Source organism: Somniosus microcephalus, chromosome 7, assembly GCF_052327205.1.
Source record: "Somniosus microcephalus isolate GS21.2 chromosome 7, FLI_Smic_1.0, whole genome shotgun sequence".
Classification (NCBI taxonomy): domain Eukaryota; kingdom Metazoa; phylum Chordata; class Chondrichthyes; order Squaliformes; family Somniosidae; genus Somniosus; species Somniosus microcephalus.
This window is the reverse complement of record NC_140993.1, coordinates 276,514,599-276,650,855: the sequence shown is the minus strand read 5'-3', so window position 1 is coordinate 276,650,855 and position 136,257 is coordinate 276,514,599. Positions and strand designations below refer to the sequence as shown.

General features: G+C 45.0%; 1 protein-coding gene across 3 annotated transcripts; it reads left to right on the top strand.

The window, feature by feature from the left end:
- The first annotated feature begins 15,149 nt into the window (after positions 1–15,149).
- pdcd6ip (programmed cell death 6 interacting protein) lies at positions 15,150–111,496 on the top strand. Of its 3 annotated transcripts, XM_085993846.1 has the most exons (19): positions 15,150–15,674; positions 30,581–30,635; positions 50,262–50,331; positions 52,760–52,887; positions 62,227–62,380; positions 68,285–68,385; positions 75,324–75,455; positions 83,831–84,053; positions 86,790–86,913; positions 88,391–88,568; positions 89,690–89,801; positions 92,036–92,205; positions 93,519–93,767; positions 97,082–97,216; positions 98,393–98,487; positions 101,365–101,491; positions 102,934–102,990; positions 105,756–105,943; positions 110,859–111,496. In XM_085993846.1, exons 1-19 carry the CDS (start codon positions 15,466–15,468, stop codon positions 111,019–111,021), a joined length of 2,670 nt encoding a protein of 889 aa, XP_085849972.1. In that variant the 5' UTR covers positions 15,150–15,465; the 3' UTR covers positions 111,022–111,496. The 3 variants fall into 3 exon arrangements, with proteins under 3 accessions (XP_085849972.1, XP_085849971.1, XP_085849970.1); XM_085993845.1 differs by lacking the exon at positions 102,934–102,990 and having other exon boundaries at positions 15,156–15,674; positions 75,339–75,455; XM_085993844.1 differs by lacking the exon at positions 102,934–102,990 and having other exon boundaries at positions 15,157–15,674.
- The last annotated feature ends 24,761 nt before the right edge of the window (positions 111,497–136,257 follow it).

The following is a 136,257-nucleotide window of genomic DNA, read 5'->3' as shown; positions in this document are numbered from 1 at the left end:
CCCTCCTCTATCCCCTCCCCACCCTCCTCTCTCCCATCCCATCCCTCTCTCTCCCCTCCCACCTCCCTCTCCCCTCCCTCTCCCCACCCCTCCCCCCTCTCCTCCTCTCCCCTCCCCCTCCCTCCTCCCCCTCCTCCCCTCTCCTCCCCCACCCCCTCCTCCCCCCATCACTCTCTCTCTTCCCCCCAGTCGCTCTCTCTCTTCCCCCCCAGTCGCTCTCTCTCTTCCCCCCCAGTCGCTCTCTCTCTTCCCCCCAGTCGCTCTCTCTCTTCCCCCCAGTCGCTCTCTCTCTCTCTTCCAACAACAACATGCCCTCGAAAAAGCCTCGGCACCGCCGGGCACTCCAGCTAGTAAAAGATAAACGGATGCCACAAATGCAATACTAAATTTCTGTGACGATATGAGCACCGTGCATGACTGTGTCAAACATACAAATCTACACAATAAACCATTCCTTTCTCATCAAATGAAAACACTAATAATTAAATCAAAGAAAGTTAACAATTTAACCTTTTAAATAAATGAAGCCAGCCATTGAAATTCTATTGTACTTTTACATGGAAAGGTGCTACTGAGTGGTCATAACGAAAGAGATTGAGATATTATACTGGACAAAACGACGAAACTAGCAACATAGTAATTAGGTTTCGTTTTTTAAAAAGCAGAGAAAGGTCCTGGGATGCATTAGCAGAGGGACAGATTATAAAACAAGAGAGGTTGGACTATTCTGTAAGATTTTGATCAGCTTACATCTGGAGTCGTGTGTGCAGTTCTACTCACCGAATGTTGGCAAGGATCTGATTGCCCTCGGCAGGGTACAGAATTGGGCAACAAAAATGATTCCATTCATCAGGAGTTCAAGTTACAAGTCGATGTTAAGGAAGTTGGACTTGTGTTCATTGGAAATGAGGAAACTTCAAATTGCAGGGAATTGGCAAAATAAGTCCTTACGTCGGATATACAGCACAGAAACAGGCCAATCGACCCAACCAGTCCATGCCGGCATTTATGCTCCACCCGAGTCTCCTCCCGTCTTTCCACATCAGTATCAGCAAAACCCTTGCAAATGATGAAGTCTTTAAATAATGGTATACAGGTTAAAAATTAAGGGCTGGATTTTCTACTTCTGTCCTTGCTATTCTGTAATTTTCGCACCTTCACTTTAGTGGATCTGCCCACTTGTGCCCGGTGTCTCACTACGTGCAGATTCCACATCTGATCTATCCTTTAATAGACGTGGACTGTCAGTATCTGAGCTGGTGGCTGGGAGTGTGAAATCGAGTGACAGTGCATCTTCATCTTCTTCACTGTCCTCTCCCTCTTGTTGTTGAAGCACTGGCTGGGCAGGCTGGATTTCTTGGGTGTCTGGAATGAGAAAGGCACAAGGGTAGGGTTGTGGTGAGGAAAGGGGGGAAAGAGGTGCATGCTTACACTATGTGCAGCTTGTAAATCAGAAGAGATTGTGGGATGAGGGGGGAAGTGGGATGTGAGAACGGGGGTAACGTATGAGGATACTGGCACCTTGTATTCTTTCAGTCCCGCCGCTGGCCACGGGCTCAGCCATGCCCTTGCCAAGAATGGCCAGCACTGTCTCCTCCATGGGAGCCTGTCCCCTGCTGGTTAAGTTCTACTGCCGTCGGGTATGCCTCCGCCTTTTCCTTCAAGAGAAAGCAAAGTGTGTCAGTGAGAGTGGTGCAATGTGTTTGGGTGATGTGCCTGTCATGGTTGAATAGCTGACATTGTGTTCAAGCTGTGAGATGTGGGTGTGAGGCTTACAGCAGCGCTAAGTGTGTGAGGGTGAGGTGAAGCTCTGAGGTATGAGTCATGTTTGGTAGAGATGGTTGGAAGTGATTGATGAGGGTGTGATGCATTGAGCAGTGTGTGAGGCTAGTGGTGCAGATAGCGGCATATGGCATTCGAAGATGAATTTACTGACCTGACCTTGACCACTCATGTGAGGTCATTGCATTTCTTCCTGCACTGCGTCCAAGTCCTTGGGGCTACACTGCTGACATTTACCACAGTGGCTATCTGCTCCCACCGCACTCTGGTCTGTTGCCTGCAGGCCTCCTGGCCCCCTGTGGAAAGATGACCTCTCTCCGAGAATTGACTTCCTGGACCAAGGCCTCCAGTGCTGCATCAGAGAACTTCCCCTGTTGTGTCATCACTAATCACTTTCTTGTCCATTGTCAATCACCCGTTGCAGGCAGAATGCTCTTCTTCTTTAAGAGGTGAAGACTGCCTTTAGGTAGTGCAGGCTAGCTTTAATTGGAGCTAGCCTCGCATGAACTTGGCCGCCCCCTGCTGCCTGCAGTCCTCCGAATGCGCGCGGGTTGCTTGTGCATCCCGCCCTTAGCCCGTTTTCAGGGGCTAATGAATTTCTAGGCCGGGATGTGTGTTCTCTTGGTCCGAGTGCATTCTCAAGGTAGTCGGAGCCTGGGAACCTGTTGTATTATTCGCATCTCATCTTGTCATTTAATATAAATGGAAGACGGGTACCAGTCAATATAATAAAGCTTGTTGTTATAAAATCCACTCGTGTGCGAATTGTTGTCGCCGGACTAACAACCCTTTGTTGCGACAGTAACCACAGAGGAAAATCTCCAACAATCGAGTTCTTTGGTAAAGTAATGGAGGGGGCTGATGAGGTAGTGTGGCTGATGTTGTGTACAGCGACTCTCTAAAGGCGTTTGACAAAGTACCACATCATAGACTTGTCAGCAAAATTAAAGCCCATGGGATTAAAGGGATGGTCACAGCATGGATAAGGGACAGAAAGCAGAAATAATGAGGGATCAGACCATTAGCATCAATCAGGAATCTGCCTTTATCTATCGTCCAGGACCACGATGGTTTGAGCTGAAAGAATTTATATTCAGCCTTTCAAATTACCAGGATATCCCAAAGTGCTTTATGACCAATGGATCATCTTCAAGTCTAGTCTCTGTTGTTATGAAAGCAAATGTGGCAGCCAATTTGCACATAGCAAGATCCCACAAACATCAAATGAATGACCAGATGATCTGTTTTTGGTAGTGTTGATTGAGTTGGGTCGTACACCAGGAGAACTCCATAATCTTCTTTAAATAGTGCTGTGGGATTGTTTACGCTCTAACAATTGAGTACTGAAGTATCACTATAGATTATATGCTTAAGTCTATAATGGGTCTTGAACTCACAAGACTGCTGCCATCTCACCCAAGCTGACACAGAGGCTAAACCTCCAGGTTTTCAAATTTTGGGCTGTGACGGTGGAGGAAAAAGTAGCAGAGGAGAGCACAGCAGGGTAGCAGCAACAGCGCAGGACAGCGGATGGTCATGACTGTACCAAGCTAGATTGAAAAAGAAGACAGCAGCTGGCAGTAGAGTAGATCAGATCAGCTACTGAATAGAAAAAGATAACTGAGGCACATGCAGCCAGCCAATTTTTGTGTGTGGCAAGGAGGGAGGAGCTTGAATTTATTACCTATCAGGGCTTGGGTTTTGTGTGCATTGTGGGTCTCAGTTTTGCATAATCCAATGTGTACGAGTCAGTGGCTGCAACATGTGTATCATGTCGCTTGCTCCAAAATATCGGACAACCATGTTTAAACTTCAACATTGTGAGATTCCTGGAGCAGGTCACTTGTCTGTCCTCTTGACCAGAGAATGATGTGGAAGAACCTTCAAGGGGAAGGGCAGGCTATTCGAATATTTAGGTTTGCAGTAATTGCATCAGAATAGCACACATTGCTAGCATGAAAACACCCTACTCCATGGGTGTGCTGACATCCAAACAAAGTAATACTGGCGTGTTTATAAGTAGTCATTTATGGAATGCGTGGACAGTTAAAGTCATCAGCTAATATTCCCAATTTATTTTCACAATCCCTAGGAATTATCGATTCACAGTGTTCCCATATGATTGGAAGCCTCCATACTTTAATGGATTACAAAGGATATACAGCACAGAAACAGGCCATTCGGCCCAACCAGTCCATGCCGGCGTTTATGCTCCACTCGAGCCTCCTCCCGTCTTTCCTCATCTAACTCTATCAGCATAACCCTCTATTCCCTTCTCCCTCATATGCTTATCTAACTACCCCTTAAATGCATCGTCTTCTTAGGCGGTCCCTTCGAACAGCGGATGACTTGCTTCCACACTAAAAATATACTACTCACTTCAACCACTCCCTGTGGTAGCGAGTTCCACATTCTCATCACTCTCTGGGTGAAGAGGTTTCTTCTGAATTCCCTATTTGATTTTTTGGTGACTATCTTATATTGATGGCCTCTAGTTCTGCTCTTCCCCACAAGTGGAAACATTCTCTCTGTATCCACTCTATCAAAACCTTTCATGATTTTAAAGACCTCTATTAGGTCACCCCTCAGCCTTCTTTTTTCAAGAGAAAAGCGACCCAGCCTGTTCATCCTTTCCTGATATGTATACCCTCGCATTTCTGGTATCATCCTTGTAAATCTTCTCTGCACCCTCTCCAGTGCCTCTATATCCTTTTTATAATATGGCGACCAGAATTGTACGCAGTACTGTAAGTGTGGTCTAACCAAGGTTCGATACAGGTTTAGCATAATTTCCCTACTTTTCAATTCTATCCCTTTAGAAATAAACCCTAGTGCTTGGTTTGCTTTTTTTTTATGGCCTTGTTAACCTGTGTCGCAACTTTTAGTATTTTGTGTATTTGTACTCTGAGATCCCTTTGCTCCTCTACCCCATTTAGATTCTTATTTTCCAAGTAATATGTGATCTCCCTATTTTTCTTACCAAAATGTAATACCTCACATTTATCTGTGTTGAATTTCATTTGCCAATTATATGCCCATTCTGCAAGTTTATTAATGTCTTCTTGTAATTTGTTGCAGTCCTCCTCAGTATTGGCTACCCGCCCCTTCCCCGCCCCCCCCCCCGCCAATTTGGTGTCATTCGCAAATTTAGAAATTGTGTTTCTGATCCCAAGATCTAAATTGTTAATGTAAATTGTGAACAGCAGTGGTCCCAGCACTGATCCTTGTGGAACACCACTACCCACCTTCTGCCACACTGAATAGCTACCCTTTACCCCTACTCTCTGCTTTCTGTCTTGAAGCCAGCTAGCTATCCATTCTGCTACTTGTCCCCTGACTCCGCATTCCCTGACCTTATTCATTAGTCTATTATGTGGTATCTTATCAAAGACTTTTTGAAAATCTAGATAAATTACATCTACTACATTACCCTTGTCTGCTCTCTCTGTTACCTCTTCAAAAAATTCAATGAGGTTGCAAATTGGTCAAGCAAGACTTTCCCTTTTGAAATCCAGGTTGACTATTTATTATTATATTTTTTGTTTTTTGGATGTTCTTCTATTTTTTCCTTTAGTAGGGATTCCATTATTTTTCCTACCACTGATGTTAAGCTGACTGGCCTATAGATTCCTGAACATGTTTTATCTCGCTTCTTAAATATAGGTTTTACATTAGCTATCCACCAGTCCTCTGGCATCACACCTTTTTCGAATGAATTACTAAATATGTGTAATAATGCCTGTTATTTATTCCCTAGATTCTTTTAAAATGCGTGGATGATGGAGCAGCAAAGTGATGGAAGGTGTCGTCGACAGTGCCATCAAGCGGCACTTACTCACCAGTGACCTGCTCACTGATGCCCAGTTTGGGTTCCGTCAGGACCACTGGGTTCCAGACCTCATTACAGCCTTGGTCCAAACATGGACAAAAGAGGTGAGGTGAGAGTGACTGCCCTTGACATCAAGACAGCATTTGACCGAGTCTGGCATCAAGGAACCCTAGTAAAACTGAAGTCAATGAGAATCGGGGTGAAAAACTCTCCACTGGCTGGAGTCATACCTAGCACAAAGGAAGATGGTTGTGGTGGTTGGAGGTCAATCATCTCAGCCCCAGGACATCACCACAGGAGTTCCTCAGGGCAGTGTCCTAGGCCCCGCCATCTTCAGCTGCTTCATCAATGACCTTCCCTCCAACATAAGGTCAGAAATGGGGATGTTCGCTGATGACTGCACAGTGTTCAGTGCCATTCGCAACTCCTCAGATAATGAAGCAGTCCATGCCCGCAACATGACCTGGACGACATTCAGGCTTGGGCTGATAAATGGCAGGTAACATTCGCGCCACACAAGTGCCAGGTGATGACTATCTCCAATAAGCAAGAGCCAAACCATCGCCCCTTGACTTTCAACGGCATTACCATCGCCGAATCCCCCACCATCAACATCCTGGGGGGTCACCATTGACCAGAAACTTAACTGGACCAGCCACATAAATACTGTGGCAACAAGGGCAGGTCAGAGGCTAGGTATTCTGTGGCGAGTGTCTCATCTCCTGACTCCCCAAAGCCTTTCCACCATCTACAAGGCACAAGTAAGGAGTGTGATGGGATACTCTCCACTTGCCTGGATGAGTGCAGCTCCAACAACACTCAAGAAGCTCGGCACCATCCAGGACAAAGCAGCCCATCGACCACCTTAAACATTCACTCCCTGCACCACCAGCGCACCATGGCTACAGTGTGTATCATCTACAAGATACACTGCAGCAACTCACCAAGGCTTCTTCGGCAACAACTCCCAAACCCATGACCTCTACCACCTAGAAGGACAAGGGCAGCAGGCGCATGGGAACACCACCACCTCCAAGTTCCCCTCCAAGTCACATACCATCCTGACTTGGAAGTATATCGCTGTTCCTTCATCATCGCTGGGTCAAAATCCTAGAACTCCCTCCCTAACAGCACTGTGGGAGTAGCCTTACCACACAGACTGCAGCGGTTCAAGAAGGCGGCTCACCACCACCTTCTCAAGGGCAACTAGGGATGGGCAATAAATGCTGGCCTTGCCAGCGATGCCCACATCCCATGAATGAATTTTTAAAAAGTAATCCGTCCAGACCAGGGGTTTTATCCTCTTTGAGTTTCATTTGTTTATTTAGTATATCTTCTCATTTTACTTTAAATGCATTTAACTCATTACTGATCTCATCATCTGATGTCATCTCTTATTCTTAAGGCGAAAGGGATCAAGGGATATGGGGAGAAAGCAGGGACAGGGTACTGAATTTGGATGATCAGCCATGATCTCATTGAATGGCGGAGCAGGCTCGAGGAGCCGAATGGCCTACTCCTGCTCCTATCTTCTATGTTTCTATGTTTCTATCTCCACCTGTTCTATCTCCCTGATAAATACTGAAGCAAAGTAATTATTTAATGTCTCTGCCATCTCTCTATTGCTGCCTGTGGTATTATCCTCTCCATCCCTTAGTGGCCCCATTCCCATCCCAACCTTCCTTTTTTAATTTATGTGCCTGTAAAATATTTTACAATTTTGTTTTATCTTCCTTGATAATTTAATTTCATAGTTCCTCTTTGCCTTCCTAATTTTTTTTTGACTTCTCTCCTAGTCTCTTCGTATTCTCCCTTATCACGCTCTCCCCTGCTGTCCATGTACTTAATGTATGCCTCTTTCCTTACCCTCAATTTTTCCCTTATGGCTTTATTCATCCACAGTGTCTCGTTAGTGGTTAGCTTGTTCTTCTTCTTCTTAGGCAGTCCCTCGGAACCGAGGATGACTTGCTTCCACATTAAAAATGAATTCGCAGGTGACTGATGAGTCCCATGTGGGACCTACAGTCTCTGTCACAGGTGGGGCAGACGGTGGGGTGCTTGGGTTGACGTGCGCTGCCTGCGCTTGGCTTCCACTTGCTCCCGGCGAAGAGACTCGAGGTGTTCGGCGCCTTCCCGGATGCTTCTCCTCCACTTTGTGCGGTCTTGGGCCAGGGATTCCCAGGTGTCGGTGGGGATGTTACACTTTTTCAAGGAGGCTTTGAGGGTGTCCTTGAAGCATTTCCTCTGCCCACCTAGGGCTCTCTTGCCGTGCTGGAGCTCCGAGTAGAGCGCTTGTTTTTGGAGTCTCGTATCAGGCATGCGGACAATGTGATCCACCCATCAGAGCTGATCGAGCGTGGTCAAAGCTTCGATGCTGGGGATGTTGGCCTGAGCAAGAACACTGATGTTGGTGCGCCTATCCTACCAATGGATTTGCAGGATCTTGCGGTGGCAGCTTTGGTGGTACCTCTCCAGTGCTTTGAGGTGCCTGCTGTACATGGTCCATGTCTCTGAGGCATACAGCAGGGCGGGTATCACTGCTGCTCTGTAGACCATGAGCTTAGTGCTGGGTTTGAGGTCCTGGTCTTCAAACACTCTCTTCCTCAGGCAACCGAAGGCTGTACTGGCACACTGAAGGCAGTGTTGGACTTCGTCGTCGACGTCTGCCCTTGTTGACAGTAGGCTCCCGAGGTATGGAAAGTGGTCCACGTTGTCCAAGGCCTTGTCGTGGATTTTGATAATCGGGGGGGCAGTACTGTGTGGCGGGGCAGGTTGGTAGAGGATCTTTGAGTTACGGATGTTTAGTGTAAGGCCCATGCTCTTGTACGCTTCGGTGAAGGTGTTGACGATGGTTTGGAGTTCAACCTCCGAGTGTGCGCAGACGCAAGTGTCGTCTGCATACTGTAATTCGACGGCAGAGGATGGGACGACCTTGGATCTGCACTGGAGGCGCTGGAGGTTGAACAGTTTCCCGTTTGTTCTGTAAATTAGCTCCACTCCAGAGAGAGCCCTTGAGAATGTGGTGGTGCCGAGGCACTAAAGCATGGCGGAGAAGCACTACTGGCGCGAATTCATGAACTCATTTCTCTTATCTGGAAGGAGGATAGCATGCCAGGGACCTCAGATACGCTGTAATTGTGACCATCTTCAAGAAAGGTGACAAGTTCGATTGCGGTAATTACAGAGGAGTTTCCCTGCTGTCTGCCACAGGGAAAGTCATCGCAAGAATCCTCCTCAATCGCCTTCTCCCAGTGGCTGAAGAGCTCCTCCCAGAGTCGCAATGCGGATTCCGCCCACTAAGGGGCACAATGGACATGATCTTCACCGCGCGTCAATTACAAGAGAAATGCAGGGAACAGCACCAACCGCTGTACATGGCCTTCTTTGATCTCACAAAGGCCTTCGACACTGTCAACCATGAGGGATTATGGAGTGTCCTCCTCAAATTCGGCTGCCCTCAAAAGTTTGTCACCATCCTCCACCTGCTTCACGACGACATGCAAGCCGTGATCCTGACCAATGGTTCCACCACAGACCCAATTCACGTACAAACCGGGGTCAAGCAAGGCTGTGTCATCGCACCAACGCTCTTCTCGATCTTCCTTGCTGCAATGCTCCATCTCACCCTCAGTAAGCTCCCCACTGGAGTGGAGCTAATTTACAGAACATGTACCATCTACAAGATGCACTGCAGCAACTTGCGAAGGCTTCTTTGACAGCACCTCCCAAACCCGTGATCTCTGCCACCTAGAAGGACAAAGGCAGCAGGCGTTTGGGAACACCACTACCTCCAAGTATCCCTCCAAGTCACACAGCATCCTGACCTGAAAATATATTGCCGTTCCTTCATCGTCACTGGACCAAAATCTTGGAACTCCCTCGCTAACAGCACTGTGGGAGCACCTTCACCACACGGACTGCAGCGGTTCAAGACGCGGCTCACCACCACCTTCTCAAGGGCAATTAGGGATGGGCAATAAATGCTGGCCTTGCCAACAACGCCCAGATCCCATGAATAAATAAAACAAAATTTCCAGTGATCATGGAACTTTGAAGGTGGCCTAACAAGATTCTCAGGAAAAGTAGAAACGTGAAGAGAGGGGTATATTTTTCCTTTCTCCTGCCTGTGCATTGAGCATTGTCTGGGTGGAGAGCATCGTAAAAATTAGTTGTGGAAGAGCACGTAATGCAACAAAAAACACCTAATTTTCCACCCAGCACTGCGCCCTGGTAGGTGATGTTTAATGCACAAAGTGTTTCGAAACAGCAATTCGTTTCTATACTTTTTTCTTGGTAATTTTGCACTTGTTAATGTGAAGGAATAGGTACAGCAATATCAGATTAAAAACACAAGGGAAAAAAAAGCTAATTTTGCAGGGAAAGCCAGATCAAAATGTACAATGTCAGCATTGGACAACAGGCAGCTCATGTGTCCTCATCAGGAATGTGTGGGACGGAGTGTCAGTTTAATCGCATTTTAGTGTCGTTACACTTTCTTTGTTATCAATCTGGAATTTGCAGCACCAAGTAACAATGCAATGCCAGACAGCTTCCGTAAAATGGCTCAGGTCATAGGTGCTTCCATTTGGGACAGCTGCTGTAAGTGCAGAAATAACAACAGAAAATGCTGGAAAAACTCAGCAAGTCAGGCAACATCCGTGGAGAGAAATTTGAGTTGACGTTTCGGGTCGAACCCTTCTTCAAAACTGGAAAGAAAATAAAATAGATCGAAGGCAGGGCTGCGATCGGACAAAAGAAGTGAAAGAGACAAAAGAAGTAGAAGAGACAATAAAAGATATTCGAAGCCAGACGAGATGGTAATAGGCTGAGATTAGGTGTGAAGTGTACTGGCAGGGCAAGAGATAGCTGCCTGGTGGGAGAGTGAAACAAAAGGAAAGGGGGGGGGGAAGGAGTGGAAAAATTACAGGTAAAAAGTAATAGGGGCCGAGGTTATGATCTGAAATTGTTGAACTCGATATTGAGTCCGGAAGGCTGCAAACTGCCTAATCGGAAGATGAGGTGCTGTTCCTCGAGCTTACGTTGAGCTTCCATGGAACAATACAAGAGGCCAAGGACGGTGAGGTCCGAGTGGGAATGGAGCGGTGAATTAAAATGACAGGCGACCGGAAGCTCGGGGTCACCCTTACTGACTGAATGGAGGTGTTCAGCAAAGTGGTCACCCAATCTGTGTTTGGTCTCCCCAACGTAGAGGAGACCGCATCGTGAACAGCGAATACAGTATACTAGATTGCAAGAAGTACAAGTAAATCGCTGTTTCACCTGGAAGGGGTGTTTGGGGCCCTGGACGGTGGGAAGGGGGGAGGTATAGGGGCAGGTGTTACATCTCCTCCGCTTGCACGGGAAGGTGCCAGGCGAAGGGGAAGGGCTGTTTGGGGTGATAGAGGAGTGGACTAGGGTGTCTCGGAGGGAGCGGTCCCTACGGAATGCTGAAAGGGGAGGGGAGGGGAAGATACGTTTGGTGGTGGGATCACTTTGGAGGTAGCGGAAATGGCGGAGGATGATCCGTTGAATGTGGAGGCTGGTGGGGTGAAAGGTGAGGACAAGGAGAACCCTATTGTGGTTCCGGGAGGGAAGGGCAGGGATGAGGGCAGAAGTGCGGGAGATAGAACTGACACGGTCGAGGGCAGTGTCAGCCACGGTAGAGGGGAATCCTCGGTTGTGGAAAAAGGAAGACATGTCTGAAGCACTGGTGTGGAAGGTGGCATAATGTTCATTTGAAACTCATTCATTCGCAAACATTAGAAAAAGTAAACAGAAAACGGATACCTAATATTTATCAACTAGTGTCATCCCACACTGAATTTTATGCCATCTAATGTACCAGTCAACAGGCAGATACTTATGACCTAAGCAATAAAGAGTGCTGGTATCCTATTTTAAAAAAAATGTGATTTGCAAACCTTTGACCAATTGTGATTCTAGACCTGTTAAATGTTACTGGTTAGCAGTGGAAAGGACTCTTTTGGTTTTAAAACATGACCCTCTTTTAGTTCGTCACTCTCAGAAAAATATATATAGATATATATTGACAAAGGGTCAATGTGAAACTTGGAACTTTTTCTTTGCAAATGTTGACAGACCCTTTGTGAAGTTGAGTTATAGAATGTTCCAGCACAGAAATGGGCCATACAGTCCAAAGGCTGGGACAGGGTAGATAGAAGCAGTAGTCGAGGGGTCAAGAAAGAGGAGCCAAAGGTACAAGATTAAATTTAAGAGATTTAGAACACAGAGCAAGAGAAGTTTCTTCACAGAGTTGTGAAAACTTCCAGGTTTAGTGGTTGTGACAGAAACTATGGCAACGTTCAAGTTTAGTTTGGATAGCTGAATGAATGAAAAGGGGCTGAAGAGATGTGGGTACATGGTAGGTAAATATGATTAAAACTATTTGCTCACGTGGAGAATAAACACCGACATGGACTGGTTGGACCGAATGGCCTGTTTCCGTGTTGTTGTAACTTCGACGTAGATTAAAACATTGCCAGTGGTTTTTCTCCACCTCGTCTAACCACACTCTCCTGCTTACTCAACCACCCTTCAATATTAAATAAAAACAGAAAATGCTGGAAATACTCAGCAGGTCAGGCAGCATCTGTGAAGAGAGAAACAGAGTTCACGTTTCAGGTCGATGACCCATTGTCAGAACTGGAAAAAGTTGGAGATGGAACAGGTTTTTAAGCAAGTGTACTCTTTTTGAATATTGGTTGGCCGGGGTGATGATGCACTCCAGTCCCTGCGATGCCCACCAGTTGCGGAAAACCTCAAGCGTGCCGGTGGACACCACGTGCTCCATCTCCAGGGCCAACTGGGCGTGAACGTGGCCGCGGAAGAGAGGCAGGCAGTCGGGCCGAACAACCCCCTTTTAAGCAAGTGTACTCTTCTGATGGGTACATAAACAAATAGACTGTAACTAAAATAACTTTAAATAAAACTTAACAAATTAAATTAAAATTTCGTTGGCCGGGGTGATGATGCACTCCAGTCCCCACCAGTCGCGAAAGGCCTCAAGCGTGCCGGCGGACACCGCGTGCTCCATCTCCAGGGCTACCCAGGTTCAAGCAAGTGATGGGGCAGGGGCAGGGGGGAGGAGGAGGAAAGAACAACAGGGAAGGTCTGTGATAGGCTGGAAGACAGGAGAGATTAAAAGACAAAAGGGATGCTGGTGCAAGGCAAAAGGAGATGGTAATGGGACAAGTTAAGAAACAAAAGTTGACTCTAGATGAGGTGTTCTTTTTTGTGATTGAACAAATCGACTGTAACTTAAGAAAACATTAAATGAAACTTAACAAATTAAATTATAATGACATTACCCGGGGTGACGATGCACTCCAGTCCCCGCGGCGCCCACCGGTCGCGGAAAGCCTCAAGTATGCCGGCGGACACCGCATGCTCCATCTCCAGGGCCACCCGGGCGCGAACATAGCCGCGGAAGAGAGGCAGGCAATCGGGCCGAACGACCCCCTTCTAGATGAGGTGTAAATGGCAATGGCAGAATTATCAACAGCTGCCATGTGAGAGAGAGAGAAAGAAATGACAATATTAAGTCTCTTTCAAGCGACTGTGTCTTTAAAATATGCGTTGGCTTGTGGCAGAAAGTTTTTTTTGAGTCAAACTTATTTATTTAAATATGGTAGTACTTGTTACAACTCATCAATTACATAGTAAATCCATTATATTCATTGGCCACAATAAAATAAAGCTTTATGGTTAACAGTATAAATGTAGTGGTAAATTTTACAAATAAATCAATAATATTAACAGTACAGGTACCCTTAGATAGTCCCACACAAACTTTGTAGGTTTAAAATAATAAACCTCAAAGTAGATTCCACACGGACACTGTTTAACACCAGTGTACAAAATCCCACAGCACTATCATAATTCAATTAAATGCTACAAATAAACTACTTTCATCCAGAAAAACTAAAGCTACTTCAACAAAACAAGTGAAAAAACAATTTTACGCCAGTCCTATTGGCAATCTAGTGACTCCTCGTTTTTACTTGGTATTATGTGTAACCCCTTCACGGTTCTCTAGATATATGTGAGATGTGGTCTCTGTTGTAGACAGTATTCTATAGTCCAGTAAGGAGATCACTACTACAATGGCTTAATTCTAATTATCTTACTTTATAGTTTTAACGTCAGACAGTATAAGAAGATTACGGGTCAATGACCTAAATTAGACATTTGCATACATTAGAATGAATCTAGACATAATAAACATACATTCTCCATTTATATGGATTCAAAGGAGAATCTGTCCCTGTGTCCAAATTCGAGTGCACTCTTTCGTTGGCGCGCTTAAGTTGGAGCTCATGGTATGTATAATGTCTGCAAGACTTACGACTCCGAACCCCTTCGTTGAATTCTCTTCACGATCACTGAATCCCACTTTGAGTTCTGGATGCAGAGCTACTAATACGAAGGGCGGCGGCGGCCGAGTTTGGAAGCCCGGGACGGGATGCGGCAGCCATTTGCCTCCTGAGCCCTCTTTTCAGAGCTCCTGCCCTCTTTTCTTCCAGTCGCTCCTGTTTCCCGCTCGAAAAACCCAACTCCACCACTTCCTCCTGGGGTTTCTGCCTGGAGACTGCGCAGCCTCACTGTCTGCAACAGTTGATACTGGTGCAGAATTATGGAAAGTCTGCTCTTAGTCACATTGTGTCCTTAAAAGTTCTTGCCGTACCTTCACATGGGCAACTTTAACCCAGGGATTTATAACAATGATAATACAGTGTCTAAGTTAAAGATTGATAACCATACTTAGCGTACATAACATTTCCAGTGGGTATTACATATGTAACCATGTAATATCATAGTCCTTATACACGGTTTTCAGCGTTGCTTTTTTTTGAGTCAAACATATTTATTTAAATATGGTAGTACTTGTTACAACTCATCAATTACATAATAAACCCATTACATTCATTAGCTGCAATAAAACAAAGCCTTAAAAACAGCTTTAGGGTTAACAGTATAAATGCAGTGGTAAATTTTACAGATAAATCAATAATATTAACAGTACAGGTACCCATAGTGAAAAACAATTTTATGCCAGTCCTATTGGCAATCTAGTGACTCCTCGTTTTTGCTTGGCATTATCTAACCATGTAATATCTTAGTCCTTATACATGATCTTCATCAATTCCTGACTGCCTGCCTCCCTTCCGCGGCCACGTTTGCGCCCGGGTGGCCCTGGAGACGGAGCAGGCGATGTCCGCCGGCACGCTCAAGGCTTTCCGCGACCGGTGGGCGTCGCGGGGATTGGAGTGCATCATCAGCCCCGGCCAACCACATTTTAATTTAATTAGTTTTAAGTTTTATTAATTTACAGTCAATTTGTTTAAACACCAAAAAGAGTGCACGGTCTTCAGCTTTTCAGATGTGAGAAGTCACATAACACCAGGTTATAGTCCAACAGCTTTATTTGAAATCACACCTGGTGTGTGACTTCTCACATCTGTCCACCCCAGTCCAACAGCGGCATCTCCACATCATTTCAGCTTTTCAAAGGAGGCAGAAAGTTTTAATATTTGTGCGCAGGGAAATGTTTGAAGTATTTCCTGGTTTTTTTTGGTTTGCGGAAAGGATTAAAACACAAAGAGAAGCCACAGGAGCTCCGTGACTCGCACCTTAACCCAAACCCAGCCCAACCTAGGCTCCACCTGTGGGGCCGCACCGCCCGGCCCGCTGCTGCAGTGTGAGGGAGGGAGGCGCCGCGCTGACATCATCGCGGAACTAGCTGGAGAGCGGGGCCCGGTCTGTGTGTGTCCGGGGCTCGGTGACGCTCTCTCGGTGACTCGGTGTGCGGGGGGCCGAGGCCGGGGACCAGGGCCATGGCCACCACTTTCGTGTCGGTGCCGCTGAAGAAAGCGTCCGAGGTGGACGTGGCGAAGCCGCTTGTCAAGTTCATCCAGACCGCCTACCCGAGCGGGGAGGCGCAGGCCGAGTACGGCCGGGCGGCCGACGAACTCAACAAGTTGCGCAAAAGCGCGGTCGGCCGGCCGCTCGACAAGCACGACAGCTCGCTGGAGATTCTGCTGAGGTGAGGAGGGCCCGGGGGCCCGGGAAAAGGGCCCGGGGGGAAGAGAGGCCTGGGCCTGGGGAGAGGCTCCGCGGAGAAAAGCGGGGGGCCTGGGGAGAGGCTCCGGGGGAGGACGGGGGGCCTGGGGAGAGGCTCCGGGGGAGGCCCGGGGACGCTGGGCCTGGGGAGAGGCTCCAGGGGAGCTGGGCCTGGGGGAAGGGCCCGGGGGAGAGAGGCCTGGGTAAGACTCCGGGGAGCCCGGGGGACGGGGGGCCTGGGCCTCGGGGAAGGGCCCGGGGGAGAGAGGCCTGGGTAAGACTCCGGGGAGCCCGGGGGAGAGAGGCCGAGGATGGGCCCAGTCGCTGACGGGACGCCGACCTGTTGCTGGTTGGGGCCGGCAGTCCCGACACTCGGCCCTCCCTTGGCTTCTGTTAATCCGTCGTTGTTTTTAAAAAATAAATAAATATATATTTAATGAAGAAAACCTTTTGTCTGAATGGACTTGTTTGCCTGTCCAGCCAGCGGGACCGCGCACTCTTTCTACTGGCAGCCACTGGGAAATTGGCGCAGGATTTTATTTTGTGGTAATCAGAGTTTGGTCTGCGCACAACTTTTTGTTATCTCCTCAGTCTGGGCCTTGAAAATGCTTCAAAGCAAACTTCAGAATCACAGAGGAGAAGCCCGCGCTCAGCCTTCCGAGCTGCACACTTATTTCCCTCTTGTTATTGGCCAAATACCACAAAAAGGATAAATACTTCTCAACGGCCAGTGATACACGAAGTAGTCAGGAAATAACTTGCATTTATTTTCCAGCCTGTCATGTAGGCAAACACGACGGACAAAGGTCACTGCTTCTCTTCATTTGGTGCCACGGGATCTTTTACATCCATCCGAATAGGCAGATGCTCCAAAATCTCTTCCAACTGTGGATTGCTCCCTCACTGAACTGCCAGCGTAGATTATGTACTTCAGCCCTAGAATGGGGCTTGAACCCCACATCATCTGATTGTGGCCGCCACTGAGCCAAGCTGACACTTGTAATTCAATCAATGGATCAAACTAGTAGGATATTCGCTGCTCACGATGTGGTCTTCCTCTATATTGGGGAGACCAAATGCAGATTGGGTGACCGCTTTGCGGAACACCTCCGTTCAGTCCGTAAGGGTGACCCCGAGCTTCTGGTCGCCTGTCATTTTAATTCACTGCCCCATTCCCACTCGGACCTCACTGTACTCGGGCTCTTGCATTGTTCCACGGAAGGTCAGCGTAAACTTGAGGAACAGCACCTCATCTTTCGATTAGGCAGTTTACAGCCTTCCGGACTCAATACTGAGTTTAACAATTTCAGATCATAACCTCGGCCCCTATTACATTTTACTTATTTTTTATCCACACCTTTGCTTTGGCCCCCCCCTTTTTTTTTCTCTCCCACATGGCAGCTGTTTCTCATTCTGCCAGCGCATTTCACACCTAATCTAGAGCCGTCTTTTGTCTCCACTAGTCCTATCACCATCTCGTCTGGTTTTGAATACCTCTTAATGTCTCTTCACTTCTCTTTTGTTCTCAATTCAATTCAATTCAAATCGCTTTATTGGTATGACAAGTTACATCTTATGTTGCCAAAGCATCGGAAAACATTCATGTTTGTTCACAAAAATACAGATCTATCCATACAGTGTATAAACAGATATATCCCTGAGTGTATAAATATACTTTCATATAATTTATATATACTCTTATCTTATCTTTAGTGGTTGTCCCTCTGTTTATGGCAAGCTGTAACATAGTGTGCCGCCAGTGTTATGCAACTTCTCTCTTCCCCTAGTAGGTATGGAAGTTTTTGGTCGTCATTCAATTTTCTGAATTCCGGGCATATTTTTGTAAATTTTGGGTAGAAATTCTCCCTTATGCCCTGATATTTTCTACAAGCTGTGAGGAAGTGCATCTCTGTCTCCACCATTCCCTGACTGCAGTGAGAGCATATCCTGTCCTCTCTTGGTAGCCGGGTCTGCCTGTGTCTACCTTTTTCGATCGCCAGGCTATGTTCACTAAGTCTGTACATTGTCAGGATTTTTCTCAGTTTGCTGTCCTTTACCATGGTCAGGTAATCAGCTATGTTGTATTGTCTGTTTAGGGCCAAGTAGCAATTGAGTTTGCTTTGGGTTTTTTGTTGTTTCTGTCCAATATGTCAGATATTTTTCCTTTTGCTTAGCGACGATTGTGTTGGGTCGAATTCTTTGTGTTACCCTGTCACTGTCCTGGGGCTGGTTATTGTTAGTAGTTACTTCACTGAGTCCCAGGACTAGTTGACTGAGGGTATTCTTCTTTATGGTCAGCTCTTGGCATTTCAGGGCGTCGTAGTGATAGCATTGGGGGTTGCTCATTTGTAGGTGATTCCAAAATTTGGTGGCTCTTTTTTGGATAGTGATTATTAATGGATATTGGCCTAGTTCCGCCCTGCATGCATTGTTTACTGTTTTCCTTTGAGTCCGGAGGATACTTTTACAGAATTCTGCATGTAGGATCTCAATTGGGTGTTTGTCCCATTTTGCAAATTCTTGTCGTGTTAGCGGTCCCCATACCTCACTGCCATAGAGTGCAATTGGTTCAATTACTGATTTGAAAATTTTTAGCCAAATGCTAATTGGGATTTCTATTTGGATTGATTTTTTAATGGCATAGAAAGCCCTTCTTGCTTTCTCTTTCAGTTCATTCACAGCCTGCCCCCAAACCGGCCTTTTAATCTGTTTCATTTCCTGTGCTTTTCCAATCTCGACAAAGGGCTTGACCCGAAACTTTGACTCTATTTTCTCTCCACGGATGTTGCCTGGCCTGCTGAGTTTTTCCAGCATTTTCTGTTGGTATTTAGTAGGATAGTTGCCCTTGTTTACAATTACTTCTTGCTGAACCATGCTATTATGTCACCAAGTATACAAAGAGAGTTTTGAAGACATCAAATAACAATTTAAGTTCAGCATATCTTAGCTGTTCTCACCTTTTTTCTTGGGCACCCCTTTGGTCTTAACCTTGACTTCAGTAACTGCTGGCCTTAGTTACACGCTTCATTTTTTGATCAGTGGGTGCTTGCGCTGTGGGAGGCTCTGTGGCCCGGGGGGAGGAGAGGATGCGGGTTGACATTTGGGTTTGGAGACCTGTGGTCAGAGCACAGTGCTGGCGGGGACCTGTGGTCGGAGCACAGTGCTGGCGGGGACCTGTGGTCGGAGCACAGTGCTGGCGGGGACCTGTGGTCGGAGCACAGTGCTGGCGGGGACCTGTGGTCGGAGCACAGTGCTGGCGGGGACCTGTGGTCGGAGCACAGTGCTGGCGGGGACCTGTGGTCGGAGCACAGTGCTGGCGGGGACCTGTGGTCGGAGCACAGTGCTGGCGGGGACCTGTGGTCGGAGCACAGTGCTGGCGGGGACCTGTGGTCGGAGCACAGTGCTGGCGGGGACCTGTGGTCGGAGCACAGTGCTGGCGGGGACCTGTGGTCGGAGCACAGTGCTGGCGGGGACCTGTGGTCCGAGCACAGTGCTGGCGGGGACCTGTGGTCCGAGCACAGTGCTGGCGGGGACCTGTGGTCCGAGCACAGTGCTGGCGGGGACCTGTGGTCCGAGCACAGTGCTGGCGGGGACCTGTGGTCGGAGCACAGTGCTGGCGGGGACCTGTGGTCCGAGCACAGTGCTGGCGGGGACCTGTGGTCCGAGCACAGTGCTGGCGGGGACCTGTGGTCCGAGCACAGTGCTGGCGGGGACCTGTGGTCCGAGCACAGTGCTGGCGGGGACCTGTGGTCCGAGCACAGTGCTGGCGGGGACCTGTGGTCCGAGCACAGTGCTGGCGGGGACCTGTGGTCCGAGCACAGTGCTGGCGGGGACCTGTGGTCCGAGCACAGTGCTGGCGGGGACCTGTGGTCCGAGCACAGTGCTGGCGGGGACCTGTGGTCCGAGCACAGTGCTGGCGGGGACCTGTGGTCCGAGCACAGTGCTGGCGGGGACCTGTGGTCCGAGCACAGTGCTGGCGGGGACCTGTGGTCCGAGCACAGTGCTGGCGGGGACCTGTGGTCCGAGCACAGTGCTGGCGGGGACCTGTGGTCCGAGCACAGTGCTGGCGGGGACCTGTGGTCCGAGCACAGTGCTGGCGGGGACCTGTGGTCCGAGCACAGTGCTGGCGGGGACCTGTGGTCCGAGCACAGTGCTGGCGGGGACCTGTGGTCCGAGCACAGTGCTGGCGGGGACCTGTGGTCCGAGCACAGTGCTGGCGGGGACCTGTGGTCCGAGCACAGTGCTGGCGGGGACCTGTGGTCCGAGCACAGTGCTGGCGGGGACCTGTGGTCCGAGCACAGTGCTGGCGGGGACCTGTGGTCCGAGCACAGTGCTGGCGGGGACCTGTGGTCCGAGCACAGTGCTGGCGGGGACCTGTGGTCCGAGCACAGTGCTGGCGGGGACCTGTGGTCCGAGCACAGTGCTGGCGGGGACCTGTGGTCCGAGCACAGTGCTGGCGGGGACCTGTGGTCCGAGCACAGTGCTGGCGGGGACCTGTGGTCCGAGCACAGTGCTGGCGGGGACCTGTGGTCCGAGCACAGTGCTGGCGGGGACCTGTGGTCCGAGCACAGTGCTGGCGGGGACCTGTGGTCCGAGCACAGTGCTGGCGGGGACCTGTGGTCCGAGCACAGTGCTGGCGGGGACCTGTGGTCCGAGCACAGTGCTGGCGGGGACCTGTGGTCCGAGCACAGTGCTGGCGGGGACCTGTGGTCCGAGCACAGTGCTGGCGGGGACCTGTGGTCCGAGCACAGTGCTGGCGGGGACCTGTGGTCCGAGCACAGTGCTGGCGGGGACCTGTGGTCCGAGCACAGTGCTGGCGGGGACCTGTGGTCCGAGCACAGTGCTGGCGGGGACCTGTGGTCCGAGCACAGTGCTGGCGGGGACCTGTGGTCCGAGCACAGTGCTGGCGGGGACCTGTGGTCCGAGCACAGTGCTGGCGGGGACCTGTGGTCCGAGCACAGTGCTGGCGGGGACCTGTGGTCCGAGCACAGTGCTGGCGGGGACCTGTGGTCCGAGCACAGTGCTGGCGGGGACCTGTGGTCCGAGCACAGTGCTGGCGGGGACCTGTGGTCCGAGCACAGTGCTGGCGGGGACCTGTGGTCCGAGCACAGTGCTGGCGGGGACCTGTGGTCCGAGCACAGTGCTGGCGGGGACCTGTGGTCGGAGCACAGTGCTGGCGGGGACCTGTGGTCGGAGCACAGTGCTGGCGGGGACCTGTGGTCGGAGCACAGTGCTGGCGGGGACCTGTGGTCGGAGCACAGTGCTGGCGGGGACCTGTGGTCGGAGCACAGTGCTGGCGGGGACCTGTGGTCGGAGCACAGTGCTGGCGGGGACCTGTGGTCGGAGCACAGTGCTGGCGGGGACCTGTGGTCGGAGCACAGTGCTGGCGGGGACCTGTGGTCGGAGCACAGTGCTGGCGGGGACCTGTGGTCGGAGCACAGTGCTGGCGGGGACCTGTGGTCGGAGCACAGTGCTGGCGGGGACCTGTGGTCCGAGCACAGTGCTGGCGGGGACCTGTGGTCGGAGCACAGTGCTGGCGGGGACCTGTGGTCCGAGCACAGTGCTGGCGGGGACCTGTGGTCCGAGCACAGTGCTGGCGGGGACCTGTGGTCCGAGCACAGTGCTGGCGGGGACCTGTGGTCCGAGCACAGTGCTGGCGGGGACCTGTGGTCCGAGCACAGTGCTGGCGGGGACCTGTGGTCCGAGCACAGTGCTGGCGGGGACCTGTGGTCCGAGCACAGTGCTGGCGGGGACCTGTGGTCCGAGCACAGTGCTGGCGGGGACCTGTGGTCCGAGCACAGTGCTGGCGGGGACCTGTGGTCCGAGCACAGTGCTGGCGGGGACCTGTGGTCCGAGCACAGTGCTGGCGGGGACCTGTGGTCCGAGCACAGTGCTGGCGGGGACCTGTGGTCCGAGCACAGTGCTGGCGGGGACCTGTGGTCCGAGCACAGTGCTGGCGGGGACCTGTGGTCCGAGCACAGTGCTGGCGGGGACCTGTGGTCCGAGCACAGTGCTGGCGGGGACCTGTGGTCCGAGCACAGTGCTGGCGGGGACCTGTGGTCCGAGCACAGTGCTGGCGGGGACCTGTGGTCCGAGCACAGTGCTGGCGGGGACCTGTGGTCCGAGCACAGTGCTGGCGGGGACCTGTGGTCCGAGCACAGTGCTGGCGGGGACCTGTGGTCCGAGCACAGTGCTGGCGGGGACCTGTGGTCCGAGCACAGTGCTGGCGGGGACCTGTGGTCCGAGCACAGTGCTGGCGGGGACCTGTGGTCCGAGCACAGTGCTGGCGGGGACCTGTGGTCCGAGCACAGTGCTGGCGGGGACCTGTGGTCCGAGCACAGTGCTGGCGGGGACCTGTGGTCCGAGCACAGTGCTGGCGGGGACCTGTGGTCCGAGCACAGTGCTGGCGGGGACCTGTGGTCCGAGCACAGTGCTGGCGGGGACCTGTGGTCCGAGCACAGTGCTGGCGGGGACCTGTGGTCCGAGCACAGTGCTGGCGGGGACCTGTGGTCCGAGCACAGTGCTGGCGGGGACCTGTGGTCCGAGCACAGTGCTGGCGGGGACCTGTGGTCCGAGCACAGTGCTGGCGGGGACCTGTGGTCCGAGCACAGTGCTGGCGGGGACCTGTGGTCCGAGCACAGTGCTGGCGGGGACCTGTGGTCCGAGCACAGTGCTGGCGGGGACCTGTGGTCCGAGCACAGTGCTGGCGGGGACCTGTGGTCCGAGCACAGTGCTGGCGGGGACCTGTGGTCCGAGCACAGTGCTGGCGGGGACCTGTGGTCCGAGCACAGTGCTGGCGGGGACCTGTGGTCCGAGCACAGTGCTGGCGGGGACCTGTGGTCCGAGCACAGTGCTGGCGGGGACCTGTGGTCCGAGCACAGTGCTGGCGGGGACCTGTGGTCCGAGCACAGTGCTGGCGGGGACCTGTGGTCCGAGCACAGTGCTGGCGGGGACCTGTGGTCCGAGCACAGTGCTGGCGGGGACCTGTGGTCCGAGCACAGTGCTGGCGGGGACCTGTGGTCCGAGCACAGTGCTGGCGGGGACCTGTGGTCCGAGCACAGTGCTGGCGGGGACCTGTGGTCCGAGCACAGTGCTGGCGGGGACCTGTGGTCAGAGCACAGTGCTGGCGGGTGTCTGAGCCCATGATGCAGACCCATTCTTTTTCTCTTCTGATTGGTACATCCACTGTGTTTTGTTTGTATTTCCTGTTTTCATTTCATATTTGCATCTTTAGCCGTTCCTCTACTTATTTCTCATGCTTTTACATACATTATTTCTCCTGTCTTTTCAAATCCCCAGTTACTTGCAACAATTTTTTTGTACTTTCTATGCATTATATCTTTTATATCACATGTTTTCTATTACAGTAGTAGCTCATTTATTACACTAATTCTCTTGCTGTGATTAGTGTAACTGTTGATTTGTCACCCTCTACTTTTCTCTTTTTTTTTTTACCCCAACTTTGCCAAAATGCCTTTTTACCATGGCCTTCAGTTTGGTCAGTCTGAAAAAGGGCAAATTGTTTATGTTCCAGCTTGATAATGCAATGTTAGGATTGGAAGCTTGTGTTAGCTGGTGTAGGATACCTTGGTCCATAGCTCGTCCCAGAACTCCCGATGCACCATTTTGCTGCTTTCATTGATTGGGACAGTTGCTTTCTGTTAAATGTTATTAATTGTAACATACCAATTCAAAAAAAAAAAAAAAAAATTTTTTTTTCAAATGGGTGGAAGGAGGGGAAATGTTTTTAATTGTAGCATATTGGTGGACATGTAGTCCTGTAGTTAATAACACGAGGTGATTTCAGTGATCATTTCTCCCCTGGTGTGTCGAAGTCTCGACTCCGAGTAAGACTCTGAAACAAACTGTACCGTCAGATAAGCAAAGCTTTATTTTACTTGTATACAAGGAGAGAGCTGCCTGGACAAAGGCTAGGCCAACAACTCCACCGAACATCAGTGAATGCAGCATATTTATACACTCAAACAAGCAAGCGTTCCATAGATCACGTGTAATGGTATTGTATCATCTTAAACCGATTAAACAAGGACAATCAAAAGGTCAGCAGGACAGAAATGTCTTCAGACAAAGTTAGTTAATTATATTCTGTCAGGAGGTTTTGTTTGAATCTTGTTACCAAAAAATGATTTGCTCCCTCATGTCTGTATCATATTTATACAGTGAAGAACACAAGTTCAATCTGATCATGTAGTATTCATGCAGATAAAGAGAAACGCGATTGACCTTTAACAGAATTGTTTTCATTCTTTGGCCAGATGTCATTAGCAGTGCGGTTACCCAATAGTTCTGCAATGTATTGTTCTGGCAGGTTGTGATTAACTTAATTGCAATAGGTCAGAAGATTACGTTTAGTTGCTGCTGACTCGGTTTTAGTCCACAGGCAATGGTACAAAAATACATTAGATGTCAAGTATCCCATCATGCACTAGTAAGGGCAGAATCCTATTTCCCCTGGTGTCACATGATCGCAGAGGAGGAGTATTGTCAGCATGTCTTGGTTCAGAAATTTCCCACCAACTCTGGCATCAATTGTCAAATTGCAGGTATTCTGTATTTCAAAAGGTACAACTTCTGTTTTATGGTTTATTGCAGTGTTTGAAATGGTATTTTATTATTGAATAGAAGCTAACTCTCGAGTGAAGTCGTTATTTGCTCATTACATCCTTTTTTTAATGCTTGAATATTTTTGCTGCAATAAAATCAGCAGAAATCTCGTGCTTTGATGCCCCGACCCTGCCTGAACAATTGTGGTTTTTAAACTAACTTTTACTTATTGTATTACTTTCAGATAACTTGACTTAATCGTTCCCCAAATATTGCAAGCATTACTATTTTGAAAGCACAAATCCAAGCACCTAATTATCCCATCCCTCATATATATTTTAGTACTCCTGATATTAGTATGAAATGCTGCACTTCAGGCTTTCAGTGATTTCCCTCAGTTTAGAAGACCGTTGGCCACATTTATTTATAGTGTATATAGTTAGTTAATGTTTTATTTCTCAGATGAAAGCACACTCTGCTGGCTTATTTTATGCTATCGTGGTTTTCACTCCCACCCCACCCCCAGCTGCAATGAAGAACTTTGGTTTATTGGGCCTCCTCTTCCCCAACCTAGCTGAGAATGATTTCCCGTTGCACTGCATCTTTTCTAGTCAGTGTGGTGTCTCTTCCTGTAACTTTATACTTTTGGTGCCAGATGCTGATTGTGCTGTTGATGCCATTATGTTGCACATCTCTTCTCTACGAGTGACTGATACCTGATCTGTGCAGTCACCTTGGTCTTATGCTTGCCATGTTCCACATTAGTGGGCGGAGGTGCTGATGTACATAACTTAAAATAATTGATCAAGTGGGAATGAATTTGAGTATTTTGCGCACAATTTTTTGCTTAATTGTTGCAAGGTATTTTTTTTATCCCAGCACAGATTGGACTGTACAGTTGAATCCACTTCTGATTTTTATATAAATTATTTTTATAACTCCCAGTTCTTCTGCATAGAATGATATCTCTTCAGTAATATTTGTGCTTATCCTTTGGTTGTTGAAACTGGCCAAACAAATTGTTCCTTCAGATCTTAAAAGCTAAAGGATGTATTTTCTTCCCTGAATCAACACAAATCAAGGCGATTACAAAGCAGCTAATTTGCCAGTCAGCTCACATAAGTGGTGAATATTTTATTCATCCAGCTATGGAATTTATTTTCGTACAATTGGCAGAACAAAGCAAAGACTATGGGGCATTGAAGTCCTTTTAAAAAATATATTTTCAAAATGTACACTTTTTGCTGGAGGGTTTGGGAGAGGTGTGACTTGGACTAGCCTTAGTGTAAAAATTAAGGAAATGTGAGTAATGCAACGAGTGTAGTAGATGTTAGTAATTATATGAAAGCAATAAAGGAAATAATTGCACACTTACATTGAATGTAGTAGCACTTTAATTTCTCATTACTTAGCAGTGCTTCTACATTTAAAAGCCAAATGCAAAACCAGGAAAGGATTGGAACAGATGATGTGTAATCCCAAGACACGGTTTTGATACCATGTGAGCAATACATTCAGCGATTAATAGTCATGGAAGGTGCTTTTACTCTGAAGTGTGCACGATCCACCTGGTACACTGTTAATGGCTATATCTGGGCATTCACATTTTGGAACAGCTGTTCTAGACCAGGGTAACCAACAGTCGTGAAGGTCTGATTACCATGAACCACATGCTGCACTTGGCAACTTTCTTGCATTTGTCTTGATGAAAATCATATCTGTCACACAATGCTGTGCTCAGCATATGCGTTGTACCTCGAGGAGGATATTGTCTGCAGGTACTTAAGCACATGAGCGAGAAGATTTCTGATGATTGATCGCTGATACGTAATTGCTGCAATAGCATTTCTTTCGGTTTGTAGATGGCCACCATGGTTAAATCATGAAGCTCAACTCCCTCTCTGTACACGGTCTGAAATAGTGAGTGAAGTTGGTTGAGCAATGCAGTATAGTTGCGCACTATATTTGTGCAGGAATTTCATCAGAAACTAGAACTCCGTAAGCTATGTTGCCTCCCTGGTGCCAGGGTAAGGGACATCACGGAGAGGGTGCAGAGCATTCTGTGGGGGGGAAGGAGAAGACCCAGAAGTCGTGGTCCATGTCGGAACCAACGTCGTAGGGAGGAAGAGGGTTGACACCCTGCAGTCCGAGTTTAAGAAGCTAGGGAGGAAGTTAAAAAGCAGGACCTCAAAGGGTGTAATCTCTGGATTACTCCCAGTGCCACATGCAAGTGAGAGTAGAAATAGGAGGATACGGCAGGTTAATGCGTGGGTAGATACATGGTGCAGGATGGAGGGTTTCAGATTCCTGGGACTTTGGGACCAATTGTGCAGCAGGAGGGAACTGTTAAAGATGGGCGGGTTGCACCTGAACTGAGCTGGGACCGATATCCTTACAGAACAGGTTAACTAGGGTGTTGGGAAGGGTTTAAACTAATTCGCCAGGGGGTTGGGCACCAACATGTGTTAAAAAGTACAAACAAGGTATCGAGAGGTCTGGGAGACACAGTTAGATATGATACAGAATTAGCTGGGATCATAGAAAATATAAAGAGGTCTAAAGTTAGGTTTGGAGTGCATGTGTGTAAATGCACAAAGTGTGGTTAATAAGGTTAGCGAGCTGTAGGTGCAAATAAGTCACATGGGAATATGATGTAGTGGCGATAATTGAGACCTGGCTCAAAAAAAGGAAGGATTGGATGCTTAATATTCGTGGGTACAAGGTAGTCGGGAAAGATAGGGATGGGGGGAAAAAAGGAGGAGGGGTAGCAGTTTTGATTAAAGAAAACATTACAGTTCTAGAAAGAGAAAGATATCCTTGAGGGGCCAAAGTTAGAATCCATTTGGTTGGAGTGAAGAAACAATAAAGGAGCTATTCTGCTGCTTGGTGTATTTTATAGGCCACGAGATAGTGGGAAGGAGATAGAGGAGCAGATTTGCGAAGAAATTACTTTGAAGTGCAAGGACTGTAGAGCAGTGATAACAGACTTTAACTACCCCAATATTGAATGGAGGAATGATTGTGTTAAGGGCAGAGAATGGGAGGAATTTCTGAAGCATGTTCAGGAGAATTTTCTTGATCAGTATGTTTTTTGCCCAATGAGGAAGGAGGCATTGCTGGATCTAGTCCTGGGGAATGAAGTGGGTCAAGTGGAGAATGTCACAGTTGGAGAGCATCTCTGGAGTAGTGATCATAGTATCGTAAGGTTTAGAACCGTTATGGAGAAGGACAAGGAGCAATCTAGAATAAAAATACTCTACTGGAGGAGGGCTAATTTCAGCGAATTGAGGAGGGATCTGGCCCGGGTAAATTGGAGTCAAAGACTGGCAGGCAAAAATGTAATGGAGCAATGGGCAGCCTTCAAAGAGGAGATGGTTCCGGTACATTCCCACAATGGGGAGAGGGCGGGCAACCAAAGCCAAAGCTCTCTGGCTGACTAAGGAGTTAGAGTAGGATGTAGCAGAAGAAGGGTGTGTATGACCGCTGTCAGCTTGATAATACAATTCCGAGTGAGGCTTAATATAAAAAGTACAGAGAAGTGTAACAGGAAATAAGAGGGACAAAGAGACAGTCGGAGAATAGATTGGCGGCCAACATAAAGGAAATCCAAAGGTTTTCTATAGGCATAGATGTGAAAAGTTTGTCGGAAGATTGGTGGGACCGATTAGGGACCAAAATGGCGGTCTATTGGTGGAGGCAGAAGGCATGGCTGAAGTATGGAATGAGTACTTTGCATTGGTGTTTACCAAGGAAGAGGACTTTGCCAAAGCTACAGTAAATGAGGAGGTTGCTGGGATACTGGATGAGATAAAAATACATGAGTTGGAAATACTAGAAAGGTTGGCAGCACTTAAAGTGGATAAGTCACCCGGTCTGGATGGGATGCATCCTAGGTTTCTGAGGGAAGTAAGGGTAGAAATTGTGGAGGTGCTGGCTTCAATCTTCCAATCCTCCTTGGATACAGGGGTGAGGCCAATCGACTGGAGATTTGTAGATGTTCAGAAAAGGGGAGGAGGATAAACCTGGCAATTACAGGCCAGTCAGTTTAACGTCGGTGGTGGGGAAGCTTTTAGAAACAATAATCCGGGAGAAAATTAAGTCACTTGGAGAAGCATGGACTAATAAAGGAGAGCCAGCATGGATTTGTTGAAGGTAAATCGTGTTTGACTAACTTGATTGAGTTTTTTGATGAGGTAACAGAGAGAGTGAATGAGGGCAGTGCAGTTGATGTGTATATGGACTTTCAAAAGGCGTTTGATAAAGTACCGCATTATGCTTATTAACAAAATTGAAGACCTTGGGATAAAAGAAGCAGTAGCAGCATGGATACAAAATTGGCTAAGGGATCGCAAACAGAGAATTGTGGTGACTGGCTGTTTTTCAGATGGAGGGAGGTATACAGTGGCGTTCTCCAACGTTTCGTACTGGGACCACTGCTGTTTTTGATGTACATTAATGACTTGGATTTGGGGGTACAGGGCACCATTTCAAAATCTGCAGATGTCTGGAAACTTTGCTGCTTACTGCGCTTCCATGAGGAAGATAGTAATAGACTTCAAGAGGCCATAGACAGGCCGGTGGAATGTGCAGGCGCATAGTCGATGAAATTCAACACCGAGAAGTGTGAGGTGATACATTTTGGTAATAAGAATGATGAGAGATAATACGTGCTAAATGGTACAATTTTCAAGGGGGTGGAAGAAGCGAGACCTGGGGGTGCTTGTGGACAAATCTTTGAAGGTGGCAGGACAGGTTAACAAAGCAGTTAATCAAGTATATGGGATCCTGGGCTTTGGAAATAGGGGCACAGAGTAGAAAAGCCGGGAAGTTATGCTAAACCTTTATAAAACACTAGTTCGGCCCCAGCTCAAGTATTGTCCAATTCTGGGCATCACAGTTTAGCAAAAACGCGAAGGCTTTGGAAAAGGTACTTAGGAGATTTGCTCGAATGGTTCCCGGATTGAGGGATAACAGTTACATGAATCGTCTGGAGAAGCTGGGGTTGTTCTCCTTGGAGCAAAGAAGGGTAAGAGGAGATTTGATAGAGGTGTTTAAAATCATGAAGGGTTTGGATAGAGTAAATAAAGAGAAACTGTTTCCAATGGCTGAAGGGTCGATAACCAGAGGGCACAGATTTAATGTGATTGGCAAAAGAACCAGAGGCGGCATGAGGAGAATCTTTTTTACGCAGCGAGTGGTTAGGATTTCGAATGCACTGCCTGATTGGGATACACACTCAATAGTAGCCTTCAAAAGGGAATTGGATAAATTCTTGCAGGAGAAAAAAAATTGCAGGGAAATGGGGAAGGTGCGAGGGAATGGGACTAACTGGATTGCTCTTCAAAAGGGCCGGTGCAGACTTGCTGGGTCGAGTGGCCTCTCTGTGCTGCCCAATTCTAGAGCCTGACTGCTGTTGAGTTGTACAATCGCTTTTCAAATTTCAGGGATGGATGAATTAAAGTATGTCGTACACAGCTGTAAGCCTTTCCTCTGATCAAAGATCTACTTTATAACTTGTTAAAATGCCTGTCCCATGGTTGCAGGATGAGTGGAGCTTTGGTATTGAAGGAGTTGCTGTCTGTGCTTCTCCGGATCATTGCAGTGTATCCTGGGCCAATGTACACAGGAACTGCTCTGAACAGTCGAAGATAGTGTGCAGAGATCTTGTTATTTAAAATAGTAACCCATCAATGAATGAACATGACAAAAATTCAACAATTAATTTGTGGAAAAAATTAATATGGAGAATGACAGTTTAAGAACATCTTGGTGTATTTAGTTCTGGTTGGCTGTTCCAAAACACAGGTTCTGTGGCCAGTGGCAAACTTATGTTTATATGAATTGCTTGAACAATTACCAATTATAGTTTGGGAGTAAAATATTCCAATAATTTGTTCTGTAATTTCAGTTAATTGTGTTAATGTTTTGAGATCTGAAATGCCCTGTAATTTTAAGCAGCTTGCTGCTCAAGTTTTCTGAAGTCCTTGTGCACAAGATTGTGGTTCAGTAATTTCGGGTTTAAATTTAAAATTTAAAGCGATTATCTAACTAATGAGGGCTTTGCTTTATTGAGTAAATAAACTTGAGCACATCATCTGGCTGGCACGTCAGTGCAGGACTGTCTGAGGCACTGCCTTCAGATGAAACATTAAACTGAGGCATCATCTGACCCCACAGGTGGACATACAAGATCCCACTGCGCTGTTCAAAGAAGATCAGGGGAGTTCTCTCAAGATGCATTGGTTAAATTCTCAAAGCACCTGTGCAAGTGCATGTACTGAACATGTAAAATGCTATGTTCTAACTGATTTGCTTCTCTTTCAGGTACTATGACCAACTGTGTGCCATTGAGCCCAAGTTTCCATTCTCAGAAAATCAGGTATTCAAGTCTGTATTTGTACCACTGTAAATAAATGTTTTGGATTGATCTGTCAAGTCCTGTTCATCCCTTTGCTTGGCCAGTAAAGTCTGCACCAAACTAGTCTATTCTGTATTGTCCACCTGCTGTAGCGGACCCCGTCTTCGCTCCCCCCCCTTTGCACTATTCGGAGAGGAGTAGGAGAGTTCGCCGAGGTCCTTGGCCAACAATTCTTGCTCGACAAGCATCACTAAAACAGATTACCTGGCCACTTATCTCATTGCTGTTTTGTGGGTCCTTGCTATTTGCAGATTAGCTGCTGCATTGGCCTACAGTGCAACAGTAACTACACTTCAAAAGTAATTCATTGGCTGTGAAGCGCTTTAGGATGTTCCAAGGTCATGAAAGGCGCTATAGAAATGCAAGTTTTTTTTTTTCTCTGGTTGCTGGAAAGAGTCATTATGCAGAAGATGGTGGCATTATCTCCTTCACACTGGTTCTGTTTTAAGGATGGATGTAGGTGTCCAGTTCCTATCGAAGGCCTTTGCTGTCAACCATGTTAAGAATTTATTTTGTACGTTCCTGTTGCTCTGGTTGTCCTTGGGTGTTAACATTTCACATTAGATGGCCATTATCTTTTGTTTTTATTTTGTAGGAATACAGTCAAACATTTTAATCAGGAAAAGGTGTCAGTTTAAAATTTGAGTATATGCACGTTGTACACATTCCTTCCTGTGATCCTAAAGCATTAAGGTTATTGGCTGGGAGATATGGCCAATTTTCCAGACTATTGAACCTTTTCTTGGGTACATGCAGCAAAGTTAGCCGAATGTTAATTTGCACCACTGAGTTCAGTATTGAGAGCATTTTGTGGATCCTGGTCTTGTGTTGGTGGGCAGGAAAGTGGAGTTGAGGTAGAAGATCAGGCATGATCTTATTGAATGGGCACGAGGGGCTGTATGGCCTACTCATTCTATTTTTTATGTTCTTATCAGGCAACCTGTTGCAAACCTCCAGGCCTATGAAATTTATATTAGATGAACTCACAAGTAGAATCAGAGAATGGTTACAGCACAGAAGGAGACCGTTCAGCCATCGAGACTGTGCCTGCTCCCTACAAGAGCATTTCAGCTAGCTCCACTCCCCTGCCCTTTCCCCGTAGCCCTGCAAATGTTTTTCTTTCGGTTACTTATCCAATTCCTTTTTGAAAGCCACAATTGAATCTGCCTCCGCCAACCTTTCAGGCAGTGAATTCCAGATCCTAACCACTCGCTGTGTAAAAATGTTTTCCTTGCGTCGCCTTTGGTTCTTCTGCCAATCACCTTAAATCTGTGTCCTCTGGTTCGCCACCCTTCCACCAATGGGAACAGTTTCTCTTTTATCTACTCTGTCCAGACCCCTCATGATTTTGAACACCTCTATCAAATCTCCTCTCAACCTTCTCTGCTCTAAGGAGAACAACCCCAGCTTCTCCAGTCTCCACATAACTGAAGTCCCTCATCCCTGGAACCATTCTTGTAAATCTTTTCTGCACCCTCTCTAAGCTCTTCACATCCTTCCTAAAGTGTGGTGCCCAGAATTGAACACAGTACTCAAGTTGAGGCTGAACTAGTGTTTTATACAGGTAAATCATAACGTCCTTGCTTTTCTACTCTATGCCTCTATTTATGAAGCCCAGGATCCTGTATGCTTTTTTAACCGCTTTCTCAACCTGCCCTGCCACCTTCAACGATTTGTGCACATATACTGCCAGGTCTCTCTGTTCATGCACCCTCTTTAGAATTGTACCCTTTTAGTTTATATTGCCTCTCCTCATTCTTCGTACTAAAATGTATCACTTCGCACTTTTCCGTGTTAAATTTCATCTGCCACGTGTCCGCCCATTCCACCAGCCTGTCTGTCGTCTTGAAGTCTATCACTATCCTCCTGACTGTTCACTATATTTCCAAGTTTTGTGTCATGTACTTCCAAGTCATTTTTATTAATATATATCAAGAAAAGCAATGGTCCTAGAACCGACCGCTTGGGAACACCACTGTGTACCTTCCTCCAGTCCGAAAAACAACTGCTCACCTCTCCTCTCTGTTTCCTGTCACTAAGCCAATTTCGTATCCATGCTGCCACTGTCCCTTTTATTCCATGGGCTTCAACTTTGCTGGCAAGCCTATTCTGTGGCACTTTATCAAACGTCTTTTGGAAATCCATGTATACCACGTCAACTGCATTGCCCTCATCAACCCTCTCTGTTACCTCATCAAAAAACTTGATCAAGTTAGTTAAACATGATTTGCCTTTAACAAATCCATGCTGGCATTCCTTAATTAATCCACACTTGTCCAAGTGACTGTTAACTTTGTCCCAGATTATCGTTTCTTAAAGCTTCCCCACTACCGAGGTTAAAGTGGCCTGTAGTTACTGGGTTTATCCTTGCACCCTTTTTTGAACAAGGGTGTAACATTTGCATTTCTCCAGTCCTCTGGAACCACCCCCCCATATCAAAGGAAGATTAGAAGATTATGGCCAGTACCTCTGCAATTTCCACCTTTACTTCCCTCAGCATCCTAGGATGCATCCCATCCGGTCCTCGAGACTTATCTACTTTAAGCACAGCCAGCCTTTCTAGTACCTCCTCCTTATCAATTTTTATCCCATCCTGTATCTCCACTACCTCCTCTTTCACTATGACGTTGGCAGCATCTTCCTTGGTAAAGACAGATGCAAAGTACTTGTTTAGTACCTCAGCCATGCCCCTTGCCCCCATGCGTAGATCTCCATTTTGGTCCCTAATATGCCCCACCCCTCCTCTTACTACCCATTTACTATTTGTATGCTTATAGATGACTTCTGGATTCCCTTTTATGTTAGCCGCCAATCTATTCTCATACTCTCTCTTTGCCCCTCTTGCTTCCTTTTTCACTTCCCCTCTGAACTTTCTATATCAGCCTGGTTCTCACTTGTATTCTCAACTTGATATGTCATATGCCCCCTTTCTCTGCTTCATCTCTCTCTCTCTTTCGTCATCCAGGGAGCTCTGGCTTTGGTTGCCCTACCTTTCCCCCTCGTGGGAATGTACCTTGACTGTACCCGAATCATTGTTCAATTACAGTTTAGCCTGCCAATCTTTGATTCCAATTTACCCGGGCCAGATCCGTTCTCAACTCACTGAAATTGGCTTTCCTCCAATTAAGTATTTTTACTCTAGATTGCTGCCTGACCTTGACCATAGCTAGTCTAAACCTTATGATACTATGATCACTGTTCCCGTACTGACACTTGCTCCACTTGACCCACCTTGTTCCTCAGAACCAGATCCAGCAATGCCTCCTCCTCATTGGGCCGGAAATGTACTGATCAAGAAAGTTCTCCTGAACACATTTCAAAAACTCTTTCCTCCCCCCCCCCCCCCCCCTCTCTGCCCTTTACACTATTACTATCTCAATCTATATTTGGACAGTTGAATTCTCCCTTTATCACTACTCTATAGTTCTTGCACCTCTTTAATTTCCCTGCAAATTTGCTCCTCTGTATCCTTCCCACTCGTTGGCGGCCTATAGAATACACCGAGTAGTGTAATGGCACCTCCATTGTCTCTCAACGCTAACCAAGTAAGAACTGTAAGTGCAAATAGTTGCTTGGTGTTGGTTATCTACAAAATTGCTTCATCAGGGGCTAGGGAGGCTGGCTGAGTATCTCAAGGAAAGAAAATAACACTGACCTGTAAGATGAAGTGATAACAGAAAGATGTCACAATAATTCAATATCCCATTGCTAAGTCTTGAGGGCTGCATGTGGTCACAGTCGAGGAAACCGCGACTCTCGAGATGCCTGGTCAGTCCTGGACGATTCACATCAGTTGAACTCTGAATGGCCATTGTTTGCACACCTTTTCTCCAGCAAAATCTGGCCAGTCCTGGAATATGTTTATTCAGTTGAACCCAGCATAATTATGCTAAAGGGAGAAACAATCACATTAACAACTCCTCTCGCAGTGATGTGCTCACATAATGAAGATTACACGGTTTAAGCTGTCGTGGCTGGTTCAGAAAATTGAATGAAATTCCACCACTTTACAGTTGTCTGAAGTTGAGGGCATATCATGGGTTTAAGGATGACTGCAAATGTTGTTTCACAATCTGTGGACTTCCCAAAAACACTAGTGCATTTATATATTTAGAACACCGTCTATTTCATTAATTTACATAGTCTTTTGTAACAAAAGAACTTTGCCAGTGGAGGTACAGGAAACTTTGTGCTATCCGGCACCGACGGGACCGAGCTGTTGCCGTCCCATCAAAGCTGCTGGACAAACCAGCGCTAATGTTAAAACATACGGAAGCTTTTGAGCTCCGTATCTAGCAACAAACCCTGTTGCTTAGCAACAGCTTCTAAACAGTCGGCCGTAGCTTGCAAGCGTCTCTGTAGCTAAGCAACAGCTTTAGCTAGACCTTGCAGAGCCTGACTGGTGGGGGAAAAAAAAGCAACGAAAAGAAAAAAAACTTACTGAACCGACTCCTGAATTTTGCCGGTGGCTCGAGCATTCCGGACAGTTAATCTCCGGATAAACCAAAGTTTCCTGTAGTTGAATGTGTTGTCAGCATTGTATAGAATATGGGTTTGCACCTTGCAGTTCTCCCCATTGTGCATTTCTGCATTGGCCATGCCATAGGGGAAAGTAGTTCCCAAAAGGAGGAAGAATCAAGCCCCACCCATAGTATTGTATAATAGTGTTGCCGTGCAATGTAAGAGTTACGTGCTTAGTGGCTATCTACAAAGTTGCTTCATCAGAGGCAGAGGAGGGGCTGGCTGAGAATCTCAAGGAAAGAAAATAATACTGACCTACAAGATGAAGTGATGGCAGAAAGATGTCACGATAATTCAGTATCCCATTTAAAAGTAGTGCTCTCCGTGCTTAAACAGATGTTACCCTTTATGTACTACGTCCTTGATTGTACTCTCAAGAATGGGAATGCAGTAGGACAGGAAAAAAATCCTCTAGGCATCTACAGGCATTAGTTCTTAAACAGCTTCAGTGTACAGGAAACTTTGGTTTATCCGGAGGTTGTATGTCCGGAAACCTCGATCTACCAGCAGAAATCAGGAGCCGTTTTGTTGTTTTTCTTCTCGTGGCTTTGTTTTCAACAGTCGGGCTCTGGAAAGTCTCTCGGAAGCTGTTGCTAAGTTACAGAGACGCTTCCAAGGTACGGGCCGACTGTTTACAAGCTGTTGCTAAGCAACGGTGTTTGTTGTCAGATACGGAGATGAAAACCTCCGTATGCTTCAACATTAACTTTGTATGTCCGGCAGTTTTGATAGATCGGCAACGGCTTGGTCCCGTCGGTGCCGGATATAACACAGTTTCCTGTACATAATATTTAATCAACTAAAACTAACTGCTGTTTCATTCATTGATCAGTTTTTTATTTAACGTACATAGAATTGAATTGCATAGAATTTTACAGCACGGAAATAGACCATTCGGCACAACAGGTCTATGTTGATGTTTATGCTCCACACGAGCCTCCTCCCACCCTAATTCATCTCACTGTACAACATATCCTTCTATTCCTTTCTCCCTCATCTACTTATTCAGCTTCCCCTTAAATGCATCTATGCTCGTCGCCTCAACCATTCCATGTGGGAACAAGTTCCTAATTCTCACCACTCTTCAGGAAAGAAGTTTCTCCTTAATTCCTTATTGGATTTATTTGTGACTATCTTGTATTTATGGCCCTAGTTTTGGACCTCCTCACATGTGGAAACATCTTCTCTACGTCTACCCTATCAAGCCCCTTCATAATTTTACAGACCTCTATCAGGCAACCCCTTTGGTCTGCTCTTTCCAGAGCAAAGAGCTGCTGCTGGTTCAGTCTTTTATTCTCCAGAATACTAAGTCCACTGACTTTTATGTCCGAGAACTAATGAATGGTCTTTGGGAAATTGGTGTTGCTTTCAAAACTTACCAGCGCTGCTCCTGGTGTGTCCTCTTGTGTAGTTCCCTTTCCAGCACAGAATGCGGGTTTACTAAGTGAAATAGTCAGCTGAGCTCGGCGCATTTCTTTTCTATAATTGGCCTACTGTTGCCCTCTCCTTACCTAGCTTGAAACAAACCAAAAGTTCAGGACCTTTTCAACTATCACCCAAAGATATATCATCACAAATGTAGTAAGTTTCTCAGCTAATTCCATGTTGGCATGAGTGAAACTTGCCCCACCTAAGGGCTGCGAGTTTATCCAGTGAGTAACTTGAGTCATACAGAAGAGGAAGATCGCTGCACAGTTCCTGGTCCTTTTTATTCGTTCATGGGACGTGGGCGTCGCTGGCAAGGCCAGCATTTACTGCCCATCCCTAATTGCCCTTGAGAAGGTGGTGGTGAACCACCTTCTTGAACCGCTGCAGTCTGTGTGGTGAAGGTACTCCCACAGTGCTGTTAGGGAGGGAGTTCCAGGATTTTGATCCAGCGACGATGAAAGAATGGCGATACATTTCCAAGTCAGGATGGTGTCTGACTTGGAGGGGAGTTTGCACGTAATGGTGTTCCCATGCGCCTGCTGCCCTTGTCCTTTTAGGTGGTAGAGGTCGCGGGTTTGGGAGGTGCTGCAGTGCATCTTGTAGATGGTACACACTGCAGCCACGGTACGCCGGTGGTGGAGGGAGTGAATGTTTTAATGGAGTGCCAATCAAACGGGCTGCTTTGTCGATGGTGTCGAGCTTCTTGAGTGTTGTTGGAGCTGCACTCATCCAGGCAAGTGGAGAGTACTCCATCACACTCCTGACTGGTGCCTTGTAGATGGTGGAAAGGCTTTGGGGAGTCAGGAGGTGAGACACTCGCTACAGAATACCCAGCCTCTGACCTCTTGTTGCCACACTGTGGCTGTGGTCCAGTTAAGTTTCTGTCAATGGTGACCCCCAGGATGTTGATGGTGGGGGATTCAGTGATGGTAATGCCATTGAATGTCAAGGGGTGATGGTTATGTAAACAAGTATGTTAAAAGAAAATGATTAGTCAGAAACGGGAGAATTTATAATGGGGAACAAGGAAATAGCAGAGCAATTAAACAAATACTTTGTGTCCTCTTCCGTGAAAACGGAACCAAATAACTTTCCAGAAATGCTAAGGAACCAAGGGTCTAGTGAGAAGGAGTAATTAAAGGAAATTAGTATTAGTAAAAAAAAAAATAGTGCTGGAGAAATTAATGGGACTGAAAGCTGATAAATCCCCAGGACCTGATAATCTGCATCCCAGAGTACTAAAAGAGGTAGCCATGGAAATAGTGGATGCATTGGTTGTCATCTTCCAAAATTCTATAGATTATGGAACAGTTCCTGCAGATTGGAGGGTGGCAAATGTAACCCCACTATTTAAAAAAGGAGGGAGAGAGAAAACCAGGAACTACAGACCGGTTAGCCTAACATCAGTAGTAGGGAAAATGCTAGTGTATTATAAAGGATGTGATAACAGGACACTTAGAAAATATCAATGGGGTTAGACGAAGTCAACATGGATTTATGAAAGGGAAATCGTGTTTGACAAACCTACTGGTGTTTTTTGAGGCTGTAACTGGTAGAATAGATAAGGAGAACCAGTGGATGTGGTGTATTTGGATTTTCAGGAGGCCTTTGATAAAGTCCCACATAAGAGGTTAGTGTGCAAAATTAAAGCACATGGGATCGGGGTAATATACTGGCATGGATTGAAAATTGGTTAACAGACAGGAAACAGAGAGTAGGAATAAATGGGTCTTTTTCGGATTGGCAGGCGGTGACTAGGGTACCGCAGGGATCAGTGCTTGGGCCCCAGCTATTCACTATATATATCAATGATTTGGATGAGGGAACCAAATGTAATATTTCCAAGTTTGCTGACGACATGAAACTAGGTGGGATTGTGAATTGTGAGGAGGATGCAAAGAGGCTTCAAGGCGATTTGGGCAAGTTGAGTGAGTGGGCAAATACATGGCAGATGCAGTATAACGTGGATAAATGTGAAGTTACCCACTTCGGTAGGAAAAACAGAAAGGCAGAGTATTATTTAAATGGTGATAGATTGGGAAATGTTGATGTACAGAGGGACCTGGGTGTCCTTGTACACCAGTCACTGAAAGCAAACATGCAGGTGCAGCAAGCAGTTAGGAAGGCAAATGGTATGTTGGCCTTCATTGCAAGAGGATTTGAGTACAGGAGCAAGGATGTCTTACTACAGTTATACAGGGCCTTGGTGAGACCACACCTGGAGTACTGTGTGCAGTTTTGGTCTCCTTACCTAAGAAAGGATATACTTGCCATAGAGGGAGTGCAGCAAAGGTTCACCAGACTGATTCCTGGGATGGCAAGACTGTCGTATGAGGAGGGATTGGGTCGACTAGGTCTGTATTCACTCGAGTTTAGAAGAATGAGAGGGGATCTCATTGAAACATATAAAATTCTGACAGGGCTGGACAGACTGGATGCAGGGAGGATGTTTCCCCTGGCTGGAGGTTCTAGAACGACGGGTCACAGTCTCAGGATAAGGGGTAGGACATTTAGGACTGAGATGAGGAGAAATTTCTTCACTCGGAGGGTGGTGAACCTGTGGAATTCTCTACTACGGAAGGCTGTGGAGGCCAAGTCACTGAATATATTTAAGAAGGAGATAGATAGATTTTTAGACACAAAAGGCATCAAGGGGTATGGGGAGAGAGCGGGAATATGGTATTGAGATAGAGGATCAGCCATGATCATGTTGAATGGTGGTGCAGGCTCAAAGTTCTGAATGGCTGACTCCTGCTCCTATTTTTCTGTTTCTCTTGTTAGACTGTCGCTTGTTGTAGATAGTCATTGCCTGGCACTTATGTGGTGCGAATGTTACTTGCCACTTATCAGCCCAAGCCTGAATGTCATCCAGGTCTTGCTGCATGCGGGCATGAACTGCTTCATTATCTGAGGAGTTGCGAATGGCACTGAACACTGCAGTCATCAGCGAACATCCCCACTTCTGACCTTATGATGGAGGGAAGGTCATTGATGAAGCAACTGAAGATGGTTGGGCCTAGGACACTGCCCTGAGGAACTCTTGCAGCGATGTCCTGGGGCTGTGATGATTGACCTCCAACCACCACAACCATCTTCCTTTGTGCTAGGTATGACTCCAGCCAGTGGAGCGTTTTCCCCTGATTCCCATTGACTTCAGTTTTACTAGGGCTCCTTGATGCCACACTTGGTCAAATGCTACCTTGATGTCAAGGGCAGTCATTCTCACCTCGCCTCTGGAATTCAGCTCTTTTGTCCATGTTTGGACCATGGCTGTAATGAGGTCTGGAGAGTGGGCTTGGTGGAACCCAAACTGGGTATCCGTGAGCAGGTTGTTGGTGAGTCAGTGCCACTTGATGGCATTGTCAACGACACCTTCCATCACTTTGCTGATGATTGTGAGTAGACTGATGGGGCGGTAATTGGAAGGATTGGATTTGTCCTGCTTTTTGTGGACAGGACATACCTGGGCAGTTTTTTCTATATTGTCGGATAGATGCCAGTGTTTTAGCTGTACTGGAACAGCTTGGCTAGAGGCGCGGTTAGTTCTGAAGCCCAAGTCTTCACTATAGCCGGGATGTTGTCGGGGCCCATAGCCTTTGCTGTATCCAGTGCACTCAGCTGTTTCTTGTTATCACGTGGAGTGAATCGACTTGGCTGAAGACTGGCTTCTGTGATGGTGGGGACCTCGGGAGGAGGCCGCTTTAAATCATCCACTCGACACTTCTGGCTGAAGATGGTTGCAAATGCTTCCGCCTTGTCTTTTGCACTCACGTGCTGGGCTCCACCATCATTGAGGATGGGGATGTTCATGGAGTCCCCTCCTCCCGTTAGTTGTTTAATGGTCCACCACCATTCACGACTGGATGTGGCAGGACTGCAGAGCTTTGATCTGATCCGTTGATTGTGAGATTGCTTAGCTCTGTCTATAGCATGCTGCTTCTGCTGTTTAGCATGAATGTAGTCCTGTGTTACAGCTTCCCCAGGTTGGCAGCTCATTTTTAGGTACACCCGGTGCTGCTCCTGGCATGCTCTTCCACACTCCCCATTGAACCAGGGTTGGTCCCCTGGCTTGATGGTAATGGTAGAGTGAGGGATATGCCGGTGCCATGATATTACAGATTGTGGTGGAATACAATTCTGCTGCTGCTGATGGCCCTCCGTGCCTCATGGATGTCCAGTTTTGAGCTGCTAGATTTGTTCTGATTCTATCCCATTTAGCACGGTGGTCGTGCCACACAACACGATGGAGGGTGTCCTCAGTGTGAAGATGGAATTTCATCGCCACAATGACTGTGCGGTGGTCACTGCTACCAATGCTATCATGGACAGATGCATCTGCGACAGGTAGATTGGTGAGGACGAGGTCAAGTAGGTTTTTCCCTTGTGTTGGTTCTCTCGCCACGTGTCGCAGGCCCAGACTGGCAGTTATGTCCTTCAGGACTAGGCCTGCTCGGTCAGTAGTGGTGCTACCGAGCCACTCTTGGTGATGGACATTGACGTCCTCTACCCAGAGTACATTCTGTGCCCTTGCACTGATTTGGTCGATTTAAATAGCAGAAACTCTCGGCCGCTTTGTCTCGTTCCAGTTCATACTGGATTTTGCTCATGCATGTGAATTTGGTTCTCATTCACTTATTCTCCTGCCCACTCTACCCCATATGTAGTTGTTGCTCAGAACATTATTCAGCATGATGGCATCCTTTACTTTTGGTATGAATATCTTGTTTAACAACTTCTTATGTTGTTATGTACCCTATGTTTTTCATATTTTGCAAATTATTCTATACTTTTTTTAATGGAAGTCTTTGCTTTTGCTAGAGTAGAAGAAACTTCTGAAATACTAAAGCTATGCGAGTAGCTGTGGCTCCAGGTGGGGGGGTTCAATGGTTCCCAGAGAAGTAGTTGAGTTGTTAATTCAGCAGTATGAAATATAATCTGTTGCAAATATGAGAGATAATTTCATGTAATTAATAATTATTGCCCTTTGTGGTAAACCACTTTTATCGTTCACTATCGTTACACTATAGTTATCACTGTTATATCGTTACTCTATGGTTATCACTGTTCACACTGTTGTATCACTATACGAGGTCGCCTCTTGTCATGCTGCTATACCTGGGCTGACCACTGCTGACTCCGCCCATGACTCCACCTACCTGCCCAGGTATAAAGGTAGTCGACTGGTTGGCATTCCTCCTTGTTGTATCCGATCACCCACGAGGGTGGGCTCTGTTATTTAGCCAATAAAAACCTATAGTTACTTTCTTAACTCGTCGCTTTTCATTGGATGAATTGATAGGTATATCAATTTTATTGGCTAAATTTTAAAATGTCGACACCTGAGCAGTCAAACGACCAGCCAAGCGACCAGCCAGACGCCCAGCTACAACAGCCACAGCAGCCGGCCTGGCTGCGAGCCCTCAGACCACCGTACCTGGATCTAAACCCACAGGCAGCAAACTCAGCCCTCGACTTCGAACACTGGCTGAGCTGCTTCGAAGCCTACCTGGGAGAATCCGGCGTGCCTCAGAAATCCATGCTAAGAGTTCTGAACGCCCAAGTGAGCCCTAAAGTATTCGCACTCATCCGGGACCTTAAAACATACGAGGACGCCATCAACCGGCTGAAAAGACAGTACCAAACCCCGGTAAATTCCATGTATGCCAGACACCTCCTAAGATCCCGCCCGCAACAGCCAGGAGAGCCCGTGGAGGAATTTTTACGGGTGCTACAAGCACTCGGCAGAGACTGTAACTTTAAAGCGGTAACGGCGGCAGAAAATACTGAAGACAATGTCCGTGATGCCTTCGTGAAAGGCCTGCGGTCCGACTACTCACGGCAAAGACTACTGGAAGCAAGGGACCTCGACCTGGACAAAGCTGCAGCCCTCGCTCTCTCTCTAGAGGTGGCCCATCGGGACCTCGAGGCATACTCAAGGTACTGTAACTCGCGACCCTGGGACTTGGGACCGACCCCGACCGCGATACCCCCCGCAGCAACCCCCCTGGGACCTACCTCCGCGTCGGCGTCCCGGACCCGATCGAGACCGCCACCCCCGGTACCGGCTCCGACATCGGACCCCCGCGATCGGGCCGCCGGCTGCTTCTTCTGCGGCCAGGCGAAACACCCGAGGTCGCGCTGCCCAGCCAGGAACTCTACCTGCTCAAACTGCATGAAGAAAGGCCACTTCGCTAAGGCCTGCAGAGGTGGATCATCAGAGGCCAGCAGTGCCTCATGCAAGCTGTGGGGGCGGCCATCTTCCTTCAAGGCAACAGAGGCCAGCATCCCCACATGTGAGTCATGGGGCGGCCATCTTTGATACAGGCAACCGACACCAGCAGTGCCTCGTGAGTTATGGGGGCAGCCATCTTCTCCGCCATTTTGTCCAACCTCGTGGGAGACGCCATTTTACCCGCCACGCCCGACCGCCACCGTGCCTCTAGACCCGACTACCGCCTCAACCGCAGACTACAACTCGCTCAGCTATACACTAGCCTCCGTCACACTGGACCAGGCCTGCCCGCATCACCTGTCCAAGTCGATGATGGACATCAAAGTAAACGGCCACGCCACGACCTGCCTGTTCGACAGCGGAAGCACGGAGAGCTTCATCCACCCAGACACGGTGAGCCACTACTCCCTCCCTGTCCTGCCAACGCGCAACCGGATCTCGATGGCATCGAGGTCACACGCCACAGACATCAGCGGCTACTGTGTTGTGACCCTGTCGGTCAAGGGTACGGAGTATAAAAATTTTAAACTCCTCGTCCTGCCCCAGCTATGTGCTGCCGTCCTACTAGGCCTAGACTTCCAATCCCACCTCCAAAGCGTCACGTTAGCATACGGCGGACCCCTCCCCCCACTCACAGTCGACAACCAGCAGATTTTAAACCGCCCACCGCGTAACACCTGCGGCCTATCCACCCTCAAGGTCCCGCCACCTTCCCTGTTCGCTAACCTCACCCCCGACTGCAAACCCATCGCTACCAAGAGCAGGCGGTACAGCACCGGGGACAGAGCTTTCATTAGCTCGGAGGTGCAGCGTCTCCTGAAGGAGGGCATCATCGAGGGGAGCACCAGCCCCTGGCGTGCCCAGGTCGTGGTCGTTAAGACCGGCAATAAAAACCGCCTGGTCATCGACTACAGCCAGACCATAAACAGGTACACCCAGCTGGACGCATACCCCTTCCCCGCATATCTGATATGGTCAATCAGATTGCGCAGTACCGGGTATTCTCCACCATCGACCTTAAGTCGGCCTATTACCAACTCCCTATCCGCCCTGAGGACCGCCAGTATACAGCCTTCGAGGCGAACGGCCGCCTCTACCACTTCCTTAGGGTTCCCTTCGGCGTCACCAACGGGGTTTCGGTCTTCCAAAGGGAGATGGACCGGATGGTTGACCAGAACGGGCTGCACGCCACGTTCCCCTATCTAGATAACGTCACCATCTGCGGCCGCGACCGGCAGGACCACGATGTTAATCTGGAGAGATTCCTCCGTACGGCCCAACGGCTGAACCTCACCTACAATAAGGATAAATGTGTGTTTAACACCTCGCGCCTTGCCATCCTCGGCTGTGTAGTAGAGAACGGAGTCATCGGCCCCGACCTCGAAAGAATGCGCCCCCTCATGGAGCTACCCCTCCCCCACTGTCCAAAGGCACTGAAGAGAACCCTGGGGCTCTTCGCCTACTATGCCCAATGGGTGCCCAATTATGTGGACAAAGCCAGACCCCTCATGAAGTCCACATCCTTCCCCCTTACGGAGGAAGCGTGCGCAGCCTTCTCCCTCATTAAGGGAGACATTGCCAAGGCCACTATGCACGCAGTGGATGAGTCCATCCCCTTCCAAGTCGAGAGCGATGCATCCGACTTCGCCCTAGCCGCCACCCTTAACCAGGAGGGGAGACCGGTGGCCTTCTTCTCAAGGACTCTACAGGGCCCTGAGATCCGACACTCGTCGGTCGAGAAGGAGGCCCAGGCGATTGTGGAGGCGGTACGACGCTGGAGGCACTACCTGGCAGGCAAACGATTTACCCTCCTTACCGACCAACGTTCGGTCGCTTTTATGTTTAATAACAAGCTGAGGGGCAAAATCAAGAATGACAAGATCTTGAGGTGGAGAATCGAGCTCTCCACCTACGATTATGATATCTTGTACCGGCCAGGTAAGCTGAATGAACCCCCCGATGCTCTGTCACGAATTACATGCGCCAGCGCGCAAAGTGATAGACTTCAGACCCTCCACAACGACCTCTGCCACCCCGGGGTCACCAGACTTTACCACTTCATTAAGGCCCGCAACCTGCCCTACTCCATCGAGGAGGTCAGGACCATGACCAGGAACTGCCAGACCTGTGCCGAGTGCAAACCGCACTTCTTTAGGCCGGACAGAGCAAGCCTGATCAAGGCCACCCGCCCCTTCGAGCGCCTGAGCATCGACTTTAAGGGGCCCCTCCCGTCCTCTGACCGTAATGTGTACTTCCTCAACATTGTTGATGAGTACTCCCGCTTCCCCTTTGCCTTCCCCTGCCCAGACATGACCAGTACCACGGTCATTAAATGCCTGAACGACCTCTTCGCCTTGTTCGGGTTCCCAAACTATATACATAGTGACCGGGGCTCCTCCTTCATGAGCGAGGAACTCCGTCAGTTCCTACTAGCGAGAGGTATTGCTGCAAGCAGGACCACCAGCTACAACCCCCGAGGGAACGGCCAGGTAGAAAGAGAGAATGCGACGGTAGGGAAGGCCGTCCTCTTAGCCTTAAAGTCTAAGGGCCTCCCAACCTCCCGCTGGCAGGAAGTCCTCCCGGCAGCGCTGCATTCCACCCGGTCACTACTTTGCACTGCCATCAACGCCACCCCCCATGAACGAATGTTTGTTTTCCCCAGGAAGTCGACTACGGGAACCACGCTACCAACCTGGCTGACCTCTCCGGGGCCCGTCTTGCTGCGAAAGCACGTGAGGGCCCATAAAACGGACCCCCTGGTCGAGAGGGTGGACCTCCTGCACGCCAACCCCCAGTACGCCTATGTGGCATACCCAGACTGGCGGGAGGACACAGTTTCCTTACGAGACCTCGCACCCTCGGGCACTCCGGAGACACCACCTTCACCCCCCCCCCCCCCACCACCCCCCCAATTCCAGACCAGGTAGACGGCATGCCGGAACCCCACGAGCCTTCGCCGACCACGCAGACACCAGCATTAACACCGGATAATGCAACACCGCCGCTGCGACGATCAGAAAGGCTTACGAGGCCTCCGGACAGACTGACATACCAGAACTGGTAGTACACTTCACCCCGCCGGACTCCAATCTAAACAAGGGGTGAATGTGGTAAACCACTTTTATCGTTCACTATCGTTACACTGTAGTTATCACTGTTATATCGTTACTCTATGGTTATCACTGTTCACACTGTTGTATCACTATACGAGGTCGCCTCGTGTCATGCTGCTATACCTGGGCTGACCACTGCTGACTCCGCCCATGACTCCACCTACCTGCCCAGGTATAAAGGTAGTCGACTGGCTGGCATTCCTCCTTGTTGTATCCGATCACCCACGAGGGTGGGCTCTGTTATTTAGCCAATAAAAACCTATAGTTACTTTCTTAACTCGTCGCTTTTCATTGGATGAATTGATAGGTATATCACCCTTCTATAAATATAAAACTTTGTTCCACTGAATGAAATCAGCTGCCTTGTTTTGTCTAATCAATACAGGCTTGTCTGGACTGTAGCCTCTGAGGCCCAGCCTTTGAAGCCTGGACAACTCCATTCTATTTGAACTTGTGTGTTTGCTGGCTTGTCTTTGAATTTTATGAGCCTCAGGTTTCAAAAGAGCTATCTTTGGGATTTGTCCACTAATGATGGAACAGCATGAAGCAATGGCAATTCAAGCTATGCAAATTAATGGGGCAATTGATTTCAATTCGAACCCACCAATGGATGTTCCACGGTATACACCTATGTAGTCCATGAAGACTAAAAGCTTAGAGACTCCCAATTTAATGGAAGGGACTGCATTCGCTTCTGAAATCATTTTGTGAACAGACAGGGTTGACCACAAATCCTCCTCCGATGCCTCTCCACTGTTGTCCAGCTGGGTAGGACTGCACTTGGCTGGTTCCATTCTTATTTATGTAATCCTAGCCAGAGAATCGCCTGCAATGGCGTCTCTTCCCGCTCCAGCATCGTTGCCTCTTGTGTTCCCCCAGGGATCTATCCTTGACCCCCTCCTATTTCTCATCTACATGCGGCCCCTCGGCAACATTATCCAAAAACACAGCGTCCGTTTCCACACGTACGCTGACGACATCAGCTCAATGTCACCACCACCTCTCTCGACCACTCCACTGTATCTAAATTGTCATTGTTTGTCTGACATCCAGTCCTAAATTTCCTCCAACTAAGTATTGGGAAGCTCAAAGCCATTGTCTTTGACCCCTGCCACAAACTCTGTTCCCTAGCCACTGACCCCATCCCTCTCCCTGGCAACTGTCTGAGGCTGGACCAGACTGTTCGCAACCTTGGTGTTATATTTGACCCCGAGGTGAGCTTCCAACCACATATCCGCGCCATCACCGAGACCGCCTGTTTCCACCTCCGTAACATTGCCTGACTCCACCCTTGCCTCAGCTCATCTGCTGCTGAAACCCTCATCAATGCTTTTGTCACCTCTAGACTTGACTATTCTCATGTACTCCTGGCCGTCCTCTCGCATTCTACCCTCCGTAAACTTGGCCATCCAAAACTCTGCTGCCCGTGTCCTAACTCGCACCAAGTCCCGTTCACCCATCACCCCTGTACTCACTGACCTACATTGGTTCCTGTTTAAGCAATGCCTCAATTTTAAAATTCTCATCCTTGTTTTCATATCCCTCCTTGGCCTCCCACTTCCTATTATTGTAATTTCCCACAACCCACAAGATCTCTGCGCTCCTCTAATTCTGCCCTCCTTGGGCATCCCTGATTTCAGTCGCTCCACCACCGGTGGCCGTGTCTTCTGTTGCCTGGGCCCGACGCTCTGGAATTTCTTGCCTAAACCTCTCTGCCTCTCAACCTCTCCTCCTTAAAGACGCTCCTTAAAACCCTCCTCTTTCTGTCCTAATACTCCTCACGTGGCTCGATGTCAAATATTGTCTGATAACGCTCCTGTGAAGCACCTTGGGACATTTTACTACGTTAAAGGCGCTATATAAATATATAAGATGTGTTTTGGTAATGTTTTCAATCCTTGGATGTGTTGGATCTGTTTTAAGAGAAGGATGGAATATTTTTTCTTAAGACACACAAAAAGTGTTTACCATTTTGCAAATGCCCGTGTATATATTAATTTTGATGAGAGTAAGCTACATTTTCCAATATTGTCTTTAAAATCTTGTCATTTTGTGTTCACGGCTAAAGAAAGAAAGCTCGCAGCTGCAGGATATCCCAAAGTGTAGTAGCTGTTGTGTGGACAATACAACAGCCAATTTACGGCTGGCCAAGTCCTTGTGTTGTTAATCTGTGTTTCCAGTGGTGCTGGAGGAGGAAGGAAGGTAGGCCATGCCACCAGGGAAACTCGCTGCTCTTTGATTTTTGTCATGGGATTTTTTACGTTCACCTCAGTAGGCAAATGGGGCTTTGGTTTAATATCTCCCCAGAAAGACAACACCTCTGACAATTGAGCACTCCCTTTTTACTGCACTGAAGTGTCAGCCTAGATTATGTGCTCCGGTTCTGGAGTGGGGCTTGAACGCATTACCTTCTAATTCAGGGAAGAGGCCTCCTAACTGAGCCAAGCTGACACTAAACTTACTTGGGGCACATTGCAGTAAGTCTTGCCATCAGAGGGAAGAAATCCTGATAAAAAGGATTTGACGAATAGTGTCCACTGGTAAATTTAACTTGGGGGTGGGGTGGGGGAGGGAAGGCAGCTAAGAATTTGTTCAGCAAGGTTGTAGGTAAGTGGTTCATTGTACCCTGAGAGGAGCTGCGGAACTCGCCTTTTGCTGCAGCTGCTGTTATAACTAAAATAAAAAGGTCCATTGTCACGCTTCACTTCTTTCTGTGCAAATACCCACTTTCCCTTGAGTTTGTGTTTTTGTTTTGGAAGCGATATGATGTCATATTGTTTTAAATTGGAAGCATTCTTCATTTGTTTATCCTATACATACATACCTGAAAGACAGGCTCATCTCCAACCATGGAAGCAGCTTGTGATGCTGCATGTTTTTTCCCCATCAGCAGCACTTCAGAGTGATTTATACTTGGAATGGTCCAATGCATAGGGCAGGGGAGAAAACATTCTGTTGATCTAGTTAGATACTGGGATCAGAGAGAGTTCTTGTAAATTTTTATGGAAGCACGAGCTGGATGCACTGGGTAGCCTACCTTGTCTGCACTTAACTTGTGATCTTTAAGATTGCGAAAGGAACTGTCTTTAGATATCCACAGAACCCATGGCTGTGGGTAACAACTGATAAAGTTCGGTAGGTAGCCTGCTAGTAAATACTGGCTGATCACAAAATTCTTACCTTGTTCACTCTGCATGCCAATAGAAACAGAGTCTTCTGCAGGAGTGGAGATGTAGTAACAATGGTAACACTGGGCCATTTCTTGTCATGGGCTTTTACATGCTGCAGTCAGCTTTTGAAGCATACGACAATAACCTGCATTTAAATAGCAGGTTACCCTAGGAAAATGTTCCATTGCGCTTATGTGAAGCGCCATCAGACAAAATTTGTCACCGAGCCGAAGAAGGAGATATTAGGCAGGTTTACTAAAGCTTTGTCAAAGAGGCAGGTTTAAAAGAGATTCTTCAAGAAAGGAGAAAGGTGAAGAGGTTTAGGGAGGGAACTCCAGTGATTATGATCCAGATGATTGAAGGCGCAACTGCCAATGGTGGGGTGAAGGGAGTGGGGGATGCGCCGGAGGCTAGAGTTGTCGGGCTGTCGGAAGTTACATCGATGGGAAGGGTTCTTGATGGGATTTGAACACCAGGATGAGAATTTTGAATTTGAGGCATTGGTGGATCCCATTAGAAGAAGAGCACAAGGGGGATGGTGAGCGGGACTTGGTGCGGTTCAGGATATGGGCAGCAGAGTTTGAGCATATCGTGAACACTTCTGGTCTAGAGTCAATAATTTTCACTTGTTGGTTATTGGATCTCGGGCAGTTCAAAAGTTCTACCTTCTGCATCCTTTAGATAACATAATTCTCAATAAATTGATACGAAGTTTTATTTTAGTTTGATGTCGGAAAATTCATGCTATTGCACCAATGATGGTGTTTTACAAAAATTATTTGATCCCCATACCCAACAAAGGGCTTTATAAGGAGAAAAAATGTCAACATGCTATTGAGGTAACTTTATATTCTTTGGTTTAGCTGACTTTTTTCCCCCCAGTAACCCCCACCCGTCATCATTTGCTGAGAGCATGGTCTGATGTTAATTCATGCAGTTCAGTGTTAAAGTGAGTGTATCCAGTGTGGAACGCGTTCAGTAATGGGACAACTTCACTGGTAATGCAGTCACATATAAAATGTGTGTCGAAGTGGTAGTGCAGACAAGAGAAGTTTTTAATTTTGAGTTGATCGTGCAAGAAATCTGACAATTTGAGACTTAATGAGTTGTTTTTCCTTTAAAGCTTTGTTTAACTTTCACCTGGAAAGATGCATTTGATAAAGGATCTCTGTTTGGAGGATCTGTTAAGCTTGGTAAGTACTTGTTTATATCATGGTATTGCCTCGGGACAAAACAAAACAAAAATCTTTGCTCCCTTAACTTTTTTTTATTCTCCATCTCTTCCACTCCAATTATTTCTCTCATGTTCTGTCCCATCTGTCATCTCCCTTCCCCCGCACCCAGTGTCTTTTCCTATGTACAGGAAACTTTTTTTTATCTGGTACCGACGGGACCGGCGCGGTGCCGGTTTATCAAAAAGTCCGGATTACAGAGAGGTAAAGTAAATGGTATGAGAGCCCCGTACACGGCCACAGATCCAGGCGTCCCTGTTGCATGGCAACAGGTGCAGGAACCCTGGCCACAGACCAAGCGTCCCCGTTGCAGAGCAACAGGTGCAGGAACCCCGGCCACAGACCAAGCGTCCCCGTTGCAGAGCAACAGGTGCAGGAACCCCGGCCACAGACCAAGCGTCCCCGTTGCAGAGCAACAGGTGCAGGAACCCTGGCCACAGACCAAGCGTCCCCGTTGCAGAGCAACAGGTGCAGGAACCCCGGTTACACGGCCACAGATCCAGGAATGGTCACTAATATGAAGTAAAACTTAACCGGCAAAATTCAGGAGTAGGTTCAGGTAAGAGATTTCTGGTTATTTAGGTGCTGGTTAAAAGAGACTTCCCTGTACCTTCCCATTTCCTCTTTTGATCTTTCCTAGAGGCAGACTTTGGCTCCAAAGCTCTAATAACCCCAGAAATTAGCCTCGTGTCTTTTTATTTTTTTCCATTTTGTTCCTGTGGAGAAGCACTTGATCTCCACTTGATGCCTCTCTGATTTAAAAAGTGTGCAAGAGATTCTTGTATTACAGTTGGGCAGTACATTTTCAATATTCTACAGACTGAGCATTAAATGGGCCATACAAGTGTACTATTTTTCTTTTCTATAGTTGTCTGATTATATTTTCTAAGGAATTTAATTTCAAATGCCGCAACTTCATTTTAAATTCTTATGGAATCCATTTCTCACCACCTCAAGTTGCTACTGATGTCCCACTGTGAATCCTGTCTGTTTTCAAAAAAAAAGTACGATTTGAAGCGATAATGGGCAGGATTTTAGTATTGTCACTAGGTATGCACATTGGGCTGGAATTTGGTGTAGAAATAATGGTGCGCCTAACGGTGCTCAGTTATTGAAGGGTAAATTGGACAGCGACTGCACACGTGTAGTTAAACACAGAACTCGGGGGAAGTTGCTGTCTGAGTTGCCCTGCTCCTCCAGAAGCTGCGCTATGCCAGTATCTCACCGAGAGACTCCGCATTGAAATACATGGGACGGCGTGAAGTTCCTGTTTTTACATGATAAATTTTTTTATTACCTCTTTCTGCCTCTTATGTCTCTCTCTCTATCTATCCCATCTTTCTTTCCCTCTCTGTCACTTTCTGTACCTGATTTATTAAATATTCTAAGTACAGCAACTTGCACTTTGTGCCTCAGTGTATAAAAACATCTTATGGTTTTTCATGGGGCTGGAGGATAGAGAGGGGAGAGACAAACAGACACCAAGCAAGATCAAGTAACCTAAAAGTGTGGTCCAAGAGGGGTTTTTGGAAGAAAATTCCAGAATGTTAGAAACCGTGGAGGTCCAAAGAGACTTGGGGGGGGGGGGGGTGCCCAGCTACATAGATCATTAAAATGTCATGAATAGGTACAGAAAATAATCAAAAAGGCTAATGGAATGCTGGCCTTTATATCCAGAGGACTAGAATGCAAGTGGGTAGAAGTTATGCTGCCGCTGTTCAAAGCCCTGGTTAGACCACACCTGGAGCACTGTGAGCAGTTCTGGGCACCACACCTTAGGAAGGATATATTGGCCTTGGAGGGAGTGCGGCGTAGGTTTACCAGAATGATACCTGGACTTCAAGGGTTAAATTATGAGGCGAGATTACACAAATTAGGGTTGTAGTCCCTGGAATTTAGAAGATGAAGAGCTGATTTGATTGATGTTATCAAGATATTAAGGGGAACAGATAGGGTGGCTAGAAAAACAATTTCCGCTGGTTGGGGAGTCTAGGACGAGGGGGGCATAGTCTAAAAATTGGGAGTCGGGCCTTTGAGGAGCGAAGTTAGGAAGCGCAAAGAGTGATAGAAATTTGGAACTCTCTTCCGCAGACGGCAATTGATGCTAGGTCCATTGTTAATTTTAAATCTGGGATTGATAGTTTTTTGTTCAAGCAGAGGTATTCAGAGATATGGGACAAAGGCGGGTATCTGGAGTTGGGTCACCATGATCTCATTGAATGGCAGAACAGGCTCGAGGGGCTAAATGTTCCTATGTTCCAAAGATTTGATTATTGTCACACAAACTAGCTTGTAAAATTTCTTAGCTGAACAATACCCAAAAACTGAGTGATCATAGGTGAGGATTTTAGCTACTGTGGTTTTTATAACTTCTTGCATTTGATTACAGCCCTTGCAAGTTTGGGATATGAGAAGAGCTGTGTCCTGTTTAATATTGGAGCTCTAGCCAGCCAAATTGCAGCAGAGCAGAATCTGGAGAATGATGAAGGGTTGAAAGCAGCAGCTAAGTATTACCAGGTAAGCAGACTTCATTGTTTCTAAACTCTTAATTTTTAATGTTATTTTTGATTGTAGCCTCACTTTCTCTCGCCACCAAGCCCCATCCCAAGTTTCTCTCAGATATTCTTCCTCCTTTTCCCTCTCAGCCTCTGCACTGTGACCCCTCATCCTTTGTGATTTCAATCTGAACTACTTACTCACCTCCACCCTTGGTACCCTTGTACCTTTTACTCTCACCCATCTTGGTCAATCCCCCTGGTGGGGTCCCCATCTTCACTCCCTCAAGTCCCAGGGGTGCAAACTTAGAATCATAGAATCTTACAGCACAGAAGGAGGTGATTCGGGCCATCGTGTCTATGCCTGCTCTTTGCAAGAGCTATCCAATTAGTCCCACTCTCCTGCTCTTTCCACTTAGCCCTGCAATGTTTTCCTGTTCAACTATTTATCCACTTCCCTCTTGAAAGTTACTATTGAATCTGCTTCCACCACCCTTTCAGGCAGTGGATCCAGATCATCACTTGCATAAAAAAAATAATAATAATAAATCTCCTCTTCCCCTCTGGTTCTTTTGCCAATTACCTCAAATCTGTGTCCTCCAAACCTAATGATATTGTGATCACTGCTTTCCAAAAGCTCTCCTAGAGCTAGATGGGGGACAGTAGCGTAGTGGTAATGTCACTGGGCTAGTAATCCAGAGGCCTGGACTAATGATCGAGACATGAGTTCAAATCCCACCACAGCAGCTGGGGAATTTAAATTCAGTTAATCTGGAATAAAATGCTAGTATCCGTAATGATGACCATGAAACTATCGGATTGTCGTAACAACCCATCTGGTTCACTAATGTCCTTTAGGGAAGGAAATCTGCAATGTGGTTGAATCTTAACTGCCCTCTGAAATGGCCTAAAAAGGCCACTCGGTTGTAACAAACTGCTATGAAAATAAGAATGAAACCGGATCGACCTCGGCATCGGACACGGCACCGGCACACCCAGCCCAGTTGACCCTGCAAAGTCCTCCTCGCCAACATCTGGGCACTTGTGCCAAAATTGGGAGAGCTGTCCCACAGACTAGTCAAGCAACAGCCTGACATAGTCATACTCACAGAATCACACCTTTCAGCCAATGTCCCAGACTCCTCCATCACCAGGGGCGGCAGCACAGTTGGGAAGGAGTGGCCCTGGGAGTCCTCAACATTGACTCCGGACCCCATGAAGTCTCAAGCAAGGAAACCTGGTTACCACCTACCGCCCTCCCTCAGTACTCTTCCATGTTGAACACCACTTGGAAGAAGCACCGAGAGTAACAAGGGCCCAGAATGTACTCTGGGTGGGGGACTTCAATGTCCATCACCAAGAGTGGCTTGGTAGCACCACTACTGACCGAGCTGGCTGAGTCCTGAAGGACATAACTGCCAGTCTGGACCTGCAGGTGGTGAAAGAACCAACACGAGGGGAAATACCTACTCTCGTCCTCACCAGTATCGCCGTCCTCACCAATATCGCCATCCTCACCTGTCGCAGATGCATCTGTCCACAACAGTATTGGTAGCAGTGACCAGCGCACGGTCATTGCCGAGACTAAGTCCGTCCTCATAATGAGGACACCCTCCATTGTATTATTGTGGCACTACCGCCGTGCTAAATGGGATAGATTCAGAACAGATCTGGCAGCTCAAAACTGAGCGACTGTGGGCCATCAGCAGCAGCAGAATTGAATTCCACCACAATCTGTAAACTCGTGGCCTGGCACATCCCTCACTCTACCATTACCGTCAAGCCAGGGGACCGACCCTGGTTCAATAAGGAGTGTAGAAGAGCATGCCAGGAGCAACACCAGGCGTACCTAAAAATAAGGTGCCAACCTGGGGAAGCTGCAACACAGGACTACATACATGCCTAAAAAGCAGAAGCAGCATGGTGTGGACAAGGCTAAGCGATTTCCCCCAATCAGCAGATCAGATCAAAGCTCTGCAGTCCTGCCACATCCAGTCGTGAATGGTGGTGGACCATTAAACAACTAACGGGAGGAGGAGGAGGCCCCATGAATATCCCCATCCTCAATGATGGTGGAGCCCAGCACGTGAGTGCAAAAGACAAGGCTGAAGCATTGGCAACCATCTTCAGCCAGAAGTGCCGAGTGGATGATCAATATCGGCCTACTCCAGAGGACCCACTGTCACAGAAGAAAGTTTTCAGCCAATTTGATTCACTCCACGTGATATCAAGAAACGGCTGAGCACACTGGATACAGCAAAGGCTATGGGCCCCGACAACATCCCGGCTATCGTGCTGAAGACTTCTGCTCCAGAACTAACCGCGCCTCTAGCCAAGCTGTTCCAGTACAGCTACAACACCGGCATCTATCTGACAATGTGGAAAACTGCCCAGGTATGTCCTGTCCACAAAAAGCAGGACAAATCCAACCCGGCCAATTACCGCCCCATCAGTCGACACTCAATCATCAGCAAAGTGATGGAAGGTGTCATCAACAGTGCTATCAAGCGGCACTTACTCACGAATAACCTGCTCACTGATGCCCAGTTTGGGTTCCGCCAAGACCACTCAGCTCCTGACCTCATTACAGCCTTGGTCCAAACATGGACAAAAGAGCTGAATTCCAGAGGTGAGGTGAGAGTGACTGCCCTTGACATCAAGGAAGCATTTGACCAAGTGTGGCATCAAGGAGCCCTATTAAAACTGAAGTCAATGGGAATAGGGAAAAATGCTCCACTGGCTGGAGTCATACCTAGCACAAAGGAAGATAGTTGTGGTGGTTGGAGGTCAATCATCACATCCCCAGGACATCACTGCAGGAGTTCCTCAGGGCAGTGTCCTAGGCCCAACCATCTTCAACTGCTTCATCAATGACCTTCCCTCCAACATAAGGTCAGTAATGGGGATGTTCGCTGATGACTGCGCAATGTTCAGCGCCATTCACAACTCCTCAGATAATGAAGCAGTCCATGCCCGTATGCAGCAAGACCTGGACAACGTTCAGACTTGGGCTGATCAGTGGCAGGTAACATTCGTGCCACAGAAGTGCCAGGCAATGACTATCTCCAACAAGCGAGAGTCTAACCACCTCCCCTTGACATTCAATGGTATTACCATTGCCGAATCCCTCACTATCGACATCCTGGGGGGTCATCATAAACCAGAAACTTAACTGGATCAGCCACATAAATACTGTGGCAACAAGAGCAGGTCAGAGGCTAGGTATTCTGTGGCAAGTGTCTCACCTCCTGACTCCCCAAAGCCTTTCCACCATCTACAAGGCCCAAGTAAAGAGTGTGATGGAATAATCTCCACTTGCCTGGATGAGTGCAGCTCCAACAACACTCGAAGCTCGACACCATCCAGGAAAAAGTAGCCCGCTTGATTGGCACCCCATCCACCACCTTAAACATTCACTCCCTCCACCACCGGTGCACCGTGGCTGCAGTGTGTACCATCTACAAGATGCACTGCAGCAACTTGCCAAGGCTTCTTTGGCAGCACCTCTCAAACCCGCGACCTCTACCACCTAGAAGGACAAGGGCAGCAGGCGCATGGGAGCACCACCACCTCCAAGTTCCCCTCCAAGTCACACACCATCCTGTCTTAGAAGTATATCGCCGATCCTTCATCGTCGCTGGGTCAAAATCCTGGAACTCCCTACCTAACTGTGGGAGTACCTTCACACGGACTACAGCGGTTCAAGAAGGCGGCTCGCCACCACCACCACCACCTCGAGGGCAATTAGGGATGGGCAGTAAATGCTGGCTTTGCCAGCGACGCCCACATCACATGAACAAATATTTTTTAAAAAAAAGGCCTGCAAAGGGATATAGACAGGGTAAGTGAGTGGGCAGATGGAATATAATGTGGGTAAATGTGAAGTTAGTCACTTTCTGTTAGGAAGCATAGAAGAGCAGAATATTTTTTAAATGGTGAGAAGCTATTATGTTGGTGTTCAGAGGGATATGGGTATCCTCATACAGGAAACACAAAGTTAATAACATGCAGGTACAGCAAGCAATTAGGAAGGCCAATGGTATGTTGGCCTTTATTGCAAGGGGGTTGGAGTATAAGAGTAAGGAAGTCTTGCTGCAATTCTACAGGGCCTTGGTGAGACCACACCTGGAGTACTGTGCACAGTTTTGGTCTCCTCACCTAAGGAAGGATATACTTGCCTTGGAGGGGGTGTAATGAAGGTTCACCAGATGGATTCCTGGGATGAGAGGGCTCTCCTTTCAGGAGCGATTGAGTAGAATGGGCCTATATTCTCTGGAGTTTAGAAGAATGAGAGGCGATCTCATTAAAACATACAAGATTCTGAGAGGGCTTGACAGGGTTGATGCTGAGAGGCTATTTCTCCTGGCTGGAGAGTCTGGAGCTCGGGGGCATAGTCTCAGGATAAGGGGTCAGCCATCTAGGACTGAGATGAGAGATTTCTTCACTCGGAGGGTTGTGAATCTTTGGGATTCTCTACCCAGAGAGCTGTGGAGGCTCATTTGTTGATTATATTCAAGGCTGAGATTGATAGATTTTTGGACTTGGGGAATCGGGGGATATGGGGATCGGGCTGGAAAGTGGAGTTAAGGTCGAGGATCAGCCATGATCTTCTATAATGGTGGAGCAGTCTCGAGGGGCCGTGTGGCCTACTGCTAATCCTATTTCTTATTTTGTTATGGTTCGTTGCCTCTTCCAAAAATGCCACTCCAAGATTGACTGCATGACGACTTACCGAATTAGGCACACACTTCGCAGAGAACTTTCTTGTCCCTTATTTCGTTCATAGTTTGAGCCCATCATTGATAAAAAGGAAAAGGTCTTTCTCGTCACCCCCATCAAGACAGATGATAATGGATTTTGTGTAAAATATTTGACAGTTTAGCAGTAACTTCCTGTATACCACAACAAAGGAGTCATTGTTAATTCAACATTAAGCTTATTTAACCACCTCCTGTATTTTAATCCATGTAAATGATCCATTTTTGTGAGAGCATATCACTTACTGATCTTGCATGCATTGCAGATCCAGTATTTTGATCCTTTGTCTTGGATTTTCTGTTCCACTTTTTTGAAAGACTCGACTTAAATTGATGACGTCCTCTTCAAACATGCATGCCAAAATAAGAAATGGGTAAACAATGACCAACAGTTTCAGAAAGCCCCCCCAAGACTAGATCTGTGACACAGTAACAAATGGTAGCTGACTTGTACTTTTTCTAACAAATGCCAGATGGTAATAGTGAGCATAATACATGACTATTAAAAAGAACATTTCTGCAAATCGGGGGGGAAAAAAGATACAAAATGCTGGAAATGCACAGGGCATCAGTCAGCACCTGTATAGAGGGAAAGACAGGTTATGAAGTTTGAGGGGCAACCTTTATCAGAACTGAAGACTGAAAGAAAGGCATTTTATTAACACTGAAAAAATAATGACCCAGAAATTCGGGTCGGGGGCTTCGCGCGGGTGTAAGCCTCCGTCCTGCACTTACCTAGCGCGCCGGCCGTTGAGCTGTGGGCCTGCGTGGGATTCCGATCCTGGGCCTGCTCCGACTGCCGGCGCGCAGTGCTTGCGTATCCCGGGGGCGCAGTTAGTTCGATGTGGGCCATGGAATCACGTGGGCCATGGGGAGCCAATCGGAGCAGGGAATGCCCATTCATAAGTTTGACAGGAAGTGCTGTCAAACTTATAAATACTATAAGCCCCAAAACATCACTAAATCTTCAAATAAATTTTTAAAAATCATATTTTTTGAATAAACTATAAATTGCATGAAATAACTATTTTAAACAATTTAAATTTTTGAAAACTAATTTTATTTTCTAACGGGGCTAAAAATAAACTTACCTTTAAAGTATTTAAAAATAATAAACCTGTGGGAAAAACTGTTTCAATTTTAATTAATTCACCACTTACCTTGTAAAAAGCAGGCCTTGCGACTGCTTTTTACATGTCTAACTTCTGGAGACTTACATTTTTTTCCCAGGTTTTCCCGGGAGGGTAAGTTCGATGCGCACGCGCAGCCTCTCCTGCGCACGCGTTCGACCTCTGAACTACTTCGTTCAGGGGAACCGAAGTGCAGGTTTCCCACGCATGCGCAGTGCATACAGGAAACCGGCACTTCCATTGGGCCTACGGATGAGTACCCCGTGCGTACTCACCCGTGGAGACCCGAATTTCTGGGCCATTAATGAGAGTAAAGGGGGAGTGGTGGAATCTATATGGACACCAATCACAGAGGGAGTTATGGATTAAATAACCTGCAAACTGCTTAATAGAAAACTGTTACACAATATAAAAGATCATCAATGAGATGATGCAGAGATATAAAAAGGACAATAGAATATGTAAATAGCGAGGGGTGGAAAGTTACAGGGAAGGTCCATATGAACAAAAGCTTGAACAAATAAGGAAAAATGAAAGGAAAGAACTGCAAATGTTGTATATTCAAAATTAAAAAAAGAATGCAATTGAAACATGGGTCTTCCATTGCGAGGAGAGTCATTGGAAAGTAACTCCAAGTAGGCCAGAATATAATTTTAAAACTCTCACCTCCTGGATTATTAATCCAGGCCTCTGGATTACTAGTAGCATAACCAGTAATGTAACAACTATACTACCGTTCTATCCGATGCCTGTATCAACCTTTTGTGCTTTGAATATTGTTACTGTAGCAAGTTATAAATAAAATTCCATAGTTCTCTCCTAAATTGATTTTGTTGCCTTTTGATGCAGGGAAAGCTGGAAATTGTCCTGAGCGTGCTTATCTTTTAAATGATGACTTGTGACTTAGTAATAAAAATTGTCTTTTTTAAATCAGCGACTTCCCTTTTAAATATAAAAACGTATGAAAAGCTTTTGTTTGAGATATTAAATCTATACTGTTCCTGAAAACTTGCTGCAAGGACAGCATAAGAAGCTAAATGGCCTCCGCTCTGGGGTCAGTTAAGTTCTACAAAAGCCAAATCTATTGTAGGTTACAGAAAATGTCATGCTTTTTAAAGCTCTGGCACAGTAAGTTACAACTTTGCATGGTGCAAATTTCTTTATTTTGACACTAACATTGAGAAAATCCCTTAAAATTACCGTAGCAATCACTAGCCAAGGTTTCTATTTTCTGCCAGAATTTCTGATTTTCACTTGTCAGTTATGAATTGCAAATCTGTCTTGAGGAGAACCTGAACACCTTTTTATAAAAGCATAAATAAAAAGAGAAAATGCTGTAACTACACAGCCCGTCGACGTCTGTGAAGATCAGCGAGCCTCCAAATAGCCAGAAACGTGCAATTTGATCATCAAAACACCATTTGAAATCCGTGTAATAAATAATCAATCACCACCGAACAGTGCCCCTGATCATCAACTTCATTGAAATCAAAACAGAAAACTGCCTTCTCCTCAGCCCTTGTTGAAAAGCCCATTGGATTTGGTACTGCTGACCTCATTTTCTTCTAGATCCAGTCAGAACATTGTAGTGTGCAGGAGTGTCCTTTTACATGGGCATGGTCACAGCACTGCAACAAACCTCTCCAAGGAACATTGCCTCTTGCTGTTTATAAAGTGTCACTTCTGCCAACCTTAATTATATGGTTTTTGAGTATAATGAATCTTAATTTCTCCAGAAGTCTTTAATGACTCATTGGGGAAATGAATCTCCTGGCGTTGTACTGAGCCATGCAATCAGCATTGCCCTGGTTTGATCCGTGGTCTGTGATAAGTAGCTGACCTTGGCCAGAGTGATTAGTTGGCATCAGTGGCCCTTGTCTGTGAAGGAGGAAAAAAATGTACCTGGGTTCCTGCTATTGATTTCTATTCAGTGACCTCTGTTGGAAACTGGGGCCCCTGCATGAGGAATAACTACTTTAATTGAGGTGCCAGTGGACTGCATGTCCCAGTATTAGTCAGTGTCTTCACATGAGAAAGTTGTGAAAAAATCTTCACCTTTGTCAAAAACCTTTGCCAAGTCCACGCAGCATTTCCTGGCCAAGAGGGCGAGTTGGCCTCGAGATGAGGATTACAGACTGTGGAGTTTGGCTTTAAATTTGCTTATGTTTTTAAACTTTCCCCATCTGTGGAGAGAAAGTAACATCATCTTGAAATTTCATTTCAAGTTACGTAGCTTCTCTGATACAAGCCCACTTTATACCACTCCTTATAATTCCTTTGTGCTATGCCATCCCTCAATAATGGGGCTTCTCTAGATTTGAATTAAGGCGTTTTAAAAATGTCACTTGTAATATTTGCTGCAAGGTAATTTGAAAACTGTTGTAGTTTTCATTAGCCGTGTGCAGCATTGCACGTATTCCATGTGTCAAAATCACAAAAGGCCTAGAATGGTGCTGTTAGTGTCCTCTAGTGGATTAAAGTGTAAATTACTTTGGAAAAAATCATTCAGTACTTACAGCATCTAAATATCAGATTAAAAACCGTTGATTCCTGGTAGTGTTGTTCATAGACAAAAACACTCTTTCTGAAACTCTTTGTTTCTCTACCATTATATAACTCATTGCCTCTCTCTCTTTTTCTGTTTGTCTTCCACTGTTTGACTCTTGTTCTTTTACTCTACATCTCTCTCCCTCACAGTTTCTTGTCTCACTCTTGTGATTTCTGTAAACCAACACTCCTTCCTTTCCTTTGTCTGTCTCTCCCACTCTGTCTCACACTTTTGTTTTTGACTGTCTCACTTCATGTGTATGTCTCTCTCATACAATCCTTCATTGTGTTACTCAATTTCTATCTTCAATGATAGAAAGCAGCAAGATGGGGCATAAACTGGAATATTCCTTGGTTGGTCGATCTTCCCATATCATTTGCAAGCACTATTGATATCTAAAACATCTGGAGCACACTGAAGCTGTGCTTGTTTCATTCTGGCAGATAAATGCACTTGTAGAGCATTGAATTGGTTTGAAATTGAGCACTGAAGTGCTAACCATAGGAACATTAGGAACAGGAGTCGGCCATGCAGCCCCTTTAGCCTCCTCCATTCAATTGGACCATGGCTGATCTGTATCTCGACTCCATTTACCCACCGTTGCCCCATATTCCTTGATACCTTTGCCTAACACAATCTATCGATTGCGGTCTTGACCGCTCCAATTGTCCCAGCAATCCACAGCCTTTTCAGGAAGAGACTTCCAGATTTCTGCTGCCCTTTGTGTGGGGGAAAAATGCTTCCTGACTTCCCTCCTAAATGGCTTAGTTTGAATTTCAAGATTATTGTAACCAGAAGCAATAATCATAACTAATGGGTCAGGAAATAGTAACTTTACAAAATTGAACTAATCCTATCTTTTTTAAGTTTGATCCTGTGGGCGGATGGTGGATGAAGTAAAGTGCGTCTTTTTTTCACTGCAATAGCTTGCCAGTGGCGTTTTCCAGCACGTGAAGGATACTGTGCTGTCGGCACTGAATCGAGAGCCCACGATGGACATCTCTCCAGATACCGTTGGCACCCTCAGTCTGATTATGTTGGCTCAAGCACAGGAGGTGTTTTTCCTTAAAGCAACAGCTGGTAAATATGACGCTTTCAATGTTCTTTTGTTTGCACATGGGTTCTTACTGAGGCTTGTACTGGTTTTGTTACGATGTTCCTGCTGTCGTCTTGGTTAAATATGCCTTCCAGTTGGTTAATATTTTGGAATAATTTCACTCGGTTTGCACTTATTACTGAGTCAGCAAACCGGAAACCAAAATTGAATTTTAGCATTTTACTTTAATAACATAAGCTATAATTTGCAAATCACAGTTCTTACTTGACTTGATGACATTAACAAAACTTTGCTTTAAATGTTTGACTTTCTAGCTGTGCCAATAAAAGTGGCACAGCTTTCTTACTAAAATAATATCAGCATTTTTCATGTGATGACCCCCAACACAATTGGATGGATCTTTTTGGTGACAAAATTGTGAAAATAACTAAAAATAATTGTATCAGGCTAACTTTTCTGGGGTCACACTGCACCCCTCCCCCCCCCCACACCCCCCCCCCCACACCCCCTAAACTCACAAGAAAAGTTGCCATAGACTCTTGTCCCAATGGCTACAGTTCTGGAATGTGTACAAACATATGTCGCTGACATGCTCGCTGACCTCACTCACTTTTGTCTTTTTTCTCATTTGCTGTCTTACTCCTTTCCTTCTGTTTTTCTTGTTCTCCTTTACTACTCCCAGCATTGCACACTATTCTTGCGCTCTATTTTTTGTGCTCTGTTTCTCACTCTTGCTCTTCCCCTTTTTATGGTGCTAATTTCCTTTTATGGTACTGCATTTTTTTTCGCTAACAGCTGACTCACCAAATAGACTTTTTCCCCCACGATTCACTGTGCTGAAACTGGACACCCTCTGCATGCCACAGATTGAGAACCAGCACATGACTGTTACTGCATTATTACAGCCGCAGCCATTTCATGTGATACTGGCATAGCATTACATCTCGTTAGTCTGGGTGGTCTAATGAGAAGTTGGTTATTAAAATCTAAATATTTTTAAAGATAATTATGGTGGCAAATGTTTTGTTTTAAGATAGTGAATTAATTAAATCTGAACATTTATTACATTTTTAACTTCAGATTTTAGCATATTACTTTTTTGCAAAAACTTTCAACCACAATTTAAATAGTGTATTTCATGTAGCAATGGCGTTTTAAACAAAATATGCATGTAGCAGAGCAGCTGGGGGAGGTAACTGAAGGTACAGTAGGTTTTGAGGCTTCTGAAGATGATAAAAGAGGTAATGAGGTACATTTTAGGGAGAGAGTTAGATTGCAAGAATGTTGTGAATGAAGTTCTATCACTGACGGTGGCGTTGGGGAGAGGAAGGAAGGATTTTCAGCCATCCAGGGTGAGTGAGGATGTGTCCTGGAGCTCGAGAGGGTTGCAGAACTGGCATGCATTAAGGTCATGGAGGAACTTGATAACGAAGATCTGAATTTTGAAATGGCTGTGCTTGTGGACCCAGTGGATCTTGGCAAGGGGAGGATGATAGGGTACAGCCTGTGGGGTTTCAGATAAATTGGAGTTTGTAGGGGACAGCTAGGGAGGCCAGCGAAGAGAGTTTTTGAAAAGTTAATCCTTGAGGTGATCAAGTTGCGGATGAAGATTTTGGCAGCAGTGGGGATGAGGGTGGGAGGGGGCAGTAGGCCTTGGGAGTGGACCAGATGTGGGGTTTGACGCTCAGCTGAACCAAGTAGGGCAATGACTTTGTATTCTTGCTGGCTTAGTCTGAGAGCGGGCGAAAGGGGAGAACACTTAAGGTATGAAATGTCTGCTGGAAGCCGAACAAAGTGGCTCTGGTCTGATGACCAGCAAAGCAACGGCCCTGGAATCAAAGGCGGAGACAGAGTAGAAATATTGGCAGTTACTGTGGCTACATGAAAGCTGACCGACCCCCTGTTTGTAAATGATGATGCTGCATGCAAATTAGCAACAGGAGGCTGAGCTTAAAGCTTTGGGTTACACTGGACATTTCTCTCTGATCTTGGGAGAAGACTCAGTTGGAGAAGATGAGCTGATTGTGGTGAGACCATTTAAGAATGGGAAAACGACGAGGAAGGTGCCACAAAGCTGGGCCATGGAGGAGTGGCGATAAAGAAGGGAGTGGTTTCATCGGTGAGAGAGCGGTGAAGGAGGGATAGCACACCACAGTCTGTCGCACATGATGCTGTTGTTGGCTTTGACCAGGGTGATCTTGATAATGATGGAGTGGAATTACTTGGAGTAGTAAAGGAGATGGGCACCCAATTGGGCAGTGATTAATTGTTTAAAGAACTTAGAGGAAATTGAAGGTTTGAGATGGAGCAGTTGTTCAGTATGACAGAATGTTCGAGAGAGGCTTTTTTAAAAAGCAGGGTGATGGCAGCATTTTTTAAGGGGGGGAATGTTGCATTAGGAAAAGGTGAGGTTTCAGCCATTGAGCCACGGAGTAGTGGGTGATTGTTTCGGAGCTGGATTGGGAGGGTATCAATGAATTGGGGGGGGGGGGGGGGGGGGGCGGTGGTGTAAGAGTCATTGGGTGAGTGCAGCTGAGCCGATGTGCTTGGTTTTTGCAAATTAAACCGTGACTCTGCGTTGAATGCTGGAGATGAAAATGGAAAGTGTGGAGAATTAATTTTGTCAGGGAGAACAATCTGGAATTGCTCTCCAGGGTGATCCTAAGAATAGGTTTTGGCCACCGAGTGGGATAGACAGTGCCGTTTAAGGTAGTCAAGCCATATATTGTGGTTACTGGCCAGGTAGTTGGGAGCATTTTATGCACAAATTGAGGACTCTTATTTGATGGTGCCATCTTTTGCCATGCGATATTACTTCAGTTCTAATGAGTTAATATGGTTATTTGAGTGTAAATGCTAACTGTGGAAAATGCAGGTTTGTAACCGAATATACTTCTAAAAAGCTAGGAAACATTGATGACTTTGAGTCTGATATTTATTTACAAAGCAATAGTGCTTAGTATTTTCTAAATATTTGTTTTTTTCTTGTAGATCTTGTAAAATGATTATGATTTTGGCTGCTAATTTACTATTACTTGCTCAGGGAAATGGTTGTCTGTTTTGTTTGCCATTTTCTGTGTGATCTTAGAATATGTGAAGGCATCTGTTTTATGAGGAGATTCTTGACTGATTATTTATTTTGCTGAACCATAACCCACTCATTAGTGTCAATCTGGTGTAAGCAAAGGTGTTTATCTAACCGGTGTAGACATCCGTTTTCCTGCAATCCAAGACATACGATTCCATTTGACCTCAATGTGTTGGCTATAGTCCTGTCATGTTTGTACCATTTAGTTAGATGGTAGTCTGATAAATCCAACAGGGAATTCGGGAGTAACCTCTTTACTCCAAGTGTTTAGAATGTGGAACTCGTTACAACAAAGAGTAGTTGAGGCGATTAGCGTAGATGCATTTAAGGGGAAGCTAGATCAACACATGAGGGAGAAAAGAATAGGATATGTTGATGGAGTTAGATGAAGGGCGGGAGGAGAGGAGGCTTGTGAGGAGCATGAACACTGGCATGGACCTGTTGGGCCGAATGGCCTGTTTCTGAACTGTAAATACTAGGTAACTATTCTGCTTTCCTAATCCGTATTGTATGAGATTACATTCAATGGATACAGGAGTGCTTTGTTAGAAAGTAGGCTTACAGAAAAGGCACTGTTTTATCAAGGAATTAATTGCTAATCATTCTATGTGAGCCACTTATTTCAGAAAGTGAAATAACTAATTCTCACATAGCTTTCTGTATCAACCTTTTGAAAGCAAGTACTCAAATTATTATTTTTTTTTTAAATTGTGGTTATTTTCATTCTACCCTATACATCAATTGCTCATCCTCAGTTGAGCATGGCTATGCCTTGTGCTGTTCCTTGCTTAACTGATGAGTCAAATGCTGTAGGACATTAAAAATTGATTTTGTTTTAGTTCTGAGATTGAATTTGCAATTGCCAGGAACTGCCACTCCCTGTGTAGAGGCTTTTTTTTGTTGTTGAGAAGGCAAGTTGAAAGGCCAGAGCCCATAGTGCTGGTACCACCAAGATTGAAGAGAAAGAGGGACTCGGGCAATGGTGAAGTTGCCAAGCCTGAAGATTGTGAGAGATCAAAGTTTCAAGATCCTGAGTTCAAATGGGGGACTTAAGGGGTCTAGATTTCAACTCACTGAGGATGTAAAAAGATAGACAAATGTGCAGGACAGCATATTTGGAGCTTTGAAGGAACAGAGTATAGCTCATCGTATCCAGAAAATAGAGAAAAGAAAGATTTCAATCGAGAAGGAAGTTGGAACCTGGAAGTGAAAGAGGAATCGCCTGTCGGGTAAGTGTTTTCTTAAACCCTGTTGAGGGCTGCAAGATGTGTTGGAGCTACCCATATATGGGAACAACATTCTCGTTCTGGGTAGGGTTGATTTTGATTGTCAACACTGGAATGCAGGTCTATAATCACAGACATGTGGAGGGACCTTGGTGCTGCTGGGCTGAGTGAGTCTAACTTGACACCACACAAACTGCACATCCTTCCAACTGAAGGTTGTTTGAAGGCTGGAAATGGGGTTAAAGGAAGCAACTAATAGGATGACACAAACAAAATTAAATTATGGAAGTATTCTTTTATGTGGAAAAGAATACCGACAGCATTTTCCATTGGTTTGTCTGCTGAAATGATGTGAGTAATAAGTGCTGGCAAAGTTTTACATATTTCAGAAACTCTTATTGGAAGATCTCCAGGAATAAAAGCTGTTTTCAGTTCACTGTTGTCTAGTTGGACGAACATTAGTTAGCAGCTGGGCCATCCTGAATTTCAACAAATAGTTTTGAAATAAGCTCCAAGTATCTTGACTACATTTATGGGTGACCTTTTAAGCAGATGGACTCTTTGAACCACATTTTGATTGGATTAAAAAAATCCAGTGATGTCTGAAGTGATGAAACTCCACTCGTCTGAAACCCTGCTCTTAACTGTGTCGCTTAGTTAGTTTCATTTTTTTTTCAGTGGGCTGATGAAGTGATGGGATTAGTCATTCTGTAAGCGGTTGAGAAAATCTGATCAGTAATTTATGTGAAAAGCTGGAAACATCGTACAAATATGCCAGAGCTTTTGTCTGGTGGGCTGCAAAGATGCATAACGTTGGGCTTTGGGGGTACACATGTAAAGTTTATTCCCATGTTACTATTGATTTGTATATATCTGATCTTGATGCCAGCACTTCCTGGTGTTCTGATTGAAGATTTATCCACCAATTAAGCAAGAGTTGAATAATAGTAATAACCGAAAATGCTGTAAATGCTCAGCAGGTCTGGCAGCATCTGTGGAGAGAGAAACCAAGTTAATGTTTCAGGTCAATGACCCCTTTGTCAGAACTGAAAAAGTTGGAGATGTAACGGGTTTTAAGCAAGTGCAGAGGCAGGGCAAGGGGCGGTGGGGGGGGCGGGTTGGGTGGAGGGAAAGAACGAAAGGGAAGGTCTGTGATAGGGAGGAAGGCAGGAGAAGGAGGATAGTCCTTGACGAGCATCCAGGCTTTCAAAATAAGTAACACATGCTCTCACAATATTAAGTTGCCTGGACTTCGAGGGACAAGCTGGCCAGGATTTGGAGACTTCATGCAGCCCTAGGGCCACAGGTTGGGCAACCCTGCACTGTGTCTTGAGAATGGTTGGCTTTATTTAATTATACCCTTCGACTATTTTTAGTGACCATTTTACCTAGTATGTAATCTAATGAAACTGCTTTTAGTTTTCATTTTCAGAACACATTTCAAATACTATCAGCGTTTCCTGGGACGGGTAGACCTTCATGAACTGTATTACAATTTAAACTACTTTTAGCTGTATCCATTTATATTCTGTTGGAATATATAAAGGGGGAAAATTGGGATGGGCATTTGAGTTTGCTTATGTTCACATAGTTATTACAACTCTGTCTTGCAGATAAAATGAAAGATGCAATAATAGCTAAACTTGCCAATCAAGCTGCAGATTACTATGGCGATGCCTTCAAACAGTGCCAGTATAAGGAAAACTTGCCCAAGGTAAGTTCAAAGTATCTACAGTGGTGCTTGGCATTTGATTTGTAAATAAAATAGAGAACACTGGAGTTTAACTTGGTGGGATCAGTTAGCAAGGATTTGTCTACAGAATTAAACTGAGATAAATCTGGTCCTGTTTATGCCATAAATGTAAATTTTTCCTAGTTCCATAGTTTTTTGTTATGAGACCCAAATTAATAATCTTATTTATTTGAAATTCACTTCTAAATTGCGTGAAAAACAATGTTTAAAATTGCTGCTTAAAATCTTTGTGGAATTTTATTTTTACAATGAAATTTTTTTCACTGAGGCCAAAGCCCTGTCCAAAAAAGAATTTCAGATTGCTATGAGATTTGCTTTTTCATTTTCGGTTTAATTTTTGTACACTGAGGATGATTGTACTATTTCGGTACAGGAAAAATTCTCATTATATGGAAAAAGTTGTGTAAATCAAATACAGTGTACGTAGTCTATCTGTAACAAATTCTGCCATACCTTTGGGTGTCATGGATACAAGCCATATCCCGCAAATTTAACAAACCACTTTTGCTGCTCTTTATTGTCCCAGTGCAAGTGATTTAGCTAGAGAATTAACATAACACCATATTTGATTTTACTGCATTTCTTAAAGTATTTCTTTATTTTGATCAATGAATAAAGTTAATCACTTTCTTTTCTACACTACACCGTATTGCTGTAAGTTCAGCTAGTGTTACATTGACTACTCTTGCAAATGATCTGCCATGCAAAAGCTTTTTTTCATGCATTTCTTTACATAGTAATTCTGTAGGTTTGTAGATTTCATTAAGCTGCAGGTTACAAGTAGAGTGAATACGAATAAAGTTGATGTCCATATCCTCCGGATGCATTGTTGTGCATGCTTGGAGCAGACAGATTGTACTAGCTCACCAGTTCTTCACAGCAGAAAAACTTATTAATTGATGTTATTGATATTGTCATCTGCAGCTAAATGCGTTGTGTAAATCTACAGATTTTTTCATGTAGTTCTGGTTTTGTGAAGCATCTTGAAGCTTTTCTTAGTTGAAGGTGCTATATAAATGCATGCAGTCACAACAGTGGCAGTTGTTGCAAGTAAGGGATTAAAAAGTGCTAATTGATCAATTTGTGCATGCCATGTACAGGGCCGTGATGGGCTTCTGCATGTGTTTTGGGGGTTGAGGATTTGTAGAGACCAAGGTCAACAAACAATTCAAGAGTGGAATACTCTTTCAAACAGCTGTTACTATATCATGTATGAGTATCAAACTGAAGTACACTGAACATGTCATAGAGTCATAGAGTTTTACAGCACAGAAAGAGGCCCTTCGGCCCATCGTGTCTGCGCCGCCCATCCATCCCTGTCCAGTCTAATCCCATTTTCCAGCATTTGGTCCATAGCCTTGTATGCAATGGCATTTCAAGTGCTCATCCCTCAAACGTTAGAGATTCCACCCCTCCCTGTTGGATGAATGCTTGAGAGGAGGCAGCCAAACTACCATGCTCCTACATACCTTCTGGTCCTTCCCTGAATCATTCTGGGCAGAGATTTGGAATGGTCCTAGGAATGCGAGGGCCACCAGAGATGCATGGATGAGCATAGTTCACTCCTTGCAGTGAGAAGATGCCAAGATCAAGTCCTACCCGTCCTCATTATGATGTGGCTTAAGTATCTGTGGGGCATATTCCAGTCAGAGCATGTGATGTAAAGCCTTCACCTAGAACTGGGAAATTGCTAGTAGTTTGGAGTTGTTACCTGAAGGCTTCTGTAACAAGTAGCTAATCACAAACCCAACAGCACATCCCAGTAGTGGGAAGAATGGGCTAATGCCAAGTATGCAATCGGAGCGTACTACCACTTCCTGCTTCCCAAGTACAGGAGAAAAGTGATGCACCCCCAGAAAAGATAAGTAGTATTTAAATTGGCTCGATCCAGCTATCCAAATGTCATTGCATTTAGCCACCCCTGTGGCTGCCCTAATCCTGAAGAGCATAAAGTTATTGTGCAAATGTGCATTAATATGCTAAACTGTAAATGCATCCTCAGCCCCTTTCATTTCCTCCTCTACGTGCTGCCTCTTTGCAACATTTATCTGCAGGCAGGGAATCGGCTTTCGCATACATTGATCACACTCCGCTCTACCTTGCAACCATCCCTCTCGACCCCTACGCTGCCTCTGTGCTGTCGGACTGCTTGTCCATCATTCAATCTTGGATGAACAGCAATTTCCTCTAGCTAAATGTTGGGGGTTCCGAAGCCATTGTCTTTGCCCCCACCACAAACTCTATCCTTGCCACTCACTCCACCCCTCTCTCAGCCACTGTCTCAGGCTGAATCAGACTGTTCGCAAACCATGACATCCTATTTGGCCCTGAACTGAGCTTCCGACCCCATCACAAAGACCGCCTACATCCAACTCTGATATCGCTGCCTCCATCCCGAAACTCTCATCCAAGCCTTTGTCACCTCCAAACTTGACCATTCCAATGCTCTCTTTGCCAGCCAACACCCTCCGTAAACTTTGTTTCATCCACAACTTTGCTGCCTGTATCCATCCCACAACAAGTCCTTCTCCTTTAAGACCAACCTGTCTGACCAAGCTTTTGACCTTGCCCCTCCTAATATCCACTACTTTGGCCCAGCATCCATTTATTTTCCTTTACACTTCTGAAGCAGTTTGCAGTGTTTTTCTACATGCCAGACATTACCCAAGTGAAGGCTGTTGTAAATGTTTTAAGAAGTTGTGTAAACTGGTGTACAATTTTTCTCATTAAATAAAAATTATTTATATTTTGCCTGAAATATTTTCCTGTTTGTGGATCTGTAAATTGTTTAATTTTAACAGTTGGCCTCTTGAACTGAAGCTTATTGAAGAAACAGGGAAAATAAGGATTAATTTTATTCATTGATTGAAAGTCAGCAAAAAGAATTCCATTACATTTGCTTTATTTACTGCTAAATGTGTATGTGTTTGTCCGAACTGCTGGAGCATTCACTTCTGCACGCTACTGCTGAATTGTGTGTCTGGGCATGGAATAATTTGCTAAAACAAGTTCCTTGCTATTGCAAACCGGTTTGCTGTGCAACAAAAATTTGTAAAGTTGCTTTTACATTAAGCTCGGAAGGCTGCGTGAGCCACTCAGTTCCTGGTTGGCCGGTCTTGGTCATCGAATGGCAGTTCCAATGCAGTCGATTTACTGAAACATGCTGATGAGCAAACGTGGTGAAAAAAGGGTTGGGAATTGGCGGTGCAAGCACACCTCCAGACCAATGTAAAAGCAACTTAAATCTTAATATGTAGCACTAAAACTTAGAAAGCTTCATTTGTCCTCTTCCCCACCTGCCTCCATAAATTTTGAGGGAAGGGACTTGAAAGATTATGATTTGGATTTTGTCATAAAAGTCTTAAATGCTAATTTAGTAATTCACAAATATGTTTAACAAGGTTTTAACTTTGTTTTTAAACAGTAATTTTATATCCACCTAACAGAATTTTTGATCATCAGCTAATCAGACTTCCACAAAATGGATATTACATAAACTATGAATTATTATTTATTACCATATGATACATTATTTTGTATATTTTCACCAAACTAGTTTTAATTTCATTTGAAAATGGCTTTGCAGCAAACCATATGTATGTACATGTGCGTGTCCATTAATGATTCCATGTAGTAAGTGACTTCTTCTCAGTTGATTAGTTCAGTGTTAAAAATGTTTTTTTCACTAAACCTTCAATTGGAGTTCTATGTATTCCAATAGCTTGCTTTAAAGTTAGTTGTTCAGTATAGACAATGGAGTAAATTTTTCACTTTAGCAATTCTGATGCAAAGCTTCGTATGACCGGAGTGCTAATGGGGTGCAGATATCGGTACACCCAATTCACAGCTTGCACATTTTCCCATTAATTTTAATGGACAGAGAATTGTGAGGTGGCGCGAAGCTCTGTGCCAGGAGTGCCAAGTAGTAAAAATTTATTCTGTTATGTTTAAGCTTAAATTGTGACTGCTTAAAGAGCAGTTTACATTAAAGGCCTGTACTTCGATTGATGGACACCTATGTGCTTGAAGGCCCGTTAATGAACAATAAAATTATTTCTACAAACCAGATGTTTCGACTTTTATCAAGTTTAGCCAGTGAATTATGCTAATTTACAGCCGAGCTTTGCTCCTCCCAGTCCCATCTCCCAGCAAAACCTTTGAGGATATTTTTCTTCACTAAGTGTTAGAAAGTGGAAGGCAGCATTCTCCTAATGTATCTTTTGCATGAAGAATGTTACTAGATTTGTAACTGATCATTATTTGATTTATTAGGAATACTTTTTGCTGTATCATGTCTCTGTCCTTGTCACAGTTGGACTGCTTTGAGTAATTTGTCAAATTTGTGTGGATCGTATCTAGAACCATTGCTCAGACGTACACTAGTTTATCGGTGAACGTGGTGAGAAATGAAGCCACTTGCAATCTTAAGTGAAATTTAAGGTTTAATCATTTGTATTTGCCAAAATGAATGAAGCCAGCTGGGTTTTTTAGTTGGTTAATGTGTACAATTACAAACTGTTGCATATTTTTGAATTCTGTCACCTTCCGCCTGTTTAACTTTCACATTACTACTTGTCTTACAGACTAACAAACTGTCTATCCAGAATCACCCAAATCACCCTTCGACTCACGTGTTGTCCTCTGTTCTCTCCCTGCCTTTCCTTCCAATGTAGTGTGGACACTGCAGCCTACTATAGTATCTACAACAAAACAACTCCACACGTTCAGTTATTACAGAATACTGTTAAATGCTGTCTGGGTGATATTTTTTTCCTTTATAAACTTCAGTGCACCAGTTTCTGACTACATTTGAGTAATTGAGTAGCAATTTTCAGGAAAATCTTATGATACTTAAGAGTAACAGGTTTACTGAAATTGAAATTTTTCTCTGAAGACAGGCAGTAGTTTGGAGCACTAATTTAAGACCGATCAACAAGTAATAGGTTTGGGGGCTGGTTATTGCTAGGAGTTAGCATACTCTCTCCATTTCAGGGACCTGGGTTTGAATTCATTGAAGACTGATGGGGATGCATGTTTATGTTCTGGCTATAAAAGCCTTTTGTAAAATTAGTTTGGGCAACCCAGCTCTGTGAGCATCCATTCATGGTATAAAATGGTACAGATTGCCATTTCCACAAAAGATAGCTGGGTGTGAAATTACCACATTCACATTGGTGAGGTTGGGAAGTGTCCTTCTGAGGCAAGAGTTGATTGTGTTACGAGGGCAGAGTAGAATTAACCTAATTCTGTATCTGGAAGTGATTACTGGCACTAAATGCTGGTGGAGCAATACTGAGGTCTGAAGAACTGGCACTTTTTAAAGGGCTCTTGAATAATGGGCTAGTGCAATGAATTTCGCAGCCTGCCATCTGTGGGGATCAACAGTTCAATCCAGCTTATACTGACTGGCTGTAAGGATCCTGTGTGAAATATGTTTGGGTAGCTTAAACTCAGTTTGTAGTGGGCAATAACCACAGCACAGAACTGCTCCTAATTTGGCCCAAATTAGAATCAAATTGACAATCTTATTTGGAGGGATTGTGCAAGATGGTCGACGTGGGAAATGGAAAACTATTTCATGAGTGCAGTGGGGAGTAATTTTGATGTTGGAACAGAACAGAGAGCTTTACTTAGCATCTAACTATTCTGTACCTGATCCAGGAATGATGCTGGCTACCCAAAATAAGTTTATTTCATAGCAGTAGCAGCTCTAATGTTAGGCATAACGTTCATCAAAAGTTTATAATAAGTGAAAACACAGTTTGTCCAGATTTGCAGTGTGTTTGAAATCTTCAAGATTTGATTAAACAGATAATAGTTACTTGATTTAATCATGAACTTTGGCTAGTGCCACCTTTTGTGCTGTTGCTGCTGTGTACAGATGATGGTTCAGGCTGTGATATTAAATATATTGATTGTGTAAGACATTGATCAGGGTGAACTAGCTGCTTAAAGTTTATCTTGAATACATTTATATTTATCTCTTATTTGTTAAACTTGCCTGTGTAGGCTCAAGTGGGTAGTACTGTATTTCAGAAATGATGGTGAATTGGTTATCTGATAACATGTCTATTGCCCCAAATGACTGGCAGCAAAATACTGTAAACTTAACTGAGGAACCTGTTTTTGGTTTGAGAAAAAAAAATTCCACTACTAGTGACATGTTCTAGCTTGGATTGAGTTTTGGGAATATCTAGATAGGGGTTAATTGTGCGCTTGTAAATTGCACGCAAGCAAATTGTTAAATTATGCACAGCAAACTTCAGTTCTGAAAACAAATGGGTCACTTGTAAAACTGAATATAAAATGAATTTTAATGGGCAGCTCAGCTTTCAATATCCAAATCCATAGATACCGTGACTCAACTCTTGCATTATCTAGTCCTATTTTTGCGTTTTCCTCTTTAGACCCTTTTATGTGCCTTCCTGACCCTCAACTGAGAAGACAACTTGCTCCTCGGCAAATCCCACCTCACATTCTGTAACATACTCAGTTGGATTTTCTGGGGGCGCAACATATTATTTTGTCATTGTTAATCCAGTCTAATAAACAATTGGGCAAGTTAGTTTGAGAGTGAAGCAATAACAATTTTTCAATGACGTATAATATGTGGAGCTTGGGTTTTTATTGTGATTTTTGGCAAGTGACCCATTTGTTGCCGGAATATTAACCAGTGTGCTTTCAGTGTGGAGTTTATTTTTAAGGATACGGCTGCTTTCCTCTCTCAAAATTCAAGCCATTTATAGTCACCTGACTGCCCAACTTACATTCCGAATGATTTAACCTACCTGACTTTCTAAAAACCATTAATTTGATTCTAATTTCCTCTCTTTTCCCCTTCTCTTTCCTGATTCCCTTGTTGTCTGTGGTTGTTTGTGGTTGGACTTTCCCCTGGTCAGTATTTTTATTTCCAGGAAGTGCTGCCTGTTCTAGCTGCGAAACACTGCATGATGCAGGCCAATGCAGAGTACCATCAATCAATTCTAACTAAGCAACAGAAGAAGTTTGGTGAGGAGATTGCAAGATTACAGGTAAGCCTACTCTGAACACCTTAAATGCATTGTTGGCTCTTTTTGTAGCACCCCTCCAATGCAGCACTAAAATAGTGAGTGGATATTTATCATTGTACCATTGGCCCTATTATGAAATGGGATTGAGCAGTGCAGGTCAGCTGGAATTTCCAGTTGTGAAGATTTTGGCTGAGAATGCTTGGTCTGTCTACATTTAAAATAGATGCCCAATAACAGTAGTCGAACAGAAGTGCTGTTCTGTTTGAAATTAAATGCTCTCTGCACTGAGAAACCTCCTACTAAAATTGTTGTAACCCTGGTCCCTGATGTATGAAATGTTTACAATTTAAATTCCAATTTTTCTGATCAATTGACGGATACATTTCCAAGTTTATGGAACAGAGAGGATTACATTTTTTCATGTTTTTACAATTAAATAAAAGTTCCGTACCCATATTAATGGCCATCTCCTTAACCATGCCATCTCACATGGCCTCTCTATTCCCATCGTCTCAATCACAGACAAAGCCATTTCTTAGAGGCCTCATCACTTACTTGCTTCTGCATCCGCCCTGGAAAGAATCTCCCACCAAGTCACTTACAACGACACTTGAAAACTGTCTAGCCTTTGGCCCTCTGTTCGCCACGACACTTCTGCAGCCATCAATCTGCTCAATCACACGCTCACCTCCACCTTTGATGCACATGTCCCCAGTAAAATACTTACTCTTCCCCCACCCTGGTCACTCAATCTGGTACAGCCTCCATCTTCGCTTTCTCAAGTCCAAGGGGTGCAGACTTGAAAGTATACGACACACAACTGGCTTAGTCATTCATCCCCAGATTCGGCTGGACCACCAAGGAAAATCAGGCCCACATGCTGTCTGCCAAAACTGCTCGCAACTCCAGGATCATCCAGGAATTCAAAGATAACCCCAGGCTTCTTTTCTCCACTACCAATTATCCCCTTACACCCTTTCCCCTGCCCCCTTCACTCTCGCCTCCAACAAATGCCAAGAGCTTATGGACTTCAATGTCACTAAGATTGAGACCATCCATTCAGCTACCTCTGCTGCATCTCTTTGTTCCCCCCTGCCCATGCCAATGTTCCCCCCCACCCAAGCTCTGAACCGGCATCTTTCTCTAGTTTCTCTCCTATCATCCCTCATGCCCTCTCTGAACTTGTCTTTACCCCTGAGGGGCAAGAGTTCTACTTGCCAAAAAAACAGCCATGGACGACTAAAGAGGTAAAGAGACAACATAAAACTGAAAGAAAAAGCATAAAAAATGCCAAAAACACACCTCATGGTAAAGATCCACAGAACAGCAAAGGGTGACAAAACAGATAGACATACAAAAAGGGAGTATGATAAACTTGCAAGGGATATCAAAGTTAACACTTTTTTTTACAATTAGGAACAAGAGGGTGGTTAGGAGCAATGTTGGCAGCTTGAAAACTGAAAGTGGTGATATTGTCAATGATAATAAGGAAATGGCGGACACGTTGAATAATTACTTTGCGTCAATATTTACAGTAGAGGAAGAGGATAGCATTCTGGAAATCCCAAGGAAACTAATATTGAATCAGGGACTCGGCAAAATTAACTTAAGCAGAATTATAGTAACGAAGAAAATAATTGCACTAAAAAGTAACAAATCCCTAGGACCAGATAGTTTTCACTCCAGGGTTTTAAAGGAAGTCGGTGAGCACATTGCAGATGCTTTAACTATAATCTTCCAAAGTTCTCTCGCTTCAGGAGCCATTCCTTTAGATTGGAAAATTGCACATGTCACTCTGCCATTTAACTGGTGAGAGGGGGAAACCAGGGAATTATAGACCAGTTAGCCTAACATTTGTTGTCGGGAAATTGCTTGAGATAATTATGGGTAAGGTGACTGAACACCTTGAAAATTTTCAGCCGATCAGAGAGAGCAGGATGGATGTGTGAAAGGTAGGTCATGCCTGATGAATCTGAGTGAATTTATTTGAAGAGGTGACTAAAGTAGTATACAAGGGAATGTCTATGGATGTTATTTATATGGACTTCCAGAGGGCATTTAATAAAATCCCTCATAAGTGACTGTTAACTAAGGTTGAAGCCCATGGAATTGAAGGCAAGTTATTGACCTGGTTAAGAAATTGGCTGAGTTGCAGGACAGGAAGTAGGGATAATGGGCAGGTAATCTAATTGGCAGGATGTCTGAGTCATAACGGCACAGAAGGAGGCCATTTGGCCCATTGAGTCCGTGCTGGCCTCTCTGTAGAGCAGTCCAGTCAGTCCCATTTCCCTGTAGTCCTGCAAGTTTATTTCCCTCAAGTGCCTATCCAGTCGCCCCTTGAAAACATTGAGTGTCTCCGCTTCCAGCACTTCCGTCGGCAGTGAGTTCCAGGTCCTCCTCACTCGCTGCGTAAAAAAGTTTTTCCTCACGTCCCCCCTGTATTTCTTGCCCAAAACCTTAAATCGGTGTCCCCTAGTCCTTGTACCATCAACTAGTGGGAACAGCCTTACCCCCGTCTAGCATATCCAAACCTGTCATAATCTTGTACACCTCTATCAAATCACCCCTCAACCTCCTTTTAAGGCGGAGGTTGGGGATGGCATTAAAAGAGAAATTAAAGAAGCGTGCAATAAGGGCACAGCAGTCATCATGGGTGACTTTAATCTACATATAGATTGGGCTAACCAAATTAGTAACAATACTGTGGAGAAGGAATTCCTGGCGTGTTTACGGGATGGTTTCCTGGACCAATATGTCGAGGAACCAATCAGAGATCAGGCCATCTTAGACTGGGTATTATGTAACGAGAAAGGATTAATTAGCAATTTTGTTGTACGAGGCCCCTTGGGTCGGAGCGATCATAATATGATCGAATTCTTCATTAAGATGGAGAGTGAAGTAGTTGACTCGGAGACTAGGGTCCTCAATTTAAATAAAGGAAACTACGATGGTCTGAGGAGCGAGTTGGGTAGGATTGATTGGGGAATGTCACTCAAAGGGTTGACGGTGGATAGGCAATGGCAAACATTCAAAGACCGAATGGATGAACTACAGAATTTGTTCATCCCAGTTTGGCATAAAAATAAAACAAAAAAGGTGACTCAACCGTGGCTAACGAGGGAAATTAGGGATAGCATAAGATCCAAGGAGAGGACATATAAATTGGCCAGAAAAAGCAATAATCTTGAGGATTGGGAGCAGTTTAGGATTCAACAAAGGAGGACAAAGGGATTAATTAAGAAGGGGAAAATAGAATATGAGAGTAAGCTTTCAGGGAACATAATAACTGACTGTAAAAGCTTTTATAGATATGTGAAGAGAAAGAGATTGGTGAAGTCAAGCGTAGGTCCCTTGCAGTCAGAATCAGGGGAATTTATAATGGGGAGCAAAGAAATGGCAGACCAACTAAATACATATTTTGGTTCTGTCTTCACAAAGGAGGACACAAATAACCTCCCAGAGATGCCGGGGAACATAGGGTCTGATGAAAGGGTGGAACTGAAAGAAATCAGTATTTGTAGGGAAATGGTGTTAGGAAAATTGATGGGACTGAAGGCCGATAAATCCCCAGGGCCTGATAATCTACATCCCAGGGTACTTAAGGAAGTGGCCCTAGAAATAGTAGATGCATTGCTGGTCATCTTCCAGAACTCAATAGACTCTGGAACAGTACCCATGGATTGGAGGGTAGCTAATGTTACCCGACTATTCAAAAAAGGTGGTAGAGAAAAAGCAGGGAATTATAGACCAGTAAGCCTGACATTGATAGTGGGGAAAATGCTAGAGTCCATTATAAAAGATGTAATAGCAGAGCACTTGGAAAGCAGTGACAGGATCGGACAAAGTCAACATGGATTTACAAAAGGTAAATCGTGCTTGACTAATCTACTGGAATTTTTTGAGGATGTAACTGGTAAAATTGATAAGGGAGAACCAGTGGATGTGGTGTATTTGGACTTTCAGAAGGCTTTCGATAAGGTCCCGCATAAGAGATTAGCGTGCAAAATTAAGGCACATGGGATTGGGGGCAAGGTATTGACTTGGATAGAGAACTGGTTGGCGGATAGAAAGCAAAGAATTGGAATAAACGGGTCTTTTTCCGAGTGGCAGGCAGTGACTAGTGGGGTACCGCAAGGATCGGTCCTAGGTCCCCAGCTGTTCACAATGTATATTAATGATCTGGACGAGGGAATTGGATGTAATATCTCCAAATTTGCAGACGACACAAAGCTGGGTGGGAGGGTCTGCTGTGAGGAGGATGTCGTGAAACTCCAGTACGATTTGGACAGGTTGGGTGATTGGGCAGAAATATGGCAAATGCACTATAATGTGGATAAATGTGAGGTTATCCACTTTGGTGGCAAAAACAGGAAGGCAGACTATTATTTGAATGGCAATAGATTGGGAGAAGGGGAAGTGCAGAGACCTGGGTGTTCTTCTGCACTAGTCACTGAAGGTAAGCATGCAGGTGCAGCAGGCGGTTAAGGCGGCAAATGGTGTGTTGGCCTTCGTAGCAAGAGGGTTCGAGTACAGGAACAAGGATGTCTTGCTGCAGTTGTACAGGGCCTTGGTGAGACAGCACCTTGAGTATTGTGTGCAATTTTGGTTGCCTTATCTGAGGAAGGACGTTCTTGCCATGGAGGGAGTGCAGCGAAGATTCACCAGGCTGATACCTGGGATGGCAGGAATGACGTATGAGGAGAGATTGTGTCGATTGGGCTTATACTCACTGGAGTTTAGAAGATTGAGAGGGGATCTCATTGAAACCTATAAAATTCTGTCAGGCCTGGACAGACTAGATGCAGGCAGGATGTTTCCAATGGCTGGGGGAGTCCAGAACCAGGGGACATAGTCTAAGGATAAGGGGTAAGCCATTTCGGACAGAAATGAGGAGGAATTTCTTCACCCAGAGAGTGGTGAACCTGTGGAATTCTCTACCACAGAGGGCGGTGGAGGCCAGTTCATTAAATATATTCAAGAAGGAGTTGGATATATTTCTGAAGGCTAAAGGGATCAAGGGATATGGGGAGAAGGCAGGGACAGGGTACTGAATTTGGATGATCAGCCATGATCTCATTGAATGGCGGAGCAGGCTCGAGGGGCTGAATGGCCTACTCCTGCTCCTATCTTCTATGTTTCTTTGCTCTAAAGAAAACAAATCCAGCTTCTCCAACCTGTCCTTTTAGCCAAGGTTCCCCCATCCCCGGAACCATTCAGGTAAATAATCTCTGCACCCTCTCAAGGGCCTTCACATCCTTCCTAAAGTGTGCTGACCAGAACTGGACGCAATACTCCAGTTGTGGCCTAACCAGCACTTTATAAAGGTTCACCATAACTTCTCTACTTTTGTACTCAATACCTCCTATATGCTTTGTTAACCACTCTCTCTCAAGATGTCCCGCCACCTTCAGGGACCTATGCACATTAACGCCCAGGTCCCTCTGTCCCTGCACACTCTTGATAACTGTGCCATTAAGTGTATATTGCCTCTCCCTTCTGCCAAAATGCATCACCTCACACTTCTCTGTATTAAATGCCATCTGCCACTTGTCTGCCCATTCTGCTAGCCTTTCTATGTCCTGTTGCAGTCGATTGGTATCATCATCACTGTTTGCCGCACCCCCAAGTTTGGTGTCATCGGCAAATTTAGAAATTCTACTCTATTCCAATATCTAGGTCATATCAAAAAAAACAGTGGCCCCAGCACTGACCCTTGGGGAACACCATTGTCTACCATCCTCCAATCTGAAAAGCAGCCATTTACCACAACTCAGTTTTCTGTTCTTAAGCCAATTCCTTATTCAAGCTGCCGCTGACCCACCTATTTCATGAGCCTCAATTTTGTTAACCAGCCTTCTATGAGGTTCTTTGTCAAATGCCTTCTGAAAATCCATGTAGACAACATCCATTGCATTCCCTTCATCAATCATCCCTGTTACTTCATCAAAAAATTCAATTGGATTAGTCAAACACGATCTGCCTTTTAGAAATCTGTGTTGGCTCTCCTTAATTAGCTTAAACCTCTCCAAGTGCCTGTTAATTTTTTCCTTGATTATTGTTTCTAAAACTTCACCCACCACTGATGCTAAACTGACCGGCCTGTAGTTCCTTGCATCCTTTCTTGAACAATGGTGTCACATTTGCCACTTTCCAATCCTCGGGCACCTCTCCCGCATCTAGGGAAGATTGGAAAATTATGGCAAGCCCTTCTGCTATCTCCTTACCCAATTCCCTTTGCAACCTGGGATGCAAGCCATCTGGACTAGGCGACTTGTCCACTCTAAGCATACCCAGCCTTTCTAGTACATCCTGTCTATCAATTTTCACCCCTTTTTATTGCTTCTACCTTTTCCACTTCCACTTCTACTGATATTTTGTCAGCATCCACCTCCTTAGTAAACACTGATACAAGGTACTCATTGAGAATTCTAGCCTTGCCCTGTGCCTCTAAGCATACATCACCGTTGCCTCTAATAGGTCCCACCCTGCCTCTTATTACCCGCTTACTGTTTATATGCCGGTGGAAGATTTTTGGGTTCCCTTTTATGTTAACCGCCATGCTACTCTCATATTCTCTCTCTGCCAATCTTATTTTCATTTTCACATCCCCTCAACTTAATTGTATTTGGTCTGGTTCTCTCTTGAAGAATTCAACTGACATGCATGGTGTCCTGCAGGGATCTGTGTTGGGGCCTCAACTATTCACCATATTTATTAACTACTTAGATGATGGGATAGAAAGCCACATATCCAAATTTGCTGATGACACAAAGATAGGCGTGGCATTGTAGGCAGCGTAGATGAAAGCATAAATTGCCAAGAGGTATTGATAGATTAAGTGAATCTGCTGAACTGTGGCAAATGGATTTCAGTGTTGTCAAATGTGAGGTCATCCACTTTGGACCTAAAATGGATAGAACAGGGCACTTTCTAAATGGCGAAAAACTCTAAACAGTGGAGGTCCAAAGAGACTTGGGGGTCCAGGTACAGAGATCATTAAAACGTCATGAACAGGTACAGAAAATAATCAAAAATGCTGATGGAATGCTGGCCTTTATATCTAGAGGACTAGAATACAAGGGGGTAGAAGTTATGCTGCAGCTGTACAAAACCCTGGTTAGACCACACCTGGAGCACTGGGAGCAGTTCTGGGCACCACACCGTAGGAAGGATATATTGGCCTTGGAGGGAGTGCAGCGTAGGTTTACCAGAATGATACCCGGACTCCAAGGGTTAAATTACGAGGGGGGATTACACAAATTAGGGTTGTATTCCCTCGAATTTAGAAGGTTCAGGGGTGATTTTGTTTTCAAGATATTAAGGGGAACAGATGGGGTCGATAGAGAGAAACTATTTCTGCTAGTTGGGGATTCTAGGCCTAGGGGGCAGAGTCTAAAAATTAGATCCAGACCTTTCAGGAGTGAAATTAGGAAACATTTCTACACACAAGGGTGGTAGAATTTTGGAACTTCTGCAAATGGCAATTGATGCTAGATCAGTTAATTTTAAATTGGAGATGGATAGATTTTTGTTAACCAAAGGTATTCAGGGATATGGGGCAAAGGCGGGTATATGGAGTTAGGTTGCAATCAGCCATGATCTCATTGCATGACTAAACAGGCTTCAGGGGCTAAATGGCCTACTCCTGTTCCTATGTCTTGTCCATAAGACCCACCTCCTGCTCTCTAAACCCTATTCCCACTACATGGCTGACCATGTAACTTCCTTTCCTGGCCCCCATGCTAGCTTATGCTGAAAATGGTTCCCTCCTTTTCAAATCTGCCATAATCATCTCCCTCAAAAAACCCTCCTATGCCCCTCAAGTTCTTGAGCGCGTCGAAGCCTCCCAAATCTGCGCCCAACTTTCCATCAACTCACTGTTTGAACCTCTCCAATCAGGTTTCCGCCCCATCACAGCATTGAAATGACCCTAATCAAAGTCATAAATGATGGCCTCTGTGACCGTTGTGCATTATCCCTCCTCATCCCTCTCAACTACTTTGCAGCATTTAACATGGCTGACCACTCCAAGCCTAGTCTTGTATCACTGGTGCAAACTTAGATGTCGCATTTGGTTGGGTGTACATCTTTGGTAAATATCCTGTCCAGTAGATCTCCAAAATGTATCTTGTGTTCACTCTGAACAAACTACAAATATAATTAATTCAATCTGTGGTTTTTCAGTTCCACTCAAAGCTTCTCCTGTACCAGAAGTTTTAAAATTGGATTTGATGAACCTGAGCCACAACTTTTCAGATTGCCATAACCTCATTCCTTTAATGTACTTTCTCTGTATAATTAAAGAGAAAGTGTCTCAAACAGTTTAAAATTCAAAACTGCTTGTTTTAGCTACTCCGGAACAGATGAACTCATGTTTTTCTATTTTTATAACTCAGCATGCAGCAGACTTGGTGAAGACAGTTGCCTCTCGGTATGACGAGTATATCAATGTGAAGGACCCCTCGGACAAAATCTCTCGTGCGTTAACTGCAGCGAAGAAGGATAATGACTTCATTTACCATGACCGTGTTCCTGATCTGAAAGACATGGAGACTATAGGGAAAGCCACATTGGTGAAGCCTACTCCTGTCAGTGTGCCCATGAGTCAGAAATTCACTGGTAAGATCACAGTGATAGCAGCCACATTTTGCTATTGGGGCAGGTTTTGATTCTTTTCAAAGAAAAATGTCCTTGCCTGTCAACCCTTCCAAAGTGTGTATTCTGAAATTAATTTTTCATGTACAGCAACTGCTGAATTATAGATGATTTGAACTAAAGAGTCTCTGGTTTCATTTGTAAAAAGCAGCTTCATTTGTGTTGATTCTGGAATAACCCTGACTCTTGCTTTCACTGGAGAGAAAGGGATGGGTAAAACATTAAATGGTAGTACCATCAAGTCCCACTTCTAGATGAGCTGTAAAGGACAAAAAGGAGAGATTACATCTGTACCAGTTTTACACTTCTTTACTATGGGGTACACTGTCGTCTACTTTTACAGTAATAGGAGTGTGGAAGTATGTTTTTACTCTCTGCCTAAATAGTTACGGTAGAGAAGACGGAGACCTGTGCACACACCTACAACCTCACTAACCTACCTGTTGGAGGCACATGATAACATTAGCAGGAGTGGGCATCATGCAGTCCTTGTGAAGACCAAGTTTTACCTCCACAGTGAGGACACCCCATCACACAGTGTGGCACTGTTGCTGTGCTGCGTGGGCTAAACTAATGGCAGATCTACCAGTCCAAGATTGGGGATCTATGTGGTGCTGTGGGGCAGCAGCAGCAGAATGGTACACAACCACAATTTAACCTTGTGGGCTGGTACATTAATCACGACTCCATCGCCATCAAGCCGGGACACCAATCCTAGTTGAGTGAGGAGTGTAGAAGAGCATGCCAGGAGCAGCACCAGGCATCTTTTGGAATAAATTAGCAACCTACTGAAGCTACAGCACAAGGTAGCTGCATGTTAAACACCTAAACCAGACAGAGCTGAGCAGTCCGACAACCAATGGATGGATGTGAGCAGAGTTCTGCAGCACTACCATATCTAGTTGCGAATGATCGTGGACAAGCATTAAAAAAAAAAGATAATTTCCATTTATATAGCACCTTTCACATCCTCAGGACATCCCAAAGTGCTTCAGAGCCAATGAACTGTTTTTGAAGTGTCGTCACTGTTGTGATGTAGGGAAAGATGGCAGCCAAATTGTGCAAAGCAAGGTCCCACAAATAGTAATGAGATCATTATCAGATAATCTGTTTTAGTGATGTTGGTTGAGGGATAAATATTGGCCAGGACACACTGAGAACTCCCCGCATTTCTTGTAATAGTGCCATAGGATCTTTATATCCACCTGACTGCCTTGATTTAACGTCACCTCCGACAGTGCAGCAGTCTCTCAGTACCGCACTCAAATGTGAGCCTAGATTATGTGCTCAAGTCTCTGGAGTGGGGCTTAGCCAAAGCTTATACCAACCAGGCAAATAACCGTTTGGGGTGGTGGGGGGTGCGGGGGAGAGAGAGGGGAGGAGGATCCATGAATATCCGCACCCATAACGGAGCACAGCATGTGAATGCAAGAGACAAGGTTGAAGTTTGAACGCACCTTCAGCAACCAGGGACGAGGGACATCAGTTATGTGGAGCGATTAGAAAAGCTGGGATTGTTCTCCTTCGCAGAGAAGGTTAAGGGGCGATTTAATAGAGGCATTCTAAATTATGAGGGGCTTTGATAGAGTAAATAAGGAAAAACTATTTCCACTGGTGGGTAGGATTGTATCCTGAGGACACCAATTGAAGATGGAACTTAACTGCCCCAGTCATAACACTGTGGTGACGAGAGCAGGGTTGGTACTTTGCAATAAATGACTTGCATCCTGATCCCGCAAAGTTTTTTCACCATTAACAAGGCTCAAATTAGAAGTGTGATGAACTACTCATCATTTGCCTCGATGGATGCAGCTGCAACAACACTAAAGCAGCTCAGTGCCATCCAGGATATTGTGGCCCACTTGATCAGTACCCCTGCCATTGGATTGAATATCACCACTGGCAAGCTGTGGTTGCAGTATGTACTATCTACAAAATTCACGACAGCAACTCACCAAGCTTGCATTGATTGGACCTTCCAGCTCTGCAGGCTGTAACTTTTGAGAAGGACCTGAGCAGCAGCCATGCAAACCCTATTACCTTCAAGTTCTCCTCTAAGTCATACACCATTCGAACTTTGATGTATCCTGCTTTTCCTTTATCATCGTTGGGACAAAATCCTGGAATTCCTGACCACGCGCTTTGGTGGGGAGCATCATCACAAGGACTGCAGCAATTGATGAAGGCAGACCACTACCACCTTCGCGGGGCAACTAGCGATGGGCAATAATTGCAGCCTTGCCAGCATTGTGCACATCTGAAGAACAAATCTAAAGCCCACAATTACTGAAGTACTGCTCCCTGGTCTCCCACTGCCAGTTTGATTTTTAATGAGGTGCTTCCTTTCACTCTGAAATATGAAATGTGCAGTAAGCGATCAGGAGCGTTTTGTTTTAACTTCAACGCTTACCCTTTTTGAAGATTTGCACTAGCTCCTTTTTAAACTGCATTGGCTACCCATCCTTGCAGCAGCAAAATCGCATCCAAGTTGTTGCATGATGTTCACTTGACCAATAGCTGCTAGTTTAACAATCATTTTGGGTGCACAGTACCTGACAAACAAATTTTCATTTTCCTAAAAAATGTTAATGCAATATTTTGAGTTGGGGGATAAAATAGAAGTGTCATTGACTATTTCTGAACCCATGCATTTGCTATGGCTAAATTGGTACGAATTTTTTTTGAACTTAACATATTTAGATTTCTTTGCGAAGATGGTTCCTTTGGCAGTGCAGCAATCTCTGAGCGTATACAATCAGAGAAGGGCCGACTTGGTGAACAGACTGATAGCACAGATGAGAGAATCCACAAATCTAGCCAATGGGTAAGTAAGAGACTCTTCCTTCGCTTTTAATGCCCAAATCATAATCTTTACACAACCCACCTTGTACTATATACTGATAAGTTTCTGTTTTCCTTTATTTTAAGTTAGGCAGAGAAAAGAGCACAGGTTGTTCACAAACAAGACATTTCTTTATGATGATTGCTGACCCTGTTGATTTGGAGTACTTTGTCATTTTTTTCTCTAGCCAAGTTCAACAATATTGTACCTAAATATGAATCTCAAAATATTTCCGCTGATGGATGAATCAGCAGCCTCGATTTAAATATCAAAGCCGTACTCTGTAACTCTCTAAGGCTTAATGCAGGTTTAAAACTATTTCCTAATTTTTTTAGATGAAGGAATTTGTATCTCAATTTTCAATTTGCAACATATTTGGCCACAATAATTGAACTTTCTGAAATTTTATTCCAGTTGCTTTCTCTTTATCGCTCTACTTCCAAATCAATTTGCTGGGAAGTGCCTGCATATTTATATCAGGCTTAGCTGTGAGTGCCCCTGTCAGATAGCCAGCTTCTCAGTTCATAGATGACGTTTGCTCGCTAGGGCCTGGTATTACCAGACAACTGCTGCCCATGGAGCTGTACTCCAAGAAGTGGGTGGGGGAAGATGAGAATTGATGGAAATAATCGAGAAGAAAAATCATTTTTCCATTTATGACTTACGAAAACGCCCTAAGCATAAATGGGGCAGCTTCACCAGTCAGCAAGAATACAAATACAAAAGCAAAATACTGCAGATGCTGGAAATCTGAAATAAAAACAGAAAATGCTAGAAATACTCAGCAGGTCAGGCAGCATCTGTGGAGAGAGAGAAACAGAGCTAACGTTTTAGGTCGATGACCCTTGAGTATTTCTAGCATTTTCTGTTTTTATTTATAGCAAGAATACAAACACTGGATTCATCCAAAGTCTCTTTGTATACCAGAGGAGAGATGGTCGAGTATCAATAGATAATTGAGGGGTTAAGAAAGACTTGCATTTATATAGCGCCTTTCACGACCACCGGACGTCTCAAAGCGCTTTACAGCCAATGAAGTACTTTTTGGAGTGTAGTCATTGTTGTAATGTGGGAAACAAGGCAGCCAATTTGCAGACGGCAAGCTCTCCCAAACAGCAATGTGATGATGACCAGATAATCTGTTTTTGTTATGTTGGTTGAGGGATAAATATTGGCCAGGACACCGGGGATAACTCCCCTGCTCTTCTTTGAAATAGTCCCATGGGATCTTTTACGTCCACCTGAGAACACAGATGGGACCTCGGTTTAATGTCTCATCCAAGAGACGGCAGCACTCCCTCAGTACTGCACTGGAGTGTCAGCCTAGCTTTATGTGCTCAAGTCCCTGGAATGGGACTGTGAACCCACAACCTTCTGCCTCAGAGGAGAGTGTGCTACCCACAGCTGACACTTCTATGGTATGTATACAAAGTGATTATATTTTAATTTCTTCTCCTAGTGTTCTGGCCTCCTTGAATCTCCCAGCTGCCATCGAGGATATTTCTGGAGACTGCATTCCTCAGTCTATCCTGGAAAAGTCCCAAAGTGTCATTCAGCAGGGTGGCCTGCAGACAATCGATCAACTTATAAGGGAGCTTCCTGAACTTCTGCAAAGAGACAGAGAAATTCTGGATGAGGTAACCTATTTTTTTTTTCTCTACTTCACGTTTCTTGTTTTTTTTTATAAATGTTAAACTCCAGTCACTAAATGGGCACTTCCTACATGCAGATATCTTAGTACAGGAAACTTTGTGATATCCGGGACCGAGCTGTTGCCGTCCCATCAAAACTGCCGGACAAACCAGCGCTAATGTTAAAACATACGGAAGCTTTTGAGCTCCGTATCTAGCAACAAACCCTGTTGCAACAGCTTCTAAACAGTCGGCCGTAGCTTGCAAGCGTCTCTGTAGCTAAGCAACAGCTTTAGCTAGACCTTGCAGAGCCTGACTGGTGGGAAAAAAAGCAACGAAAAGAAAAAAAACTTACTGAACCGACTCCTGAATTTTGCCGGTGGCTCGAGCATTCCGGACAGTTAACTTCCGGATAAACCAAAAGTTTCCTGTAACTGGTGTGAATGGACTGTTTACTTTTTAATTTTTTTAAAGTTCTGTCGAGTAAAGAGGCTTGTGTTGCAAGATCTTAAAGGTTTAGTGTGGAAATATTAGTGCAAGCATTTCATTATTTTGGGTTCAAAGTTGGTGTTGACAATAATAATAAGACAGCTTTATTCATGTGATATTCCACTTCCACTTTTGTAACTGCAGGATTAACATATATTTCAAATCGGTTAATTCCCCTGTTGTAATAGCCGACAAAGGAATTTGTTTTTTTGCCAAAAATAATTTGCAGCCTTTTGTGCCTTTATGGAGTAGTGCTTGATGCAGTACAGGAAACTCTTTTTTTTTTATTCAGCACCGACGGGACCGCCGTGGTGCCGGTTTATCAAAAAGTCCGGATTACAGAGAGGTATAGTAAAAGGTACGAGAGCTCCGTACTCAGCAACAAATCCAGGCTTCCCTGTTGCTTAGCAACAGGTGCAGGAATCCCGGCCACAGACCAAGCGTCCCCATTGCTTAGCAACAAGTGCAGGAACCCCGGTTACACAGCCACAGATCCAGGAACGGCCACTAATATGAAGTAAAACTTACTGAACCTACTCCTGAATTTTGCCGGTTAAGAGATTTCCAGTTATTTAGGTGCCGGTAAATCGAGAGTTTCCTGTACTAAATTTTTATGTAGAAAAATATTTTCTTTTTAGGCACTGAAAATACTTGATCAAGAGGAAGTCACAGATAATGATCTGAAAGCAAAATTTAAAGAACACTGGCAAAGGACACCTTCAAATGAACTGTACAAACCCCTAAGAACAGGTAAAAAAAAATACTATGACGATGCATTTTAACATTTTAAACTTACTACTCCAGTACGCCAAGAACCATTTCTGTCCTTAAAAATCCAGCTGTTGGAACTGAATAGCATTATCTTCATTCCTTAAATGTGGTATTCTTGGGTTCCTGTATTGTCCACACAATCACTGATGCTGCAACTCTGGTTCCTGGTAAAATTAGGGTGCTGTGTACATCTTCATACTCTGCAAATAAGTTTGTAACAGCCCCTTCTAAGAGAAAATGGCAGGATTGTAGACCTGGATGTGTTTGGCATGCATCTTAAACATTAAATAATGGAAACATTGGGGATTACTAAACATTTTTTGCTTACACGATCAATTGTAAGTTTCCATGACTACCACTGCATTGTTCTTCTACACGTTTCAGTGAATCTGACTGGTCTAGTCCTTAAAATCATACTACTGACGTGTGAAAATGAAGCATTTGCTTTCTGGGAATATTTTTCTTCACGATTTTGTAGCAGTTTTCTTGCTTTCAAGCTTTGTTTGGCATGGTTCACCAAGATGAGCAGCTTTGGTGTTGCCAAAACAATCTTTTATCCCCAAGGCTCCTGTGAAGCATGCCAAATACATAGTGAAGTTCTCTCTGGTCTGCTCCAACCATGTGCCTTAACTCTGGCCTCAGAAGAACAACTACTCAATCAGTATGAAGATTTGTACTTCAGATTGGCAAGTCGATTACAACCTGTATCAAATTATATGCCGTTTTATGCTGTGGTCCCATGCATGACTAGAACAGAATTGAAACTGCCCAAGTTCAGTTTGAGGGGTTTTTCTTTCCATTCACAAACTGCAGCATTAAGATTTATCTTGGATGTTCATACTTAACCCATCAGAGTTTCGCATCAACCTTCAGAGACCAACTTCAACAACTTTCATACATATAGTACCTTTTTAAAATAGACAAAATGTCCTATGGTGCTTTTTACAAAGGGAAATATAATGACGCTGATCATGTTGGAAGAATTGGGAGAGGTGACTGAAAATCTGGTCTAAAAGATGGGTTTTAGGGTATGGTGAGAGGTGGAGAGTTCTCCACCTGAAATTTCAGAGATTAAGGTCAAAGCAGCTGAAAACTGTAGGAGTAATAGTGGCAGATGGGGAGAAGGGTATGCACAGAAGGCTGGAATGGAGTGGAATCACAAGGGCAGTCCCATGGCGGGTGATAGAAGACACACACTGACAGTAAAAACTGAGAAAAGTTGCACATTTGGTACTGAATTCAATGACTTTTTTGGATAATTGTTTCCTTGTATTGATCTGCATTATCATTGTGTCTTCTCCCCACTTGCACATCAAGCCTAATGATGACCAGACTTAAAACTAGCTTCATGTTGGCCAGAATTCAGTGTTATTGACCACAATGCCCACTACTTTTCCCTTCACCAACTATTCATACTCTGTAAAATTCAAGTCTGTCAAAAGCTTGAATACTTCTCAAATATCTGGGAAGCTTCTTGTACCACCTCTCTCACTGCTAGATCGGATACATTTTTTTTGACCGAATGGCAATCAATCTCTCTCTATTGCAACCAGTACTACCATGATCAGTGAATTTCAAAACATTCTACTCTTTTTAGCCTCAAGTATCAGATCCTGCAAGCCTGTTCCTCCTATGCTGCTACTATTTTGAAGTCGGGACACATCACATAGGCTCCTACTCTGATTCATTGTTTCCTAGGTCCTGAAAACTGTGAAACTCCTTACCACCCTCAGATTGCAGATGAAAGAAATACTGATGTAATAAAACTCACTACGCACTTGGTTTGAGCATAAAGCAAGGCTTTAATCAACTTGTTTCAGAACATGGAGGTCTAGTTGTATTTCACTAGCTCCTTGTCTTACAAAATGTCCCTGGAAAGCTGGGCCCACGCCCGAGTATTTATACTCCTTGGACGGCACCACCAGCTGGCCGTTCTGCGTTATTTCATAGGTAGTATTTGTCATAAATCTCATCATCGAGAAACTATCAGCTTTTAAAATCCAGCCTAATCATTATTTCATGATGCACTTGGTCTTTTTAACATTTTTTGGTTACCTGCCCTATGGGCCTTGCTCCTTCACCTCGGTTTCTCAATCGGAGAAAGAGGTCTACTAAGTTGTTTTCAGGTGACCCAAGCAACAGGTTTTGATTAAACAGAAAACAAGTAATGTTGCTGTTTTTAAAGTAATCATCTTGTGTACATTTTTTCCAAGAGGGAAGCAGTTTCAGGACCACGCTCGACCGAGCTGTCCAAGCGGATAAAGTGGTCCGGGATCGTTACGCTGCTCACAGTGAAGTAATTGCACTTCTCTGTAAACCTGAAGCCGAGCTGAATGCTGCCATACCGTCCGGCAATCCTACCAAATCTCTTCAAGGCAGTGAGGTAAAATAAGAGTTGTTATTAGTCCTTAATCTCCATGTTTTTAGAACAAAAATATGCCATGAAATGAAAGTGAGACTGTAGAGTTTTGTAACTTGTTCTTCATAGGGTTTTTCCCCTTACAATTCCTTGCCTAGGTAAAGTTTCGCAGGTGCTTTCCAGTACCTAGCTTAAGTGGCTGCTATTCCTGTGAGCATTGACACCTTCAGGAGGCTGTTTGATTCTGGGATCATCACACCAGCGCCACCTGGTGCTCACGCAAATGCATTCCCACTGGAGGACTGACACTAATTTTCGCGCCTCAAACTCTCTTCCCTGGTTGATATGGGCTAACTTAACACAGAAACGAATTAAACCTGGGTCCTTACTGCCTGTGCAGTTGAGCTTCTCAAATGCTGTGTCGTGAGGAAAGCTCCAGTACCATAGAGTTATCAGTGGTGTAGCCTGATCTCTGACCTGTGCTACTGTGGCATGAGATTAACATTTTGATGCGCTATCAATTACTCATAAAAGACTGAGAGTTAAGAGAGTAACTAAAGGCTTTTATTAACAAAAGAATGAAGGTCTGCCTCGAGTGGTCGACCGGTCCAGAATACAAAGGGGCTGGGGAGCAGTCACCTTTATACTAGGACTTGTGGGAGGAGTCAGCCGAGGCATGTCCAGGCATGTACACAGTGGAATACAAACAGTGGTTTACCACACATTTATTCTTAATTTATCATTGAGTTGTGGAGAACACTGTCACGGGAGCATTTATTGCCCACCATTGGTTGCTCTGATGGCATTAAGAGGCAACTACACAATGTAGAATTTTGTAGCCTACATATTACCAGATTTATTTAATTTATTTTCACAACTTGCACGATGAGATTTGAACTCACGACCTCTGGGCTGCAAGTCCAGTACTGTAACTACAAGACTACCATACCCATAATTACAGAATGTACCTTATAGTGTCTATAATTGGAGTGCCAGACCATGAGTCCAGCTTTGGTGTGATCACCCAACACTGTTCCTGGCTTGATTTTGATGACTAAAACTTGGTTGTTCCACAGATGTTGGTTTATTCACAAACTTTTAAAATAAAATATTATTCTGTATTTCTGGTTTGGCTAACTTCTGCTGAAACTATAGTCCGTGTCATCATCCTTGAGTTTTTCTCTGCAAGATGAATATTTAAAAATGAAGTTGCATAGGATTTTTTTCCCGTATATGAAACTGCTATGGTGAAGTCGTGTTGCTTTTTTTTTGTATAATAGTTTAAAAATGTTGAACTACTTTTGGCAATTTGATTTTTCTTGATGCTCTTGCTTTAGGTTGTTATGCTTCTGAAGACACTTCTTGCTTCCTTGAATGAAGTCAAGAAGGAGAGAGAAACTTTTGAGAGCGAAGTAAAGTCAGTGCAGTTTGACATGACGAGCAAGTTTCTGACAGCATTGGCTCAGGATGGTGCCATAAATGAGGAGGCCATCTCAGTGACTGAACTTGATCGAATTTATGGAAGTCACACTCAGAGAGTGCAGCAAAATCTGAAAAAACAGGAGGAGTTGCTTGCTAATATTCAGGTAATTAATGTTGTACTGTTAATTCAGGTACAAAAATAATTAAAAAGGCCAATGGACTGTTACCCTTCATCTCAAGAGGGTTGGAATACGAAAGGGTGGAAGTGATGTTACATCTCCACAGAGCTCTGGTTAGACCCCAGCTAGGGCACTGCGTTCGGTTCTGGGCACCGCACCTCAGGAAGGATAGATTGGCCTTGGAGGGGTGCAGTGCAGATTCACCAGAGTGATACCAGGTACTAAAAGGATTAAATTACGAAGACAGGTTGCATAGACTAGGGATTATATTCCTTGAATATAGAAAATTAAAGAGTGATCTAATTGAGGTGTTTTAAGTTGATTAAATGACTTGATAGGATAGATAGAGATAACTATTCCATCTGGTGGGAGTGTCCAGAACAAGGGTGCATAACCTTAAAATTAGAGCTAGGCTGTTCGGGGATAATGTCAGGAAGCACCTCTTCACACACAGGGTAGTGGGAATCTGGGACTTTCTTCCCCCAAAAAGCTGTAGTGGCTTGGTCAATTGAAAATTTCAAAACTGAGATTGATTTTTTTTTTTTTTTGTTCGGCATAAAGGTATTGAGGGTTGTGGAGCCAAGGCGGATAGATGAATTTAAGATACAGATCTGATTGAATGGTGGAACAGGCTCGAGGGGCTGAATGGCCTACTCTTCCTGTCTAGAACAAACCTTGGCAAACGAACTCAAACTTCAATATAATCCTCCAAAGTAAAAATAACGTGGGATAACTAACATTTGCGAATTAAACTGATGCAGTAAAGCACTGAAAAAAAACTTTACTCAAATATACATACCTGTGAGGCACTGACGTTTGAGGTGGTCAAATATTTCACCTGCATTAGAAGATGTAGATATTAGACTTCCAAACATGGGGGTGGTTATCTCTAACTTTAAACCTGTTTAAGGATGGGGTTACTGTTTAATTGCATTGAGCAGAGGACATCATCTCTAGTTATTACATACCTTGCCAACGGTCTTGTTACCCCGGTTATGGAAAAGCTGGAATCTGACGTGTAATATACTGCAGAATAAAAGGCAAACCTGTAGCAAAAAGTATAATCTTTACATCTGTACTTAAATTATTCACAAAGTAAGTGTTTTTGAACTTGGACATGCAATAGTGACAAACATATTGGTGTATTTGTCACTTGTTGGGACATTATAAAAATGATTGTGGGTAGTGTAGTGTACAGCATGTGGAGTTAGTAAGTGGGAGATTTGATTTCCTCCTTGGTCTTGAGTTCCAGTTTCAGCATTGTTACTATAGGGAGATGCCAAACAGAGGCTATGTAGTTGGCCTCGTTGAGGTAATGAAAATTAGGAATATTATCTGGGAAGCACTTACTGCTTTGGATTATTGGCAACAAGCTTATCAGCAGAGGCTGAGGGACAAGTTACTTACCTATACCTGGCTATTGTACATGGCCTAGGTAGGTGAGGGAAGCAAGAAGGAGTTGATTTTGAAATTTTAAAATATTTTACTGGCTTCTGAGCTAAACTTAATTTTAGTGCATGTCTCTTACCATATGACCCTTAGTTTTCATTCAAGTAGAATATTGACCCAAATAATCTGAAACTGCTGCACTGTGTTTATATTACACCTTTTAACTGAAGTGGTCTTGTGTGTGATTTTTTAGAAGAGTGCTTCCCTCAGTGTCCTTTTTTAAAATAAAGGCAAGCATTATAGTCTAACTTAATCTATTTTGTTTTATCTATTTTTCTTTAAAGAATAAATGTGTAGTTTGGCACTACGCTTGCCTCAGTCAGAAGGTCATGGCTTCGAGTCCCAGCCTAAGCCTTGAGCATATAATCTAGGATGATACTCCAGTGCAGAATTGATGGAGCGCTGTATTGTTAGATTTGCCAGATTTTGGATGATCTGTTAAGGAAACCCCGGCAGCCTTTTCAGGTGGATGTAAAATATTCTGTGATACTATTCAAAGAAGAGCAGGGAAATCTCCCAGTGTCCTGACCAACATTCATCCCTCAAACAATATTCCCAAAAACAAATTAACTGGTTGTTCGTGTCATTGCTATTGGTGGGATTTTACTGTTGTATTTGCTTACAGTACAACAGTGACTGCATTTCAGAAATAGTTAATTGGTTGTGACGTGCTTTGCGCTATATAAATGAAAGTTCTTTCTCAAACACATGAAATCAAGAGAACTGGTTTGCAGAAGCTATTGTATGTGAAGGAGCTGAACTTGTGTCATAAATATTGTAACCTTTTTCAGTTTCTACCATGCTTCTGTTAATTTTAGCACTCTTACACATTCCGACTAATTTTACCATATCATTAATGGTCTAAAACAGGAACTTTCAAAATGTAAGCAGGGGACACAAGAACATGGTGCAGCTGATTATAGTTCTTCCTGCTTTTCTTTGTTTAAAAAAAAAAGTGCACACTATTTTAAAATTGTAGTTACAAGAATTCACATATGCTGTGATTGCTTATTGAAGAATTACGTATACAGGTCTGAAATAAAAATGAATGCACAGCTGGTCAGATAGCATCTAAAAGACAGGCAAGTTAAAATTTTGGAGGGACCTAACCTGCACGGGGCTCCACTCCCATTGAGATTGAAATGCTTGAGAGTGAGGGAGGCAGTGTCAGTACTCTATACATTGGAATTAACTGCAGGTAGGTTTGAAGTGCCCAGGATTTTTAAATCTGGTTTGACACTGCAATATAGTGTGGTGTCAGATCCAAGACGATCCCCTCCAAGGAGTCTTGCATCACTTCTTTCTGGAATCAGGTTGGGCCCTGGCTCTCTCTCTGCATTGCAACGTTAGAAGTTTCTGTTTCACAGCTACACTAATGCAGTAGTCTAAGAATGCCCTAACCTCCAATCACTAACGAAGTGATTGTGGCTTCAGTTTGAAGGTTGGTCACCTGAAGACTTGCAATTGATTGACTGAGAACATGTTATTTGATTGTTAATAACAAATGTGTTAAATCATGAGTGGCATGGGATCAACTTCAGTTATTTTCCCAGAGCTTCATACTACTATCGGTAGTGCATTTCATGTACTTGTTACAGAAACATGCCGGGTATTACCACATATCGGTTATTATTCCTGGCTTGTGAAGATTTTTTAAAAAGAAATAACATTCAACAATTGGTCCAAGCAGCCAAATTATTAAAAATATTAATTTTGCAGCTACTTAGCTAATGAATTGCTTGTTGATTGTGTCTGTTTGTTCACCGGACTCTAGATAGATCCAGTTTGAAATATTCTTATCAAGGTGAGGTTGGAGTAAATAATTTAAATTTTGAGTCTGTTTTGCCTAGAATGCTCATGAAGAATTTTCAAAGTCGACACAGTTGAACACCGATGCTAATCAGAGGGAAGAAATACTTAAGAAGTTGGCAGCAGCACATGATCAGTTTGTTGAACTTGTTAGTAACTTGACCGAAGGAACAAAAGTGAGTTTTTTAAATTTATTTTATTTTTTGAAAAAAATGAACATTTTAAGTGTTTGTATCCTTGTATAATATAATGGTCATTAAACATGTCACATAGTACACTGTCCATAATTTAAATCGCAGATCAGTTTTAAGTTTGTACAATATTTTAAAGCGTTCAGTTCAAATATTTTCAAGTGGTGATTTAACAAAACCGTAACTGGAAAACTTCGCTGTTATACTACATCTCTTGCATTTTTTCAACTTTCTGCTGTAAAGTGCAAGACAATGGGCCGGAATTTGCGGTGAGTAATAATGGCGAATTAACAGCGTTCACCATTATTACCCCTTTGAAACTGACCACAACTTCAGGATGTAGTGTATGCGCATCTAAACGCGGAAATCCCGAAGTTGCGGTCAGTCATTCACTGCTCCGAGACTGGCTGCGCTGTGGCTCCCCCTCTTTTCTCTCTCCTCCCCACCCTGCCTTGCCTTTGCTTTGCCGATGACCGCACATTCCGGGCCTTTGTCTTTAGTGCACAGCAGATTATCGAAGTGCAAAAAATCCAGCAGTGTAAAAGCTGTTTAAGGTTTGAAGGATTCTGTCTTCAAAAAACAAGGCTAGCCTAATAAGACTAGGAGGTACAAACATAAGCAGAATTTATGTAGCTGCAAAAGTATCCTTCAAGGGTTCAAGTAATAGGACAGTAGAGGGATCTCAAAACCGCTTCAAGCTGGAGATTTTCATGCTCCCGCTTACCCAATTGAGCTCTCGAGCACTGCACTACCTTTAAAGGAATATAAACACAAGTTTTTCCAGAATTTTAACAGGTCAGGCAGCATCGGTGGAGACACTTTAAAGGAATGTTTTATCGGAGCCTACAGACCCATAGGCAGAGATCTGCACTAATGTGTGAGTGGCAGAAAGCATCCATGAAGAGTACAACATTAACTTCAACTAGTGTCCAATCCAGGATTTCAAATACACAACAGTTGGTGTAGAACCCCCCGCCGCCCCCACAATTTCAAAAGCAACCATAGCACTACAGACTTTGACTTTATTTTTCTACTTTTATATAACCAAAGAAGGGCTCAACTATCAGTTGCTTCATAGTGATAACATCGCTAAGACAAGATTAGGGCAACCATCAATATATTGTCATAATAATAGTATGCATAAATATCTCTCATTTGTAGTTCTACAATGGGTTTACCGAATTCCTCCTGAAATTCCAAACAAAATGTTCTGACATTGTGTTTGCTCGCAAGACCGAAAGGGATGAACTTTTAAAGTAAGTAGAAATTTTCTGTATATTCCTACAGCAGTCTTGATCATTTTGTGACGTTTGATTTCAGATACTCTTCTGGTACTGTTGCTGTTAAGCAATTACCTCTTGCTGAATGATGTCTGGCTTCGTGTTTCCTTGCAAACAATTTTTCTTTCTGAATCCAGTGTTCCAAACTTACTTTCAAGTGCCACAATTCTATTTATGATTAGTTAAGAATTCGGAATAACGTCTTGTATTGTAAGTACAGTTAAGAAAAAGAGGTGGTTGTTGAGCCAGCAGATTCATTGAGAGGAAAGGTCCAGATATTGGTTTGAAATATATTAGAAGAAAAAGGGTGGTCAAGGGTGATGGGGGTAATATTGCAAATGAGGATAAGAAATGGCAGACTTGTTGAATAATTACTTTGTGTCAGTCTTCACAGTCGAGGAAGAAAATACTCTACCTGACATTCTAGGGAAATTTAATAATGAATCAAGGACTGGAACTCACTAAAGTTAACATAAGCAAGAAAACAGTATTAGAAAAAAATAATGGCACTAAAGACTGACATTCCCGGGACCTGATGGTTTCCATCCCAGGATTTTAAAGGAAGTAGGTGAGGAAATTGCAGATGCTTGAGCCATAATATTTCAAGGTGTTCTCAATTCAGGAATTGTGCCTTTTTAGATTGGAAAATTGTAAATGTAAATGTAACTCCAGTATTTAAGAAAGGTGAGAGAAACTTTCATCTGTTGTGGGGAAGTTATTAGAATCTATAATTAAGGACAGTGACTGAGCACTTGAGAAATTTGAGCTGATTAGAGAAAACCAATAAGGATTTGTAACGAGTAGGTCATGTCTAACGAAGTGTTTTTAATTTTTTGAGTAGTAGACAGGGGAATGTCTATGGATGCAGTTTATATGGACTTCCAGAAGGCATTTGATAAGGCTCTGCATAAGAGACTGATAGCTAAAGCTCATGGAGTTGAAGGCAAATAATTGACTTGGTTGGGAGATCGGTTAGGCGGTAGAAGACAGAGAGTAGGCATAATGGGTATGTACTCGAATTGGAAGGAAGTGACTGGCGGTGTCACACAAGGATATTTGCTGGGGCCTTAACTATTCACTTTTTATTAATGACAAAATAGAGAGCCATATATCCAAGTTTGCCAATGATACAAAGATTGGTAGTGTAGTAAGTAATGTAGATGGGAGCATAAAATTACAAAGCGACATTGATCGATTAAGTGAGTGGGCGACCTGTGGCAGATGATCCATTTTGGACCAAAAAGTATTTAAATGGTGAAGAGCTAGGAACAGTGGAGGTCCAAAGAGCTTTAGGGGGTCCATGTAGACATAACTAAAATGCAGTCGTCGGGTACAAAAAATAAGCAAAAAGGCTAATGGAATGTTAGCCTTTATAATTAGAGGGCTAGAGTATAAAGGGCAGGGAGTTTTGATACAGCTATACAAAGCCCTGGTTAGACCCCATCTGGAGCACTGTGTACAGTTCTGGGCACCGCACCTTAGAAAGGATGTATTGGCCTTGGAAAGATTCACCAGAATGTTACCAGGGCTCCAAGGGTTAGAATATAAGGAGAGATGACATAAACGAGGCTTGTATTCCTAGGTTAAGGGGTGATTTGATTGAAGTTTTTAGGATTTTGATGAGGTAGATCGAGAAACTTTTTCCACAGGTAGGGGAGTCTAGAACAAGGAGGTCAGGGAATTGACTGCTGTGATTATCTCTCTGCTGAGGTGTGATAAATGGCAGTTGGAAAGGTTACCTGTAAACATCTGACATGATTCTCTAACTATATAAGCTGTGTCTTTATGCATTTCTCCACTTCACCTGAAGAAGGAGCAGCGCTCCGAAAGCTTGTGATTTCAAATAAAGCTGTTGGACTATAACCTGGTGTTGTGTGACTTCTTACATTTGTTCACCCTAGTCCAACTCCGGCATCTCCACACCATAGAACAAGGAGACATGACCATAAAATCAGAGCGAGGCTTTTCAGGAGAGAAGTTGGGAAACTCTCCCACAAAAAGCAGCAGATGCTAGCTCAATTAATAATTCTAAATCTGAGATTGATTTTTTTTGCTAGACAGGGGTATGAAAGGATATGGAGCCAAAGTAGGTGGATGGAGTTAAGACACATATATCAGCCATGATCTCATTCAATGGCGGAACAGGTTCGAGGGACTGAATGGCCTCCTCCTGTTCCCATGTTTCTCTGGTATTACTGGGCTGGTAGCAGCTCGTAAGAACATAAGAAATAGGAGCAGGAGTAGGCCAATCGGCCCCTTGAGCCTGCTCCGCCATTCAATAAGATCATGGCTGATCTGATCCTAACCGCCAATCCACTATCACAGAACCATCTCCTGAATCTAACAGAATTAGACACACGAAATAGGAGCAGGATCAGGCTACACGGCCCCTGGGCCCGCTCCGCTACCCACAGGGCCATGACCGATCCGAACCTAGACTCATGTCCAAATTCCTGCCCGCTCCCCGTAACCCTTAATTCCCTTTTACTTCTAGGAAACTGTCTATTTCTGTTTTAAATTTATGTAATGATGTAGCTTCTACAGCTTTTTGGGGCAGCATATTCCATGGACCTACCACCCTCCTGAGTGAAGTAGTTCCTCCTCATCTCAGTTTTGAAAGAGCAGCCCCTTATTCTAAGACTCCTATCCTACTGTCAAACAGTCGCATATGGGATGAAGCCCCTTTACTACATTTGGCGTCTTCATGATGTTGGAGGCATCACACATGGCTGCCTCCACTCTGATTCTTTACCGTGCCTTGATCTATAGTTTTATGCGTTCGTGAACCTCTACAGATAAAGGAATGCTTAGATATTAAGGTTGCTGATGTTTCTTTTTTCTCATTTTTGTTAGGGATTTACAGCAGAGCATAGCTCGAGAACCCAGTGCACCCAATATTCCAGCAGCACCTGCATACCAGACTGCTGCTCTTGGAAGAACCACCCCGGCTGTTCCAACTCCTGCACCCAGAACTGTGTTTGTAAGTAGACTGATCAAAATCTTTGATCAACAGCATTTGAGACTTTATATAGCCTGGAGTGGAAAACTGGTTTAAATGCATCCAAGATAAACGTCGGGGCTGGGGAGCGTTTCTATTCAGTTGAGCTGGTTTTTTTCCAGCACAATTCACCCGAAGTCCGCGCAACCCACGCGAAAGATCGCAGAATTTTAAGCCCAAATTACGTTTAGCGCAAGTTGAGTTTCTTTTGCATTAGTTTAAAAAAAAAAAACAGCATGCTAGAAGCTGGCCCTGCCCACAAAACTATCCACTCCCCCAGGATGAATTAATCACCATTGGGAGTTTCTGCTCATTTGCAAGTCTTCGAGAAGGCTCTAAAAATTAAGCTGCTCATTTTGGACACAAAGACACTAGACACTGATGAATCAGTACTCCTTCATGTTGAACACCACTTGGAAGTAGCACTGAGGGTAGCAAGGGCACAGGATGTACTCTGGATGGGGGTCTGCAGCGGTTCAAGAAGGCGGCTGACCACCACCTTCTCAAGGGCAATTAAGGATGGGCAATAAATGCTGGCCTTGCCAGCGACGCCCACATCCCATAAACTAGTTTAAAAAAAAAAATATATATCTAGAGCTGAACTAGCATACATTTTATGAACAATTCCATCATTTTGCATGGAGTTTGCTTAACATTTTTATGAAATTTGGTTGCATACAGTTTAATCTGCCTTTATAAACACCTCCTGTCCATTTGATTCCTTGTTAAAATCTGCGATTGGCAACTAATTATCCGAAGCCACTCCAAAAATTGCTTTTGCTCCCTTGGTGACATTTCATGGATTAATTTGCAGCGAAGGCTTTGGGATGTGTTGTTAATTCATCCTTCTGGAAAACTAAATATTTCTCCCACGAGTAAAACACTCTCTTTCTGATAGCAGTCTCAATGTTTCAAAGAGTTATTTTCTTTTATAATTAAGCATAGCTACAGTATCACTTTCTGGTTTTAGGTTGTCCTGTGGGTAGTCTTCTCAAATTCTATTTTTGGCCCATCACTCAATCTCTGGCTTTTAGAAAAACAACTTTTTTTTCCTGGATTTAATTATTCTACATAAAGTTGACCATGTGGCATTAATTTGTCTTTTTTATTAAGTATCTGTCCATTTTGAAAGCACTAACACAATCAGATTTATGATTCTATATGTCCAGTGTATAAAGTAATTCATTATTTTGGCTGCATGTATCTTTTGTGCATGGATAGACACACCGGGATAATTTCTTAGCCCCATCAGTGGCACATGGAGTCGGTGAAGTGGGGCGATAGTCCTATCTCTTCCCTGTGGTCGTCTCCAGCAACGCTCCGCACCGGCAACAGAGCCTCCTGAAATTACCGCTTGGATATTATAGTGTCTTTGCTTTGTAACATTCTCTTCAGTCCTATTCAAAGTTGTTTTTTACCCCCAGCAATCCAAACCTCCGCCTCCTGAACGTACTCCACCTTCATCCAGTGGTTGTGAAAAAGTATTTCTTTTTTACTTTGTAGTTTACTTTTAATATTTTAATTTTAGTTTTGTTTGTGTGTGTGGTGTCTGACCTCCCATCCTGCACCCTATCGTTTTCTACCCCCGGTCCAACTCAATCCCTTCATGGATTCTTCCCTCTCTATTTCTGTAACCTCGTTGAGCTCTACAATTCTCCCCCCCCCCCCCCCTCCTTTGGCTCAGTGTCCAATTTTGTCTGATTTACCCCTCTGTTCAGCGCCTTGATGTTTTGCTATGTCAAAGATGCTTTACAAATGCAGGTTGTTTTTAGTGCTACAATTTCTAGGACTAGACGGAAGGAGGTACATGTGAATTAGTCTTTCATGGGACAAGTTGAGGCTCTATTGTGCATTTCTAACACTTTCTATTTTTCATTTCATTTCCAGCATTTGCCTTTTTCAGCTGTTTTTTGCTGTTCATTCATTTAATTAATGTTTGTTTTTATTATCATTCATAAAATCAGGTATGGCACCAATAATTTAAATTTCGCAAGTACTTAGGAATTTAGTGATTTAATAATTAAAAACTTACTCCTTTCATAATAGCTTCCTCTCTACATTCCTGAGGTTTGTCTCTTTTAATCTGTCTTGTAGCAAAGACTTTCTGTCACTACTTTAGGAACCTTGTGTCTCCAGCAGTAAATAGCTCCCTAAAATCTATCCTTCAGTACCACTCAGGCTATTTCAGGAATTACTACTGTAGAGACATTGCTAGAAATTGCTAATCCTGGATTACAGGTGTGTCAAACTCACTTTATATGGTGGGCCTGATCTGACATCCTGGCACTTTGGGTGGTCCACATTCAGCAAGTGTTATTTGGGCACACTCGAGGTAGAAATTGGTATACGTTTTGCCTGTCTTTTGGGCATAAAATGGGTGCATTGTATATCGATTTCTGGGTGTGAGGTCCTGCACTGGCAGCATGGCCATATTGGTTCTCGGTTTTTATGTGTACCTGGCTGCTGCCTGAAATCAGAGCTGGATCAATTTAAATATGCAAAGAAAGTTCCTGCGCCTGTTTCGGGACCCTTCTGCAAAATGTGTGGAAAAACTAGGTGGAGTACGCACCATGCAAGCTCCGACTCGTTTTTCAAGTTCTACAGCGGCCTTAACAGCAGTCCTTAAAGGAACTGCTGGAGGCTGTTGAAGAAACCGTAGGGGAAACCAAGTGCCGCGCCTCTCGCCGTTCCACTGCCAGCCCACGCTCAGCCTCGCTGCATTTTTTCTCCGCCCCTCTCCTTGGACCTACTGGCGATGCAGCAAGCCCAAATTTGTACTCGACGTTGGGCAAGCTGCCTCCGGATGAGCTTCAGGCCCCAACTACAAACACTCCAAGATCCCGAGTGAGGAACCGACCGTTGAGGTGGGGGCGACAAGCCTGGGGTCCCTTGTGGGGTTTATTGCCTCGACTCGGGAGCTGAGGGAGTAGGCCTGCAGCTTGCGGCTTCTCCCCTCCTCTTCCAGCCCGTGAATGGCGGAGATTGGAGCTTGCGATGTGAATCGGAGCTTGCAATTCCTCGTGTTACTCTCTCTGTCCCTTTGTTACCCACCAGTGGGAACGATCTTTCACCATTCACCCACAGTAAAAGCCCCAGGTTTCATTCACTTCTTTATGGGCTGCTCCTCTCTCAGCACTGTTCCCATTCCTTATGTTGCTGCTGCACTTGGCTCTGGAGGGACTGCTGGGCCCCACACCCACACAACCCCTACCCCATCCCCTAGTCCCCTCTCTTTACCCAGAGCCCCCCTCTGCCACGAGCCCCCATCCTTGACCCTTATTCCCCAGTCTCCCTTTCTCCCCAACCCGTCGCCCTCGCTCCCCCACTACCCGAGTCCCAATCTTCTGATACCCCTTCCCCCCCCCCCCGTTCCAATATCCTATTCCTAGTCTGTTCACACTCTTCCAGTCCAGCCTAAGCCCACACCTCTCCTCTCTTTGTATCTCTCTTCCCTTCATCAGTTTTCCTATGCTGTTGGAAACAGTGCCTGGGAGATTCATGTCTATTTTTAAGCACAGCACAGTACACCGTGAGCCGGATGGGACTGTTCTGTGGGTTGTATGTTTGACATTCCTGTTGTATTACTGCTCCACACACACAACAAAAGTACCCGATAATGAAGATTTAAAATACTGCACTGTTCTTGAGCAGCGGCGCTAACCAATTTCCTGTGTGCGTGGGGTAAGCAGGTTTGATTTTTGTGCCAGTAGCTCACACAGGAAAGCTTTGCCCCTGGTTTTCTAGTGGAACACAGATTGGTGCCCAACTTTGTTACTTCATGGTCATCATTTTTATACCAAAAGTCCACTTAATATTGCAGCAATTTTATTTGCATTAATCAACAATACTGTGAAAGTTTCTTGTAAATTATTTGCCAGCAGAATGTTGGCGAATACTCTGGCTAACAGTCAGCACATTATGACTGCCTTATCTCTTCAAATTACACTGGTTACTTTTGAGTTTTTAACAAAATCCTGAAATAATTTGTTGTAACAAAGTTGGACATGCTGCTTGGACTAACTAATACGGGTGGAGGTGTAAATATGTTAAGGGGAAATAATCTTGGTTGGACAGTATGATTCAGTTGTGGTTTACTGGTAATAACATTCCAGCTAAGTTGACCTCCAGAAGTGTATGCTGCTGCAATACTTGTATTTTATTTTACAGCATATAGACAGATGAATGATAAAATGGCTCTAATTTAATGTTCTGTTCAATCTCATTCCAAGCCCTCTTTTTATTACAGCAACCCAAACCTCCGCCTCCTGCCCGTCCTCCGCCTCCTGCTGTTGGATCCACTTTCCCAGTAGCTGCCACTCCTGCAGCCACAAGCGGTCCGGCTCCAATTGTTGCTGCACCTGCTTCTGTTGGCGGCACTGGTATGCTATCACAGGCACAGGGGCCTCCATACCCCTCGTATCAAGGATATCCTGGGTAAGTCTTGACCAAGTTTGCATTCTCAACGTGACTAAATGTAAACCATTTGATTTTTAAAATTAAGAAATTGCAGAGAAATAGGAAAAGTTTAAAACCTGATTTTTAAAAAATTTATTCCACTTTTGTTGAAATGCTGCACACAATCCTCAACTGAAAGAGTAGGGAGAGGGGGGAGTTCTGGCAAAAGGGCTCCGGGGCAATTCAATTCCCCGTTACCCAATTGGGCTGGGTATTCTGTACTGCTTGAAACTGCTGGATTTCGATTTAGAAGAATCTTTATTCTGGTCCAAAACCATTACTGCCAAGTGCGCTTAACAGCTGAGAGCAAGTTGTGAAGCTCGACGAACAAGTGTGACTAATTTATAGGAACATAGAAGATAGGAGCAGGAGTAGGCCATTCGGCCCCTCAAGCCTGCTCCGCCATTCAGTGAGATCATGGCTGATCATCCAAATTCAGTACCCTGTTCCTGCCTTCTCCCCATATCCCTTGATCCCTTTAGCCTTAAGAAATATATCCAACTCTTTCTTGAATATATTTAATGAACTGGCTTCCACCGCCCTCTGTGGCAGCAAATTCCACAGGTTCACCACTCTCTGGGTGAAGAAATTCCTCCTCATTTCAGTCCTAAATGGCTTACCCCTTATCCTTAGACTATGACCCCTGGTTCTGGACTCCCTGGCCATCAGAAACATCCTTCCTGCATCTAGTCTGTCCAGGCCTGACAGAATTTTATAGGTTTCGATGCGATCCCCTCTCAATCTTCTAAACTCCAGTGAGTATAAGCCCAATCGACACAATCTCTCCTCATACGTCATTCCTGCCATCCCAGGTATCAGCCTGGTGAATCTTCGCTGCACTCCTTCCATGGCAAGAACATCCTTCCTCAGGTAAGGCGACCAAAACTGCACACAATACTCAAGGTGTGGTCTCACCAAGGCCCTATACAACTGCAGCAAGACATCCTTGTTCTTGTACTCGAACCCTCTTGCTACGAAGGCCAACATACCATTTGCCTTCTTAACCGCCTGCTGCACCTGCATGCTTACCTTCAGCAACTGGTGCACAAGAACACCCAGGTCTCTCTGCACTTCCCCTTCTCCCAATCTATTGCCGTTCAAATAATAATCTGCCTTCCTGTTTTTGTCACCAAAGTGGATAACCTCACATTTATCCACATTATAGTGCATTTGCCATGTTTCTGCCCAATCACCCAACCTGCCCAAATCGTACTGGAGTTTCACGACATCCTCCTCACAGCTTACCCTCCCACCCAGCTTTGTGTCGTCTGCAAATTTGGAGATATTACATCCAATTCCCTCGTCCAGATCATTAATATATATTGTGAACAGCTGGAGTCCTAGGACCGATCCTTGCGGTACCCCACTAGTCACTGCCTGCCACTCGGAAAACGACCCGTTTATTCCAACTCTTTGCTTTCTGTCCGCCAACCAGTTCTCTATCCAAGTCAATACCTTGCCCCCAATCCCATGTGCCTTAATTTTGCACGCTAATCTCTTATGTGGGACCTTATCGGAAGCCTTCTGAAAGTCCAAATACACCACATCTACTGGTTCTCCCGTATCTATTTTACCAGTTACATCCTCAAAATTCCAGTAGATTAGTCAAGCATGATTTACCTTTTGTAAATCCATGTTGACTTTGTCCAATCCTGTCACTGCTTTCCAAGTGCTCTGCTATTACATCTTTTATAATAGACTCTAGCATTTTCCCCACCACCAATGTCAGGCTTACCGGTCTACAATTCCCCGCTTTTTCTCTACCACCTTTTTTGAATAGTGGGGTAATATTAGCTACCCTCCAATCCATGGGTACTGTTCCAAAGTCTATTGAGTTCTGGAAGATGACCAGCAATGCATCTACTATTTCTAGGGCCACTTCCTTAAGTACCCTGGGATGTAGATTATCAGGCCCTGGGGATTTATCGGCCTTCAGTCCCATCAATTTTCCTAACACCATTTCCCTACAAATACTGATTTCTTTCAGTTCCACCCTTTCATCAGACCCTATGTTCCCTGGCATCTCTGGGAGGTTATTTGTGTCCTCCTTTTGTGAAGACAGAACCAAAGTATGTATTTAATTGGTCTGCCATTTCTTTGTTCCCCATTATAAATTCCCCTGATTCTGACTGCAAGGGACCTACGCTTGACTTCACCAATCTTTTTCTCTTCACATATCTATAAAAGCTTTTACAGTCAGTTTTTATGTTCTCTGCTAGCTTACTCTCTCATTCTATTTTCCCTTTCTTAATTAATCCCTTTGTCTTCCTTTGTTGAATCCTAAACTGCTCCCAATCCTCAAGATTATTGCTTTTTCTGGCCAATTTATATGTCCTCTCCTTGGATCTTATGCTATCCCTAATTTCCCTTGTTAGCCACGGTTGAGTCACCTTTTTTGTTTTACTTTTATGCCAAACTGGGATGAACAAATTCTGTAGCTCATCCATTCGGTCCTTGAATGTTTGCCATTGCCTATCCACCGTCAACCCTTTGAGTGCCATTCCCCAATCAATCCTACCCAACTCGCTTCTCAGACCATCGTAGTTTCCTTTATTTAAATTGAGGACCCTAGTTTCTGAGTCAACTATTTCATTCTCCATCTTAATGAAGAATTCGATCATACTATGATCGCTCCGACCCAAGGGGCCTCGTACAACAAGATTGCTAATTAATCCTTTCTCGTTACACAATACCCAGTCTAAGATGGCCTGATCTCTGGCTGGTTCCTCGACATATTGGTCCAAGAAACCATCCTATATACACACCAGGAATTCCTCCTCCACAGTATTGTTACTAATTTGGTTGGCCCAATCTATATGTAGATTAAAGTCACCCATGATGACTGCTGTGCCCTTAATGCACGCTTCTTTAATTTCCCTTTTAATGCCATCCCCAACCTCCGCCTTACTGTTTGGAGGTCTATATACCACTCCCACTAATGTTTTTTTCCCCATAGTATTTCTCAATTCTACCCATACAGATTCCACATCAGAGCTAATATCCTTCATTACAATTGTATTAATCCCTTCTTTAACCAGTAATGCTACCCCACCTCCCTTTCCTTTTTGCCTATCTTTCCTGAATATCGAATACCCCTGGATGTTGAGTTCCCAGTCTTGGACATCCTTGAGCCACGTTTCCGTAATCCCAACCAAATCATATTCGTTTACCTCTATTTGCGCAGCCAATTCGTCCACCTTATTACAAATGCTCCTCGCATTAAGGATTCTCTGTTTCCCTGAATCACTTGATGTATATTCTGGACATATCGGCACAAACAACTGGTGGACAGGAGAGTTTTAATTTGCAACCTTTAAACTGGTTCATCAGTGAGGGATGAAAACATTAGGTGTGACTAGATGCAGCCTGCTGGTTTGATACTTAATGCATTTGTTCAGCATTCCTTGTGGAGAGTTTTGAGTCCCACAGTGTCTCAGCAGTTGCCAACATGATAGTTGTATCAATTATAAATAAAGGGTGAAATTCTTTCCAAGCTCCCTCATCTAAAAGTGATTCCAGATTCAAAAGTGGATTCTGTTCTAGAAAGAGCTTGCATTCACCTCGTGCCCTCCAATATCCTCGGGACATCCGAAAGCACTTCACAAACAGTGCATCACTTTCAATGTGTAATCATTGTTATGTAGGCAAATAAAATGTACTCTTGTCAAAAGGAAGGCCAAAGAGGTACCTATTAAATCTCCTGTAGCCTGCAAGATGTACAGTATGACTTGCACCAGATGGAAATAGCCAATCAACAGGCTTACCAGCTATTACAATCAAGTACTTCAGTTGGGGGAATGAGTCTCCCAGTCAGTAGTTAGGTCACATTTTGGCACACTAGCTTCAGAAGGACATTGACCAGTGATATGACATAATGCTTAGAGCTACTAATGTGATGCTATGGGCTAGCTTTGTAAGAATTGCCTGCTGGTCTATGTAGCTTTACGCCCTGTGTACTTGGCCTTCCTCTTTGATGGTGCACATTTATTTGGCACGGGAGTAGAGGTATGAGAAGTATGGCACACAGTATTAATAATACATGGGTTCAAACTAAAGGAAGCCATTAAAAGAATCATACATGGCATAGCTTCAGGTTTTTTTTTAATTTTTTTAATTTTTTTTTTTTTTTTCAGTAATTACAGCTTAAATTGGTATTGTTGTTTGAGGTTTCTTCATGATTTTTTTTTTCTCTCTGCCATAATGTTTAATTGGACATTGATACATTGGAAATTTACCGTTGAAATTTGGCAAAGTAAGCAACTGAAGTGAAATCTGAATATTGCAGTAGCTTGAAGAAATTGTGTTCCTCTCCCGATTGCAACATATTCATATTTTCCACATGCTCTGGTAATGAACAGAAAACGGCCTTGTTCCTTCTGTTTTCACATCTTTTTCTCTTCCCTCTTCTCCCCTGAATTACCTAGAATTGTATTTGTTCTACGTTTAAGCAGATGGGCCATTTAAACAGATGGGCTAAGATCTAAAGGTTTGCCAATGGATTTTAATAGATATGTGTATATTGCAACAGAAACCAGCCAAGTCTTGCATGCAGGAGGTAGCGAAGGTAGAAAAAGATGTAAATTTTGATCATTCACAAAGTTTTCAGTCTCTGAATCTGTTGGTGACAAAACTAAGTCATGTGCATTTTGAGGGCATTTGACTACGACAGAATAAGTTATTCTGATCTTGTATAGATCAGCAGTTGGTTCACATTTTGGCATGCTACCATCAGAAAGACATTGATGCTTTGGGGAGAGTTCAGAGCAGAGTGACGAGAGTTGACTCGGACTCTGCTACTTGTAGCTTTACGTTTTCTTAGGAGAGAACGTTGAGCGGGATGTGACTTGGGCGAGTGACCCATTCTTTTCCTTATGTTGTATGTTTAATTTTTCAGGTACTACCCAATGCCCATGCCCATGTCATATAACCAATATGCCTACGGACAGTACAACATGCCATACATGTACCAGCCTCCAGGACAGCCACCTTTCCAAAATGCACAGCAACCTCAGCAGCCAGGATACCCTTACCCTCAGCAGCCATACTACCAGCAATAAGTGGCACTGTCTGTATAAGATTCTATGTTGTGGTTAATTTTTAAATTACCTCATAATACTTTATCTACTGCATACTCTTAAATATTAATCTGAGGTAAATGCTGATTAAGTTGTACTGTTAAAACCTAAGATTGCACTAAATTTAACTTTTTTTCAGAATAGCAAACACTAGGAATAATTTAGCAAATTTGAAATCTCAACTTTTTTGCAAAAGTGTATATGATAAAACTGCTCCTTAGAGAAATCTTTTGTTAACTAGTTTTTTTTTCTAATCCAGTTTTGGTGAGTGGGGCTGAAATGCTGCACAAATGTGAAGCAGATTGTGTATGTGCGGCTGTCTCCGAGTGCTACTTTACATATTTGCTTATTCCTTATCTGGTTTATGTTGTTTCCTATATCCTATTTTGTCTAATCAGGGCCTTGTAAATCTTATGGTAAATTAAGCTACAGTTGCATTAAAAAATCAAGATTGAAACTTGGTGTCATTAGCATTTATGGGATAAAGAAAATCATAGCAAATAATCTCGACAATTTAGAAGGTAACAATCCTTCATTTCCAAGAGTCCAACAATCTCGGACTTGATGGCTGTGAAATTCGGAGGTTTAGTGCCGGCCGTTGAGGCCGGTTTTGCTGAAAAAATGACGGCCGCCGCGCTTCTGCTCTCTTCCTGCGGCGGCCACAATTTTGGTGAGGTCGGTAGTGCTGCCGATGTCCACACTCACTCCAGATATTAAGAGGAGGCAGATCGTGACGTCAATGAGTGTGCAACGCAGATTTGACGCACCATCTGCCATTTTCGACGTCGCCACTCTCCTAATCACGACCAGCTGACCAAGTGTTCAGCAGCAGGAAGGACCCCCAGCAGTGCTATTTAAAGTGATCATCAACAACTTGCAGCTGACTGGCTTTTTGATTTCTTCTGGGTCTATCTAAGCTTGTGCAACTGTTTGGAGCTTTCGAAGAATATTTAAAGTTGCTGAGGTGACTGGGAGCGTCCCTGCAAGTGTAGAACGCCTTGCTTCTCATTTAAAGGCTTCTGCTCATACCACTTGCTCCCAGTCATTTGGGGGGGGGGGGGGTCTACTTGCAGTCCCCCTCACGCTCTGGTATGACCGGTAGATGGAGCGGAAGCAGCGATGAAGAGGAAAAGATGCTCGCAGAGGAGGAAGGGCAGGAGGGCTATCGGCATGAGGCCTTATCTACCTAGGGTCTTCTGAAAGCACGTCTCCTACCAGCACCTAAACTAGGAGCAGTGTCTTGGGAGGCTCCGCTTCACCGAGGAGGTGGTCACAGAACTCGTATCTCCTGCAACCTGACCTGCAGCCTCAGAGCTGGGCAACGACAGCTCTCCCTGTGGCTCTCGGTCGCTGTGGCCCTCAATTTTTTCACCACCGGATCCTTCCAGTCTGGAGCAGGAGATGTGGCTAAGATCTCCCAGTTCGCTGTCCATTGCTGCATCTGGGAGGTCACAGATGCTCTCTACTCCAGGAGAAGGGAAGCAGGACAAACGCGCATGTGGCTTTGCCAGGATAGCGGGCTTCCCCATGGTCCAGGACGCCATCGACTGCACACACGTGGATTTGCAGGCATTGCATAATATTCCTCAGATGTTCTGTAACCGCAAAGGCTACCACTCACTTAATGTGCAGTTGTTGTGCAACCACGCCCAGCACATCATGATGGTGAATGCCCGCTATCCTGGCAGCAGCCATGATGTCTTCATCCTGCACCAGTCTGGTGTGCCAGCAATCTTACAGCCACCACGTCAACCCGAGGGTGGCTGCTCGGAGACTAGGGTTATCCAAGATGCACCAGGCTGATGACTCCCCACCGCAACCCCACCACTCATGGCCTGTACTCAGATAATGACAGCCATGCCATCACCAGAAACATCATCGAGCAGACCATCAGGGTGGTCACGCAATGGTTCCGCTGCCTTGACCGCTTGGGAGGTGTCCTCCTGTACTCGCCGGAGCGGGTGTCCCGTACCATGATGGTCTGCTGCATGCTCCACAACTTGGCCATCATGAACGTGCAGCCCTTGCCACCATGGGTTCCAGGACCACCTCGAGGGGGTGGGTGGGGGGAGAAAGACTTGCATTTATATAGCGCCTTTCACGACCACCGGATGTCCGAAAGCGCTTTACAGCCAATTTTAAAGTTTGGTCACTGTTGTAATGTAGGAAACATGGCAACCAATTTGCTCCCACAAACAGCAATGTTATAATGAGCAGATAATCTGTGATAACAACAGAAAATGCTGGAAAAACTCAGCAGGTCAGGCAACATCCGTGGAGAGAAATTTGAGTTGACGTTTCGGGTTGGACCCTTCTTCAAAACTGGAAAGAAAAGAAACTAGATCGGAGGCAGGGCTGCGATCGGACAAAAGAATAAAAGAAACAAAAGAAGTAAAAGAGATTAGAAGCTAGACGAGATGGTAATAGGCTGGGATAAGGTGTAAAGTGTACTGGCAGGGCAAAAGATAGCTGCCAGGTGTGAGAGAGAAACAAAAGGAAAGGGGGGGGGGGGTGGAAAGGAGTGGAACAATTACAAGAGAAAATGAAATGGGGGCCGAGCTTATGATCTGAAATTGTTGAACTCGATATTGAGTCCGGAAGGCTGCAGACTGCCTAATCTGAAGATGAGGTGCTGTTCCTCGAGTTTACGTTGAGCTTCCGTGGAACAATACAAGAGGCCAAGGACGGTGAGGTCCGAGTGGGAATGGAGCGGTGAATTAAAATGACAGGCGACCGGAAGCTCGGGGTCACCCTTACGGACTGAACGGAGGTGTTCCGCAAAGCGGTCACCCAATCTGCGTTTGGTCTCCCCAATGTAGAGGAGACCGCATCGTGAGCAGCGAATACAGTATACTAGATTGCGAGAAGTACAAGTAAATCGCTGTTTCACCTGGAAGGGGTGTTTGGGGCCCTGGACAGTGGGAAGGGGGGAGGTATAGGGGCAGGTGTTACATCTCCTCCGCTTGCATGGGAAGGTGCCAGGCGAAGAGGAAGGGCTGTTTGGGGTGATAGAGGAGTGGACTAGGGTGTCTCGGAGGGAGCGGTCCCTGCGGAATGCTGAAACATCTGTGATGTTGATTGAGAGATAAATATTGGCCAGGACACCAGGGATAGCTCCCCTGCTCTTCAAAGTAGTGCCATGGGATCTTTTATGTCCACCTGAGAGTGTAGACGGGGACTTGGTTTAACATCTCATCCGAAAGACGGCACTTCCGACAGTGCAGCACTCCCTCAGTCCTGCAGTGAAGTGTCAGCCTAGATTATTGTGTTCAAGTCTCTGGAGTGGGACTTGAACACGCAGCCTTCTGACTCCGAGGTGAGGGTGCTACCAATTGAGCCACAAGGAAGGGAGGAGGCAGGCAGCACATCCCCATTCCAGACAGGCTGTCAGTGAGCGCCTCATCGGATTCTGGTTCCAGTGAATGAATCCCCAGATCCCCATAGCTCACCACATCCCCGTATTACCATCCCTCTGTCACAGAACATCACATCGTCCTCCTGGGCACAAAGCTGAAATGAGAGCCACTACAAAACATGCAATCCCAACATCATTTATAAATTTATAAAATGAACAAAGTCAACTAATCCCTTAGTGTCTGTCTTTCGTGTGCCTTTTCCTACTCTAGTGCTGCTAATAAGTGCTCCTCCCGGTCACTGCAGCAGAGCTGGTGGAACACTGCTGACTTTCAGTGGGGAAGATGACCGAATAAGCAGAGGCCACGCAGAGCAGGACAAGCTGCTAGAAGAAAGAGGGGGAGGAGGGGTAGAAGGTGTCTCGGCAGAAGGCCATATGCACCCAGGGTGTTCAGGGACTAATTCCCCTACTCGAGCCTCAGCTATGACCAGTGTTTGAGACGTCTGCACTTTAATAAGGAGATCGTCACTGAAATCTGCCAACTGTTGCAGCCACAAACTCCAACCTCCGAGCAGCACAAGGAGCGCACTGCCAGTGACTGTGGGGGTGACCGTGGCTATGAACTTTTATGCAGCTGGCTCCTTCCAGGCTGCTGCTGGAGATAGAAGCAACATCTCAGTTTTACAATGCACTGCTGCATAAGGCAGGTCACTGAGGCGTTCTATGCAAAGAGAGGCAGCTTCATCTCATTCACTTTTGCCAGAGAGAAGCAGGCAGGCAGAGTGAGCACGAGGGTTTGTAAGGATTGCAGGGTGCCATTGACTGCACGCACATTGTTTTGCGTGCGCCTCATGTCAATTCTGACATGAACCTGAACCCAAAGGGATTGCACTCCCTCACTGCAGCTGGTGTGTGACCATAGGCAGCGAATCATGCAGGTCAATGTCTGGTATTCTGGCAGCAGTCACGATGCCTTCATTCTGTGGCAGTCCGTTGTGCCACCTGTATTTCAACCACCATGGCAAACCAAAGGGTGGCTATTGGGCGACGAGGGCTACCCGCTGACGACATGGCTCATGACTCTGGTCCGCAACCCCCACACACTTGCACAGCAGTCATACAATGGGAGCCAAAATGATAAATTAAATCATGGCATAGTGCATACAAAAATAAACTAATCACCCTTGTACATTCCCTTAGTGTCTCTTCCGTGTGCTTTTGCCTATCCTAGTGCTCCTACAAGGTGCTTCCCCAGTGGTTGCAGCATGGGTGGCGGAAGGCTGTTGACTTTCAGTGGAGAAGACTACAGATGGCCTTGGAGGGCGACCTTGAACAGCTCTGGGCCCAGAAGGCCTGGCTGCAGGCTGCACCGTCTAGACTTGTGCTGCAGTCGTCTGGAATGGCTGGCTGACTGACGGGCAACAGCAAGGGCACTAGCGGAGTGGTAGGGGTGGGAGCACGAATGCTGTCATTCTGAGAGAGGACAGCAGGTTCGTGCTCCATGGAGCCATTGCCTCTCTCCCGGGGCAGCGTGTCAGCAATCCTAGTAATCTGTTGAGAGCAGATTGCTGGAGTTCTGTGATGCCCTGGAAGCCGCTTTTAACAGTGGTTTCCAGAGCCATGATGGCAACAAGCTGAGCTTGCATGACCGCAGTCTGAGCTTCCACTGCAGCACTCAGATGTTGGGTGGATGCAGCTTGTGCTGCAATGGAAGCTGAGTCACCGGCCATCAGACGCTGCAGCATGGTGGGTTCCACAGGTGGGTGAATGGAGGTGGCCACCATGTTGGAAAGAATGGGCTCCAAGCTCTGCGCAGAGAGCCCTGTGCCAAGTTGGTGCCGGACATTGAGCGCAGGATTTCCAGTGCACCAAGCATTTGGGTGTGTACACCCATCAGCCTTCGTCTGTAGCCTGGCCCATCAAAGTCATCATCTGAGTCCTCTGCAGCAGAACTAGTGTGCGACTTTCCCGCCCGATCTCTGTATCCCTCGATTCCAAAAATCTATCTATCTCAGCCTTGAATATACTCAAAGACTCAGCATCCACAGCCCTCTGGGGCAGAAAATTCCAAAGATTCACAACCCTCTGAGTGAAGAAATTCCTCCTCACCTCGGTCTTAAATGGCCGACCCCTTATCCTGAGACTATGCCCCCTAGTTCTAGACACTCCAGCCAGGGGAAACAACCTCTCAGCATCTACCCTGTCAATCCCCCTCAGAATCTTGTATGTTTCAATGAGATCACCTCTCATTCTTCTAAACTCCAGAGAGTATCGGCCCATTCTACACAACCTCTCCTCATAGGACAGCCCTCTCATCCCAGGAATCAATTCAGTGAACCTTCATTGCACCGCCTCCAAGGCAAGTATATCCTTCCTTAGATAAGGAGACCAAAACTGTGCCCAGTACTCCAGGTGTGGTCTCACCAAGGCCCTGTACAATTGTAGCAAGACTTCCTTACTCTTATACTCCAACCCCCTTGCAATAAAGGCCAACATGTCATTTGCCTTCCTTATTGCTTGCTGTACCTGCATGCTAGCTTTCTGTGTTTCTTGCACGAAGACACCCAAATCTCCCTGAACACCAATATTTGAAAGTTTCTCACCATTTAAAAAATATTCTGTTTCTCTATTCTTCCTATCAAAGTGAATAACCTCACATTTCCCTACATTATACTCCATCTGCCACCTTACTGCCCACTCACTCAGTCTATCTGTATCCCTTTGCAGACTCTGTGTTCTCCTCACAGCTTACTGTTCCACCTAGCTTTGTATCGTCAGCAAACTTGGATACATTACACTCGGTCCCTTCATCTAGGTCATTAATATAGATTGTAAATAACTGAGACCCCAACACTGATCCTTGCGGCACCCCACTAGTTACAGCCTGCCAACCTGAAAAAGATCCGTTTATCCCCACTCTGTTTTCTGTCCGTTAACCAATCCTCTATCCATGCTACTGTATGACCCCCAACCCCATGAGCCCTAATCTTGTGTGATAACCTTTTATGTGGCACCTTATCGAATGCCTTTTGGAAATCCAAATATACTACATCTACTGGTTCCCCTTTATCTACCCTGCTAGTTACATTTTGAGCTGAAGGATGCCATTAGATGCCCTGCTACAGCAAGTTTTGGCACGTTGTTTGTGCAAAGCAAAAGGCGGAGCGGTGTAAATCAACTATTAAGTTCTTGAGATTGGCAGCTCATGGTTTATTTCTTAATCCCCTGAATTTGCTGGACGATTTGCACATTAATAATGGTGTGTCTCGTTAACGCGCTCCAAATTTTTTTGGGCAGTTTTTCATCCACTTGGATTCTCTGAGCTGTGTTGGATTGATCCAGTAGGTCAATTTAAATTATATAGGTTCGGATGGCAGAGATAAATTGTTGGTTTATTGAATAGCGACAAAGTACAAGCAAGTTTATGCGTCTGCATACCACAAGTAGGACACCCATTGGGCTCTTGAGAGAACTCCGATCCAGGTTAGATCTCAGCATTGAATACCAAAGAACGACTGAAATTGGTCCATATTTATACATTTGATGGGGCAGTTCAGTTCCTAAGCAACATCAAGTGACTTGCTCTGAACCTATCGATTCTGAGATTATTGTCAGGTGATCCATGTGTGTCATACGTTACAGCATCAGTAGGTGGCAATGTTGCGCCACATATTCTGGCTGGAATGTTGGCGATCCCCTCATCAGGAGTAGATAAGATAACTTTGGGACTGTAAACACTCACTTTTTCCAGGATATCAGTAATTTAACCCTGACATGCTGTCCCCAAACTATGTCATAATTTGTTACACAGGTTCTTTGCTGAAAGCTACTTCTTAAATTGCCTTAAACTTTAGAACAAAATCCCATCAACCTAATCCAAACCAAGTGTTAGCCTGTATCACACAGATATTAGTACTGACTTCTGTATTGTGAAACATAGAAGATAGGAGCAGGAGTAGGCCATTCGGCCCTTCGAGCCTGCTCCGCCATTCAATGAGATCATGGCTGATCATCCAAACTCAGTACCCTGTCCCTGCCTTCTCCCCATATCCCTTGATCCCTTTAGCCTTAAGAAATATATCTAACTCCTTCTTGAATATATTTAATGAACTGGCCTCCACCGCCCTCTGTGGCAGAGAATTCTGCAGGTTCACCACTCTCTGGGTGAAGAAATTCCTCCTCATTTCAGTCCTAAATGGTTTACCCCTTATCCTTAGACTATGACCCCTGGTTCTGGACTCCCCGGCCATCAGAAACACCCTTCCTGCATCTAGTCTGTCCAGGCCTGACAGAATTTTATAGGTTTCGATGAGATCCCCTCTCTATTTTTCACCAGATGTTCTGAACCTTCTGACGAATCACGCCCAATTTCCACCTGTGGTTTCTGCACTGCCTCCTTTGCTGTAGCCCTCTATACTAACTATCCCATGATATCCTTTACTTATATTAAGCTGCTAACCTGTTGCACACTATCCTACAAGCTAAAGACCTTTCCTTGGAAATAAGGGCTGTACGTGAATTGTTATTTTTCAAGCAAAAATTAAACTTACCTAGCGTTTTGTGTTTGAAATGTCTGATTTCCATTGACGATTTGCACCTAAATGTGGAGAACTTGTAGAAATTTTTATGATCAACAGAACTGCCCATCCCTGGAGTGCGCCAGGACTTGCTGTTTGTGAGCCTTGTCCACTCGAATGAAAAATTACTGTGAATGAAGACCTCCAGTAAAAACAGTTTTAAGAACAGTAACGTGCATTTATATAATGTCCCAAGGCGCTTCACAGAGGTGTAATCAGATAGAAATGCAGGCTGAGGCAGAAGGAGATATATTAGGGGTCATCAAAAGCTTGGTCAAAGAAGTGGGTTTTAAGGAAGTTCTTAAAGGAAGAGATGGAGGAGTTTAGGGAAGGAATTCCAGAACGTTTGGACTAAACTGCTGAATGGTGGAGCGAAGGGAGGGGAAATGCTCAAAACAAGAGTTTTGGGGCGGGGTGAGAAAGTTACAGAGATAACGAGAGGCAAGGCCATGTATGGATTTAAACACAATGAGACTTTTAAATTTGGGACATTAGTTAGCAAGGACAAGAGCGATGGGTGACCGGGACTTGGTGCAAGATTGGATACAGGCAGCAGGGTTTTGGATGAGCTGAAGTTTATGGAGAATGGGGGACCAGCCAGGAGCGCATTGGAGTCGTCGAGTCTGAAGGTGACAAAGGCATGGACGAGGCTTTCAGTGGAATTGATGGCAGCGGTAAAGGATTTATGGTAGGGGCCATAGACAATGGCTTTGATTTATGGTAGGGGCCATAGACAATGGCTTTGATTTATGGTAGGGGCCATAGACAATGGCTTTGATTTATGGTAGGGGCCATAGACAATGGCTTTGATTTATGGTAGGGGCCATAGACAATGGCTTTGATTTATGGTAGGGGCCATAGACAATGGCTTTGATTTTTCCCAATGTTTTGGGGGAAATTATGGCTCATCCGTAACTAGATATCGAACAAGCAGTCTGATAGTACAGAGGTAGTGGGGGGGGATAGAGAGAGGTGGTAGAGTTTGATGTTATCAGCGTATATGTGTGCAAGATGTTGCCAAGGGTAGCGGGTAGCATGTGGAAGAGGAGGGAGCCAAGGATAGATCCTTGGGAGACTCCGGAGGTAACAGTAAAGGGGCGGGAGGATAAGCAATTGCTACAGATTCTCTGGCTATGATCAGATAGGTAAAAATTGAACCAAAGGAGAGGGATCCCACTGAACTGGACAACAGAGAAAAGGTGTTGGAGGAGAATGATGTGGTAGATGGCCGCAGTCACAGTGGATGTCATTTGTGACTTCGCTCAGCTCTGTCTCAGTGCTGTAGCAAGGACGGAAACCTGTTTGGAGAGATTTGAACATGGAGTTGCTGGAAAAATTGCCACGGATTTGAGAGCGAATAATACAGGAAAGGTTGGAGGTCGGACGGTAGTTTGCAATGACGGGTCAAGGGTGGGTTTTTTGAGGAGGCTGTGATGATGGTTTTGAAAATGGAGGGACAGTACCTGAGGAGAGCAAAACCATTTACAACATTAGCTAGCATTGGGGCCAAGAAGGAAAGTTGGGTGGTTAGCAGTTTAGCAGCAATGAGATCAAGGGAGTAGGAGGTGGATCTCATGGACAATATGAGCCTGAAGAGGGTATGGGGAGGGGAGATGAGAGAAAATGGAGAAGCTCTGACATGGCTAGGGTGGTGGGGGGAGGGGGAGTGGGTTGGGTGGTGAGCAAGGGGAAGGAAGGGAAGCCAAAGAGGCAGCTGAACAGATGATCTCATCTTGGTGATGAAGAAGACCATGAAATCCTCACATTTGTTGTTGGAGGTGAGTGTGGAAGAAGCAGAGGAGAGTAGTTTAAGGAGATCGTTGTTAGTGGAAAATAAGTCGGTTATTTTTGCCGTCCAGGAAGATGTTGAAATAATGTATGGGTTTGGCATGAAGTGGTCCAGCCAGATCTAGTGATGGATGACTAAACAAGTTGTGCATCAGATACACTGAAGTCTGTGTCCCTTGGACTTGTGGTAGCGAAGACAGGGGGCCTTACCAGGGGGATGAGAATAAAGGCTTTGCTGGGGACAAAGGCATCAAAGGTGGGTGTGAGGGAGTGGTTAAGCAGATCCATGCCTGCAGAAGTGTTGTGGGGAAAAGAGATTTAAAAAGTGCCAGTTTTTTCCCAGGGATTGACACAGAAGTGGGACTGGACTGGGCTAGAGGGATGTGGGTGGTGAGGGATACAAGGAAGTGGTTGGAAACCATTTTGTTTGTAATACATTATTTCCGACATTACAACAGTGACTACACATAAAATGTACTTCATTGGCTGTAAAGTGCTTTGGGATGTCCTGAGGTCGTGAAAGGGCTCAGTACTGGGTCCCTTGCTTTTCATGGTATATATCAATGATTTAGACTTCAATGTAGGGGGCATGATTAAGAAGTTTGCAGATGCTACAAAAATTGGCCGTGTGGTTGAGAGTGAGGAAGAAAGCTGTAGACTGTAGGAAGCTATCAATGGACTGGTCAGGGAGGCAAAAAAATGGCAAATGGAATTCAGTGCAGAGAAGTGTGAGGTAATGCATTTGGGGAGGGCCAACAAGGCAAAGAATACACATTAAATGGTAGGATACTGAGAAGTGTGGAGGAAAAGAGGGAGTTTGGAGTGCACGTCCACAGATACCTGAATGTAGCAGGACAGGTAGATAAGGTGGTTAAGAAGGCATACAGGAGAAGGGTCACTCGGTTGATTCCGGAGATGAGGGGGTTGACGTATGAGGAAAGGTTGAGCAGGTTGGGACTCTACTCATTGGAGTTCAGAAGAATGAGAGGCGATCTTATCGAAACATATAAGATTGTGAGGGGGCTTGATCGGGTGGATGCGGGGAGGATGTTTCCACTGATGGGTGAGATTAGAACTAGGGGGCATAATCTTAGAATAAGGGGTTGCCCTTTCAAAACTGAGATGAGAAACTTCTTCACTCAGAGGGTAGTAAATCTATGGAATTTGCTACCCCAGAGAGCTGTGGAAGCTGCAACATTAAATAAATTTAAAATGGAGATAGACATTTTCCAAGCAGATAAGGGAATTAGGGGGTACGGGGAGAGGGCAGGGAAGTGGACGCGAGTCTAGATTCAGATCAGCCATGATCCTATTGAATGGCGGAGCAGGCCCGATGGGCCGTATGGCCTACTCCTGCTCCTATTTCTTATGTTCTTAGCCGAGGCATAGAATACAAGAGCGGGGGGCTATGCTTGAACTGTATAAAACACTAGTTAGGCCACAGCTAGAGTACTGCGTACAGTTCTGGTCACCACATAACAGGAAGGATATGATCGTACTAAAGGGGGTGCAGAGGCGATTTACGAGGATGTTGCCTGGGCTGGGGAATTTTAGCTATGAGGAAAGACTGGATAGGCTGGGGTTGTTTTCTTTGGAACAGAGGAGGCTGAGGGGAGATTTAATTGAGGTGTATAAAATTATGAGGGGCCTAGATAGAGTGGATAGGAAGGACCTATTTCCCTTAGCAGAGAATTCAATAACCAGGTGGCAGGGAATTTAAAGCAATTGGTAGAAGGATTAGAGGGGAGTTGAGAACTTTTTTCACCCGGAGGGTGGTGGGGGTCTGGAACTCACTGCCTGAAAGGATGGTAGAGGCTGAAACCCTAACCACATTTAAAAAGTACTTGGAGGTGAACTTGAAGTGTTGTAACCTACAGGGCTACGGACCAAGAGCTGGAAAGTGGGATTAGGCTGGATGGCTCTTTTTCGGCCGGCACAGACACGATGGGCCAAATGGCCTCCTTCTGTGCCGTAAACCGCCATGATTCTATATAAATGTAATTCTTATAGAGACCTTGGGAGTAGAGATGCTATGGGAGATGGCAAGGTTGAGTAACCAGATTTTTTTTTGTGTAAAATATTAGAGAGCAAACAAAATGATAAACGCTTCAACTTTTTCTGAGGTAATTTTGAAAGTAAAAGTGCAGTTACTACCTGATCTTCTGCATAAAGAAGCTGGCACTTATAGAAAGAGTTGAATGCAGAGGCAGATAACTGAGAAGAAGATCGGTGAGTGGGGAAGGACTTGGATGGAATGAGGTCAGAATGGGTTTATATTTTGTAAGGTTTTCTAATGGTTATTCCAGCCTCGTTTCTTTGCCTGTATTCAAAAACAATTGTTCACAGAAACAACCAGTTTTGGGAAGGATTACTACTGTTCAACTTTGGAAGGAGGGTCTGAATAAAATTGATGAATTTAAATGTTTATTCACCGAGAACCCTTTGGTAATCATACTCACTGTTAGAGATATTTGGTAGAGAAGGAAAATGTTAAGTAGTTTAATCTTTTTCACCCTCACTATTAAAAACCCATAATCAAAACAGACGAACAATGAAGATAAGGAGTTGCTTCCCTTTATTACATGCAGACATTTATATGCTTGTGTAAGTGTGGCATGTGAAGGGAACAAATTTGTTTGTGATGTACACATAACTCCCAAGTCTGTGCCCAAGTGTATTTCTGGGGGACTTGCGGTGCAGGCAGCATTTTTGCACCTGAAATGGGCAGGAGCTTAATTTAAATACTGAAATGTAATCAGGGATGTCCTGCACTTAATTCCGTGTGTGTGCAGAGTGCTCACTGTAAATATTCATCTCAATGTCCAAGGTTGCTTGCTACTGGAAGCTCATTTACTGGGTACAGTAATGTACAGGTAAATGTTTTTGGGCCATTTCCGGATCGTTTTGGCCACTTATGTGCTTTCTTTCCTGGTGGTTCTCCAGCCTTTATACCTTTTGTTCAGTGGATTTTTTTTACCCACTGACACCATTATTACTATTACTGAGATTCCCCGATGTCAGCTTTCAGGGGAAGAAGGAGACCAATGGAAAAAAGGTCAAGCTGCATCAGAGGAGTGTGCCCAATCATGGGTACCTACCTATCTGTATCTGTGGACAGAGAAGCAAATACATTATTTGGCAGCTGATCATTGTATGTGGATCCTCCTATTTCCAGGCATCATATGTGAATCCTGATTAACCAAATGCTGGATGGCTCTTCAGAAACACCAGTATGTACGCTTTGTGTTACTTTGTGAAAAAAGGCATGCCAGTGAGATGATTCACCAGCATAATTAGATTAACTACACCTGCCAAGATGCTACTAACCATATTTGTAGATATTATTGCATCTACCTAGCAACTGTGGGGAACTGTCTTCACAGGGTTAGTTTTCTGCTTGTCGTACCTACCCAAATCTGCATCCTGGAACTGAATAATAATGCAAATTAGCTGATCCTGAAAAATTGAATGTAATTCGGAAATTATTAGTGAGATTTGCATCAGTATTTACATAGAAACATAGATGATAGGAGCAGGAGTAGACCATTCGGCTCCTCGAGCCTGTTCAGCCATTTAATGAGATCCTGGCTGATCATCCAAATTCAGTACCTGGTCCCTGCTTTCTCCCCATATCCCTTGATCCCTTTAGCCTTAAGAAATATATCCAACTCCTTCTTGAATATATTTAATGAATTGGCCTCAACTGCCTTCTGTGGTAGAGAAATTCCTCCTCATCTCAGACCTAAATGGCTTATCCCTTATCCTTAGACTGTGACCCCTGGTTCTGGACTCTCCCGCCATCGGGAACATCCTTCCTGCATCCTTCCTGTCTAGTCCTGTTAGAATTTTATAAGTTTCAATGAGATCCCCTCTCATTCTTCTAAACTCTAGCACATATAAGCCTAATCGACCCAATCTCTCCTCATACGTCATTCCTGCCATCCCAGGTATCAGTCTGGTGAATCTTTGCTGCACTCTCTCCATCGCAAGAACATTCTTCCTCAGATAAGGTGACCAAAACTGCACACAATTGTGGTGTATGTAACCTGTTCCACCTTAAGAGAACTTAAGCCTGTTTCACCTTAAGAGATGTACTACTTTCTCTGGCTGCTGTATACGTAATACCGGTGGTGACCACTGGTATATAAGTACTGTGTAGTGATATTGTATTTAGTATAGTCCTGACCTCCAACTAATAAAGACCTGTTGAAACTTTATTCTTGTAGTCTGTGTCAGTAATTAATCTTAATACAACTGGAACACACAGACTTAACAGTGGCGACGAGTCCGATTCTTACCCTGCGGCAGTTTATATCCACGGCGGCTTCGTCCACAGAACGGGCGTCGAAGAGATGCATCCACCCTCATCACCCTGCTGGAAGACACGTCGCGCGGCAGGCATCGAGACCCGGAGTGCAGAAGACATCCTGAACTCGAAGCCTCCATCAGCGGCAGTCAGCTATCTTCTTTCTACCTCGGTGGTGGGTAAGCCGGTCAGCGACGCGAGCAGAAAGTCGGCCGCGTTGGCTGTACAGACGGGGGGAGGAAGACGGAGGAATAAGGGCGGTGAGATCGATCGCGACCCGGAGATAAGGGCCGGGCCGCATTCGGGCCGAAAGGCGCAGCGCGGGGACATCGATCGCGGCTGGTGATAAGGGTCGGGCCGCTTTCGGGCCAAAAAGGCGCAGCGTCTGGGGCGACTGAAGGTGCGAGAGCCGCGGTGAAGGCGAACGCAGCCGGTGCTAATAACCGGGCTGCAAGAAGGGCTGCGAGGCGCGACATCGGGGAAGCGCGAATGCCCGAGGGAGCCGTGGTGAAGCGGAGACAGCGTCGGGGGAGTTACTAACCGCTGGGAAAGGGGAGCAGCAGCGGCACGCCAAACGCCATTGCAGCCAGTGGGTGAAGACCGCCAAGCGCGGGAAAACCGCCATTTTGTAGGCGGAGGACGAAGACAAGAGCGGGAAGCTGCCATCTTGGGATAAAATAAATTGCAACGATGCCTAAACATGGGAACATTAATACCTTTGATAGCGACATCGAAGATTGGGCCATGTATGTAGAACGCATACAAAATTATTGTAAAGCAAATAAAATCCCAGATGCAGAGAAAGCACTAACTTTATTAAACTTAATGGGTGCGAAGACATACGGGCAATTGAAACACCTTTTATCACCAGATGAACCGGCGGATAAGACGTTCGAGGAGATTGTTACTGTCCTGAAAAATCATCTAAACCCCACGCCGCTGATGCTAGCGGAACGATTTAAATTTTACAGCAGAAGGCAGCTGAAGGATGACAGCAATGCTGAATATTTAATGGAATTGTGTAAGCTAGCAAAGTACTGTCAGTTTGGAACGGGACTAACAGACGCGTTAAGAGATAAATTTGTGTGTGGATTATTAAAAGAAGATACACAAAAGCGACTGCTCGAGGAGAATGAGCTGACGCTTGAGAAAGCGGTCACTATGGCAGCAGCACACGAAGCTGCAGCGAGAGGCACGGCAGTAATGCAGCTACGGTCACCGGAACTCAGTACAAATCAATTGGGTTTGAGTACTGTAAAATGTTATCGTTGTGGAAAGACAACACACGATCAGAACCAGTGTTGGTTTAAAAACCAAGAATGCAGAACATGTGGCAGGCTTGGCCACATAGCTAAAGTATGCCAGTCAGGAAAGAAGACCAGCAACAAAAAGTCACCGCAAGGAAAATACATAAAGGTGCACAAGGTGACAAAGACCAGTTCGAACGAACAGAAGTCAGATTCAGACGCTAGCAGTAATGAACTGGGTAGCTTAAGAGTACACAACGTTGGTAAGGATGCAGATCTCCAGACAATTTGGGTCACTCTTCAGATAGCAGGAGTCCAAGTAAAGATGGAATTGGACACTGGATCGGTATTGACGGTCATGAATAAGAAAGATTACAAAAGGTTATTCCAACATATTCCCCTACGGGATACGGAGATTATATTGAAAACATACACGGGGCAAAGAGTGTACCCCATCGGAAAGATAGAGGTAAAAGTGGTCCACAAGGGCGAAGAAAGCCAAGTAATGGACTTATATGTGCTACCTGAAGGAGGTCCACCACTACTGGGACGGGAGTGGATTAGGAAAATGAATATGGACTGGCACTCCTTAAAGGCACTAACGGTAGATTCCGGGGAAACAGATGTCAAACCTAAACGATTGTCCAAAATATTGGATGATGCTAAAGAGGTGTTCCAGCAAGGACTGGGAACACTGAAAGGAATTACGGCAAACATCAAGATTGATGAACATGCACAACCAAAATTTTTCAAAGCCAGACCGGTACCCTATGCAATACGACCTACTGTAGAAGCGGAACTGGAAGCGCTACAACGTTCAGGTGTACTGTCTAAGGTAGATTGGAGTGAGTGGGCTACGCCCATTGTTCCCGTTATGAAACGTCCTTCGAGCAACAAGCCAGGAGAACCAGGGAAGGTTCGCATCTGTGGAGATTTCAAGATCACCGTTAATCCGGTGCTTCACACGGTGCAGTATCCGCTTCCGCGGATTGAGGATATTTTTGCTTCGTTGTCTGGCGGGAAACACTTCACCAAGATAGACCTGGCGCAGGCGTACTTACAGATGGAGGTTGAGGAAGAGTCACGCCAGTACCTCACGATCAACACGCATAGAGGTTTGTACCGGTATAATAGGCTGGTTTTTGGAGTGGCATCGGCTCCGGCAATTTGGCAGAGGGCCATGGAGCAGGTATTACAGGGAATTCCAGGCACACAATGTTACCTGGACGATATTCTGATTACAGGTGATGGTGATGAAGAACACCTCGCAAACTTGGAACTGGTGCTCAACAGACTGAAAGAGTATGGACTTAGAGTTAATCGGCAGAAATGTGAGTTCTTTCAGAAGCGGATCTCGTACTGTGGTCATGTCATTGACCGGGAGGGGCTTCATAAGTCTCCTGACAAGATAGAGGCAGTTGTAAAGGCTCCCACTCCGGATAATGTCTCTCCGTTGAGGTCGTTTCTGGGATTGATTAACTATTACCATAAGTTTCTACCGAATCTATCCACGGTACTGCACCCGCTGAACGCTCTTTTACAGAAGGGGGTACCATGGGAATGGAGCGAAAACTGTAAGAAGGCATTTCGCAAAAGCAAAGAATTGATCACCTCAGAGGAAGTGTTGGCTCACTTCAACCCGACACTGCCTATTCGGTTGGCTTCTGATGCTTCTCCATATGGTATTGGGGCAGTACTCTCACACAAGTTGCCAAATGGCACGGAAAGGCCAGTTGCGTTTGCATCCAGATCATTGACCTCCGCTGAGCGCAACTATGCGCAGATTAATAGGGAGGCTCTCAGCCTTGTATGGGGAGTGAAGAAGTTTAATCATTACCTGCAGGGCCAAAAATTCACACTTCTGACAGACCATCAGCCGTTGGTATCCATTTTTAACCGTAAGAAGGGTGTTTCGGTGATGACAGCACAGCGACTCCAGAGATGGTCCCTTTTCCTAGGGGCACATCAATATCAAATAGAATTCAAAGGTACAAAGCAGCATGGCAATGCTGATGGGCTGTCGCGCCTGCCACTACCTGAAGCGGAAGAGATGACGAAAGTTGACCCTGTTGAGTTATTTCATTCGACCATCATCGAGTGTTTACCAGTCACCAATGCAAGTATTGAAAGAGAAACCAGGAACGACCCGACACTGTCCTGAGTTTACGAGGTGACAGTGAAGGGATGGCCAACACATGGTGATCCTCTGTTACCGGCATTCTCGGCAAGGCGAGACCAGCTGTCCGTCTGCCATGGTACTTTGATGTACGGGACAAGAGTGATTATTCCTCCCAAGTTACGGGAAAGAGTTCTAAAGGAACTGCATGAAGGTCATCTGGGGGGAGTTAAGATGAAAAGTCTTGCTAGGGCTTATGTATGGTGGCCGGGCATTGACCAACAGATAGAGGAGTTGACAAAAAGCTGCGCTGGGTGCCAAAAAGTGCAAAATGCACCTCCGATTGCACCGCTACACCCATGGGAATGGCCTTCAGCCCCATGGCAACGCGTACATATTGACTTTGCTGGTCCATTCATGGACTCCATGTTCCTAATTGCGGTGGACGCACATTCCAAATGGCCAGAAGTGATCAAGATGAATACCACTACTTCAGAAAAGACAATTGCGGTGTTAAGAACAATATTCGCAAGGAACGGATTGCCAGAACAGATATGTTCGGACAACGGACCACAGTTCGTGTTGGAAGAATTCCAAAAATTCTTAAAGAAGAATGGGGTGAAACATTACACCTCTGCCCCATATCATCCGGCGACAAACGGGTTGGCCGAGAGATTTGTCCAAACATTCAAAAAGGCAATAAAGGCCATGAACGATGATCAGATTCCGTTACAACACAATGTGGACAATTTCCTAATGGCATATCGAAACGCCGCTCATGCAGTGACTAACCAAAGTCCTGCCATGATGTTTTATAACAGGAGGTTGCGGTCCAGGTTGGACTTGTTAAAACCAAATGTGCGGAGGGAAGTGGAAAACAAACAGTTCCGGCATATTAATAACAAGTCCACTCGAAGTTTCGACGTAGGACAACCAGTGTTGGCAAGGGGCTATGGAAATGAAAAATGGCAGTCCGGAACAATTCGGGCCAGACAAGGACCTCTGATGTACACAGTAGATATTGGTAACAATGTGATAAGGCGTCATGCGGATCAACTGGTAGAATCAAGAGCAAGGGTCGAACCCATGGTTGCGACAGAGACAACTGTGGAAGACGTTAATGAACCTGAAGCATCTACCTCGGCAGGGACTGTACCTGATGATGACGTCCAATACATAGGAAACCAACAAGAAGAGTCACCTCAGCAACAAGAATCAGAGACCACTGAAAGGCGTTATCCAAACCGAATCAGAAGGCCTCCTGAGAGACTGAACCTTTGAACTGTTTATACCTGAAGTTATATATGTATATATGTTATTATGTTATGTTAAATGGGGATATGACTGTTAAGCTAAAAAGGGAGGATTGTGGTGTATGTAACCTGTTCCACCTTAAGAGAATTTAAGCCTGTTCCACCTTGAGATGTACTACTTTCTCTGGCTGCTGTATACGTAATACCGGTGGTGACCACCGGTATATAAGTACTGTGTAGTGATATTGTATTTAGTATAGTCCTGACCTCCAACTAGTAAAGACCTGTTGAAACTTTATTCTTGTAGTCTGTGTCAGTAATTAATCTTAATACAACTGGAACACACAGACTTAACAACAATACTCAAGGTGTGGTCTCACCAAGGCCCTGTACAACTGCAGCAAGACATCCTTGTTCCTGTACTCAAACCCTCTCGCTATGAAGGCCAACATATCATTTGCCTTCCTAAACGCCTGCTGCACCTGCATGCTTACCTTCAGTGACTGGTGCACAAGGACACCCAGGTCTCATTGCACTTCCCCTTTTCTCAATCTATTGCCATTCAGATAATAATCTGTCTTCCTGTTTTTGCCACCGAAGTGGATAACCTTGCATTTATCCACATTGGGCAGATGCATGGCAAATGCAGTATAATCACCCAACCTGTCCAAATCATACTGGAGTTTCTCAGCATCCTCCTCACAGCACACATGCCCACCCAGCTTTGTGTTGTCTGCAAACTTGGAGATATTACATCTAGTTCCCTCGTCTAGATCATTTATATACATTGTGAATAGCTGGGGTCCTAGCACCTATCCCTGTGGTACCTCATTAGTCACTGCCTGCCACTTGGAAAAAGACCCATTTATTCCAACTCTTTGCTTCCTGTCTGCCAACCAGTTCTCTATCCAAGACAGTACCTTACCCCCAATCCCGTGTGCTTTAACTTTGCACGCTAATCTCTTATGCGGGACCTTATCGAAAGCCTTCTGAAAGTCCAAATACACCACATCCACTGGTTCTCCCTTATCTATTCTACCAGTTACATCCTCAAAAAATTCCAGATTAGTCAAGCATGATTTACCTTTTGTAAATCCATGTTGACTTTGTCCGATCCTGTCACTGTTTTCCAAGTGCTCTGCTATTACATCTTTTATAATGGACTCTAGCATTTTCCCCACTACCGATGTCAGACTTACCGATCTATAATTCCCCATTTTCTCTACCACCTTTTTTAAATAGTGGGGTTACATTAGCTACCCTCCAATCCATGGGAACTGTTCCAGAGTCTCTAGAATTTTGGAAGATGACCAGCAAAGCATCAACTATTTCTAGGGCCACTTCCTTAAGTACCCTAGGATGTAGATTATCAGGCCCTGGGGATTTATCGGCCTTCAATCCCGTCAATTTCCCTAACACCATTTCCCTACAAATACTGATTTCATTCAGTTCCTCCCTCTCATTAGACCCTATGTTCCCCGACATCTCTGGGAGGTTATTTGTGTCCTCCTTTGTGAAAACAGAACCGAAGTATGTATTTAATTGGTCTGCCATTTCTTTGTTCCCCATTATAAATTCCCCTGATTCTGACTACAAGGGACCTATGCTTGACTTCACCAATCATTTTCTCTTCACATATCGATAGAAGCTTTTACAGTCAGTTTTTATATTCCCTGAAAGCTTACTCTCATAATCTATTTCCTCCCTCTTAATTAATCCCTTTGTCCTCTTTTGCTGAATCCTAAACTGCTCCCAATCCTCAGGTTTGCTGCTTTTTCTGGCCAAATTATATGTCCTCTCCTTGGATGTTATGCTATCCCTAATTTCCCTTGTTAGCCACGGTTGAGTCACCTTTTTTGTTTTATTTTTATGCCAAACAGGGATGAACAAATTCTGTAGTTCATCCATGCGATCTTTAAATGTTTGCCATTGCCTATCCACCGTCAACCCTTTAAGTAACGTTGCCCAATCCATCCTAGCCAACTCGTGCCTCATACCATTGTAGTTTCCTTTATTTAAATTCGGGACCCTAGTCTGAGTCAACTACTTCACTCTCCATTTTAAGAAAGAATTCTATCATATTATGATCGCTCCTCCCCAAGGGGCCTTGCACAATAAGATTGCTAATTAATCTTTTCTCATTACATAATACCCTGTCTAAGATGGCCTGATCTCTAGTTGGTTCCTCAATATATTGGTCCAGGAAACCATCTCATATACACTCTAGGAATTCCTCCTCCACAGTATTGTTACTAATTTGGTTAGCCCAATCTATATGTAGATTAAAGCCACCCATGATAACTGCTGTGCCCTTATTGCATGCATCTCTAATTTCCCGTTTAATGCCATCCCCAACCTCAGCATTACTGTTTGGGGGTCTGTATACAACTCCCAGTAACATTTTCTGCCCCTTGGTATTTCTCAGCTCTGCCCATACAGATTCCACATCATCAGGGCTAATATCCTTCTTTACTATTGTGTTAATCTCTTTAACCAGCAATGCTACCCCACCTCCTTTTCCTTTTTTCCTGTCCTTCCTGAATATTGAATACCCCTGGATGTTGAATTCCCAGACTTGGTCATCCTGGAGCCACGTCTCCATAATCCCAATTATATCATATCCGTTTAGATCTATTTGCGCAGCTACGTCATCCACCTTATTACGAATGCTCCTCGCATTAAGACACAAAGCCTTCAGGCTTGATTTTTTAACACTCTTAGTCCTTTTAGAATTATTATTTACTGTGGCCCCATTTGATTTACACCCTTGATTTCTCTGCCTTCCACTTTTGCTTTTCTCCTTCCTGTCTTTTGTTTCTATCCTTGCTTCCCTTTCCTCTGTCTCCCTGCACAGGTTCCCAACCCCCTGCCATTTTAGTTTAAACCCTCCCCAACAGCACAGCAAACACTTCCCCTAGGACATCGGTTCCAGTCCTGCCCAGGTGCAAACCGTCCAGTTTGTACTGGTCCCACCTCCCCCAGAACCGGTTCCAATGTCCCAGGAATTTGAATCCCTCCCCCTTGCACCATTCCTCTAGCCATGTATTCATCTGAAATAGCCTTCTATTTCTACTCTGACTAGCACGTGGCACTGGTAGCAATCCTGAGATTACTACCTTTGAGGTGCTATTTTTTAATTTACCTCCTAACTCCCTATATTCAGCTTTTAGGACCTCATCCCATTTTCTACCTACATCGTTGGCACCTATATGCACCATGACAACTGGCTGTTCACCCTGCCCCTCCAGAATGCCCTGCAGCCGCTCCGAGACATCCTTGACCCTTGCAACAGGGAGGCAACACACCATCCTGGAGTATCGTTTGCGGCCGCAGAAATACCTATCTATTCCCCTTACAATAGAATTCCCTATCACTATAGCTCTCCCGCTTTTTTTCCTCCCGTCCTGTGCAGCAGGACCACTCATGGTGCCAGGAAGTTGGCTGCTGCTGCCTTCCCTGACTAAGCCATCCCTCTCAACAATATCCAAAGTGGTAAATCTGTTTGAAAGGGGGATGGCCACAGGGGACCCCTGCACTACCTGCCTGCGCCTACTACTCTGCCTGGTGGTCACCCATTCCCTTCCTGCCTCTGCAGCCTTTACCTGCGGTGTGACCAACTCACTAAACGTGTTATCCATGATGTGCTCAGCATTGCGAATGCTGCAGTATATATCCATTCACAGCTCCAGCGCCGCAATGCGGTCTGTCAGTAGCTGTAGCTGGATACACTTCCCGCACACATGGTTGTCAGGGACACAGGAAGTATCCCTGATTTCCCACATAGTGCAGGAGGAGCATGCCATGGGGCCGAGCGGTGCTGCCATGTCTTACCCTTTGATTAATTCAAATTAAATTAAATCAAATCAATACCACTAATTACACTACAATTCAATGATATACTCAAGGGCCCTTGTTTACCAGCACTCCCCGCTACACAACAGAGACCCTAGAAACTATAAAGCACAAAAATTATTTTGGAATAAAGGGAGATAGAGAGACATACTCACCTACCAATCACTTACCTGCTTTCTGGTGACGTCACACTTTGATTACTTTTTACTTCTCTCTCTCCCCTCGCTGACTCTGTGCCTCTCGCAGGTCCGCTGCTCAACTCTGGTCCCAGGCCTCCTCTCCACGCTCTTTTTATCCTCCTCTCGCTGACTCTGTGCCTCTCGCAGGTCCGCCACTCAGCTCCGGTCTATTTAACTATTCAGAACTGATTTACAGATGTACATGAAAACTGGCTCTGTATTTTCCAGGAAACAATCAGAAAATGCTCTTCCCTGACTGGGGAGATCTCTTGTAAAATGGTTTCCAAATCCTGTTGGTGGCGATGCCCACCCTTGCACAATGCAAGTTCTCATTCACCATGAGCAACACCACTGGTAAACTTTTTGCCAAATAGATTTGAAATTAATCTGGCCCCTTGAGTAAGACCAAGGAGCTTGTCAAATATATTCAATCCAGATGTTCTGGAAAAATTCATGTAAATTTACATACACTATAATGTTTAACTTTGTCAAATAAATAAAATCATAGAACTAACCACACCTCTGGTATTTAACATTGCCCTTAAAATGTGTACTCAAATCAAAATTCATTAGAATGTCGGAGTTGCAACTCAACTTAGACCAGCAATTCTTTCCATTTCTGTACCTTTCCTCACATGAAGAGAGACATCCCTAATTACATTGCAGGGCAGTGGACAAAAAGGACTGGATACTCAATCGGAATGTTGAAGAGAAGGGTCTTTACTGGCAGAGATGGAGCGGAGGCAGAGATAAATGGGAACATAGAGTTAGAGAGGGATGAGGCCAATGAGGGTTTTGAAGGTGAGGATAAGGATAGTCAATTCATCAGGATGCCAGTGGAGCTAAGCAAGGACAGGATCATGGAGATGTGGTCCTTACTATGAGAAGTTGGGCCAAGGTTCTGTAGATGAGTTACTTTATGGAATGTGGAAGGTAGGAGAATGGCAGAAGAAACCCAATCTCCAGTTTAAACATATAAATTATTGTTACAGCAGCACAAGGCAAAGAGGTGGGAAAGAGGATAACAGTTTCATAACTCATAGGTGCTGCATTTTAGATGAACACCGCCCAACAGGGATTGAGGTCGATCTTCTCACCACCTTCTCAATGGCAGTTATGGGTGGGCAATATATGCTGGCCTGGCCAGCGACGCCCACATCCCAGGAATGAATTAAAAAATGTATTGCTGGTCCTTCATAATTGCTAGGTCAAAGTGCTGGAACTCCTTACAATAATTGGATTGTGGGAGTTCAAATCAAATCAAATCAAATCAACTTTTATTGTCATTGTTAGTGCACAAGTGCAGTACAACGAAATGTAGGCTTGCGGCTCCCGAGAGTGTACAATTTGGATTAGGACACTTAAACATTTCAACATACATTTGTACATATATATTAGCATAAATATGACCATAATAAAGTGCATCGGCAGATGTGCAGGCTTTAGTGTTTATTTGTGGAGTTCAGTAGGATGACAGCCCTGGGAAAGAAGCTGTTCCTAAATCTGGTCGTACGGGTGCGAATGCATCTGTAGCGTCTCCCAGATGGTAGGAGGGCGAACAGACTGTGGCTGGGGTGGGTAGGGTCTTTGATGATGGTCCGTGCCCTCCGTAGGCAGCGTTTCTGATATATATGTTCTATGGTCGGTAGCCGGGTGCCGGTAATGCGTTGGGCAGTTTTGACTACCCGTTGCAGGGCTTTCCGGTCATGGGAGCTACAGCCGCCGTACCATAACCGTGATACAGTTTGTCAGGATGCTCTCTATAGTGCAGCGGTAGAAGTTAGAGAGGATCGGGGGTGACAGATTACATCCCTTCAGCCTCCTCAAGAAATATAGGCGCTGCTGGGCCTTCTTCACCAGAGAGGAGGTGTTGAGGGACCAGGAGAGGTCTTCCGTGATGTGGACTCCGAGGAACTTAAAGCTGGCCACCCCTTCCACCTCCGCCCCATTGATGTGGATGGGGCACACGGACTGCAGCAGTTCAAGAAGAAGGCCCACCACCATCTTCTCAAGCGCAGCTAGTTATGGGTGATAAATGCTGGCCATGCCAGTGACACCCACATCCCGAGAATGACTTAAAATATCGCAACTGAACAGACCATGAACCTCCCAAGGAACAAGTATTTTTGTGCTGTTTTTGATTTGACTTTGATAAACTGATAGTGGAGGATTACATGGCAGCTGCTAATCTAAACCTGGCACTGCAAAAGCCTCTTCAGCCCAAAGCTGTACCTATTTTCAGCAATTAGACTTTGTGGCCTTAAAAGGACAGGAATGGTTGAACCTTAGCAGGCAGCTCAGAGGGGAAGAGCATTGGAGGCAGAGGCACACAAAACATTCAAAAATGTGTGAAAGTCATAGAGTGAAAGACAAGGGGGGAAAAATTCAGTTGTTTGCGCCTCCCGTTAGCGCCTTAGGGCATTAATGGGGTACAAAGCCACTAGCGCCCGGGCGCGGCGATGTTTGCGCCACTCACAAAATTAATTAGACATTTTGCGGCAGCGCTAAACACTACCGCCACGATCTCCTGCGCCGGCAGATTGTG

Bases quoted from the DNA above. Each gene is read 5' to 3' on its own strand.
- pdcd6ip (XM_085993846.1), top strand. From the start codon at position 15,466: ATGGCCACCACTTTCGTGTCGGTGCCGCTGAAGAAAGCGTCCGAGGTG. The intron at 75,456-83,830 runs GTAAGCCTACTC...TTTATAACTCAG, and splicing joins AGGAGATTGCAAGATTACAG to CATGCAGCAGACTTGGTGAA. The intron at 86,914-88,390 runs GTAAGTAAGAGA...TTCTTCTCCTAG, and splicing joins TCCACAAATCTAGCCAATGG to TGTTCTGGCCTCCTTGAATC.